A 137,624-nucleotide genomic window follows, 5' to 3' on the forward strand; every position below is an offset into this window, starting at 1 on the left:
ACTGCTATGAGCCGCTCAAAAAATGGAAAAACTCCTAAATTATGTAGTAGCCACGGTCAAAGATGGACTCTTTATTCTAAATTAAAAAAGTATTGTACTGAAATTTGCCACGTATTTTTTCAATTTTTACATTATGCCCCCTGTCTTTTAATTTTGTTTTTATAATACAATTTAAAACCATATATCATGGAATTAGGCAAAAAAAGATGGAAATGAAAAGAAAAAAAAAAGGAGTTGCGTTTTGCCGATTCTCCCTGTATCTGGAAGACCGAGTCGTTGACTGTACGGGATGAACAATAGAAGAAGAACTGACGGTGGGTTAGGGAGAGAAGAGCAAACGACACAGTTAAAGAAAGGTTTCAAATGCGGTCTTAGAAATAAATTATTTAATGTTTTTTAATATTTTTAAATTGAGGTTATAATAATTAAAAATTATATATATTAATATTAATAATTTTTAATTTAAATGTTATAGATTTAACTACTGCTATTACATCTTGAAATAAATAATACTTTATATAAAATATTTTTTATTATTCCAATTAAACTATCTACAATTCTATCACATGTGAAATTCATCTGACAAAGACCATAATTTTCATGGTTTTTTGAGCGTGTAACAAAATCAGGTAAAATATCATCAGGAATAAAATTGGAATTACTATCAAATTCTGCAAATGTTATGCCATCATGTGATCTCCTTCTAATTGAGGTCATTAAATAATGTTAAACACTATTTTTTTTAAATAAAACACAATTAAAATTAAAAAAAAATGAATTTATTTTTTCTGGATCGGATCCGGTCTAATACATTTAGGTTTAGAACGAACCCGGTCTGATCATGAACAATGAATATTATTCACGGGATGTGCAGAGTGAAATTCACTCTGCACTGTTCACTATAGTAGCTGAGAAGCAGCTTAGAGTAACTTTTTCTTCACTTGCGTTTTCAACAAAATTTAACTGGGATCCACAAACAGTAAACAACTGTTTATATATTACCAAACATGTATTTTCTGTGGTTTGCTTTAAACGCAGAAGCAACCACGGAAACAAATATACACCTAACCAAACATATTAAATTACTTTTTATTTAACCTCAATTTCAACCACACTTTTAACCAAATATATATAAATACCAAACCAATTTCAATCGAAAGTACTTTTTATAAAACAAATTTTTTCAAACCACGATCACAAAAGCTACCATAATACCAAACACACCAGAGAGATGGAATTGAAAGGGGGATGCTTAATTGTTCATAAAAAAAAAGGATCAATTAAAAAAAATCTAAGAACAAAATAAATAAATAAATGAAAAATGAAAATGAAAAAAAAAGTTGCTTCATCGTCCATGTGAACAGTGATTTTAATAAAAAATAATTGACGAAATTGATAATATGAACATAAATTAATCTAATAATTCGCTGACTCATATCCTTTAGCTCGAATCAGGAACTGGATACACATGTTCAGTAACCTTTTCTTTTCATCCAAGAAAAGAAAAAAGAAAAAGAAAAAAGCCAGCTAGGCAGGCAACTACCCCTCTAGAAGTGTGGACACCCCTCTTTCACTCACGTGACAACGCGACCCCAAGCTTCAATGGCCCCAAACGGCAACACCCCAAATCCCAAAATGACTTCCATCTCAAAGGTTATGACTCGACATGTCGTTCAGGGTAGGCTTATTCATCAAGAAACCGCTTAACGGTGTTATTTGGTCCCCTACTCTCATCTCTATTACATTATCATCCTTAAAGTATCTTTTTATAATTTGATCCTCTTTCCTTGTTCTGTAACTATTTGATCCTTCATCCAATTTTCATGAATAGATATATTTTAATTATAAAATAATTTTTCGAATAAGAAAAGGAAAGACACTAATGATTATTGAACTGCAATTCACTAATATCATGAAAAAAATAATATTTGACAATAAAAATATAAGAAAAATACTGAAATCATTTCATTCTGTAACCAAAGACTGTACAGTATAATACCATAGCTGTTTTTTACAATGACTTACGGAGAGATCGTATCACCATAAAATAAATAGAAAATATAAAATAAGAGGATGATGTTGAGATATAAAAATCAAATAACAAGAGAGCCAAAGTAAAACGCTTAAGAGAGTAAAGGGACCAGACTCGGCTTATAGTGCATTTTGTGTGTTTTGCAGGAAGAGTATTATATCTAGAACCTTCTACGCTCGCCAGAAAAATCGTTTGCGAGTTGCGCCTCATTAAAAAGCCTTTGCTCCACAAAACCCTAAACCCTTCTTTATAAACCTCCAAAACACTGTCCCCGCGTCCTTCTTCTCCGCTTCCAATCCAAATTAACCGGTAGATCTCTTCACTTATGGCCACAGCTGCTCTCCTCCGCTCTCTACGACGCCGTGACGTCGCCTCCGCTCCTCTCGCGGCCTACAGATCCGTGCGTCTCTCATCATTTCTACTCCTTCTTCGGTTTTACTAATTTGGTTGTTTGTTGATGGAGCTCAAACCGAGACTTGAACTTGATTGAGAGATGAATAAAAGATTTAGATTTTTTTGTGGTTGAGTTTTTGATATGGTAGTTTAGAAACTCGGGCCCTTTAAGGGTTCATTTGTAATGTGTTTTTTCATTTGATATATTACATAATCATGCATAGCTGTTTTTCTTCGGATATTAAATACTTTGTTTTTTGTTTTTTTTGTTGTTTAATTCTGAATGATCAGCTGAGAGTTTTGAGAAATGTAAATTTTAAGTACTTAGGCTTTTAGGCAATGATTGAATCGTTTTTACTTATTCTTGTGAGGATAAAAAAGTTGTAGATGACGATTGAAAAGTGTTGGTTTTTGTTTCACTCCAGTTGTGGGTGGTCTGACTATTAAAAGTTGTTTGCAAATTGAGGTTGAGATTGTGAAATGGCTGAGTTTTGGTGCTTATCTGTTGTGCAGTTGAGTAATAATGTGAAGCCATCGTGGGCTCCTTCTAATTTCAGCCAAAATTTGTCTGGTTTGTCCAGAGCTTTCAGGTAGCTTGTTAAGTTTTTTGTGGTTTTGATTTGTATTTCTGTCATTTGCTGTTCCTTCTGGTATGTTGAAGGTGAGCGTTTCCTCTTCTATGTAGTGCAAAACCTGCAGGCAGTGATGTTATAGGTATTGATTTGGGTACCACAAATTCATGTGTTGCGGTCATGGAAGGGAAGGTAAGCATGGATGGTGTTTGTTCAGATTGTTTATTCATTTGGTTATTAGGCTTCCTTTTCCTTTTGATTCTAATTGATTCCATGATTATATACAGAGTCCCAAAGTTATTGAGAATGCTGAAGGATCTAGGACAACCCCTTCAGTTGTTGCCTTCACCCCAAAGGGAGAGTTACTCATGGGCACGCCAGCAAAACGCCAGGCTGTGACAAATCCGAGCAATACAGTGTTTGGAACTAAGCGTTTGATTGGTAGGAAGTTTGATGATCCTCAAACACAGAAGGAGATGAAAATGGTTCCGTATAAGATTGTCAGGGCTCCAAATGGAGATGCATGGGTTGAATCCAATGGACAGCAATATTCCCCTAGTCAAATTGGGGCCTTTATTCTGACCAAGATGAAAGAAACTGCTGAAGCATATCTCGGAAAAACAATTTCAAAAGCTGTGATCACTGTACCAGCTTATTTCAATGATGCTCAAAGACAAGCTACAAAGGATGCTGGAAGAATTGCTGGCCTTGATGTGCAGAGAATCATCAATGAACCTACTGCTGCAGCACTTTCCTATGGTATGAACAACAAGGAGGGTCTCATTGCAGTGTTTGACCTTGGAGGTGGGACATTTGATGTTTCTATCTTGGAGATCTCTAATGGTGTTTTTGAGGTATGTGACATGTTTTGCTATTTAGGCTAACTCTGATTTTCATTTAGTTTGGTAAATTGAACCAAGTGAACGGTCCTTGTTTAGGTCAAAGCTACAAATGGTGACACATTTTTGGGAGGAGAGGACTTTGACAACACCCTTTTAGAGTACTTGGTCAATGAGTTTAAGAGAACTGAGGGAATTGATCTTTCAAAAGATAAGCTAGCTCTGCAGAGGCTCCGTGAAGCAGCAGAAAAGGCCAAGATAGAACTCTCCTCGACCACTCAGACTGATATCAACTTACCATTTATCACAGCTGATTCATCAGGTGCTAAACATTTGAATATAACACTGACCAGATCCAAATTTGAAAGCTTGGTAAATCACTTGATTGAGAGGACAAGGATCCCATGCAAGAACTGTTTGAAGGATGCTGGCATTTCTACCAAGGAAGTTGATGAGGTTCTTCTTGTTGGAGGAATGACTCGTGTTCCCAGGGTTCAAGAGATAGTATCAGAGATCTTTGGAAAGAGCCCTAGCAAGGGAGTAAACCCTGATGAGGCAGTGGCAATGGGAGCTGCAATTCAGGGTGGAATTTTACGGGGAGATGTCAAAGAATTGCTTCTTCTTGATGTCACTCCCTTATCACTTGGTATAGAGACACTTGGCGGTATCTTCACCAGGTTGATCAGCAGGAACACAACAATTCCTACAAAGAAGAGCCAGGTGAGTCTTTAGTGCCAAATCTGTTTTCAATTTATCTCCAAAAAATTTAAATGTGGGCAATAAGCTGCCATGCCTGTGCTAGTGCCCAGGCAGCCCTCCGATATCTATCTGCTGTTCTTGTGTTTCTGGGCCCAGTTATATATTTCTCTGATCTTTCTTTATGTAATCCAGGTCTTCTCTACAGCAGCTGACAACCAGACGCAGGTTGGTATCAAGGTGCTGCAAGGTGAGCGTGAAATGGCATCTGACAACAAGATGCTGGGAGAATTTGAACTTATGGGTATTCCACCAGCTCCCAGGGGCATGCCTCAAATTGAGGTGACCTTTGACATTGATGCCAATGGTATTGTCACTGTCTCTGCCAAGGACAAATCAACTGGTAAAGAACAGCAGATCACCATCCGTTCATCTGGAGGCCTTTCAGAAGATGAGATTGAGAAGATGGTCAAGGAGGCCGAACTGTTTGCGCAGAAGGATCAAGATAGAAAGGCCTTGATTGATATTAAAAATAGTGCTGACACCACTATCTACAGCATTGAAAAGAGCCTCGATGAGTACAGGGAAAAGATCCCTTCTGAAGTTGCAAAGGAGATTGAGGATGCTGTTGCAGATTTGAGGAAGGCAATGGGGGGAGACAATGTTGATGATATCAAATCCAAACTAGACGCCGCAAACAAAGCAGTTTCAAAGATTGGAGAGCACCTGTCTAAGGGCAGCAGTGGTGGAGGTGATAGTGCTTCTGGAGGTTCACAGGGTGGCGATCAGGCTCCTGAAGCTGAATACGAGGAGGTGAAGAAGTGAGGGGTTAATTTTGGTAGCTGTCTTTTTTTTTTTCATGGTTTTGAACCATATTCGAAGAAAGATCCTTTTTAATTTTATTTGCACCTGGGATGTACGTTTCTTAGGGGTTTTGTATCTAATGGTGGAGGTTAAAGTGAACGTATTAAGTCTTTTTGTTCATTTGAAAACTGCCAATGGGTGCCGAGGCCGAGACCCTTTTTATTATATCAATAACCAATTTTTTTCTCGAGGAAATTGTCGGTTAATTTGAAGGTTGTGTTTTAGAATATACTCAATATAGTAAGGATGTGGATTAAAGTGTTTTTTATTTATAAATGTATTAAAATAATATATTATTTATTTTAAAATATTGTTTTTATATTAATATATTAAAATGATGGAAAGATATATAAAAAATTAATTTTAAATAAAAAAATTAAAATTTTAAAAACACCATTTCAACTCCTCTCCAAACGCATCTGAAAACTTCACTCTAGATGGAGTTCTGATTAATCCGCTCGCTGTAGGTGTTTTCTAGCCCTGCAGACAAGTAATGGCAGGCTGTCGCGAGTTCGCTTGTAATGGTAATGAAATGGTCGTGAAATATACGCTTTACTGTGTTCACGAGTAGTTCCATGCATTTATGATGTCATATTGCCATCTTCGTTCGTCTTGCTTTTTGATGCATGTGTTTTAATTGCTACATGACCGATTTATCACAATTGCCACTGGCACCAGTCCCCCTATCGATGTAACAACATAGCTCTTGAATTTGTTTTTTCAATTGAATTTTTTTATAACTTAATTAGATGAAATTAAAATTCAAATTATTATAAAAATAACGGTAAAGCTGTAATTTTCATGCACTTCTCAAAACTTTTTTTTTATTCATTTTTTAGTCTGTTAGAGGAAGATGATAGGAATTTTATTAGAAAAAGTTAGGATAGAAAAAATGACTTGAAGCTATTTTTCAGTGAGTTAACTTCATATTATTTTTTAAAGTGATGATTTTATCAATCATTTAGGATGTGTTTGAATTTGCACGCCTGGATTTTTTTATCATTTATTTTTTTTTGTTTTTTTTTTAAATTATCAAGTCGACTAGATGTAGTCGAGGTAACTCTCACATAATTTTATTTTAAACTCGAATTAAATAAAAAATTAAATCAAGAATTTTTAATTTTACTTATATGGAGTTTAATAACATTGTCAAATGTTGTTAATGTTGTTGATATCTGATATTTGTCATGTTATTACAACATAAAATCTTGATTTGTATATATTTTCATGTTTAATTTTTAGAATTTAATTCTGTCTATCTAATTTATTTATTTTTATAGAAAATACTGGGTTGAAAGTTTTTTGTCGTCATATTTCACAATAATTACAATACAGTCTCTAACTTGTTTTCGATTAAATTCTTACATAGATATATGATATCATATGAAATAAGAATTTTAACAAAATCACAATAGTATCAGCCATAACCATAATAAGCAATCACATTTATGGTCAATTAATCCAATGAAACAAAAAAATATATAAAGAAGGTCAGGGACCGAGCTATTACTTTGAGATAAAATCTATTCCTGCAGTATCATATGTAAATTTGAGCTATTATAGATTTATTTTTCTTTCTTTTATTTTTTGATTCCTTGTCTCAATTTTTTTGAGGTTAAAACCAAATAAATATATATATATAAGAAATAAAATTCTCATAGTAAATATACGATATTAAATGAAACAAAGTTTTTTTATTTTTTAAACATGTATACCTATTAAAATTAACTTAATTTTTAACTTATTCATCCATGTATTTTAAATTGTTTGACTAACTTGTCCAAGTTAGCAATTTAACATGCAAAGATTTAATTAAGAAAATTAATCCAGGGACTAAATTGTATTAGCTATAAAATATGATAATAAAAAACTTTCAATTAAGGAGTTTCTGTAGGGAGAAAACAATACAGAGATTAAAGTGATTTTGTTTTTTTAAAAAAGGGACCAAGACATATATCAATGAAACTTTTGTTGTGTAAACATGACACGTGCTAGTTTTGAACAGCATTAACGACACTAGTTAATGAAAAGGATATGACGGACAAAATATAACGTTTAGGAATGATATTAAGACAAAAAATAGAAAAAAAGGAGTTTCAGGAATGTCGAAAAGCATCGATCTCCTAGTTATCACCGACGACTATCATCACCGTCTCAACTCCCCCCACTACCTTTATAACTAGTATCCACTGTCATCTTGTTGCCATTGTAACCACCACTTCATCGTTATAACCACTTCATCATTCCACCACTAGCGCCCCCCCGCCACCACCAACTTGTTACTAATACAATTCCACGACCACTATTGCAACACCATTTCATGCTTATATTGTTTTTATTTTTCCTCGTTTATTTACTAATTTAAAAAATGAAGTACCTCATTTCACAATAAACCTATTTTTCTATGAATAATCAAGCAGACACGAAGCACATCTCAAGCTCACATGCACTGGTTCATAATTATAATTACATGTGAAGTTTTTTCGTCGGTTCATTAGAAATAATATCTACATAGTCAAAAAGGTCGAAGTAGACGTGCTCGTAAAATTAAAACCTGGTGAGCATGGTTAGATTCCAGACTAAGTAGAACAAAAATCTGTCTACATTCAAGGACTACATTGCCATTTTGCAGACACTTTGACTCGCGATACAGAAACTCTGTAATTGCACTTATCTTTTCGTAACAATAAATTTTCCTCAAGGAATTTGGATTTTTTTTCTACGCTCTACTAGTTTTTAGTTTTTATATTTGGAAAAGTAACAATTGGTTATGTTGGATAGTTTTTTTTTAAAAAAATAATTAAGAAAAACATATTTAGTTTATATTTTAACCAAGTATACCATGATTATAGACGGGAGTAAGTAAAATAGTTGAATTAGCATAAAAAACCCCTAAAATCAAAATAACTTAAAATATTAAATTGAAAAACCCAATTATAACATTTTTTAAAATATCCAATTCAATTCTGCTTTGTTTTTAAATTTGAAAAACCAAAAAAACCAAACATAAACTATCCAAACCAATTTGATTTAAAAAAACAGATAACCATCTCATCACTTTAAAAAGCCCAACTAAAAGGCCCATTGACTAATTTTAATTTTTTTAATATTTATCTCCTTTAAAATAATCCCATAGATAAGAGTTATTACTCTCTGTACCACAAAATTTTCCATCAAGAATTGTAGTCTTGCCAACTCGAAGCGATTCAAACTCAGCATAAACCTTAACCCGACCCGAGTTTCTAAAGGGGTCAAAATCAAATAACCTAAAGAAGATGGATAAACAAAAAAAAAAAAAAACGAAGAGGAGAATGGGCCCGGTAAACACTTTTAACCCTCTCCTATATTTCAGACAGGCTACTGGACTAGGCTTTCATTAGGCTAATATGGGCCCATATGTTTAATGGCCTGGAACAAACCGTGGTCTCCTTTCTTCTTCTCTTTTGAGCACCACAAATAGAGTTCGCCGCACAAAAAGGGAAAACAGAAAAAGAAAACCTATTCGTCTCTGTACCCTAGCAAATCCTTAGATTGACTAGATTAGATATGGCATCAGCTGCTATCTCAAGAGGCGAAATCCTCTATCTGTATCGTTCTCTTCTACGCACAGCCCGTCAGTTCTGCGATTACAACATCAGAGAGTACACTAAACGACGCACTATCGACGCCTTCCGTCAAAACCAAAACCTAACCGACTCGTTGGCCATCTCCGCTGCCTATTCCGACGGTAAGACCCAGCTTGATGTCGCCAAACGACAGGCCGTTGTTTACTCCCTCTACGCTCCCACAATCAAGAGCGTCATGGAGGCCCAATCAATTTGACCTTGCCAACGAATTCCGAGCAACCAATTTGATTTTTCTCTTTTCTTTTTTATTTTAATTGAAATAATTATGCTGTTATAAAACTTGTGAATTTGAGTATTTTACTGTCGGTCATGGTCGTAGTGATACTAAAGGCTTATTTTGTTATTTGTGGTTATTAACTGGGTGATGTTTGTTTCGTTAATTAGAGATGTGCTAATGCTATGTGATGAGTTTTCTACTGGGTGTGCCATGAAAACACTAAAAGCCATTTCAATCAAAGTTAATTTTTTATGTGATGGACTGGTTTTCCGTCATAAAAACAAGCTGCCAAAAGGATTTGAGGTGTGGTTACAGATGAAAGTGTGGTTGGTGTCTGATGAATGACTGGATATGTGCTTTAGAATTTTAATCTTAAATGTATGAATGTTTAGCTTGCGTTTGTAACTTCAGCAGAGCACTAGTTTGAGACATGTTTTCATGCACAGCAGCTGTATATTTGGTTCATAGAGAAAAAAAATTAGGGAACAAGGGGCTGTGCTATAGTCTTCCTCGAGATTTTTTTTCAATGTATGCTATGGGCCTGGAACCGCAAAATCTGAGGTGCCGTGGGGTGATGCCTCTTTTCCAATCTACATTCATGGGATTTAGTTGCCTTTCGATCCCGAGTGCGATTTTATGCTGTAAATCAATGGGTAATAGCCGGTCGGATATTTTTATATTTTTATTTTATTTACTGTTTATGAAGTAAAAAATTTAGATGTTCATAAATTTTTTATCCTTTTAGGTATTCGATGAATATTAATTATTAATTAATAACAAATAAAATAGTTAATAAATATTTGAATATTATATGTATATTAAATGATAAATATTATTTATAGATGTTTGTTTTATGTATATATTATATTAAAAAATATCTAAATATTCTATAAATATATAATATAAATTTATATTTTGAATTAGATTTTAGATCAGATTTATACCTTAATCATTATTCATCCATTCCAAAAATACCCACCTTTTCCGGTATGTAAAGCCACAGGAAGCCTTAAGTGGCTGGAATAGAACTTGCTATGAAGTTGAGGGATAACAGAACGTGTTTGCTAAAACTGACTAGCTTTCTGCTTTTCTTTCCTTTTTTAAATTATTAAAACGAACAACAAAAAAATATAATCAGATGTTAAAGCATTGCAGATAAAAAGGAGTGCCTTCAGTCTACGTTCTAAGCTCCAAGTAAGATTGTTTCTGCTGAAGCATTGCGGAACTGAAATGGAGTTATCCGAGGTTAGGTTTTAGATAAAAGATCACAGACATTTGTCCAATCCGAGGACTGTTGTGTGGCCATCATCAAGAATTCAAAACTTGCGTAGCTGACTGCCCTTCCGGGGATAATTTATTTCTTTAATCTATGTATATAACCCAGTCAATTTTCCGCTCTGATACTAATAAATATTTTTAAATCTACTCAATCAAAACTAAATTCATTACCATCTCTGATATGATGCATCTAATAAGAGAAATTCATTCTTTTAGGCATAGTTTTGAAACCGGCCTGGCAGGTCGACCCGGGGCTGGAATCAGGCTGAATTGATGAAAAAACAGGGAAAAAGAAAACCCAGTGTGACCTTGTTGATCCGGCAAAACCCAATCAAAAACCCGGCTGCAACCCATTGATTTTTTTTTTTACTAAAATGTTTTTTGATTTAAAAAAAAATTAACCTCGTCAAAATTCAGAACTCAAACTTTAGATCAAATCAGGTCTAAAAACTATGTATTTAGGTACGAATTTCAATCAAAATTAAAAAATTCACAAAATAGAATAAAAAATTTTATCCACTGATCTCCTTAGGCTTCCAAAATAATCCTACTATAATCCAAGTTGCCTACGTGTTAGTAGACCAGTGGTGTTAGGAAAAAAAGAAGAAGAAAATGACACGGACCTAGAAAACTTGCCTAAAAAACCATTCCCATGTATTAGACGGGCCGCTAGCTCGGCCTTTATAAGTTCTCTAATCGGGCTATTCACTACTGTTCGATAAGAGGAGCCCATTAAATAAACGGCGAGTCGGTGACCTCCTCCTCCTCCTCCTCTTTTAAACAATAAAGACAGTGTGGTTAATCAGCTAGGGTTTTTGATTTCCGCTTATACCCTACCCCACGTAGAAGAAGAGAAGGAGGAGACTCTCCATACCCTATAGGTAACACTTGCATAACCTCTCTCGATGTACCTTGATTAGGGTTTCTTTCTATTCATTCCTTTTACCTCTCCAACTGAAGCTCACTTAACCTCAAAACTCTTTTTTTTCCCCAGAAAGTGTGTCAATTTGGTTTTTTTTTTTTTTTTTTTGTAGTTTTAAATACAATTCAGTGGTTTGTATTGGTGCTTGAGCTTCAGCCTCACCACTTTTTCTTAATTTTTAAGTCGATTTTTTTCCCTGGATTTTACTTATTTTTTATTTGGTGTATACAATTTTAGCAGACATCTGCTTTTTTTGGCTTAAATGGGAAGCAAGAAAAGAAGCCCCAATTCAGTAGCGGAAGTTGAGGATTTAGATAATACAGACACAAATATCGAGAATGCAAACTTAGAGGATACGAATAATGAGAATGCAAGTTCAATTTCAAGTAGAAAGAAAATGAAGAAAGATAAGAATAAAGAGACCGAAGCCCCGGATGAGGATGCTTCCAAAGCAGGCCTTTCTAACATTCCTAGCTCAATGAAACCCATGGAAAGACGGAAGAAAAGGAAAGCATTGGATAAAAAGCGGCTACATGCTGCTTCAGAGAGTAAGGAAGTGAAGACTAAAAAAATGGATGTTGATTCAAAGGTTACCGAAAGTAAAGAGCACATGGGAGCTTCCTCGAGTGGGACGTTGCCGAAGTTTCATATTGGTGTCTTTAAGGACCTGGCATCGGTGGATGTATCTGTGAGAGAAGGTGCAGTGGAGAGATTGGTCACGGAGCTGCAAGAGGTTCAGAAGGCATATGAAGTTACGGAGAATAAGGAGGTGGTTGAAGGTGGATTGAAACTGGAAGCGGAGAAGGATGATGGGTTGAATGATTGTGCACCTTCTGTGAGATACGCTGTGCGTAGGCTTGTTCGTGGTGCTTCTTCATCAAGAGAGGTATGAGTGGTTAAATTGCACACTATGCTCTTGTTCCTTCTTTGTGAAAGCTATGTATCATGCACACACTCACACCTTTTGAACCAATTTTATGGTTCTCTGTATACGCTGTGAGGGGATGGAAACTTGATTCATGATATGCAACAATAAGTTTTACACAATGTTTTTGAAGTTCAATTGCATCAAGGATAAATATTTCCTGGAGTTGAATCAACGTTTAGAATTGTCTTTTTGATGAAAATGGTACATTAGTTTAGTTTGATTATCACCTTCATGCTGTGTGATTAATTGCACAATCATGTCTGATGCCTGTTGGGTTTTGATTCTCATGAATGATTCCATAAAACATGCATTCTTGGTGTATCTGTTGCATTGCTTATTTCTCAGTACCTGTTCATCTCCATGTTAATAGTTGCTTTATACTTTTGACCCTGCATTTTATGCAACGGCACCCGTTATCTGATTCTTGTTTCTCAGGGCATTATATCTTGCTGGACATTATGTGAAAACTCTTTGTTTGGGCATTTAGATCTCACGTGAGCTGGATAAGACTGTTAACCTGTAAAACATTACTGTAAACTGAACATGGTCAAATGGTCACCTTTTCAAGCATTGTAGACTGTAGTATCTATTGTGTGGATATAAACTTGGGCTATCTATAATGTGAGGTTGTTGGCTAACTTGTGTGTATCACATAATCTGGTTTTGCTTTTTGCAGTGTGCAAGGCAAGGATTTGCACTGGGCTTGACAGTGTTAGTTGATACAGTTCCTAGTGTCAAAGTGGATTCAGTGCTGAAACTAATAGTTGATTTGTTAGAAGTTTCTTCATCAATGAAGGGTCAGGTGGGTGAGGATTGGTCCTTTGTATTCTGTTGCTATCTTCTCTGCATACTATTCCTGAAGTTGCTTCTTTGTGGCACTGCAGGATATAAGAGATTGCCTTTTAGGTCGGTTATTTGCTTATGGTGCTCTTGCCCTATCAAGAAGACTGACTGAAGAGTGGATTTCTGATCATAACACCCTCATCATTAAAGAATTCACCGATGTGCTTATCTCCCTTGCAGCAAAAAAACGATATCTGCAAGAGCCTGCTGTTGCAATTATATTAGAATTGGTTGAAAAGGTGCCTTATTCTGACAAATGAAGAAAATTGATTTTCTTGGACTGCTGCATCCTTTTTATTTCCTTGGGGCTTTGGAGTTTTTTTTTTTTTTTGGGGGTGGGGTGTTCTTATCGTATGTCCACTTGGGATGCGTGTCTTGCAATTCCCTCAGTGTCTCTTGATCCTTGATCCTTCCACTGCCTTGTCTTGTGATTGCAGTTGCCAACCGAGGCCGTGCTGAATCACATTCTTGAAGCTCCAAGACTGCGTGAGTGGTTTGAAGGTGGTATTGATGCCGGAAATCCTGATGCCGGAAATCCTGATGCATTGCTTTTAGCTTTGAGAATTCGGGAGAAAATTTCCATTGATAGTGAAATGTTTGGAAATTTTTTGCCACATCCGTTCAGCCCTAGTAGACTTTTTGTGCCTGGTCATTTGTCCTCTATTATTAACTGCTTGAAGGTGATTCTTTAATTATTTGTGCAGGAGAGTAATATTTCATGGTCATAAAAGGTTTTATTATTTACTATTGTTTGTAAAAAATGGCAGGAATCAACTTTCTGTCAGCCTAGAGTTCATGGTGTATGGCCTGTTCTGGTAAATATCCTCTTACCTGATACTGTTATGCAAGCTGAAGATGTGGTGTCAGCTTCTAATTCTCTAAAAAAGCACAAAAAAAGTCGCAAGTCTAGTTCATCTGAAGAAGAAATTGCCAGGAGTGTTCGGTGTTTCTGTGAAGTTATTATCGAAGGCTCCCTTCTTCTTTCTTCGCATGATCGCAAGCACCTGGCATTTGATATTCTGCTTCTCCTTCTCCCAAGGCTCCCCGCATCTTTCATTCCATATGTTCTCTCTCACAAAATTGTGCAATGCATGGTGGATGTACTTTCGACAAAGGACTCTTGGCTGTATAAAGTTGCTCAGCATTTTCTCAAGGAGCTGTCAGATTGGGTTGGAAATGATGATGTCAGAAGAGTTGCTGTTATAGTGGCTTTACAGAGACACAGCAATGCAAGATTTGATGGCATCACAAAAACAAAAACAGTTAAAGCTTTGGTGACAGAGTTTAAAACTGAATCTGGTTGCATGTTGTTTATTCAGAATTTAATGAACATGTTTGTGGATGAAGGAAATGCTTCAGAAGAACCGTCAGACCAGAGTCAGACTACTGATGACAATTCAGAGATGGGTTCAGTCGAGGATAAGGATTCAAATGGTGCAACGGCAAATTCTGATTTCTTGAAGACTTGGGTGGTGGAATCCCTTCCAATTATTTTGAAACATTTGAAGCTGGAGCCAGAAGCAAGGTTTGGGGTGCAGAAGGAAATTTTGAAGTTTCTAGCTGTTCAAGGTCTGTTCTCTGCATCTCTTGGCTCTGAAGTGACATCTTTTGAATTACAGGAGAAATTTAAGTGGCCAAAGGCGCCTACCTCGAGTGCTATTTGCAGAATGTGCATTGAGCAGATCCAATCACTGCTTGCAAATGCTCAAAAGATAGAGGGGTTGCGTTCTTTGTCTAGTGGCCTGGAGCACAGTGATCTTGGGTCTTACTTCATGCGTTTTCTCAGTACACTACGAAACATTCCTTCGGTTTCTCTTTTTCGATCTTTGAGTGATGACGATGAAAAGGCTTTTGAAAAATTGCAAGAAATGGAAACTAGGCTTTCCAGAGAGGTAAGCTTTGTGTTCTTGCTTTCAGCAACTCTAATTATTCTTACATTTGAATATGGACATCAAATTGGTTCTGATTTTAGAGTTGGGATGCATGCTGAATCCTCAAATAACAGAGATGATGCATGTCTTGATTACACTTTAAAATTGAATGACTGGAGGGAACCTTTGGATATGAATCAGATTGTTTTTACCTGTAATTTTTTCAGCACGGGCTTTGCCTTACGTAGAACTGTTCCTTATTGAGTCTGCCAATAACTGCTTTCCCTTGCATTATTATGAGTTCTTTGAGAACTAGTATTTTTGCTCGAGTTTCAAATGCTAGCAAATCATATTTATTTACTTGTGTTCTCAAACATCCCAGCTGTCACTTTATCAGCTTTTTAATCTTGTGCAATCCAACTTTTAAAATGTTTTAATTATGCAGGAAAAAAATTGTGTGATTGGTGCTGAAGCAAATAAATTGCATGCAATGAGGTTCTTGCTGATCCAGTTGCTGCTTCAAGTACTCCTTCGACCTGGAGAATTCTCAGAAGCTGCATCTGAACTTGTTATATGTTGTAAGAAAGCTTTTGCAGCTTCTGATCTTCTTGACTCAGGAGAAGAGGAGTTGGATAATGATGCAGATCCTAAGTTAATGGATGTCCTTGTGGATACATTCCTTTCATTGTTACCTCAGTCATCAGCTCCCTTGCGCTCTGCTATTGAGCAGGTGTGTGCAGTAATGGAAGGTTAATTTGCATTTGTATATGCACATGTATGTTGCATATCTATATGTCCCCAACCTTAATTTGGCTTTACAGTGCACATTCTATAATAAAGTTTTATATTACTTTCGTGACAGGGTAAGCTCTTGAGTAATCATGTGTGGTTTCTTCATGTTAATACATTATTTCTTTGTGATTGTTTTTGAGAATTTCGGAAATTCAACTTGCTACTGGAATGATGCAGTTGGCCGAGTCCAGATTGAATAGCTGAACTGTTAGTCAAGTATGAGTTGCTTTCAACAATCATTGTGCATGGCATGCATAATCTTTGTTTCACAACTTATGTAGGGAAGATGTCAATTTGGTTAGAGTGAAGGGTTGCTAACAATGTCTCTTCTTGTACATGGATTCCCATCAACAACATGATATTAACTCTGGTAACAATTTATGTTTTTAGGTTTTTAAGTACTTCTGTAATGATGTGACCAACGATGGACTTCTTCGGATGTTGCGTGTCATTAAGAAAGATTTGAAGCCACCTAGACATCGGGAAGAAGGTAGAGATGATGGAGATGATGACGATGAAGATTTTCTTGGTATTGAAGAAGTAGAAGAAGGAGAAGGAGAAGGAGAAGAAGAAATGGATGAAGCTGAGACAGGTGAAACAGGTGAGGATGAAGAACAGACTGATGACTCTGAGGCAGTGACTGAGGTTGAAGAAGCTGGCAAAGAGCTGTCTGATGATTCTGATGGAGGAATGGATGATGATGCAATGTTCCGGATGGACGCTTATCTTGCCCAGATTTTTAAAGACAGAAAGAATCAGGCTGGAGGTGAAACCGCCCAATCCCAGCTTGTTCTGTTCAAACTTCGTGTCCTTTCATTGCTGGAGGTTTACCTACATGAAAATCCAGGTAAGCATTTGTTTCTTGTGTTAAATTATCTGGGATATGCGAGTTAGCCTTTTGTTTGTTCTAGCATAATTCATAAATTCCTAATAATTCTCTCATGGCTGGATATAGCGGTGGCTTTGGATCAATGAGAAAGGAATCATTCATTTATATATAACATTGGTTGTGTTAATGACTTGTCAGAAATGCTAAATGGTATTTAATGCCTGGGGCTGGGGTTTGGCAAGCTTCTTTTTTGGCTGTGTCGGCAGAATCTCCAGTCTCAGTTGCAAGAATTATTTATTTCTACATTATGTTGCAATTTTAGAAAGTCTGTTTTGCCGTACTTTCTCTGGATGATGTTTTATTAAAATCCTGCATCCTCATTTGTGCTTTCTTGTTGTCTACATTCTACAGCTGAGCCTGAGGTTCTGATGGTGTACTTGAACTTGGCTCGGGCATTCGTTAACCCTCAGACTGCAGAAATCAGCGAGCAGCTTGGACAGCGAATATGGGGAATTTTGCAGAAGAAGATATTGAAAGCAAAGGACTTCCCAAGGGGTGATGCTGTGCAACTACCTACTCTTGAATCTTTGTTGGAAAAGAACTTAAAGTTGGCATCAAAGCCATTAAAGAAAAAGAAATCTGCTGGTAATTTATCCAAGAAAAAACAGTTGGCCATGTGGAAGCGACACAAAATGATTGTTTCCCTTGCTCAGGATTCAACCTTTTGGATTCTGAAAATTATTGGTGCCAGAAATTTTCCGGAGTGTGAACTACAGGGGGTTATTGATATTTTCAAGGGTGAACTGGCGCGATATTTTGAGAGTAAGACATCTCAAATAAAATCTGATTTTTTGACAGAAATATTTCGAAGAAGGCCATGGATCGGGCACCATCTCTTTGGTTTCCTTTTGGAGAAATGTAGCAGGGCAAAGTTGGAGTTTCGTCGAGTTGAAGCACTTGATCTAGTAATAGAAATATTGAAGTCAATGGTTTCTTCTGGTAATGATGAAAGTAATCGCAATGCATCAAAGAAAGTCTTGAAAAATCATTTGCAAAAACTCAGTCATCTGATAAAGGAATTGGCAACAAATATGCCAGAAAAGCCATCAAGGCGGGCTGAAGCACGCAAGTTTTGTGGTAAGGTCTTCCGGTATGTGTCAACATATGACCTGACCAAATCATTTCTTAAATATCTAGCCCCAGAAGCTGAAGCTGCTTGTGAATCTCAACTTGGAGAGCTGTATCTCAATTTCAAGAAGATCGAGAGATAACTACAATAATTGATAGGGCTTCATAGTGCTGAAGCCCTCGATGCTTCTTCCAGCTCTTGTTCCATTCGAACATGCCCAAAGTATTTATTCAGGATTGTTTGCTTGAAATAGTTTGGAGAAGGAACTTCTCTTGCAGAATTTTCTTTGTGATGGTTGCTTGTTGTCCAGCATCATCAAGTTATGTATTGGTATGACTATTTAAAGCCTTCGCTTAGCTGTTTTTTCTAGAGGTTCTTTTTAAATGAAGGAGTATTAATTTGTTTTCTTATAGGAAAAGGTTCAATGAATGAAAACTTGAGAGGGTGAAAATCCTTTGCCATTTTTGTCGAACACAAACGTGCTATCTAATCGTTATTTAAGTTTATCTACTTTCTGCGTCTGGATGGAAACTTGCAAAAATTTTGTTGTATGATGTTGACGTTTCAATCTAGTTGATGGGTTTGGATATTTTAAAAAAATGCTCTGCATGTTTGTAAAGTTGTCGAATAACAAGTTGCTAGAATATGGCAAGCACAGGGAGACAAAAAGGATACGAGGATCCTCTCTGTCAGTACATGAATTGACTTCTACCCGGGTTATCTCCGGCTCACCACCAAGTCTTTGCCGGCGTAGTAGTTGAATCAGCAGGCAGCCCTCGAATTTACAGAGAGTGTTTTGGAGAAGAGTAACGCCACTGGTTTATTTATGTAGTTGTGCTCGCCGCAACATTAACATGTTTGCTTCAACTTCAATTATGGGAGAGGGAGTAATCAAGCATTGGCTCTGACTTGTCAAGGTCCCACGTAAAATAAATCCTTTAAACTGCGTTAGATGCATTTAATTTACCAAGCTGGAGATGGTTAAAGCGCTTTCCAGAATCCGTTGTTGGGGGATGCTGCTTTCTTGGTCTGGCTAGCATGTCTTGACATGAATCACCATCCATGGTTTTATTGAAGGGCGTGTCCCTTCCCTAAACAAAAAAAAAAAAAAAAAAAAAAAAAGAGGAAGAAAAAGATAGCAGCATGACATCAATTGAAAACAGCGTTTTTGAGAATGTCATTTGTGTTGGTGAGGTCATTTTCAGACTAGGTTTTACTAAGAAATATCTCGATGGTGGCTTACGTGATCTTGAAAGCAACGCGCTAGAGTTCATAGAAACTTCCTCGTGAAAAGTTCACTGGCGAGTGATTAGAGGGAGGAAACTTCATTTGTTAAAAATAATGCGATTTGCTTTTCAAGTGAATAAACCCAACGTAACCACACTGAACTACTGCTTCCTTAAATCGATGGTTTAACTAACCCTTCTTTTCTATCCCTAAAATTGCTAACTTCAATTTGAAACGCCCAATTATTCCGTTCCTTCTCTCTCTCACTAATCTATCCTTATTCTTCTTCTAGAGTAAAGGAGTGTTTAATAGTATACTAGTAATTATTGTTTAAAATATTTTTTATTTAAAAATATATTAAAATTATTTTTAAAAAAAAAATTAATATTAGCATCATAACGATATAAAAACAATAAAAAATAATTTTAAGTAAACCGAATATTAAAATTTTATTTTTAAAAAAATAATTTTAAAATATAAAAATAAATATACTCTTAATGCTTGATCATTTCAGAGAGAATAGTGGGTGATGGTGGGGTGTCTTCCAAGTTACTGGCGAAACACGAAATTTCAACTTTTGCTTGGGAAAATTGATCTTTGGAGTCTTTAGCCTAAACAAAAGATGGTGATTGAAATGGACAATTAATAGCAAGGGGGTCTTCTATCAGTGGCGTTTCTTTCATGGATTTTTAATTTATCAATTTGATGAATTCAAATCTATCTTCTGCTGGTCAAGTCTCTTTATTTTATTCTATTAAGTTTTTACTGGGCTGTTTGGAATGATTTTTTTATTATAATTGAATTTAATTATAAATTTTTAGTTTGAATTAAGTTGATAAATAAATAAAATTTATATTAAAAAAAAGGTAAAATTTAATTAATTTTTTTTGATAGATAAGTATTTTAGAAAAGTTAATCTTAACATTAATTTCTTTTTTTTTTTGTAATAAATTAAAAAGGTTAGCCTTTAATTTATTTTTATATTATTTTTAGAGATTAAATTCTATTTCAAATTTAACTTTTGATATTTAAAATAATTTTAAACTTCATTAAAACTTTTTAATTAAATTCAATTTTAAGAGTTTAAAATTTCCAAGAGACAGTTTCTTCTTAACATTTATGGAGTTTATCTCTAGGTAGAGAGATTTAGGCTGTGTTTGTTTCTTGAAAACTGGTTTTTGAAAAACTATTTTCTAAACTTTCTTGTGTTTGTTTGCCAGTAGAAAAGTTGGTAAACAAAAAACACTTTCCGGTTAACGAAAAACACTTTCCAGTCAAAGAAAAATTTGGCTTGGTTTCCAGGAAAGTGTTTCTTTTTATTTTGGGCGGAAAACACTTTCCGAAAATTATAAAAAATTTAGAAATGTCATATTATTTGCTGATTATATCGAATTTGATCCTCAAACTTTTGATTGCTATATATATATATATTGTTTTGAATATTTGTTTTTCAATTTCATCCCTTAGAATTTAATTTTTCAATTGCTATATAATTTTGGTCCTTATTTTTATAATTGTTATTTGCTTTTCCCTTATCATTTTTTAATTGAAATTTTTTATCTATCAAATTTGATCCTTTCTTTTAATTATTACTTATTTTATTTGAAATAATTTATGAAATATTAATTATTATTATTTTAATTTCTTCATCTTTCAATTTTTTTATTTTTTAGATTTGATCTTTATTATTTTGATTATTATTTATTTTATTTGAGATAATTTATGAAATTATATATTTTTTTTAATTTCATTCACATTCAATTTTTTAATTGATAAGATTTATTTCTCTTTATTTTAATAAACTTGAAAAAAATAAAATATTAATACGTTATTTTTCAGCTCATTTTCTATGACATAACCCAACACTGAAAAATATTTTCCAACTTATTTTTCATTACACTACCAAACATAAAAACATAATTCACTTTTCTTGAATTCATTTTTTTTTAAAAAAATACTTTTAGCAAAGGCTAGGTATTTCTTATTGAGTTTTAACTTATTTTTTGATAAAATTTAAATTTTTTTTATTTTACTTTAAATTAATTTTTTTAATATTTCTTAATTGTTTTAATGTAATGATATAAAAAATAAATTTAAAAAAATAAAAAAAATATTAATTGAATATATTTTTAAATTAAAAAAAAACTTTAAAAAACAATCCATACCTAACTAAAATATACAAAGAATCTCCACGTTACTCAGTTTACAACTAATTCTATACTTTGCTAAAAGATGACTGGGTCCCTCGTATTAGCCATTAGAAAAAACAGAACATTGAAAAAGAGAGACGAGAGAAGAGAATCCTATCTCTTTCTGACAAAGGCTTGAAAGGCCAGCAACTCCTCTCAATTATCTACATGGTGGGCTTTGAATATGGTCTGTCTGCTCAGTAAATTAAGAAATGCACTTTGTCACGTTCAAACGGCTTGCATTGCAGGATCAAACCTTTTCCATTAGGCGGCGTGAATATTAATTAATTAAAGCCACCCGCTTGGTTGACACTTTTCCCCCCCATCCAGCCCTTATTCATATCTGGCACACCTAAATTTCACATGCTTGCTTGCTTTCATCTGTTCGTCGCCCTCGAAAATATATTTGCATGGCATATGCTCCCAAACGGTCCGTCTGTTCTATATATATATATATATAGAGAGAGAGAGAGAGAGATGGGATATTTGCTTTGCTTCCAATCTTTCCTGTCAAGGAAAGAAAGAAAGTACTTACTACTCACTTTCCGAGATCCCTAGTGTGCAACACTTTAATATAGGAGGAGCTGGTGATGCACTCTTTTGCCTCCGCTGGAGATCCCTCTTGCTTGCTTGTACAAAATGCTTAATATCTTGGGAAAGGAGGCTGCTTGCTTATTCATGGTTCATCAGTAGTTCAATGGTAAAAACCAAGAGGAAGAAGAGGGCATTTTTACAGAAGATAATAAAAATCCATGTATTAGGTGTTGTAATGTGTACAAAAGTGATTCAACCACCTCTCTAACCATCTATTCTACTTTTTCACTGCTTTTCCTACCATCCTAGCCTACAACCTTGATTTCTACTATTTCCTTCATCTTTTTACACAAATTGCAAACGCTTTCAGTCCCCAGCCAATGCAAAGCCACTCCCAACTCCATCAAATTTACCTCTCCTAAGACGCAACCCAACACAATTGTTCCCTGTACACAAAGAAAAGGAATCCATAGAACTCCATCAGTCCACTACTGAAATGAAAAATTGGGTTTCAACAGCAACTACAGGCATCAAGTGAATCGCCACATACCTCAACCACAACCCATTTCAAGGCACTTCAAAGAGACACCTGGAAGGCTTTAAAGCAATCCAGAATTCATTCAACTCCAATAAGATATCATCATGAATGTGCATCCTCTGAATCACTCCCTGAAGAACTCCCTGAATCAGAATCTGCAGTTTAATTCAAGATTAGCACTTCTGCAACAAAACAAACTCTCTTAAATTAGACTCCAAACATCAGAATTGAGTGTACCACTTGAAGATGAAGAATCATCACTCGAACTACTGGAGCTACTGGAACTGCTACTTGCATGTCCATTGTCTTTCTCAATCTCCACTGGTGGGAAACTACTCATTGGCATCTCATCGCCAATGTCAACATCTTCATCCCCAACATCCCCTTTCTTCGGCTTCTTCGCCTCATTTACCACCTCCATTCTATCATTTCCAGGTACATCCTACTCAATTGAACACCCAATAATAAGCCATTCAAGCACTACAAATACATAACAGAAATGAAATGAAAACAATGCTATAATAGAAAACTTAGACAAATCATATACCTTATTATTGCCTTCACTGATAGCAGTAGCGCCCGCATTTGTGTTAATACCCATCAAAGCTTGCCGCTTAATCTTGCTAACCATCTTCTTGTAATTAGTCACAAACCGATCCAACTCCCATAATGTCTCTGTATCAACAGCCTCTATATCAAGCTCGATCTCATCACCCTCTTGCCTCAAATGCCCATTCCTCTTCCTAATAATCTGCACAACTTGCTCCATTTTCTCTTGTGGCAGACTCTGCAAACCAACACCTAGCTTGTGCTTCTCTTCAAGATTCATCTCTCGCTTATTTGGATCCTTTGCTTTCGGCTTTGGTTGCTTCAATGGCTTCACTTGCGGCACCCTCATTGGTGATGGCGTCCTCACGGAATTAGGGTTTTGATTCATCCCGGTTGGCTGCTGCTGCTGGCCAATTGGATCAGATTTCGCTGTAACTGGCATAAAATCACCATCAATTTTACTAACCCTCTCTGGCTCTCTTCTAATATGATCCCAAGAACTCGCTTGCACTTCTTGAACTAGATCATTCTCCTCCTCTTCAACATCCTCACCCACCTTCTCCTTAATCGGCCTATACAAATCCTGAAATCTTGTCAGAAACTGTTCGGCAAGAATATAAACTTCATGACCCTTAGGGTTATACTTCATGGCATTATTAAATGTCAATCTAACATCAGCAGCGAAATCCCTTGGCGATTCATACAAATTCTTGCTCAAATTTGTCTTCACCGTACCCAAATCCATCGGATTCTTGATTATATCATGGTAATCATGCAATTGCAAACCCACAACATCTACTGGAGTATTAAAAATATACCCTAATTTTTGCTTCATCAATTTCGACAGAATTTGACTGCAATTCTTCATCAATTGCGCATTATCTGGACTTGATCGCTTAAAATTGTTAAAATTTGAAGGGGCCGGAAACGGCCGCTTGTTGCCGGATACTTTCTTGTTTGTAGAGGTTTGCTTTTTGCTACTGAAGTTGGAGCTGGGTTGTCCGATGTGGAAATCAGAGGATTCGATTCTGTTTTTCAACTCTCGGATCTTTTCAAGCTCGTAAACTAATCGACTTTTTAGCTCGATTAGTTCTTTCTTAGAACACGAGCTAACATTGAACGACACGTATCCTCCGGTGTTGAAATCGTGGTGATTGTTCTGTGGACGGCGGTTGATAGACGACGCGTCATCTGAAGCGGCTGAAGGAGATTCATCGACGTCAGGGATTTGTGGTGGTTGAGGTGGCTGAAATTGGCGTTTTTTGGAGAACTTAGGGTTAGGGTTGGAGAAAGGGATTTTGCCCATGAATTTAGCTCCACCACCACGTGGCTGTGGCTGCGTCCAATTCGGTTCGTTCCGGTTCGCTAACACAGCTGACGCCATGAATCCGGTTCGATTCCGGTAGATCTCCGGTGAGAAATTAACATGAATCAAGTGGGCGTGAGTTACACGCGTTGCCGGGATTTTAACCTCCACGCGCAATAAAAATATAATTGGAAACCAAAAAAAAATTCTAATAAACGTGAAGAGTTAGGGTTTCTGAAGGATTGATTTAGAGCGAGGAAGATAGGAAGCGAGGGTTGGTTCTTAAAGGCGATGAGATCTGCCCGAAGATGTTACGGGCAAGATCAGGGCCATTGACTTAGTTTTGTTTCTTGATTTGCTGCCCAAAAAACCGACCGACTGACCTGGCATTGATGGTGAGGATTTGATATGAAGGACACGTGGGGGTGTTTAGATGCGTCTGATTGTGATTGTGATTTGGGGTGAATTTGGATTGAATTTGTCGTGAATTTAGGGTTTTTCTAGGTGGGGGCCAGGGGGGTGATGACGTGGGGGAAAGCCAACTGGATGGTCCGGCGTAAGTGAGAAGCTGACGTGAATGTGATAATACCGTATGCCTATGAGGTTAATTGAGTAAATTGAGGTTTGCGGAGGAGGGGAGAATGATTGGAGTAGCTGAGGTGAGGTTTTTGTCTGGGAATGAAGTGGAGGGAGGAGAGTTTGGATTTTTTTATATGTATAATTTTTTTTAAAGTACAAAATAAATTTCTGTAAAAGTTAAAAACATGCGTTTTTTGAGTCCTGACAAAAAGTTTAACTGCAACTTATCTAGCTATTTTTAAAGTATTTTTTATTTAAAGATATATTTAAATAATAATAATTTTTTAATTTTTAAAATTTACTTTAAACATAAACATAATTAAAAATAAAAAAAATCAATAATATTTTTTAACTACAAAGACAAACACGTGTTGAATTATAGAATCACCCCTGCTCATGCAAATATCAAAAGTTGGATTTTATTTCCGTAAGTGGTAGTAATCATTAAGTGAGTTGTTAGCACAAGAAATAAGAATTGATGTATGGATTCAGGTAATTCGGCACAGCATTTCTTTAAAGTGGATAATAACAATAAAAAAGTAGTGACGAGAATCTCATAAGATCCAGGACGGTCCAGTTGTGTTTTGGAGGGAGAGTGAAAATTTAGAAATGCCTCTTCTTTGCCATTTCATTTGTTTTGGAGGGAACATTTGACTGCCCAACACCACAAGCAGCAACAGCAACGCCATTAGATATCACAGTCATTCGAAGACAAAATGGAGAGTCTCTGAGCTGAGAGAGAACAAAAAACAATGATTGTAGTATAAGAAGAAGCAGCAGCAGCAACATTATAGCAATAACAAGTTCAATGGTGAATAAGGAGCAACAAGACAACATCATCGTATGGAGAAGACATGGAGTCAGTCCATATTATATAATATTAATATATAAAAATTAATTTAATATTTTTTCATATAAAAACACTCGGAAAAATATAGAATGCCAGTCAGCTATCTGATTTCAAATCCAAAAACAACCACAATCATGCAAGTCAGATATTAAGTATGAGAGGAGATCGTCGATGACCATTTATAGGACGAGGAAAAATTCTAATAAAAAAATGGCTGTGAGACACAAGGATTTGAAAGAATTTTGATTGGGCGGCCCAGGTTGGCGATCAGGCTTCGGAGATGCTTGGGATTAGCATTGCTTAGCTTGGTACAAGTTTCAGGTAATTGAAGAGTAAAAGCCCATTTCTCTTCGAGGCCTTCTTTATTTATTTCTCTCCTGGAACCCTAAACTCTTATATATATATATATAAATTTCAGGTGGGTATTGTTTGATAGAGCAGCATCCATAACACGTTTCAAAATCCAATTTTGTCATTATTATCAATATGAACCGTCTATAAAATATCCATCAAATTCAAATGAAATTATCATTTCTAATATTGTGCAGGAAAAAAAAGGAAGAAGCAGCTATAACGATATTATTTTCTTCCATTTTTAAACTCTCTTGATGAACTCAATACAGCCACTAGAGAATGCTTCAAAATTCTTTTTCAGCCCAAATTTGGTGAATTTGTCTAAGCTGGAGAAAAAGGGTCCATTCTTCTGCTGGCTTTCTTTTACTGTTTCTTCAATGAGAAGAGCCGTATGTACAATGGAAATGGTGATAGAACAATAAATTGGTCCCGTGACATTTGGTTCCCTTTCCAGGGCCCTAATGATTAGATGTTATACATGGGTCTAAGGCATAGACGAAATTGTCACAAGTTTGCTGCTCCAAACTTCATGTTAGTTGTCTATACAAAGAAGATAACCCCATTTCCTCTAACAATTCTCTTTCTTTTCCACTCTCTCAGGTAAGGAGGTTTTTGAATCACAACCACATATATAGTGCCGTGTTTGTGCTGTTTTAGTTTCACACCAACGAAGTGCTATGCACAATTCATTTGGTTCAACAAAATTCTTGTGCAGCCACAAGCATTAAATGCATCTCTTTATTGTCTGGAAACAATGATGTGAACTGCTTGATTTAGGTGTTTGATTTGAAGAAATGGCCAAGAAAGCCATGTTTCTATTCTGGGGGACAAGTGGTTAGAGTCAATACCACATTTGGATGCATATCACATCTTCTTGTTAATGAACTCGACAGAAAGATCTTAAGTTTCCAGCATGCTCATTGACAGGCAATAGATTTTAATGGAATCTGACAATTTTCAAACTCAGATGCCTCAAAATTTTTTAAAGATATTTTGAGAGCACTGATTCCATGAAACATCAATTGTTGCAGGGCAAACTGATTTGAAAGGGCACAACTTATGGAAACTTCACCGCCAAATCTGCTTACGCCATTGCTGCAGAATCTCTGTACTGGCAAGACATAAAGAGATTGCTGATAATCTTATTAATTGTTTATGATGTTAAGCGTGGAGAAAAAAGATTGAGACCCTATCTAAGGATCGAAAGCAAGGAAAGCGGAAATTTTTTTGACAAATCAGAATCCTCCTAAAAGTATTTCGAGATTTTTAATATTTTGACACCCAGAAATTCTGCTGTCATTTGCAGGAATCCGCAGGAAGTTGCTAGAGGTGAATTGGATAGTGCTCTGGCACCCTACCCTGATGGATGCAGAGATAGCAATCCAGGCAGTACTAAAAGTGGGGATTAACTCTGTCTAATGGAGCATAGTACTCGTAGGAAAGGCTTATGAGCATCGTAGTTGTTTACATTCAGAATCTTTGTTTTTTTTTTCAAACCCCGTTTGTTCTGGATTTGATGAAGTCATCGCCAATTTTAGATGTACAATGCACTTAGAATATAGGAGACCACTTATGATCAGCTTTTAAAATACACTTGGGCTGCTATTCCATTAAGGTTAAACACATACATTTGTTAGCAGAGACTTATCGCCTTCCTGCTGTCTCTCAGTTTTAAGGTTGGATATGATGGCCGAAGTTCAGAATTATAGATAAGGTGCTAATAATACAGGATAAACGTAAAATATATTACAGCAGCGTTAGTCTAGTCTAATTAAAGATCAGAAACTTTGTATGGCAACAAATCCTTGAAAGCTATTGAGGTCACAGGTGGTGGAAGTTACTTTATTACATTAGAGCGGAAACACATTGCAGAGTACTCCCCGAGCTCAATCCCATGGTACCATTATTTGGAATGAAAATCTGGAAGTTTTTGTATGTTGTAACTTGTCAAAACAGAAGTATAATTCTAAATCTAGAAATGCTACTGATATATCCTACATTCAAATTAAGGTGCTTGTTGCCGATGTTAAGGCTCAAGGCTATTGCTTTCCATGTTGGATTTGGCCGGCCAGTTGGTTCATCTTGGCCCTTCAGATTCTTATTGAAGTAAATCTACGGCAGTATGCTTTGTTTTTATTTTGCTGGGGAGCGGGCTTGGCCTTACGAATTAACCATAAACTGCTACACGATAGGTTATTTGATTCTGCGATGTTCATAAAGTTCATGGTTGATTCCTAGCATACTACAGAACAAAGTTCTGAGCTATTCATGCTGAATATCCAGATAATGAGTGTTGGTTTTCTTCGCACTGCAGATCTTCTTTACGGCAGTTACATCTCATTTCTACCACTCCTGCTGTTAATCCATGTGCGAAAGAGTGTGCCATCTGGCATTGCGTTTGTAACTGCGTTTCATCAAATTTTGAATTTTTTTTTTTTTTTGCTAAAATTGAGTGCGGTTTGTACTTTTTGGATCGTTTTGATGTGCTGATGTCAAAAATGATTTTTAAAAAATAAAAAAACATCATTGGTATATATTTCGGCACGAAAAGCTATTTGAAAAGCACCCGCAACCACACTGCCAAACACATATAACGATATAACGATAAGAAGTGGATGAAAAAACTACATCTTGGATGTGCCAGAGCTCTAAATCCTTAGCACAAACATGTACTAGAAAGATCCACCATGATCAATAAAAGATAAATTTCATCCAAAAAGATAAAACGGGATAATAAAAGATAGCGAAAGATATCGCATACTCATCAATCAATAGTTTTATATAATCAACAAAGACCCTTACATGTGTCCTAATATAAAACATCCAAACTCTTTGTGCCGTATAATCACAGGCGTCATTAGGTGACAAGTACAACTGAAGGGTCACAGCAACAATCATCCAAGAGACAGCAGCAACATAAAGCTGCAAGACTGCAACACATACACCATAAAAAGAACAATCTTTAGAGCATCAGCATGACAAGCTACAGAGTCTATGTGTATGTAGCAAATATTCAGAGTGAAAATAAATGTAGAAAGCATACCATCCCTCCAGAAAGCCTACTTGCCGTTGCGGTGGTGGTGGCGGTGCATAATATTGAGGAGGCGCCATCACGGGAGGCGGTCCTTGATAAACCCCTGCATCATTACTATTCTGGTCAAGAAAAAACTAAAATTTCAAAAAGAAAAGGTGGGCATAACTTGAATAGGATCCATTTGGTTCTGTAGCTTTATTTTGCTCATCTGTAAAATTAATTTGCTAGCAAGGAAGCCATCATCTAACCGTCGAGACTAAGATTAGATGATCGTTTCTAGCCTGACGACAGAGAAAAAGGTTTTCAATCCATGACTTCGGATTAAATGGTGACAGTGATGTATCTGTATGTGATGCAACATGCAAGTACCATAAATGCTCACAATAAAATATTACTAATTGTACACGATGACAAAGAACTCTCTTTCATAGAGGAATAGAAAAGAAAAACAAGCAATACCTTGAGGGGGGTAAGGATAACCATACTTGGGGTCATTCATAATGGCAAGACAAAGCCAGAACACAACACCAGAAAGAGTTGATGGAAGATTGGACTTGTGGGCAGACGTTTGGCTTATTAATATATGCAAAAAAGTTGAAAGGAATATATAGTGTGGAAAGGATCTGAAAGATCCAGAGACACATGTCTCAAGTCTAGCACTACTAGAGTATAAACTATGCGTTTAGATGAACTGGAATATGTTCCTTTTCAAATTGTTATGTTCTCCTTTTTGTGATGATTAAAAATGTTAATGAACTAAGTGAACGTATTTTTTAAAATGATAACTAGCTAGTTCAACTGTGTTAACCGGTGGATTCTGGGGTAGGATAGATATGCAGTGCAACGGGGCATGTAAAACTGGAAGGCAATAGTTCTACTTTACAGGTTTCCTTAAATAGGCAGAAATTCATGTTAAGATTCTGTTTGATTGATATTGTGACGGTAATTATTATTTAAAATGTTATTTTTAAAATTAGTATATTAAAATGATATAAAAATACAAAATAAATAATTTAAAACAAAACAAAATCATTTTTTAAAAAAAGCGTAGTTCAACAAAATTATTTTTCAACCGTGGAAACAAACAGGATATAAATAATAATGAGTGCAAAGTATTCCTTACATAAATGAAAAGCTTTCACATTACTTTTCGGCTTGTAAGATCTTATCAATGAACTTCATCAAGAATATCGAGCCCTTAAAGCAATTGTTCCTTGCACACAGCAAGACTCGTCTACATTTTAATAAAATGACAAGGTATACCAAAATAATCAGAAGGAATTCCCTTTTTTCCCCTTCTCTCAGCACAAGCAACTGAACTCAATCCATTCCCAGATTATTACAGCACTTGGTGGAACATGGGATGATCAAGAAAAGATACCTCTGTTTATGTTTCTGGTACTTAATGCTGGCTGGAGTGCTATTAATTTACCATGCACAGTGCTTTGAGTATCTGTAAAATTTCTTTCTCTAGCTAGAGTGACTGGTATCTATAAAGAGATGATTCTCTTAGTTATGCTCTCACCACTTTACAAGCAATTCCATCTCACTTTATTCCTTTTTCCTCTTATAAAACAACCTGTATCTTTTATTTCGTTGGCTCTGCCGCCCATATAGCGCAAAGTTTTGACACATCCATGGTCTATCACTGTATGCATGTACATATCTTATGTTCACCGGTAGCGTCATCTTCTACTTCATTTTTCAGATATGGTAAAATTGATGTGTGAAATGAATATATCTACTGGAAGCCCTCAGCATGCCTTTCGGCTCTATTGATTATACTTGTAAAAGGTCTTCAGCAGCTTCCTCTTTTTTTTTATTTTTTTTTATTTAGTTTAACGTGGGTGTCCGGGCCAGCTTGTGCGCACCTCGACTAATCCCACGGGCCCTGAAGTTAACGACCATGTAAGCCTCCAGTAGCCATCATATGAGCAACCACATGGCTCGAACCTGAGACCACAGAAAGAGCAAACCTTTTAATTCCAAATTCTTATCACTGACCACCATCTAGATAGTTTCAGCAGCTTCCTCTTTCTTTCATGAGTTATGGCCATCGTATGTATTGTCCTATCAAAGTAGGGTGCAAAGTGCAAACAGAAAGACTTTAGAATATAGGGCGGGTCTAAATCCAATATCTCAAATTCTAAATCCACGCGACCCCAATTTTAAGTAGCATAGGGTATGGAGCAGAGGATCAAAGTACATAAAGCAACGCATGAAGGTTGTGATAATTTTTTTTTAATTTTTAAAATTTATTTTTGATATTATCGTATCATAAACAATTTAAAAATATATAAAAATTTAATTTAAAACAAAAAAATTAAAATTTTTAAAAATACCATTAAACCTTGTAAACAAAACATTTATATAGATTAAGCAAGGATGGTGCAAAACCCAGCCTGTGAACATGTTAGATTGTGCAAATAATAGGTAGTACACAATCTTGGCTTGCAATTATTGAAGGATTATCGTTAATGAATGTTCAGAGTACGGGTGACTTTATTTTTATTTGTTTTAACATAAAAGTTAATAAAATATTTTTTATATATAACTTATTAATCAACGTATTATTTTTGTTTAAGTTTATATTTAAAAAAGTTAAAGGAATAATGATAATCCAATATTTAAGTACATCTGAATCTGATGAGTTGTCAAACTTAGCATTCTTAAACTCGACATCATGCCATATCCAAATAGATATAGAACTATGTGAGTCTGACGAGTTGCTAGATTTAACATCCTTAAACTCGGCATCATGTCATGTCTAAATAGATATAGAACTAATGATCTTTCTAGGCTTCATTTTAGATCATAAGATTTCATTTATTTATTCTTATAACTCTTAAAATGTTAATGTCAAAAATACATATCTTTCAACACCTCTAGGTATATAAAAGTTTTCTATGAACCTATTATATTTCCATCAATATTAATGATGTGTAAGTGATATTTATCCCCCAATGATTTCCAAAAAAATCCAAGTAGTTTGGGGTTAAGGCTTATGTTTAGGATAATCGGTTAATCTCTTGGTTCTGACAATCTGATACATTTTCTCTGACTAAGGTGGCTGGTGCTTGATACCTACAAAAATGTATTTTTTGGTGAATTTAGGGACTCTCTAATGCTTAAATAAGTATTTTTTTTAGAAAGAATTGAAGGATATTTTAGAGAGAGACTTTGAAAAAAAATATACAATACAGAAAAGAGATCGAGAACCTAGTGTTTGAAGGATTCATGGTGTATTTATAACTCATGAGTTTTGTCTTTTTAAGAAGAGGGGAATTAAAGTGTAATTTTTCCTTGATAGTTTTAATGAGTGGAAATATTCACAACATGCATTAATGAGAGATACATATCCCTTACACAATATTAATGTCGATAAAAATATGGTGAGTCTTTAAAAGACTTTTACAATATCCCTCACACAACATTAATATCGATGGAAATATGGTGGGTTTTTATAGGACTTTTATACACTTAAGGGTGTAGAGAGGGTAAGATTCAAAATATCGCTGAGCCCATGGGGGCTGGGCTCTTCCCCTGGGCTAAGTCCATGAGATTTGGTTCTTCTCCAATGCTGATCCTATGAGAGTTAGGCTCTTCCCCAGGTTGAGCTGATGAGAGCTGAGTTAGGCACATTGCTTGAGAGCATGGGTCTTTAGGCATTTGAGGGTTTTTTTAGGCCCGTTAAATTCGAATTTATCATCCTCTATTGATGCTATTAGGAGAAAATTACATTTCAGCCCATTCTTTTCACAAAAAAAGAAGACTCGTGGGTTATATATACTCTGCAAATCCTTTAAACTTTAGGTTCATGATCTTTATTCTTTATTACATACATATTTTCAGAGCATCTCTCTCTAAAATATCATTATATTTTCTCTCTAAAAAGATACTTACTTAAGTATCGAAAAATTCTTAAATCTATAAAAAAGCCACTTGGATATTTAAATACATCATCAACTTCGGTGCCTATAAGTGCTTTCACCATGCTTTAATTATATTTAGAGTCTATAATACTAGCATTACCCGTGTTGGACTATGCAAATAGTTTTTTTATTTTTTATTTTAAATAAACCTTAAGATCCAACAGACATCTAGCGTGTTTATTTTTGCTTTTACTTTTACGGTTGTTGTGGGTACAACCCTCCACATAAAAAATTGCAAGAGTAAAAGCAATAAATTCATACTTTTACTGATGTGTTTTTTGTTTTCAATGGTAAACGCCACCATTAAGAATAAAAAGCAGCAGCAAAAACAAACATGTATATCCTTAATTACAAATGTTTTTGTTATAACATCCCTTAGTTATGGCCCAAATATTCTCATGCTAGTTTGCTTAATGATTAACCAATGATTCTAATAATCTAAATAGCATCTTTAATCATTTTTGTTAGAGAAGTAGCCTTACTCAAACCATGTTTGCCAAATGTACTTACATGGATTTTTTAATTGAAATACAAAAAACTATTTAGAGTTCATGATGGCCTTCAAATAACCTTGTTGTACATATATACACACACTAAAGAAAAGTTTTAAAACTCTGAAATTTTCTGAAAAAGAGATATAAAGATGTGAGTTATAGTTTATTAATTTTAGAGAATTATTTAAACTGGACTCATCTATAAATATTTTGTATCTCACTTTTTATTTTCGAGTTTTGATGGTTAAGCAAAGAGGTGTGCCCTTAAACACTTGTTAAACCGAAGAAGCTTTCAAATTCCATTGAAATTGGTGTATCTCATGATAAAACTTGTATGATTCTGCTAAATATGAGCCATAAAGCAGAGGCATAAAAAACCCCACGCAGATGACTTGTGCATATGGGCCGGGATGACCCAATAGTTTTTCCTTGCCTAGGCTAGCTTTTCATTTTAACTTTGCAGTCAAAGTCGAACAAGAACAATCCCCACATAAACTGGCGCCACGCCATCTCAAGAGAAGGTCACCAGATAGCGACCAGACCACCATTAGAGTGGGAAGCTGGTGATGGAGTTTCTAGGGAAATATATGAGATAAAATATTAGTGTTGGATAAAGACTCTGCCTTCTCTTACACTTCAATTCAAAGAAACAACAAGGGTGGGGTGGTGATGGGGGGTCATCATTCTGTGGGTTTTGATTATCACTCGGAAAAAACTGCACCCTTGTCTGTGGAATTTCCCAACTGCAATGAATAAATAAATATTATGCGTCCTTTCTCTTACTACTATTTCTATCATTATTTTTGTATTTTAAATCTGAATCTCTTTGGATGAGAACAAAAACACCTGGCTGCCCCTCTGCGTCTGTCAACCAACATACAGTGCCAATGGTACGCGAGGAAAATGACATGTCATGTCAGGACTAGATAATTTATCAAACCTATGATTTTTTTGAAGGGGGACAAAACCTGAAGGTTAAGAGATTGGAATCCTTGTGAAATAAAAGGACAGATATCTTGCAAACAGCAGATGATCTTTCGATTTCGAGCAGAAATTGGATCCATGCGAATTTTGTATCCTCTGTTGATAATGAAAGATCCTACGATCTCATTTTCTATATTAATCTGCAATTATCAATTCAAAGCTTCAGCCCCCACTTTTTTTGTTCTTGATGAACCAGGTTCCCATTGTTCCATTGGGATAATAGAATGAAGACAGACATGGAATTCAATATCCACACGCTTTATCATCCATGTGAATGAACAAGTTATCATAATCAAAGGAAATTTTAATTAATAATGTCAAGATCAATCCAGAGTAAAGCTCTTTGCAAATGGACCACAATATAATTATACTAGGCTGGTAGCTAATCGACCAAAGATACAGCAACCCCATACATTTTCCTTTCCATTCTTGTGATTAGGTGTAAGAAATTCATTTGTTTCGAAAATCCAATAATAATAGTGACAGCAGTGACAAAAGACGACTAGGTGTCAATTTCCTATAGAGTGCAGGTTTTGAAACTTGTTCAGTTTCCCCTCGAGGATAGCCAGTAGAGGCTTAAATCTCTAAGCATTATTGAAGCCGCTCAATAAAGACTTTTTTTTAACTCTTGACATTATTGGCCTGTCAATAATGCCTACAACTGCTCTCTCCCGCGAAGCAAATGTCAAGATTATGATATCATCGACCACCCATCCCAAATTTACCACCTACGTAAGAGAGTTTTTCAGGCCGAATTCAAAGTTCCATCATAAAACTAAGACGAAAGGATCGGATTGCTTTTAGAGAAAAGGGGCAATGACTTTCTACAGGCGAAAGAATTCTGGAAGCATAATAAGAAAGAGAGGGGAATCTCTAGGAAAAGGAGGTAAATAGCAGATTTAGTAAAAAGAATAATTATCTGGGGCCGGTAACAAGATGATATTAGAGGGATCAAGAAAGCTATCGAAACCCACTGTCACTGCCCTTATTGTCAACACATAAATCAGAACCACGAAAAATTATAATATATATATATATATATATATAGCTTTTATAGCCAAGTTGAGATTGCAGAAGCACAGGAGGAAGAAAAGTCCGCAAGGACCACTGGCATCTCGTTGAAAAAGCTGGCAGAGCTTCAAACAAGTGAGAGTGACACCAAACTTGCTATAACCTGAACTAGACTTGCACCGAGAAAACTAGATTTGTAAGAAGATATTAAGAGATGTTCAGATAACGTTGCTGGATCAAAATCGAACTGGTAGATCCATACTAACTCAAATTGGTCTACACCAGATAACTAAACAAATCTAACCAATCACAAGATAATAGCATTAAGGGCAACCAATCAGGGGAAAAAACCACAATTAACAAGGGTCAAACAAGCTACTAGTGATATAGCGATAATAAACTCATTTCATTTCCACCACCAGTGTACAAAACCCCAACATTTATCTTGACATGAAAAAACAACATTTACTGTAATCGGAAGGACATATCTATAATATCTTATAATATAAATATTATATGTAATCATGATTTAACATTTTTAATTTACCCATAATCACACAGAAGCCTGTGGAACCTTTGCTGTAACAACCTTAGCTTCTGGACCCAATGGCCCGCCACCACCACCATGTCTCATTTCACCACTTACTGCTACACCACCACCAACCCCTTGATACTGTAGTGGTGGTTGCAGTTGTTGCTGTTGTTGCTGGTGAACCACACCACCCGCCGCAGCATAGTAAACCTGTCTATCATAAGCCATCTGTGCGTATCCGGCATCCTGCATGGCTACCCCCGGCCCACTAGGCCTCACAACTCCCATTTGACCCATTGGTGGTGGGGGCTGTTGATGTTGTGGGACCATATTATATACCGGCTGCTCTCGGTAAACATCGGGTCCGTGACCTGGACCACCCATTCTTTGCATGTAATAGCCCTGACCGGTTTGTCCGGTAACCTGTCGCATTACGGGAGGTGCATGATAAACAGTCCCTGGACCTGGACCCTGTATCACATAAACGGGTTGCTCCATTTGACCCGGTGAGGTGGTCACGGTCATCCCTGCCGGAAACCCGCCTCCGGCAGCCTGTTTCTCGGACCAATAACCTGGTGAAGCGGTCACCTGTTGTGGCATTGTCACAGGCAAATTCGCAGGAGGTGCTCTTTCAGGCAATTTTTGCATGTAATAATCACCGCCAGCAGCAGCATAACCACCGACCAGATTTTCATCGCTGTTTTTTCTATTATACCCAACTTGCTGCTCAGGTTCTCTAATTTGCATTCTCTGCAACTGGGCCTGCAAACTCAAAGGATCCGACCCAATAACCCGATCATCATGACCCGACCCAGCATGGATTTCAGGCAAATCCGGCACTTTCACAGGCGGCGGCGGCGGGGCTCCTTTATCTAACCCGAATAAGAAATCAACGTTATTCGCTGCAGTTTTGGCTGCTTCAACAACCTGACTCGGAACCGAATTCAAAGCCTCAACAAAGCGCTCCCGATCCGATCTGCCACCATCGGAGCCAAAACTTGCAGGTGACGGGTTAACCGGGAAAAGAAACAGCCTCATGCGGGCGGGCTTAGCAGTGGCACGATAGAGACGATCATACTCATGCATCATGTGTTCAAGATCATCATCATTAGTGACAGATATTAAAGCGTCAAGATCTTCACCTGGGAGCTGGTACTTGAAGGCCACGTCGGTGTCACCACAAAGCGCAGAGAGTTTGCTTATCATGACAGAGAACTTGATGTTTCGATCAGCAGCGAGGATTTTGGTCTCTCCACCCATGTAAACAAGCTGGTTGTCGTGCGGACGTGGGTGGATCTTGCCTCCATAACTACACATGAACTTTGCTTTGTAGCTTTGAGGTTGTTGTGATTGGTCTTCCCATGGTGTCGGGTTGTCAAAATCGATTTCACGAGATCTAGGCGACGAGTCGCCTGAATCTGGGTATGAATTATAAGAATAGGTGTTATCCATGAAGACGACCTGGTAAGAGAAGAGGGTTTGGGTAGAAACCAGAGGGTTGCGGTATTTTGTACTTAAGGAGTTATTAGCAAGCCATGAGACTAGAGGAGGAGAGGAGGGGAGAGAATCAGAGGTGCGGACTGAACAAATCTTTTATAGAGAAATAATGATAGAGTGGATTGTGGTTTGATGGATTTCTCGTGCTATGTTGTGTTTTTGTGGTTTGTTTGCGACAGGTGGTGGTGTAGCAATTGGGGAGGGAGGGAATTAAGGTGATATGAAGTCCTGGAGGGAGAGTTGAGTATAAGGGCTAGATGGACTTTTCAGGGTCAGAGTGGTGGGTCCCTGTGAGCATTGATTGAGAACGTGAAGGAGGAGGAGATAAGAGAGTGATGTGTTGACTGGAGGGGTCTGGCGCCGTAGTCTTTGTTTGGGTGTTTAAATTTAATTTTTAAAGTTTTTTTATGAAAATATAAAATTGGTTTTTTAAATGTTTTATATCAAATATATATATATATATATGATAAATTTTTAATTAAAGAATTTTTTTAAAAAAAATATAATGCATTGGATTACTGAACACGCATTTAAATAAGACAAGTTCTTAACAAGGAATCGCCTATTTATAAAAGGACGGATTAGTCCTTTTGATGTTAAGTCGCAGTAATGGGCAATGATGGGATAACGGGGAGTAGAAGCAAAAAGCTCCTGTTTTCGAGCTTGTTTGCGGTAAAGAAAGGGCAAATGTAAAAGCAGCGTGATTTTCGCGTTACCAGTGGCCCCGCGTCCAAAGCAAAAGGAGTAACAGAATTATTTTTTTATTTTTTTTTGTTGGATGACTTTTTTTAAGTGCATCTTTTCCAGTATTCTTGAAACAATTGAGATTTTTGTCAAGGAATAACCTTTCCAGCCAACGTGAACACATTAGCAGCGATTGTATTCTTAGGACAAATTAAGTGGTTCTTACAGGACACGCTTTTTTTATTTTAAAATAAATTTGATTGGACATATTTCAATTCAATACTGGTTCGATGCCCCCTTGGTTATTCCAGTAGAGAAAAAAATATATGTTTTTTTAATTCCATTTTTTTAAAAAAATATATTTTATATTTATATTTCTTTCATTCAACCGAACATAAATTTCAGGGTTTAAGATTCAGTGTGTATTATATACTGTAGAGTTATGTTAATCTGTTCGCCAGTGTACGATAAGGTAATATAGTAGAAAACACCACTTTTTAACTCTCTTTTTTTTTTTTTTAATTTCCTGTTTTAAGATTTAGAAAGAAAATTAAACTATAATGTTATTCGCTCAATTCAGAGAAATCCTAGTCATATTTCATGGTGGGAGTGCAATACAAGTAGCATCCTAACCCCAGCAAAGTGGTTAGAGTGAGATACCTCTTGACAGCTTAGCCATCACACGGCGATCCTATTTAAAAGCTGAAGGTAAGAAGTAGATTTTCTGCTATGCTTCTAATTATAAATTAGGTTTCCATTCTGAGAGGCTATATAAAGCTGACACAGCATATAATATAATATATATTGACCGTGGAGAGAAGTCAAGAATAAGGAAGAACAGCCGGAAAACTTGTGTTATTAACTGGAACTAGCAGTGAGACAACGAGATCCACTCCTCGGAGAACGTGGCCTGTTCAGATTAAGATCATCACTTGAAGATTAAAAGAAATAGTTGACCATGATTCTCCTTCCAGTAATGAAGGGTTAGCAAACAAAAAGAATCGTTTGACCTGCTTCGATCCCTGTGAGAGCCTCGTTAACTGCCAGTGGCTAGCTTGGTCAGATAGAAAATTCACGTTCGGATTGTGATTGTTTGATTGTTATTGGTTTTTTAAAAAAAATTATTTGAAAATATATTAAAATAATAATTTTTATATTTTAAAAAATTTAATTTTGATATTAACTTATTAAAATGATTTAAAATACTAAAAAATTATTAATTTAAAATAAAAATAAAAATTTAATTTAATTTTTTAGAAAACACAAACAAACTATCGATAAACCCATTATACAGTCCAATCATTGGGTTAAAAAAATAGAAAAAAACTGAAACTATCGTGGAAACATTAAATGCATCAGTCCACAGAGAGCATGGAGTATAACTCTTTGATATTATTTAACGGTGGTGATAGGATATCATGGTTAATAAATAACACTGTGAAGTTCTAGAAACAATGCCGTGAACAAATTGCTTATAGTATATAATATAGATAGATAGATGCAGAAATCGTAATGCAAAAAATAAAAAAATAAAAATCATTTAAACTAGCTAACGTGATAGTTTTTTTTTTCATGTTTCACTACTCATTTGATGTTTTTGAAATAATTACTTATCAGATAATTTTGTATATAATCTTCTTAGTGTGGTTTATTATCTATAATTATTTTTTTAGACACGAATACACAATCCATTTTATTGTATATGGTGTGCTTTGAAAGAAGCTAACTTGTATGGGAATGTGGTTGTAATTGTTTTTTAAAATGTTTATCACTTAAAAATATATTAAAATAATATTTTTTTTATTTTTTAAAAATTATTTTTGATATCAACGCATCAAAATAATTTAAAAACATCAAAAACATATTAATTTAAAATAAAAAAAAATTAAAAAAAAATATTTTTTTAAAAAATACTTTTAAAACATATAAATATACAGGCTAAAATATATGTTAAAAATAATTTTAAAATTTTTTTAAAATCAAGACAGGAAAAAAAAAAAAAAAAGCCAGCCCTATTTCTTTCCATTAATGGTCGATTAGTCATTTTTTATTTTAAAATGTACAAAGACCTCCCGACGTCGTCCTCGCCCTCGCCTTGCCGGCCGGTAGCCACCCACCCCTCTGTCTCCAAGGAAAAAACCAATGTGCCATGTTTCCGAAGGAAAGCTGTGTGCTATGCCGAGTGGGGCAGTTTCTGATGCACTTACTTTAATGCGACTAATATATCCATAAATCTAAATTTATTTGAATTGAGACCTCAAGAAGGAGAGAAATGGAGATCGTGTTCACTAGCTGGTGTTGGACATGCTCGAATAAATGCACCCAGGAGTCTTCCACCTGATACAAATCCATGTAAATACCATTTTATTTTATTTTTGTTGATCAAATGTAGGGCCAATTTACGGTCAGTTTGTTCCCGCTTAAATGACATTCACTGGGCTCACGTATTTTTGGCACGTCGACTTCTGTATTTGATAAGGTTATGTTTTTTTTATTGTGATGAGGATTTTTAAAAAAAGTTATTTAAAAATATATTAAATTTTTTTTTAATATGAATACTTTAAAATTGTAAAAAATACTAAAAAGTATTGATCTTATATTCTTTTAAATAATACATATTTTCAAAACACATCTAAAAATAAAAATTACAACACTCTTAAACACTCACTGAAGTAAGGTTTGAATATATTAAAAATCAGATTAAACAAATTATATTTAAAAAAAATACATTAAAATATTTTTTTTATTTTTTAACATTAAAACATTAAAAATATCAAAAAATACTAAAAAAAAATTAATTTAATAATTTTTTAAGCCATACACATTTTTGAAATACAATTTCAACCCCAACGTGTCTCGAATAAGGTGTTTAATTTATTTTCCTTAAGGATTGTCCTCTTTTACATTCAATTTACTATATTTAAATCTCCAATTAATTAAAAAGAAGAAGAAGAAGAAGAGGCTTATCTAAATCGATGTAATTTTGAAGCAATGTCATGAGAAAATAACGAAGCAGACAGACTCACCGAGAATCGGCAATAGGGCAAGAATTATATGGGAAAGAAAAGGTGAACATGATCCACCAGCAAGCCAATAAATATCGAATAATTAAAGAGATGGTTCCTTTGGAAATTCTTTGGTTCTTGGAGGAATAACTGCCAACTTGATCGTAGTTAAGTAGGCTGTCTAAAATACAGTATTCTCGGCGATAATATCTCAAGGAAAACAGGACCAGTCAGAGTTGTATCCATGCATGTTCTCCATTGATTCATTTACTCCTACTCGAGTCTTGCCTGGGAATATTCTAATAATTCTCATCCTTTTTAGACAGCAGGACTATGGGATGCAAGATGTCATCTGTTACATAGAAATTCAAAGATCTAACGAGGTCGAATTCTAAGATTTCAAGGATTTTTGTGCTTTCTCTTCTTTTTTCAACAACAAGGATTTTGTGCTTGGCTTGCAAGAGATTTCAGACTCTTTTAAGAACTTCACATTTTCAAGGGCCACTAAAATGAGAGATTAGCATTTCCGTGCATCTCATCTTCTTCGGTCTTGAATTTTCGGAATCTTTAAAAAAAAAAGAGTTAAATTCTGCATTCCAATCGGCTTCCGACCAGCAGCGGTGCCATGTAATGTGATGCGATCCGCACATGTGAAACACAAGCACACGTTGATGCATTTACCTTGTTGTTCCTGTCATAAAAAAGCTATATTCAGTCGCCGTTTGATAACGTGGTTGCGGGTGAGGTTCACCCGCAACCACACATAATATCATTTGATAAAAAAAAAAAATGTTTTTTATTAATAAGACCCACTACAAATTAAAATGAAACCGCAGGTTTTGAAGAAGCAGCATTTGGCTGCTTCTCCTGAGGCAGGAAGCTGTAACAGTGGAGCATGGCTCCACTGTTCAGTGAACAGTGGAGCCATGCTCCACTGCACAGTGCGAGTGAATTAAAATTCACTCGCACTGTTCATTTAAACTTAAATCAGTTTTTTTTCTTCAAAAAACCAGGAAAAGTTTAGTTTTTTTTTTTTTTGAAAAACCAGGAAAAGTTAAGTGATTTTACTCGCACTATTCATGTGAACGTGAACAATATTTTTTTTTGTTTTTTTTAAAAATTAGTTTAAGGTGAATTAAATTTACTCGTACTGTAATCTCAATTTTATTCCTGATAATATTTTAACTAATTTTATTGCATGCTCAAAAAATCATGAAAACTGTAGTTTTTATCGAATGAATTTTGTATGTAATGAAATTGTAAAATATTTTTAAAAAAATTGAGTTTTACTCGAAAAACTAGTATTTAATATTATTTAATAACACTACATAAATTAGAAGGATATCGCATGATGACGTAACATTTGTAGAATTTGATTGCAATTCTAATTATGTTCTTGCCGAGTCCGACCCAGTTAAAAAAAATTCAGTTTTTATTTTTATTTTAATTGTGTTTTATTCAAAAAATTAGAAGGAGATCGCTTGATGACGTAACAAAAAATTCAGTTTTTGTTGCTACGTGCTTAAGAAACCATGAAAAATATAGTTATTGTTGGATAGATTTCGTATGTGATGACATTGCATATAGTTTAATGGAATAATAAAAAAATATTTGATATCAATATTATTTATTTCATGATGTAATAATAGTAGTTAAATTTACAATATTTAAATTAAAAATATTTTTTAATTATTTTATAACCTCAACTTGAAAAATATTTTTTTAACCAAACACATTAAACTACTTTTTGTTCAACCTCAATTTTAACCACAGTTTTAACCAAACATATATTTTTCCAAACCAACCTCAACTAAAAATACTTTTTATAAAACAATTTTTTTAAAACCACAACCACAACAGCAACCATGATACCAAACACACCAAACTGCAAAATTGTGATTTTGCGATGGCAACGATTGGTTCGCCCATTGCCACCCAAGATGTTTTTCTTTGTAAAGACAACAGGAAAAGGTCTTTTTCTTGATCTCCCCACGTTTTTATTGTTGATCCATTATTCTTCAGACATTGAATGGTTAAGGTTCATCTCTAAACATTGACCGAATTAGGATCGTGGGCAATCGTACGTGGGTTGATGTGTGCAAGTAGAGAGGAAATGCTCGTGTATCTATGCGGTGAAACAAGATTTATAAATTTGAGCTATACCTACTACTAGCACTCATCCTTTCTTTACTTCACTGCAGTGGAATTTTAATTGATAAATAAAGTAAATTTATATGTTTTGATGAAATAAAAATTTCAATTCATTTTATTTATTATATTATTTTTATTGTCTCTATCCTATTTCTTCAAAGATTTATAAAATAACTGGTAGATAAATATTTTAAAAAAGTTAATTTTAACATCAAATATTTTCTCTTTGAAATTGTAAATCGAAGGGGTTAACATTTGATTTATTTTTGTACTATTTTTAGATATTAAATTTTATTTGAAATTTAATTCTTAATACTCAAAATAACTTTAAACATGAGATTTTATCAAGATCTTCCAATTAAATTTAATTAAGAGACTTCCAATCACGCCGTAAATATTAAAGTTGAACTTGAGTAGTTTAAAATATAAAGAATGGAGGCAGTAAAGTAATTATCATTAAGCATGCACTTGAATGATTAACAAAATACACAGACAAGATAGATTAAAGTAATTTTTCTTTTAAAAGGGATATGAGAATCGACTAGAGGAGTTCAAATTCAAATCATTGTAAATTTTATGTCGATTCGAGGCTAACAAGTCCTGGTTTAAAACGCTGCGTGCCGCTAAAGCCAGCATAACTCAATTTCAATGAAATTGTTTTCACACTTTCACAGTACCATGGGTGTTCTTGGAGTACCAATAGTTTATATGGCTGGCATGTCGCACGTGTGGTTAGGTATTTGTTTTTGTTAGGAGATGATTTGGTCCTTTCGATATAACAACTCGAAATTTGGTTGGGGAACCTGTCAATTCATTGTTCTATGAAAAGTATCATACCCGAATAATGGCCTGTTTTTCTTAAGAAGCTCCCTTTGATTTGAGTGACTGAGGGGATGGAATTTAGTTTTTTAAAAAACCTTTTGTTTTAAGAGAGGGATTAGGAGGATTTTTAAAAGCTTTTTCATAAATTTCTCAATGAAACCCTAAATTCATAGGTAAGTTTAAAAAAATATATTGTTTAGGGTGAAAAATCAAGGGTATTTTTTGTTCAGAGTAGTATTTATTTTTTCGCCCAAGTTCAGAAGGTATTTTATAATTTAGCCTTTCAAATAACATGACTCTGGCTGCGAATGCATCTCAGTTACCAGTATAAGGAGCGAACATTGGAGTAAAGAGGCCACAGTTCTCCAAGAACGGCAAACATTTCATTTTCAATGCACAAATCAATGTCAACCTGTCCATCCCCTAAATTGAATTGGGTGCTTCTTCCTCGGCATCATCACTAGGGAGATCCGACCCAGGAGGAACCTTTCCAGGATAGTTAGTTGTTGAAACATCTGATCCAATCATGCTGGAGAAAGAATACAAACTCATGTAAGAAGCTGTCTAGATAACACCATCATTATACTTTATTATAGATTACCAGCTCACCTTCTGTCAACAATGACCATAGATCGAAGCTCACAGTTAGCAAAGCTGCAAGAAAAGGAAGTAATTTCTTATGTTAGGAAAGTATTGTGCATTAAAAGAGAATTAATTTGACACAAAGTGCAATCCAATTAGATGCTGCAAGAAAGTGCCCTACCCTGAAATGCAGTGCATGTCATATTAGTACAATAGAATGCATGACAAGAACATAAGATGCCTTGGGAAAGCATGAGAATAAGGCACTAAGGCAACAATAGGGCAGGTAAAGGCTCAAGTCAAATTTCGTAGGCCAAAAAATACACGATTCCTTTCAGTTCAAATCCAAGCAGAAAGGAAAGGTAACCCATAACTTCTACTGGGAGGACTGCCGGGAAAAAAATGGAAAAATAAATTGTTGTAATAATGCAAGAAAAATAACAGAACGCTCCAGAAGTTCAGGAAAGCAGCCATTGCTTGGTGCTGTGGTAGAAGCCTGAGCATGCAACCACGTGGTTGCAGCTTCAAATTTTGGGCAGCCACGTCATGGGAAAATGCTAAAAGGTGACTGCAACTTCTCCAATGGCATGTGCACATAGCGAGCTAAGAATTTTGCAATTAAAGAATGCCATCTGTATGCAAAAGCTAAAATAGCAGGCAGCTTACCGTGTGCACATTTCTTTCTTCACTGATGGAACGCAGTCATTTCCAAATGCACGCAATGTATGAACCAAAAACCCGCTATGGGTAACAATTGCTATCTCCTTCTCTTTCCTAGTCCACAACCTGCCAAGTGAATGGTTGAGGCCTAAGGTGCAACATGTAAGAAAACTTTACAACAAATTCAAGATATAGCAACACATGAGTTTCTTAATTAAATATTTTTGTAGAGGCTATACTGCAAGACCAAAGCTTTGATATCTAAATTTAGGAGCTCAAAATTGCACGACAGCAAATTGAACAGATGGTGATAACAGATACTATCAAGCAAAATGAGGAATGTCTGATGAAAAGCAACCCCGGATTCTAGTCACTTAGATGGTGAAGCACAGGTAAAACACAAGGAGCCTATGAGGTTTGAGCTGATACAAAAAGTTTATACATAATTTCCAGATGGGGTCTTGAATGGATAAATTTACGCGATTCTAACAGAATATACAGAAAAACTGTGCCCTATCAATGGAGAGACAGTATTCACCAGTTAAGAAACTTCAGTCCCCTTGCAGCAAGTTCTTCAGTTGACTCTCTCACATCGGCCTTCCACAGTAGATCCTCATCTGTTTCTATCTGAAAAGAACATCAAATGGTTATTTAGTTTAACATTCAAGGAAATAACGAGAATTTAGCCTTAACAAATATAACCACCGACGATAACAGGGACAGCAAATGAATTTCTAACTTCTACTTGTATCACTTTTATCTTAGATATCCAAGTACTTGCCAGAGAAAAGTCAACTGCAGGAAAGAGAAATTGATAGTCACTGACATTGTGTCTCTTGTCACAAGGATGTACACCCTGCAACCAAAACGACACATAAGAGAACCATGTAAGACTGTTATGCTTTAGTTTCCCTCTGCATGAGAAATACAAAATCATTAAGAAGTGGAACTAAGTTTAAAGGGGCTCAAAGAGTTCTTGTAATACATAAAAGTGAAAGAAGTTAAGAATCAAGGTCAATGTCCAATTTTTCTCAAAGAAAGCAGTAATTATTCTCTTCAGATTCCCTGCAGAACTTAGAAATGTGGAATTTGTCCAATTAGAAGCACATGTTATTGCAAGAAAAGCAAATAGTATACTAGACGTACAAAATGTTCTCGACAATCTTCTACTGCAATGAATGGGGGAGAATTGTGGCTTGAAATTGCTGCTCGACCACTGCTTCCAGCATTTGCCACCATTAGTGGCAGTGGATTCGCCCCATCTGTGTAGCCCTCCCCTCCAAAAACTCCAACAGCTGTTTGCAATGTCCTGCAAGTCACAGTGATCAAAACTTACTAATGGAATGTTTCAGAAAGAAGAATAGGGGAATGAGAAAGCATCCAAAGATCTAAAGCAAAACATAGAAAAACACAGGCAGTGAATTGAGAACATATTCTCTCTTCAGAAGACTTAGTTGGATGCTTAAATGAAAATTTTATGTCTCTCGCTACTAGTTAGAAGCCTGATGAATCTAGAACTTGATATAAGATCAATTTTAACAAGGAAAGAATTAAATTTATCAACAAAAGAAATGCTATCTATCTGTACTATAACGGCTGGATATATATCCATAAAATCGGTACCTGAACAATGGGGATGTAACAACTAATTCAACCCTCTTGGAGAGCCCAGATGCATGGACATGCTTGCGCAAATTATCAACCTATAACAAAAGCGGTAGCTTCTTTTATGAGATATCTTAATAGTGCAAAATTCTGTTCAGCGCTAGCTTAAGAGCCTGAATTGAATGAGTTTCCTCTCATATTTGGTTTGTTACCTGTTGCCAACCTAGTTGAGTGAGGGGGGCGTCCAAATATTCAGGATTCAAGTATGCTTTGTAGTTCTTTTCTCCCTCAACATTATGCAATCCTTGAGCATGTCTCACCTGGATGCATGGTTTTGTAAGACCACAATACCTTGAATTCAGAGCAAAAGCCAAGAAAGAAGGCAATCTTGGACATCCTTCATTCATTCAGACCATATATGTAGCAGATTCATATCCATAATTGACACAGTAACATCATTTATGAAACAAAAAATTCAATACCAACCAGATGAATTGTTTTGCAGCGGTGCAATGGATACAAACTCGGACCTGGACCACTATCCATAATCTGCAACCGAGCCTAGTAAAAACATTCATTAGCTTTTAAAAACAAGAGTAAATAATACCATTAATGAAGAGAAAAAAAGATTCGGTCAAAGATACATTTTTATAATGAATGGGTTTCAGTTTCGGGGGGAGGATAATACAGGCTAGTTTACCGAGCACAATCAACTAAATCAGTAATCATTTCATAAATGAACTACAATAGGGACAACTGACAAAATGAAGAGATACAATCAGAAAAATAACTTAGAAAGCAGTATTAAGATAACAAAATTCGCTCACCCCACTTTACTATTACAGTTCATTATTATTAAGATGAAGCAGATGAAATCACCAGGCAAATTGGAATTTATCAACATCCATCATACTAAGAAGCAGGTATGCATTGAAAACATAAGAGCAAGTAAGGTTGAAGTTTCTCTAAGGAGATTCAAAATTCAAACACAAACTAAATCTAAATTCATCAACGTTACCTCATAAAGAGCAAAAAAAAATAAAAATTAAGTAATCACACTGAGTAAAAGGTATACAGAATTTATCTAAGAACCTAACAAAAAGAACGCCTGCATTTCTACATAAAAACAAACGAACAAAGAAAGAAAACACCACACGCGATTACCAAATCGACAAGTAAAAAACTGAAGTCGATAAGATGAGATTCTAATGGCTGAAAAAAGAGAGGAAAGGAAGATAGACAGAGACAAGCAGCCCAAGTGATAGATGTTCAATGAATTATTAAGTTTGTTTTTAGGTATGGTACTGTGTTCTTAGTTCTTACCTGAGAGAGGTGGAGGAGAGGTGGAGGAGGAGGCTTCTTTCTTCGTTATTATTATTATTTTTATTATTAAATTTATAATTGCACGACTGGCTGTACTTAATGTGAAAATATCTCTCGTCTCATCTCTCTCTCTCCAGGGACAGAGAGTCAATTATTAATTTTTGCGTCTTTTGATTCGCTGTTGGTATTTTATTTAATTCATAATACCAGCAGTAGACTAGTATTGTCTGCGTACATGGAATCGGAGTGGTGTCTTTTCATTGCCTGTTTACGCAAATAAAAACCGTATAAATCATTTTATTATTATTTTTACAATTCTTAATAAATTCAAAAAACTTAACCCAAGCAAAGTATAAAACTAAGAATCTTAAAGAAAAACCAAATAAAATGCTAAAGAAATTAAAAATAAAGAGAAAAAATAATAAATTATTTTGAGTGGGAGCGAGATGCCCCTTCCTGACCTTTCATGTCTGGATGGGGATGGGTGCTTGGTTAGTGGCAATTGAATGGCGTGGGAAGGAACTGTGAGAGGGAGTTTCTTTTTTTTTTTTTCTTTTTTCATCTCATATATATATATATTTAGTTTAACGTGGGTGTTCGGGTCAGCTTGCGCGCACCTCGACTAATCCCACAGGTCCTAAAATTAATGATCATGTAAATCTTCAGTGGTCATTATATGAACAATCACATGACTCGAACCTGAAACCATAAAAAAAACAAACCTTTTAATCTCAAACTTTTATTATTGCATCTAAAATTTCTTTCATCTCATGTATTCGACTGGAGTGGTGGTGGACTTGGTCTTGGAGGAAGCGAATATATATATATACGAGATAACATGTCCGCGCGCTGCCGCGGGCTTATAAAACAAATACATTTGATAGTGTTATAATTATGAACCAGCGCTAGATAAGTAATAGAAATTAAAGGTATGATGGAGCAAATATTTCATGACGAAAAAAAAAGTTATGTTGGTGATCCAAAACTTAGAGACTGAATAAAATGATTTGTAGTAATTTACAATGTTTTGTGAGGAAAGATACAGTGCTTTCGCCACATGATTTAGCTTTTCAGTTAATCAAAAGAAAAAAAAATTACAAAGCTAAATTCTCTACCAACTTAATATTAAAAAAAAAAACCAACAAAGATAATTTTGGAAGGAAAAAAACCCATGAGAAAAAATATTGTAGCAATCCACAGTGTTTTGTGAGAAAAACTATAACGTTTTCCTTATATGATTTAGTTTTACTGTAATTATAATTCTTAACCAACTCAATATTAAAAAAAAATCGACAAAGATAAATTTGGAAAAACACTGCAACAATTCACAGTGTTTTAAAGAGAAAAATTATAAAGCTAAATTCTTAATCAGCTCAATATTAAAAAAAAATCGACAGAGACAATTTTAGAAAAAAAAAAACAAACACCAAAAAAAGGAAAAAAAATCATGTTGGAAACACTGTAGCAATTTCACAGTGTTTTGTGATGAAAGCTACAGTGCTTCCCCACATGATTTAGCCTTATTTGTAATGACTTGTAATTGTAATTCACAAACAACTTAATATTAAAAAAATAAAATTGAAATAATTTGAAAAAAATTAAAAAAAAAACCATGTGGGAATGAACAATATTTTTTTAAAAAAATTACAGTGCTTTCCTCACATATTATAACTATAATTTTTAACCAGCTCAATATTAAAAAATAAAATAAAAAAAAGATAATTTTGGAGAAAAAAAACCATGCGGAGAAACACTGTAGCAATCAACAATGTTTTATAAAAAAAAATAACAAAACCAAATTCTCAATCAGTTCAATATTAAAAAAAAATCGATAAATATAATTTTAAAAAATAAAGAAATAAAATAAAAAAACTAAGTGGGAAAACATCACAACAATTCACAGTATTTTAAAGAAAAAAATTACTAAGCAAAAATTTTATCCAGGTCAATATTTAAAAGGTAAAACCAACAAAAATAATTTTGAAAAAAAAATAAATGAAAAAAAAAATAAGAAAATTGGAAAAAAAATTGAAAAAAATAAATAAAAAAAAGAAGAAAAAAGAAAGTTAAAAAAAAGAAAAAAAAAGAAAGTTGAAAAAAAAAAAAAAAAGGGATAAGAATCACTGTGGATTACTGTTGTAATCCACAGTGATTTGTGTGTGGGGTAACAGTAAATCCCCCACACGTTTTAGTATATTAGTTAATATCCCAAATTGTAGAAGAAAAAAAAGTTGAAAAGGTCTGAATTTCAGTAGTTTTTTGTAATTTAACTTAAAGGGTAAATTCATTGCATGGTCTTTCAAATTTTTGATAATTGGTTAGATTAATCCTTATATTTTAATTTTTAGTACGACAGCCCTTGTACTTGTAACAGTGATCCCTCCATATAGGTGGGGTGGAGGGCCCGCAGATTCAAAGCTGGGGGTTGAACTGCTAAATTAAAAAATAGAGGAGCTAATTTAACCAACTTTTTAAACTTGAGGGACCGTGTGGATGAACTTACCCACTATTTAATGGCAAAGGGTGCCATTGGGAATTTTTTTATAGTTTAAACTCCAAATGCTAAAATAAAATAAAAATAACTTGACAAGGATTTGCTGGACAAAGGTAGGAGTGACACTGTGGATGATTATGGTGATAAGAGTTTTGAGACTACTAATTCTAAGAAATTAGAAGCATATCTTAAAAAAAGACTCCATTGGGGATTCATTTTTCGCCCACTTGAGTAGTCTTGCTGTTTTTCTTAATCCCTCCATTGCAAGTTTTACAATGTTTGGATGAATCTCTAGTTTTGCTTCTAATTCTATGCAGCTTGTTTACAGTATTATTGTGTTTTTTGAAGACAATTCATAAGAGAAGGGCCTTCCTCAGAGCAGCAGCTTGCACCGAATGCACTTGATTAGATAAGCTTTTAACCTGCAAGTTACATTTGATTGTCTTCGATGGTTTTTTGGCTATTGGTATTCAGTGGATGGATTCTGTTGTTCTTCCATGTACACGTTTTGCTGCAAATTATTCAAAGGAGACAGAAGAAGCAATGGAAATTATTTGGACATTCATGGATGCTGACTCTGATGATAGCGTTGACTTGCGTATCTTCAACTTTAATAAAAAGAAAAGGCTCTCACTTGCTACTCGATTTAATCTCAGGAAGTTGCGAGCAAGCATTCAGCGACTGTTCTAGCTGCAGCAAATTCTGCCTGGTCGTTTCTGCTCACACCCATGGAGGGATGGAGACTCAGCGAAGAACATTGGCAAGGGCATGTAAAGTTCCTATATTTTGCAGATATCCCCATAAATGGCTTCTAACATGAATGTGCAAGGTCTGTTAGACATTTGTGAATTTTTATGAGATGGGCAACACATCTTTGATTGCTGCATAATGGTTTGCCAAGCACAGCCATGAATTTAACTCTTTCCACGATTCGAACACAAAACCTTCACGGCCAAATTTAACCAGTGGGGTAATGTGGGTCAAAACTAATTTGAATGGCATTCCATTTCTTGGCCGTGCTGGGTCGATTTGAAATTGGTTTTGTTTGACCGATCATCTTGGAGGCCCAATCGATTAACCTAGTCGAAACTTGGTGTTGATTTATTTTTTAAAATAATGTTGCATTGACTTTTTTAAAACAAAAATTATTGATCTGGTTTAACTGAATCAACCCTGAGTCGGTTTAAGCATAAACCGTGTTTCTAAAAAATTTAATTTTTGTTTTTTATTAAAATTTAATATGGTTTGTATATTTTATATCGTTTTATATACTGATATCAAAATTAATTTTTAAAAATTAAAAAAATATTATTAACATGATATCAAACAGCTCTAAGTCATTTTGCATCTATAAACTACACGATGTCGTATAATGTTGCCGTCAAAAGTTTTAATACCTTTCGAAATTCCAAACACAGCACAGCATCACCCAGGGAGTCCTCTGTTTCTCACAAAATCGTCCTTAACCACCAAACCCTAAAACCTCAATCTCTCCAAAATCCCACCCAAACTGTTACTTCAAAAATGGCACTCAGAACGCATCTGTTTTTTCCAAACACCCTTATCCGACCTCCGAAATTCCATTCTTGTCCCTTCCCGACTACAACCCATTTCAGAACCCGAATCCCATGCACCAACAAAAACAGCTTAACTGATGCGGATCTTGCATCAGGTTTGGCCACAGAAGTTGCAAAAATAAATACCCATTTGGTGCAAAGAGAAGAGGCCATGAAGAAAAGCAGAGAATTACTCTTCACTGAGCTTTGCAACTATTTGGCATTGGATAAAGAGGAAGTGGAGAAGAAATGGAGCAAAATGGATCAAGAGGAGATAAGGGTTTTGGTTAAAGGCTTTGTTAATGAATGGGGTGCCAATTTTCACCCTTTATCTGCTAGGTCTGTCGAAGAAATGATTGAAGAGTATTTACATGAAGAGAAGCCATCTTCAAACTCTTCTCGTTCAATGCTGTTTCCTGGTTTGAAGAGGATAATGGGGTTTTCTGAATAAGTCCACATGTTTAAGATAGCATGGTGGCATATCTTGTAGTAATAGAAATTTTGTTGGAATGGATGGTTCGTTGTTTTCTGTTAACTGCTGGATGTTGTTAATAATCATATCTGGCTTCTTTTTGGCTAGTAAGTTTGATAAATTCACAGAAGTAGAAGATTTATAGTTGAATACTTGTTGTGTGTATGATGCTTTTTTCCCCCTGAAAACAGCCCCCATATTCTTTTTCCCGTCACTTGTGGAAAAGCAAATTGGAACAACCATAAAAGACATCAAATGGCAGGACATTAGAATTGAATGAGGTCATCGGTTATGCAATTTCACCGGAATTCCACTCTGACCAGATAGCTAGCCCCTCCGAATCTTGTTAAGCCGCCTCCCTTTATCCATGTGACGCGCAATAATACATGTATATAAAATTAAACATACACTAACTCAAGATTTCGGTGCCTACGTTCTGCTGTCATAATTCCACCTTCCGATCTATTTTCGGCCGCTCTGATCAGTTCGGTCTTTCCCACCTCTATAAGAGCTCATGATTATGAAAGAACTAATAAGATCCTGCAGTAGGCAGGCATACAATTCTCGGTGACCATAAAGGGCAAGTTGGTTTTTCGGGTGGCCATGAAGGGCAACATCTTTCTGATTTGGATGGCAGCAAGCGTCACTTTCCAAGGTCATTTCTGTAGTACCATCCTCAATTCACAGTATATGGACATTGGTTGCAAACACAAATTTCAACTGAACGCTGACGCCCTAGTCCAGTATCATGATAAAAGCGTTAAACATCGAGGTAACATGTCCATGATGTTCTTTTTTTATGTATTTACATCCATATAATTGGGATTTCAGCAACTGAAAGATCCGAAAATCAAAACATAAATCTGAAAAGAATGTTTATATACAGCAACCCTCAAGCAAAAACATGTTCTCATCACCGACCCCCACAAAATCTCCAGACTTTTCCTACACAGGAGTGCAAATTTTGTCAGAAATATAGCTGCCTGCACTGCGCAGCTGAAGCCTCAGCTGGACAGTAAGGACACTTGAATGCCCTGGAGCTGCCTTTTGATAGCTTCATGATAGACTGCTTGCAGAGAACATGGAGGCATGGCAGCAGCATCGGTGGATTTTCCTCACTGCCTTGATCCCTACTTACAGGACAGACAAAAATAGAATGGAATTGAAATTCCTTTCCCAGCTCTACTGGCACCGGCAACTGTTTCAAGGCCTGCCACTCTTGCTTCTTTGCAGCCATTACATTTGCCAGCTTCAAGAGAGTCGGCAAACCTTCAATCCCAGCTACTATTGCCACACTTAATGGGCTCTGAAGGGACTGACCGACAAAGTTGCAGAAATCCCGAGCCAGCTCCTCGGTCAACTTCTCCCAATGGATTGGAGTAAACAGTTCAGAGTGAGGACAATTTTCAAGTCTGCCTATCCACATTATGCAAACTATTAGCTTTTGAAACTCTTTCAAGTGACTAGAAGCAAAAGAAGCTAGGTGAGTTTTGGCATAGTTGAGGGCATCAGCACGATTTCCTCTCTTTAGAATCTCTACAAACTGCAGCTGGTGAAGTTTCAGCTCAATATTTGAACCATTCTGCACTAGCTTTTCACGGTTGGTAGAGGCCCACTTCAAAGCTGGCTCAATATTTTTAATCCTCATCGCCTCAAGTATTTGATGCAGTTCCAGGAAATGAGATCTTAGAGCAGCTGCTTCTGGTTCTCCAGCTTCATTTATGAGACAATCTCCAAGATCAAACAATCCCTGATGGTAAAAATGACTTGCTATTATCTGATTCACTATATGAAAATCAAAGTCAACATCCCTGTATGCCTTGGATATGTCAGGAAATGATTTTTCAAGGACCTTAGGGAACTTGCTAAGGTTTAAATTCAATTCCTTCTGTGACCCTTCTAATAGCTTGAGAGGACTAATTGCAATAAGCTTGTGCTTCAGTTCTGTGAGGATGGATTTCTGATCAACGGGAGACATAGGATCTTCCACTGACTGTATTTTTACCAATGCCTGCTCAATTTCCTGGCTCACTTGATCGATTACTTCTTGGCATTTAGAAAACGATAATTTTTGCTTCTCAGCAACGCGATCAAATGCATCTTTGGCAGTAGTTAGTTCCATTCCTGTAGAAAAAGAAAAGTCAATAACCTCACTACTGATTTCACTCAAAATAGTCGAATAGCATGAAAATTCTAAACCACCTGCTAGTCAATAACAGATAACCCATCAAAGTTATCACCAATAAATTGTTGAGCACCACCTAGATATGAACAACACACTTAAACTGCAGTATTCGATATCTATGAGAACAAAAATTTAATAAAGAAGGAAAAGAAACTGCCATTCATCTTCTCTGTCAATCAGTGAAGACAGTGATAACGCTAGTCATTCCATCTTTCTAGGTTAATTCAGGACACGTATCCTCCTCAAAAAAAGAAGAGAGAGAGAATAAAGAAAGAGAAGAGAAGGGATACAAATAATAGACAACAATTACGAGATTAACCCAGCTAATACCTACATAACAATCCTTTAAATGTTGTTAGGGAACAAATCATAAATGGCAATTACAAGATCACCCAAGTAGCCAAAACTCGCGTAATGATAATAAATACAGAACAGGAGATACACTGACGAGTATTAAAATTTGACAATTCTGGGTGGAGGCATTATTTGGGAAACATGGCTGGAATAACACTGTAAAAAAACTTCTTTTCCCGTTTCTTTTCATTTTTTTTTCCTCTTACTATTTGTAAAGGTCAAGCGTACATTAATGAAATGCCTGGTGTAAGAGGCACACCGGGATAGGAAGAGGAAGAGGAAGAGGGAATTGTTTGGCGCGGGGCCGGGAAAAGGAGTGTTATAGTCGGTTCCGAGATGGATAAAAATACAGTTTGCATGAACTTGCTAAATAAAAGAAGATACAGTAAGCAACTTCAATTTTATCAACTACAATGATTTAAGTGATAACGAAAGATAGGAATAGGAATCATCCACCCTCATAAACCTAAAACTAACAAAACAAACCATGAGAGAGAGATATACCTTCCTTAATCCTCCTCGAGAAACCCAAAATAAACCGTAAACAATAATAAACACAATCACAGCAAAAATAAAACACACAGATTAACACAAAAAAACCAATCATTCCTGTGAATAACACCATAACATAACCTGAGTTACATACTCATTAATTGAGTCTCTCTCTCCCTCCTGACGATTTCCATTTCTTTTTTGTTTTGGGACATAGTTTTAACAAATTTAAAAGTAGAAAAGATCAAGAAAAGGCAAACTAACTACCTATTGAAATAAGAGAGAAAAGGAAGCCAAGATTCAAGCAAGAAAAGAAGCAAGAAAGAAAAAACAAATTGTAACTGCTACGATAGATACAAACGATAACAGATCACAGTTAGTTTGTTAGGGTGGGGATCTTTGCAAATCAAATGGTTAAATTTTGTAACTTCCCAGTATCAAGATCATAATCACAATCAAATTTGAATTTCAATTAAAAATCCAAAAGGATAATCAAATGGCGTTACCTGAACAACTTTTTTAGAGAAAGAAGGCTGCGAGAGCGACTCTAAAGAAAAGAGAGAATTGGTGAGCGTGGGAATCGAGAAATAAATCTGGCAGTAAAATCGTTGGGGAAACACGTGTCAGTTTAGATTTCTTTTGGACGATATTGCTCTTATTTAATTTCTTATTTACCATTTATACATTCTCCCTGGTTTTTAATTTTGATTGATTTTGCTATTAGACATTATTGCGTAAACTAAATACTAATTACAAAAAAAAAAAAGGGCTGACAAATAAATATAGTGTGTAGAACGCCAGGGTTTCGTAGAAGAAGAGGGGGCACTTTTAGTATTTACACGGATTCTTTAGAATAATCCCGCATTTTAAGTATACTCATGCATGGGATATTTAATGATTTGGCAACTTTTTTGTTTTATTCTTTTTTATGGAAATTTAATATCTTTTAGTTTTAATTTTAATTTTAATGATGAACAAAAAAATTTTGTTTAGATAGTTGAAAGGATGAAGAAAGTTTTTAGAAAAATTTTACAGTACTCCCTTTAAAAAAACAATAAACACTAGTGGAAGAAAAAATATAATTTATAAAAAAATAATAAAAATATTTTTATATAATATTTTTATTTTTTACTTGTACTTATCTATTCCTATAAAATTAATTTTATAGAATAATTAATAAAATATATTAGCTACCATAAAATTTCTCCTGGCAATATGGTGAGTTTTCAAGACTTGATACCTTGAACATTTCGATAACTAAATAAAAGTAGTAAGAAAAAGCTAAAGTCCTGTAATCTAATAAGAAAAAATTATAGTATATTTTTTTTAAAAAAAGAGGAGCATAATAACGCATAAACACAGTTATTAATAAATAGAAATTGATATTCCCAGAAACATAAAGACCTGTAAAACATTTGTGCAATTTGTTATCAGTTTCAAGAATTATCAACTGGCAACAACAACAGCTGTACAAGGAAATGTTGCATCAGAACGGAATCACAGTAAGAGCTTGGAAGACGACTCCAAGGATGAATGACATGTCGAGTGTAGCAATAAAATCTGTGAAATAATTACAAAAATAAAGAATCACGCTCCTCATTCCTCGACAATTAGGACGATCTGTGGCTACAAAATTTTCATCTGAATCCCTACTAGCCTGACTCTATATTACTATTGAGCGCAAAAAAAAAATGACAAGCCACCATTGAGGATAGCAGCCATTATTTCTCTCTCTCTAAAAAATGGGTCTCCAAAGAATCGATTATTCTGTTTCAGTGTATAATATCACAACAAGAACACCCAAGGAACATCCCTTTGGTGCAGTAAAATGGAAAAGTACCCTTTATGAAGAGCTCACTTCTTGATTCTTTCCATTTTCGTTCGAACTGTGTCCAAAATTATCTCCGTCTCAAGGTCAAACATTCTATTCACAGCATGCATAATCTCAAGCATCTCCTCTGGTTTTTGGCAGTCACTCCTCCCATCGCATCTTAGGTGCTGCATTGGACCATGAAGAAACTTCTTCATCATGCCCATGCTAAGATCATAAATAGCTTTCTTCTGTTTATCTGTAATATCACCCATCTTCGAGAGACACTTGTCCAGTTCAGAAGCCCTAATCCTTTCAAGATAAGCCCGTAGCTTTTTAATGGTAGGAACGGCTTCAAGGGAATCCTTCCAAGCTTCAAAGTGCTCTAATTCCTCGGAAATAATTATTTGTGCTTCCATAGCCTTCCGGAGCCGATCCTCCTTATTAGCTGCCACAATATCCTTGAGATCGTCGACATTGTAAACTTCTGCTGTCTCAAGATCCGAGACACATGGTCCTACATTCCTGGGAACTGAAATATCAATGAAAAGCCGCCTTCCCATTTCTGTGTCCACAGGGAGTGTCTGTGCATGCTCTTTCAAGAACAGTGGAGTGTCTGATGCAGTGCTTGTGAAAATTACATCTGCTTCAGCAGCACATGCCATCATTTCTGAAAGGGGCTTATAGATGATTTGAATATCCTTAAGCTCTTCACGGATTAAAGCAACTTTCTCCTCAGTTCTGTTCACAACCACCATTTCTTTGCACCCTTTAGCAGCCAAGTGTTTGATCACAAGCTTCCCCATTTTGCCAGCTCCAATTACTAATACCCTAGTAGTTGCATATGAGGACTCTGGAAGCTTCATTAATGCAAGCTCTACAGCAGCTGAACTAACAGAAACTGACCCAGAGGAAATGTTGGTTTCAGTTCTAACCCGTTTCCCAGTAATGATAGCATGCTCAAACAACCCACCAATTTTCTTATTGAAGCCATCAACTCCTTGTCCAAGTTTTTTAACTTGCTTCACCTGAGCAAGGATTTGACCTTCTCCTAGAACAATTGAGTTGAGTCCAGAAGCTACCTCAAATAGGTGTCTTGTGGCATCTTTATTATACAACATAAATCGGTGTTGGCAAAGCTCTGAAACAGAAACCCCGCTAATCTGTCAAAAGAAAAATTGTTAATTATGGACCATGGTCGACATTGATTTTACCACTATGTCTGAATATGAACAATTGAATTTGATATTTCCCTAAACATGTATCCTTATTCAATAGATGTTTTGACCAAATATGTGTAGAGCAACATTCCCGGTTGATGCATGTAGAAATATATCAAATATATTTTCAATGAATTTTGAAAAGTCTATATACAGTAAGAAATGGTAGGAATAGTCTAATATTAGTAGGACAGGTGGATTTGAGCAGGGTGAGCCGGGTCAATTCAAAAGCACACTCCAAACAGACGCCACACCAACATGCAATTTAAAGGTATTTCATCTCTCTTTCATGCTCTATTTGAGAATTCTGAAGAAACACAAAAAAAGGCAAACAAGTACCTTAGACATCCATTCAGTAACTTCTTTGACTCCACGATGTTGAGAAAGAGCCACAACATATACTTCGATTCTGTTACAAGTACTGAGAACAGCAGCTTCTTCTATATGATTTAAAGCACAGAGCTCCCTAATGGCTTGAGGCCACTGGGCTTCTTGGATGGCCAGCTTCTCACGTACATCAACTGGTGCTGTGTGCACATTGAGTCCAATGACAATGATGCTGCTCTTTTCCTTTGTATACCCTGATAAAAAAAATAGTATTTCAGCAATTAGCATTGATGAACAATTCCAGGAAGGTTTAGCAAGGAGTCGTATAAGAACAATAAGAAAAACAAAATTGACAAAAAACTGGTCGATTTCGAAGTGACAAACATGATATAATAAATTCACACCCCTACGTGAAATACTCGTAAATGAAAATACAAGCAGGAAAAACCTGAAACTAAGGCTACAGATAAAGGAGATTTAAGATTTAGTTAAGACCATTAATGCAGAACAGTAAATAGGTGTCACTACAACCAGGAAGGCTGGTATAATTCAGCGCTTGGGTGTCACAGGCCTCTGCTTCTTCAATTTTAATTTTTTTTTCTTGCTAGTTAATGGCATCACGGACATCCAAAACCCACACAAGCAAATTATGATTGATCTAAATACTCACAGAATTAACTAATCCTTCGAAGTAAAATAAATTCTTGAACCCATAAATATGGCTGCAAAACATCTTCCATGCTAATATATATATATATATATATATAATCACTAAAACACTCTCGTGTCATCAAAACCAGTTTAAAAATCCTTCCACTTAATAATTATTACCATACAATACTCACATCACCACCAGGATCACTGTCTCTTTCTTATCTAGTAAAGCTAAATTCCACTACCTTTACAAGGTTTTCAATCCCATGCTTCTAAATAGAGCATATAATTTTTTATCGTAAATATAAAATAATTTGAGCAAGCTAAAAAAACAGCCTTTTTGCACCACATAATAAAGCGAAGCACACACATTATCCAATTTCAAATAATCGAAATAAAAAGGAGCAAACTCACTGTCGATTGCAGAAGCCTTGAGTTGCGCAAGCGCCATAGCACTCGATCTCTTCAATTCTTCCTTGTCGATTGAATTCAAATTCTGACTCACACTTTCACATCTAACACGAAGGCTTTGATTTAAAGCCGATGCCCTTCTATTGTTCAAGGGTTTGTAGAAGGTTTGCAACTGAGGACAAGACACAGCCAATGGACGGAGGTTAGGATTTGATGGTGTAGAAGTAGCAATAGAGGTGGCGAAACCGAATGCCGCCGCCATCGGCGAAGAAAAGATGGAGGCGACGACAAGAGAGTTACTGAAACTTGATCCCCGAGTAATGAGAGGATAATTTGGAGGTGGATCAGAAAGGTGAAGAAGAAAGGGATATAATTTTGAAGATGTGCTGTTGGGTTAGAGAGGGGAGGGTTGGCGAAGAAAAAAAAAACTAATAATAATAATTTGACAAGGGAATGGCGTTGCGGTGGTCTTTGTTTGGGTTGTATATATATATATATATATTGACCTGTAACAACTATTCCCATGATTTTATGACCTTTTCCAACAAGGAAGAGGAGGAAGGGAAAAGGTCGGTTTTAGGCAGGAGGAAAACGGGATTGGAATCGGAAAAGGGATATTTACGCGTTTTGTCCACACGCCCGCCATGGACTGCGCTAGGAGTTAGGAAAGGTCAGATGTTTGATTCTTTTTATAACTAACCATGGTTTTGTTCTAATCTGTCACCCTCCATTATTTGTCAACTATAGTGGCCAGGAAGAGCCAGTAGCTGATTGGTCTAACGGTGAGCTAACTTTTTATATTGCGGTCATTTATAACGTTGAGATTTGAATTTTCCCCAAAACCATATTTGTTATATAATTTAGGCCTGGTTTACTGAGTTGACTTGGAATCCATTTAATCCGTTTCCTCACTCAGTTTGAGCGTAAGAAAATTAACCCAGAGTTATTTTTATATGATGTAATAAACTTGAAAGATTAATTTATGATATAATTAAAATTCAACTTAATTTCTTTTAAAAATAATTTTTATTGATTTAAACCAACCGGCAATTCCTTTTATTTGAACTGAGTTGTTTGAAATTCGAGTGTTGAGGAATCCAGAATGGGAAAAATGTAAATCGAGTTTAGATTACGTTTTAATTTAATTTATCTCGTTGGTTCTCCCACCACTCATAGACCGATTTCAGGTATAGATTGATTGTTACCTGACTTAATTTTGGATGGGTCATGGCCTGATTTGAGACTGGCTAAGTGAGAGAGAGAGAGATTTATTTTGATATTAAGATATGTATATATTATATTGTATTAAAAAAATCTAAATATAATTATATTAATATAATATAAATATATATTTTGGATTAGGTTTGGAAAGGTTTTGGGTCGAGTTTGATAATATTTTTATTGATTATTCATTGTATCTAGAAAATATATACATCAATTTCATATTAAATTCTCATCTCTAACTATGAACTCATTCCCATCCTGTCCTTTCTAATAAAAATCTTGGTTTTTTTAGCAAATATTAGTTTAAAAGCGTGTTTGTTTTTTTGTTTAAAAAGTGTTTTTGAAGATTTTTTATTTTTTTCTTCAAATTAATTATTTTTTTATGATTTTGAATCATTTTGATGTGCTAATATTAATAATTATTTTTTAAAAAAAAATATATTTCTAAATAAAAAATATTTTCAAAACTAATTATTATCATTATTCCAAATACCACCAAATAATTACATGTAGAAATCCTTCTCTCTCGTAACCACACCTTGTATAAATCCCTAATTACAAGGCATGATGCAGCTAGGAAGGTTCTTGGTGACATGTCAGCTGAAAATTGGCTCAATTGGTGAAAGGATTATTATTTTTATATTAAAATGATATTATTTTAAATTTTTATTTTTTTATTTAAAAATAATATCATTTAAAAAAATAAAAAAATTAAAACTTGAGTTGATTTATTAAACTTCTAATTTGACAAGTTAGCGCATACTTGAGCTATGTTAATTTCCGGATCAAATCCTACAACTATAAAACTTATTTTTATTTAATTTTGTGGTTAGTAGAATAAATATTCAAAATAATTTCAATGATTTAAACTCTAGAATGAAAAATGTATTTTTCCTTTTTATTTTATGCATTTGTTTTATTTTTACCAGGCAAATACATGACTTTTCCACGAATAACATGTCTTTTTGAAAGGAAAAAAACTTCATGCATTGAATTGATAATTTGTAAGAACTAAATGATTTAGATGTAGGAGAAGAAATATATTCCCTTAGCCAACAATCTATTTTCGTTAATCATTTATTTTATTTTTACCATACACATGATTTTTTATCTAAAAACTTACTATCATGATTTGTAAAGTAATTTTAAACCAGGAAACAAAAGCAATATCTATATTATTTTTTATCAACTGTGAAGGAAAATAAAAGAATAACTAATTGGAGAAAATAATATAAGATATTTTTAATAAAAATATATATTTTCTAATCTCATTAAATATTCATCCGTATTTTTTTTGAAAAATTATGCATATAAATATGAAAAATTATGAAAAAGCCTAGGCGCGACCTGCATTTCTTTTTAAAGTTAAGTAGATGTATTAGGGGCAAGTAAAAAAATTAAAAAATTAATTAAATTGAGAAAATTAGAAAAAAATAACTGAAAAAATCGAACCGTAAAAAAAAACCGATTAGAATTTTGAAAAAACTGACCGGTTCGGTTTTATAAACCTGAAACCGAAAAAACCGAACCGAACCCAAATAAAAAAACAGGAAAAAAACCGAGCCAAATCAGGAAAACCGAGCCAAATCGATTTGAACCGGTTTGTTATCTAAAAAACCAAACCGAACCGAAACCGGTTGGTTTGAACCGGTTTCAGTTATTTTTTTTTATAATTCAATTTGATTGTTTTTTTTTATAAAAACCGAACAGAATAAAAAATAATTACTCCAAGATAACACTATCTGACAACGCATGTGCCATTGGAGCAAGTAATGTGTAATCTGCTACAGCTAATTTTGGGTGTCCCCAGTGCTCGGACTATAAAAAAAAAAAAGAATTTTGTGGTTTTGGACCTAAAAAATTTAAAAATTTATTTATTTTCATTTAAAAAACCCTGTAAACTTTTATAGCTCTATTTATAATTCAAAACATCCTTTATTAATTTAAAATTTTAAAATCAAATTAAATACTAGAAAATCTCAAGCCTTGATCTAATTTTCCTGACAAAATTAAATATTGTAACCACATTCATAAAACATTTTTTTCATGATGAACTAATTATCACAATGATTGATCTTTCGTACGGCTGAAATATGGTTGACTTAAACCTCCCTCCCTCCCTCCCTCCCTCCTCTCTCTCTCTCGATTTTATTTCTTCTTCATGGACATTCAAATTTTGAAATATAAAAAATTAATACTACAAGGACTAAATAAATAAAAAAACAAAAAAACTTCAAAGACCTGAACATAGATTTCCACACCTAACATTTGCATCCTGGACCGAACAGTACAATTCACATTGCAAGAGGAACAGCCGGCCATATCTAAATTGTTTTTTAAAATGTTTTTTTATTAAAAATATATTTAAAAATATTTTTGATATTAATGTATTAAAATAAAAAAAAATACATAAAAATTAATTTAAAACTAAAAAAATTATTTTTTAATAAAAATATAATTAAACTACAATATCAAATAAAAATTTGAAAGACATGATTAATTAGAAATACTGTGACGGGAAATCTCGTGTTTGTCGTACTATCCGAGTAAATTCTAAAGCTTCTAAGCAATGATAGGAAGTTCGTGTTTACAAATTCTCAGAGAACTGATTAGCTAATTGAAGACTTTCTTTTGAATCTAAAGTTTGGTGTCTTGATTCCTTTCTCGAAAGAATCACTTTTTTTTTTTTTTTAATTAGTGTAAATGTCCTTTATTTATTTTTAATTAACGTGAATATCCGACTGAGTTTACGCGCAACTCAACTAATTTTATGAATCCTGAAATTAACAATCATGTAAACTTCCAGTAATCATCATATTAACAACCACAAGAAAAACAAATCTCTTAATTCCAAACTTACTTTTGTATTGGATGTCAATAAGGTTAGCTATTCTCCTATTCTTAAGTTTCATTCCACTTATATAGTTTATTAAGTTTTGTTTGTTTCTATATTTTAAAGTTTTTTTATTTAAAAAATTGATTTATTTTATTTTAAATTAATTTTTTAGTAGTTTTAGATTGTATTGATGTTAAAAAATTATTTTTTTTAAAAAAAATATTATTTTTATATATTTTTAAATAAAAAACACTTTAAAAACACAACCATTACCACACTCCCAAATATTAACCACGTCTAGATTGCAGTTGGGATGATAATAGGTATATATTGTAATTTTTAATTTTTATAATTTATTTATTATTTATTAGGTAATAAATTTAAAAATTTATGAATTACACGTTGAATTACATATATCTATATAAATATTTATTATTTGATTATTATTTAATAAAAAATAAAATAATTAACACACACACATACATATATATACATATACCACACACATACATACAAAGTGTGCGCGCGCGCGCGCGTGTATTATACTGCATTAAAAAATTTAAATATTCTACAAAAGTGTGTGTGTATATATATATTGAGTTAAATTGATAAGTTTCAGACTGGATTAATATTCATTAAATTTAAATTAAATTATCATCGCTAGCCCTGTATCCACAAAGAAAAAGGAAAAGATCCTATGTTTAGGATGATGATATTAATCCGGATGATGGCAAAATGCCATATCAATCTAGATATGAGGAAAGGGGTATCCGAAGGAACTATGAGCCCATTGACCCTAACAGGAAGCTACTGATAATCCAAAGGAAAGGCCAATAACCGGTTCTGGCCCGACGGCCCAGTACCCAACACTTCACTCTTATCCCCTTTCCGTGGAAAAGATTACCGAACACCGGAGCTGGTCAACGCTAAACAAAATGTTCGGTAACGTGGTTGAATTTATATCTTTTAAAAATTTAATTTAATTTTAGATTATTTTATTATACTTTTAAATAAAAAAACACTTTAGACTACCAACAGTACACGCTCATCAACACACCCTCGAATTCTGAACCAAGAAAAGCATTAATAAAACCAATATCCAAAGAAAGCCTGGTCACTCTGTGACAGAGTCTCTAAAATGGGCTTTAACAGCCTGAAACCTCCCCTACTCTCCTCCACCAAAACAATTCTCTCCTCCACACCTACCAGACACGCTTTCTCCAAACTTATCTCTCCACTTCCCTCCATATCCACCTCCTTCACCAAAACCCATTTCAATTTTTTATCTCCAAAACCAACTGCCCACTCCATTTCAGCTACTGCTTCTATTGGGTCCATCTATCAAACCAAGCGGCAGTTTCGTGGTGGTGGGGTCATAGCCATGGCTGCTCCTGGGTCCGTCCAGAAGTCCGAGGAGGAATGGCGTGTTGTTTTGTCCCCAGAGCAGTTTCGTATTTTGAGACAAAAAGGCACAGAGTAAGATTCTTATATATGATTAAATTTTGATTTTTTGTTTCGTTTTCATGTTGTTTTGTGGCTTGATGCTCTGGTTGACTTTTTGAGGAATTCTTGGTTTGTTTTATTCTGCGTCTGGTTTTTACATATTTTTTGGTAGCTTAACCTTAACATCAAGATTCTTATCTGTAACAAAATTTTGATTCATTTTCTATGATGTTTTGTGGCTTGATACTCTGGCGATGAATTCTTGGTTTGTTTTTTCATTTTGTTGTTTTATCTACTTCTGAGCTTGGTTAACTTCTTAACAATCAAAGTTCAAGTAGTTCTTCTGAATTCTGTTCTTTGCTAAAGCGATTCAATTGAACTCTGTTGGATGGGACATGCTCGAAATAATCTCTTTTAGTGTCCCTTTGAATGTTATCCCTATTGAATGCATGTAAAATCCAGCGTGCATGAAAAACTTCTAAGAATATGATTGCAAGAGGAGCATTTGGTTTTTACATTATTTTGTGGCTTAATGGTTTATTGAACGTGTTCGAGTTTTGTTTTGCTGATTCATGGCCCATGCTTTTCAGTTTTAAGAAGTTAAAATGATGTTTTCTACTTCCGGGGCTGATTGGCATTGATGTAACACGGGATTCAGGAGTTTGCAGGGAAAATAATTGTGATAAAAATAGGAAAAGCGGACATGCATGTTTGTTTAGCAGGTAAGAGATCGAGAACGTGCTAGATCTTAAGAAGTTCACAAAAAAAGTTTCATCTCAAATGCTAAGCTGATTTAGATTTCCTTTGCAAGTTCACAACAACAGAATCCAGGAGGAATAGAAGTATAACCTACCTGTTAGGACTTGGTGACCTGGGCCAGGTTTCATTTTGAACTAGTTTGGAGGTTGACCTGATCCGGGTTGACCCTATCAAATACGGCAGACCTGGATGATACCTGACTAAGTCAACTTTGAGGATTAATTTTCTTTTTTAATTTTTGTCCAAAGCGACATCATTTAATTTATTTTTTTGTCCGAAACAATGTTGTTTCATTATAAAAAACCAAAATGATATTGCTTTGAGGTTGACTCGGCAAACCTGCAACCCAGGCCAGGTATGATAACTTAGGATTGGTTAGAGGAATCGCTTTTGCAGATCTTTCTTTAGACAATAAGGTACATTGTATAGTAGCAAATAGAACATTGAGCCAGGGTGTAGCTATGTTCTGTTCTGTGATTTGCCAAAGCTGGCAATCCCAACCTGGGTTTAGAGTGAAAAAGGTTGATTGATTTATGCCTTGGCAACTAGTATGTAGCTTTTATGGTTGTCTATCAGCTGGACGTGTGGCTTTTTAGCATGTTCACATGCTGCTGTCAGGATGATCATAGATTTGGTGAAGTAGCAATACTTAAAATTTTACACTGGTGTTACTAACTTGGCTGAATGTCATGCTGATTGCCTCGACTGCCAGAGGCAAGAGGGAAGGGAGTGAGATAGCAACATGAAAGGGATGAGAAGCAGAAGATGGGTGGTAGTCAGGATAATATTAGAAGTCTAGAACTTGGAATTTTATTGCTGGATGGCATTGAATTGGCTGCCAGGAAGATCTCAGATTTTCCTTTCTTCTGCCTTGGTTCTTCAAAAATTAAATGAAGGACTAGAGATATGCATTAGAACCTCTGCCTAAGTGCCTATTCTACAACAACAACAACCAAGCCTTAATTCCAAAATAGTTGGGTTCTGCTATACGAATCCTTTTGTGCCATCTCCCTCAATCACATTCAATCTGCCTGGTCTATCTGTTTGAAATCTCTATTACTAGATGAAGTGCATAATGGTCAAGTGCTCTTGAATGAATCGTGCGGACGTTTCTCAAGAAAGCTAGCAAGGTTTTATGCTTTATTCCTTGTGATTTTTCACCTTGTTTGGGTGTTGTGCAGGTATCCTGGCACGGGGGAATATGACAAAGTTTTTGAAGAGGGTGTCTACGGTTGTGCAGGATGTGGAACACCCCTGTACAGGTCGACAACCAAATTTAATTCCGGTTGTGGTTGGCCAGCTTTCTACGAGGGTCTTCCTGGAGCCATTAATCGCATTGTGAGCTCTTTTGCTCTGCTAGTTTCCCCTTCTTCGCTTACCATTTTATAGCAATTTATGTCATGAAATATTAACAAGGTTGGCAATTGTTATCAGCCGGATCCAGATGGTATGAGGATTGAAATTACATGTGCAGCTTGTGGTGGACATCTGGGACATGTGTTTAAAGGCGAAGGGTTTCGAACTCCCACCGATGAACGCCATTGTGTCAATAGTGTATCGCTTAAGTTTGAACCTGCAAATTCTTCCCAGTGAAAACTAATGGTGTGGTTATTTCATGGTTCAGTACCATTGGTTCTGTATAAAACATGACTCTGCGTTTAGCCAAATAAAAAATGACTCTATCACTGTTGGTTATAATTACCCCTGTTACGTGCTTATGAACTTTTTGGAGTATAAAGAGAATGCTGTCATTTTGCCATTGTGCTGCTTCTGTTATGGAGATGAGAGAGACATCGCAGCCAGATGTATGATCTCATCTTCTTCCTGCGTGGAAGATGAAGCTGGGAAGATAAACTATAAATTAACGGTACCCCTTTTACGTGCTTATGAACTTTTTGGAGTATAAAGAGAATGCTGTCATTTTGCCATTGTGCTGCTTCTGTTATGGAGATGACATCGCAGCCATATGTATGATCTCATCTTCTTCCTGCGTGGAAGATGAATAGGGGCTGGGAAGATAAACTATGAATTAACGGTAAAAGTTGTATATTTGCAGTTAAAAAAGTCTCAGCACTGGGTCTTGGGAGTGTGATTGTGCACTTTTTTTTTTTTTATTTATTTAAAGTATTTTTTATTTAGAAATATATTAAAATAATATTTTTTTATTATTTTTTAAAAATTATTTTTAAGATTAGTATAAAATATTAATTTGAAATAAAAAAAAATAATTTTTTTTTTTAAATATTTTTGAAAAGCAAAAATAACTAGTGACATCACTTTTAATCCATACCACTGTTTTCACACTAACAAAAAAAAAATGTTATTAATTAAGCAATTTTCTGTTTAAACAAAGGTGTAACTCGCTTTTTATAAGCATGCTGGGCCGTGTTCTGTGATTTTGTATGACAAAAAATTGCCGTTGAATGACCGCAGGGATGGTCATGTTGTCTCTTCTTTAATAATTTAAAGGAAAAACAAAGCAAACACCCTATAATCCCCGTCGCAATAATTTTTTTTTAAAGAAAATCGGAAATTTCTTCTAATTTTGGCAATAAATAAATAAAATAAAAATAAGTTTCCGGCGCAGATAATCACAGTCAGCATTAGCAATCTGCCAATCCGCCACATGGACAAAAAATTTAATTTTCAGTTAAAAAAAATCCACTTGACAAGATGACAAACCAGAAGTTCTTCTTGGCCACTCGACTTTACGTTCCATTTCCTCTTACCACAAACAAATTTCACTCTCCAAATTCTCTCCTTTTCATTTCTCCAAGTTCCAAAATCAGTGGGATTTGATTAATAAACGTGTGGCCACTTATGGCCTCTCCTTTTAGCCCCTGCCTGTAATTATAAACACAAACACAAGATTACTAGATAACTGGAACTAACAAACAAATGCATTTCAGTTCTTTAGCTAGCTGATCTTCTCCAGCGTTGTGTTCTTAATTAACCCGTGATTCTTATTACTAATATGCTGGAGTCAATCACTTGTTGTCACAGTCCCAAGGTAACAATCTTTTCAATCCTCCCTCCCCCTCCTTTTTAAGCAGTTTCCCATCTTTCTGATTCCTGTTCTTTATTAAGGTTGTTACGTTTAGTAATTGTTATGCTTGAGAACTTTGCTACTTCATTTTCTAACACTAGGACTCCATCAGCTTGTTCATTTCGATCTTTTTATCCATGTTTTGCATAATCGGGTTAGTGCCTATTCGTTTCAAGTTTATTGTTATTAATTTGGTTTTACCCTCTTAATAATTTCTGATTTTAGCCCACATTTTGGAGTTACATTCTTGTTTCTAATCGATTTCTCTTTGTTTATACCACTAAGTTGTGAGAGCCACTTTTTGGTTGCGGTGGGAACTCCACATTCTAACTTGGTTCTATGTTGAAAGTTTTTAAACTGGTTACAATATAGTATATATTGTGCATTTATTCAATATTTTGTAGTATTTGAAGTAAGATAGTTCTTCTGATTGTAATCCATTTCATTTGTTTGCTGATTTGCAGGGGCACAATATTAGAAACAAATCAAGCCCAATCAGGGCATGCTCTCGTCATATATCACATTTTCATGTACATTCTTTTAATGCTAGATTTTTCACAAAGCAGCCAACGCGCATGCCATCATGTGGCTTAAATTACTGGACTAGTCAATTCTCCTTTGTTTCGGGAAATATATTTGAAGGCAAATCTTTGTTAACTTCCAGATTGTGTGGTTCAAGAGGAATGTACATGTCCAGACAGAGATTGGGCCGTTGGGAAAGATCTCGACTATGTGCAGCTGTTGATGTTGGTAGTGCCATAGACGTTATCAATGATTTAGGATTGGATACTTTGACATTCTTAGGTGTGACTGTCGTGGTTGTTCCTGTGTTCAAGACAATTAGAGCTAGTCCTGTAAGATTTAATATTAGCTACAGTTCTAATTACTTTCTTTTCCATTTGATGTACCATTCAACTATTATTGCATCTAAATGCTTTGGATGTATATAGAAAGGGCGACGGAACCTGTATTGTCCATAAGATTAATGCTTGTGTTACTTGGAAGTGTTGATGGTTGCCTAACGCGTAGAAGCATGCATATAGATAATAATGCAGCATGCTTGAAGGTTTTTTGTTTTCTTCTGCTTAAATCCTGCATGATAATGGGGGTTGCTGGCTGTTTCAGATACTCGGTTTCTTCTTTGCTGGGATTGTACTCAATCAGTTTGGATTCATTCGAAATCTTACAGATGTTAAAGTACTGTCTGAATGGGGGATACTTTTCTTGGTAAGATCCGTCATTTAGTTAGCTTAATGTACTATGTTGCTGCTATTTTTCTCCTTCATATGCACTGCTATTTCTGCTGCTGTTATTCTATTTGGAGCTTTTAATCATGGTGCTCTATTATCTGTAACATTGTTTTCGTTATTTGCTCCACTATACATGTGGATAGTAATGGGGGTTGGGGGGGATTAACAATGAAGTTAAGCACAGTTACTATCAATCACCGAAACTGGCATTGTGTATTTGCCAAAACCTCATATACTCTATGGGCTTTCTGGTCTTTTTAGGGGATTTTAGATGACTTCAATAATTAAAAATAGCTTATTCCTTTTTAGCTTTTTGAAGGAAGAAACAAATGCATACATATAATATTGTTTAGTTCTCATTGTAAATGCTTTATCATAGTTGTTCGGACAAGAGCTCATTATTAAGCATCTTCTATGTTAATTTTATGCATTATTATATACTGTATAGATGATACTTGTTCCATTTGGAATACATGTTCCTTTTTTCAGCTGTTTGAGATGGGTTTAGAGCTTTCACTTGCACGTCTAAAGGCACTTGCAAAATATGCCTTTGGCATGGGATTGACTCAGGTATAACATTCAAATCTGTAAGCCAAATTGTCATTGTTCCTTGCACAATTATGGAAAGTAAATTTGATAGCTAGGTTAACTTATGTATTAAGTAGATATACATGATTTTAACTTGTTGGAAAATTGTATTTGACAAGATTTCTAAGAACTTTTCAATATGCAATGCTTTATGTTTTTTTTCCATACTGGTATGTGTTTCTTTATTCAATCATCTGAAGTTTATGTTTTCAATGTTCCGGAGGCAAATACACATGTAAAGGTTTCAGTTAGAACCAGGATAATTGTGGAAAAAAGGGGTGGTACATTTACATGACGCTCAGACTATGTGTGAAAATGGAACCAAGTCCTTTTCACTTCTGGCAAAAATGCATTGCAAGGCTCTGAGCTTCTGGGGGGGTCAAAAGACATTGGGTTTCTCAGTTGGGGTTCTGGAGTCTTATTTAGCCAGGATAAAACTTGAACTGTCCTGAATTTGAAAATAGATATCAGGCTCAAACCACTTTCTGAATATGTTTTTGTATGCTTTAACATTACAATTAGAAATTTCCCTTTAGAATACTGTATCATTCATCTTAATGCATGATGCTTTATGTTCATTTTAAAATAGCTGGTTCTTTTTGGCGGTGTTTGCTCTTTCTTTGAAGATTAAGTTTATAAATTTCATGAAAAATGAATTCGTGTGTCCACATAAAATCTGAAGAAACCATAGGAATGCTTTATTGTGCCAGACAGTTGTCTTCTGAATTTCTTGTCTAGGTGTCAAATAACCCTTGACTTAGCTCCTCTAGAATTAATCTCAGCAATATTTTCTTTATGGCATTTTACAAGTTTAGTTTAATTGCTTTTTTTCCAACTATTGTTTACTTTGCATTGCGCTCTATAACTATATACACTTTTGAGGAATGAAAATGTGACAATTACATTATAACTGCTGGGTGAACCTTTGAATTTATTGCCTTGAAGGTTGTGTTATCAACTCTTGCTTTCACAGCATTTGAACTCCCACCAAATGGTGCTATTGGAACGAAAATTTTGGAGTTCCTTTTTCATTCCAGACCTGATTTGGTGAGTGCTCTTATCTACGTATTCTCAATCCACGTTGCATATGATCACCAAGCAATTCTTTAAGCAAGCCCAAAGCTAAAATCTAGCAGTTCTTTGGTTTGGTGTGTTTCCTCTGTTGTTGTTTATTGAAAGCCTTGTGACTGAAGTTGATAATTTTTGTTTTTTTGGTATTGGTTTGGATGAATTCCAGGTGAACATCAGAAGCATTGACGAGGCTGTTGTTATTGGTGCTGCTCTCTCTCTCTCTTCTTCAGCTTTTGTTCTGCAGGTACTCAAGTTGTAAAATCTAACAATGAGTCGCAGATCATCTGTATAGTCATTTCTATTTCTAATAGTGGAATTTAGGATAACTTTAAATCCTGAAATTATTCATATCCAACCCAAAATGATGGTCTACTTATGTTCTATATTTCGGGCTGTTATAGGGTTTCCAGCATGAAGGCTTTTCATTGAAAGAGAATTAGAGTTATGTGATGCAGGGTTCTGGTTTTGAAAAATTATTAACAACATGGATTAACGAATTTTGGAATGATCACACTACAGAACAACTGATAACAAATTGACGAAGAAAAAGAAGAGAAGGAAATGGGAATGTTTGCAAGTCTTTGCAGGACATTATAGATGATTCAAAGATTTCAAACAAGAGCTATAGGATGGCTCTTGATAGGTTCAAAAGGTGATTAAAGTTTGAGAATAGAAAATATGAAAGGAGTTGATTTGATTGTCATGGTTTTCCTAAACACGCAAATCAGACTGGAAAAGTGAATAAAATTTAAGAAGCTTAGAAGAAGAATGAGAGAAGAATGCTTAAGAAAAAAAGAGTGAAGAGAGATAGAGGAGAAGGGAATTCCTCATCTTGCAAAGCTTTCAAAAGAGGAGTTTGTTACTTGGTCACCTGGGTTCCTTTAGAACCTGTAACTGGATATATGGATGGAGATAGGAGTGTTTAAGTCTGATGGTGAAGAAGATTAGCAGGACCATTCAGTAATAAGTATATTGGTTCTATGGATTCCACATCTCCCTGATATGTTCTTTGAAGTAAAGTATCCCATGGTTTCTTTGAATTATGTCTAGGTCCTCAAAAGTCCTTTTCTAAGAAAAGTTATGAAGAAAAATCAAAATAGAAGATTTCCACTTGATTTGGTTGTTTTTCAATCATATCAACATACATAATATTTATATTAAATAAGATATATTGGATCTCATCCTTGAGCTTATCAGATGTATAAATAGCTTCTTGCAGAAAAGGGTGAGCTTCCTACAAGATTTGGCTCTGCAACTTTGGGAATACTTCTTTTACAGGTACTTTAATTACTCACACCTGGTCTTGTCTGCATGTATACTTGAAATTTCTATTATGTTTTGAATTGATTATGTACACGTGTCTTGCCAAGATTTTCATGCAAGTAGAGACTAAAATTTTGATATTAAAATGATGTTGGAAGTTGGAACCTCATTACTCTCTATTTACAGGACATAGCAGTTGTTCCTCTCTTGGTCATACTTCCTGTGCTAGAGAGCCAGGTATGTCTAGACTTGCTTTTTTCTGTCCTGAAGAACTCTAAATAAATTTCATTTTTTGTTACCAGTAATAATAATTTAGGCTGCGTAAATTAATTTAATGGTATGCTTGTAATCCCACTTTCAAGATACCTGCTCCAAACTCAAAAGGTTTCTGTTTCGCTAGCTTTATTTGTTTGGACAGGATAATGCAGAGCAGATTAGCCAAAGACCAAGACTGTCTAGAACATAGAGTTCAGTGAAAATAATGCTTTTTAATTTCTTATGATCTGGTTGAGATCTGCTAATAATTAACTTAACTTTTCATTGTGGGGACAATTGCTCAGAATCTTTATGTTTCCAGAAAAACATCTTGATTTCAATTTTCCTTTCTCATTTATGTTTAATCAGTGATAATTCCTGAGATATAATCCAGATGCTTCAAGTTATTCATTGACCTTGTGTTCCTTCATCTGTGATATATATATATATATATATATATATATATATATATTTTGCAGAATCTGGTGGAGGAAAGTATTTGGCCAATGCTTGCCCAAGAAAGTTTAAAGGCTTTAGGTGGTCTTGGGTTGCTTTCTCTTGGGGGGAAATACCTTCTAAGGCGAGTGTTTGAGGTATGTGCCCTACTCATTTTATATATTAGATCCAGACATACATAAGGATACATAAAATGTTGTTGCCGACACTAAACTAAGTTATTCAGGTTGTTGCAGAAGCAAGGAGTTCGGAAGCATTTGTTGCTCTCTGCCTGCTAACAGTTGCTGGGACTTCTCTTCTAACTCAGAAGTTGGGCTTTAGTGACACGGTTTAAACCTTTCTTATTGGTGATAGAAAATGGTTGATATTGAGTTTTTGAGTCCATGCAGTTTGATTGACTTTGATTTGATCATGCAGCTGGGAGCATTTTTAGCGGGGGCATTGCTGGCAGAAACAAATTTCCGAACACAGATTGAAGCTGACATAAGGCCATTTAGAGGCTTACTTCTTGGGTTATTTTTTGTGACTACAGGGACTTCAATTGACACGCAGGTTCAATTTTTTCTCACCTACTAATTTCATAAGCAGTTCTGTTATGCAGGATGTTTGAAGCATTGAATACAGACAACTGTATGACATGCTGTTCTTCTTATGGGCATGATATCTTAATTCATCGTTAGTGCCAGAACATTCTGTTCACTGATTGTTTCTTACATTTCCTCTCTGACAAGTCGATTTATCTTCTTGTGCAGCTCCTTTTTCGAGAATGGCCAAATATACTCTCTCTCTTGGCAGGTTTAATCGCCATCAAGACAATGATTATAACAGCAATAGGTCCTCGTGTTGGACTCACCTTGCAAGAAAGTGTAAGGATTGGATTGCTTCTATCTCAAGGAGGTGAATTTGCATTTGTTGTATTCTCTCTAGCTAACAGGTCAGTCAATATTTTATCAATGTGCTACCATGCTATGATAGCATTCTGGATTACTTTCTTCTTTAAAATTTGTATCTTCTTGTAAGCAGTCTGGGAGTGCTACCACTTGAGCTTAACAAGCTGCTCATAATTGTCGTTGTGTTGTCAATGGCATTAACCCCATTGCTTAATGAAGTTGGAAGAAGAGCTGCTGAGTTCATTGAAGACAAGTTTGACACAGAAGATGTAAGTTCAGTCTATTATGAGTATGGTTGTGCTAAGTTCTCATGTTTTGAATATTTGCTAGTACACATCAGATGTGAATTTACCAACTATATGCTTAGATGCTCCAGAATTTTTAAAATCACCTGAACTATTTTAGCTTCAATGCATATTGTTACATTGTATTGATTAATTTATTGATTTTTTGTTACTTCTGCTAATGTGCCTAAAGTTAAATCTGAATATGCTAGAAAGCTGCTGAGGTGAACTTCAATGTTAGAGAACCTATTGTGATTGTTGGATTCGGACAAATGGGTCAGGTACTTTAGTTATTTAGAAGAAAAACAGCAGTTTTTTTTTTTTGGTTTCGAAGAGACGTAACATTTTGACTGCGCTGAAACTGCCCTAATGTTGCCATTTTTGTACATGCAGGTATTGGCCAATTTCTTGTCCGCCCCTTTGGCTTCTGGGATAGATGGCGGCTTTGTAGGGTGGCCTTATGTAGCTTTTGATTTGAATGTTTCTGTTGTCAAGGTCAGGAATTTTTGAGTTTGATTCAAATAATTTGCTTCTACAATCCAAAGTTAATTCTCCAAAAATTTACATAAACTGTTCTGCGTAACTTTGTTTCCACAAACGTGGTTATGAATTAAGTTCAAAATCTTTGAGCTTTCAAGAATTATATTAACTTACACAATCAAGTAAATTGCTGTTGCTTACATATACCATGACCCTTACAGATTTCCAGGTACATAATTGTTGAGAACTAAAACATGAGTCTGATTACAATTAGATCTGTCTTTGAAAAAGGTACACTGCGTGGAGAACTGTTTGGTAGTATTGTTGAGTTTTCCATTTCTAATAGTGAGAAAATGAAAGCATCTCTTAAACTGTGATTGTAGAGAGGATAGAAACTTTTTATCTGCTAATGCCTGATCATCTGCAGACTTTTTTGGCATTAAACCTTTGCAACTTCTCAAGCCATTCTTCTCTTGCTAATAGTTTGTGCTAGGTTATAATGCTCGGTCTTTTAATTTTTCACCATCATATTCACAGGCATCCAGGAAACTTGGTTTTCCAATCCTTTATGGGGATGGTTCACTTCCAGCGGTATTGCAATCTGCTAGTATCTCTTCCCCGAAGGCTTTCATGATCATGTTTACAGGGAGGAGGAGGACAACTGAGGCTGTTCAAAGGCTTCGGCTTGCATTCCCTGTGGTAGTGCTCTCACTCTGAGCGTGTGCATCAAGTGCAATAAGTCAAAATGATATTGCTACCTTATAAAAATGAATGGAGAAGAAAACAAAGGGAAAATGAATATAGTCTAATATGAGTTATCATAATCCTTCCCTCTTTACTGCCATCACAGGCTGCTAATTCTGTAAGAAGCGGATGAAGCTTTAATATTTTTTTTGGGTCCTTTTTTCCTTGTTTAGAAATATGACGTCTTAATTTTGTTATTTGCACAAGATTTCTCCGTGCCAAAAATATTTTCAACCACATTGCCCAATTTATCCTCAATGGAGCTAGGAGGCACTAAGGTTCGTTTGGCATGACTTTGTGGAAAATGACTTTTGATTTTGAGTCATAATTCAACTATGAGTTAAGTTAGTATGTTTGACAAAAATTGACTCAAAGCAACTTTTTTAATGAAAGGAGGTGGTATAAGCAAAATAAAATTTTGACTCAATTTTGTAACAACTTATTTGATTTAAGTCAAAAGTTATTTCTTATCAAACATCTTTGACTTTTCTTCGAGTCAAAAGTAGAAAAACATCTTAAATCAATTTGCAAAAGTCATATCAAAGGGAACCTCAATTTATTTCTTGATTCCACTCTATTTGTTTCATCCATATTTTCTTTTCATTTTTACCCACTTTTCTAATGATATGTTCCTTTTCTTGGCTGAATTGCTATTTTTGGTGCATACTTGGCAGATACCAATTTATGCCAGAGCTCAAGATCTCACCCATCTTTTAGAGCTAAAGAAAGCAGGCGCAACAGATGCTATATTGGAAAATGCGGAGGTAAGAATAAATCAGTTCCCTTTTGGTGGTTTTCACTTCCGAAGGGGTTTCAATAACTGTCACCAATCACCCTAACTATATATACCATATATTGATCAGATGAGCTTACAACTTGGCTCTAAGCTTTTGAAAGACTTTGGCGTCATGTCTGATGATGTGAACTTCTTGAGCCAACTTGTTCGAGAATCCATGGAGTTACAAGCTCAAGAAGCACTCAGCAAAAATGATGCTCGAGAATTTGATATCACGAAACCATTTCAGGTAAATACATACAGGCTAGGAAACCTTACAATTTGACTTGCTGGTCACAAGAATGGCAGGGTATGAGATTTTCTGTACAATACAGTAACGGATTTTTCTTAAAACTGCATTGCAATCTGTTTATTTCCAACTAGTGGCCTTTAATCTAACCAAAACATTGTGACAGCTCACTCTTTGTTTCGGTCCACATGCTTTGTCTCTCTTTCCCTGACTTCCTGTGCACCTGATCTTTCTATTCCATTGGAGATCTTTCTATTTTCTGAATATTCAAAGTTTGTGCCATATTTTATGTATAAATCCCATGCTTGAATATTTCTTAGAAGTTATTCTTTAGTTATTGAGTTGCATTTCATCTTACATGCATTACTCTCGTTGGAATTGCTTTTGAGTACCATTTCCTTGATGCACTTCATGGAACCAACACCGAACTAACTCTTGATACTCTAAAGGTAAGAGTTAGTGACTCAATCGGTGCCCAAGCACCTATTCCATCAACCTCATCTGGATCCAAATCGTTAAGTATAAATCAGACAGATGAAAGTCATGTCTTGAGGTTTCAAGGGGAAGCAGATCAAGCAGCACATGACAGTGAGCTCCAAGAACCAGAGGATTTGCAGGGAAAGGGTGTTTTATACTGTGAGCTAGATGGAGAAAATGGCTTTCCAGTTAGAACTGATGATGCCATGGTGGAGAAAAACGTGTTAGATCCATCAGCACCTTGCATGGCAACTACTGAGGATCCTTAAAACTGTCAGAGATTTTTCACTCCTAAAGAGTATTTTATTTGTTCTTGTGGGCCTCATTATAGCTCTTCTCAATTGTTTTTGTTGCTGAGACTAACGTCAGAGACAGAACAATCTAAACTTAGTCAAAAGGGTAGCTGGATTGGCTGTTTTAATATAATTCTCAGACTCCATCACAAGGTTTCAATTCCTGTAAACCACACCATGTATATTGTTGACATTGATAAACTGATTACCGATGAAAAATGTACTTTGTTTAGATATATAAACATATTGATTTCTTGTATTTCTACCTCTGAAGTTTTTTCGTTAATTTGGGGCCTCAATGAAACAGATTGTAATGCTCTGGGATTTTGATCATATCTAGGATATATGGCCTCAGTATTTGAGCTATTACCATTTAGCGAAAACAATCACCAAAGAGTTCTGGATACTGTGGAACATTTTGTAAACTAGATACCCATTTCTCAAGATAATTCCCTATTATATCCAAATCAAACTGAAACAATATTTTTCTACAGTCAAGTTAGTCCTCGTACGGTGGTGGCGCCAACTGCTACTGATGCAGATCTATTCATAATAGATTAGGGCTGTTGGTGGTGCTCTTGGCTGCGTGGAGGTTGTGGTTGGTGGTGAAGATGTGGGTGGCTGGGGCAAGTTGCCCAAGTTGGATTGGGTATATGGTGGAGAAAGAGTTGAATGCTGATACCACTTGTAACAACTGCAGTGCCTAGTTTAGGAAATTGCTCGTATGCCTTACATTTGCATTGTTTGATAAAATGCTAAAAAGAGGAGTTGTTGAAGGACGGGAGGGCGAGAAATGTGCAATTATAAGGGTACAATGGTGGTGGTTATTGATATTCAAATATATTTTTGTTTTTTCAATTTTTTTAATAAGATTGAGATCGTAAAGTGTAATTTCTGATAAATTTATAAGCGGAGTGTTCGGCGTTGCAGTGATTTTCCCTTTTTCTATTATATTTCATAAATGCTGTCAAACGAAGTTGCCTTGAAAAGTAAAAATTACTTTTGACTTGAAGTTAAGAGGTCTGTGTAGTGATGGCCTCTTGAAAAAGAAAAAAAAAGAAGAAAGAGGGTTCTGATGCGAAGACCTTCAATAAACGGCATGGAACTTGTAGAAGGGTTCATCAATTGATCAAAGACGCAAAGAGTTGACTTTCTTTTCCATGCAATTTTCTTCGTAACAACACTTTTGTGATCCCTCAGCAAGAAATGGCAGACCAAGTTTTGTCCCCAAACCTGCAAGTGATCTTTGACAGATAGCTTCTCCTTTCATAGAAGTGCTTGGTGGTATTTGGGGATTCGAGGACAACCTTAAAAAAGGATGAAGCAATCCTTGTTAATGATTTAAGTTATTCTTGAAGATGCAGAAGAGCAACAAGTGACCCGAAAAGCTGTGAAGATTTGGTTGCCAAAGCTCAGGGATGCAGCTTATGTAACTGAGGACCTACTAGAGCATCTTACTGTGGAAGGCGGGCAGTATCCTGTTCCAATTTCAATCAACGCTTAGAAGGATAGGAAGGCACTTGAAGCTTTGGAAATGACTGCATATGAGGGACTTGGCTTGAATTTGAGAGAGGATATTGTTATTAATAACAAATATAATGCAAGAGAAACTAGCTCTTTCACCGTTGGAATGGAAGTTTATGGAAGAGAGGAAGATTGTACAACAGTTATTATCTTGTGAAGCTACCCAGGAAGGATATCCAACAGTTATTCCAAAAACCAGTATTGGGGGCATTGGCAAGACAAGTCGTGCTCGATTGGCATATAATGATGAGAGGGTAACACAGCACTTCGATGTTAAAATTTGGGTGTTCGTGTCTGAAATTTTTTATGCAAAGATGATCACGAAGACAGTTACAGAGTCTGCTACAAAGAAAATATGCAAAAAAGAGATGGATGCGCTTCAGTCCAAGCTGTGGGGTTTGTTGCATAGAAAGAGATACCTCATTGTGCTAGATGATGCTTGGAGTAAGGATCACATTGAGTGGGGCAAGCTAAGGCCTTTGTTGAGAGGGGGTCTTGCTGGAAGTACACTCATCATCACTTCTCGTAGTAAAAAAGTCGCTATGATGATGGACTCCCCAATCTTCCCTTACCATTTGAAGGGTTTGGATGAAGATGATTGCTGTGCTTTGTTCAGGCAACGGGCTTTTCGGAGAGGAGAAGAAGAGCAGGATCCAAATCTTTTGCCAATAGGAAAGCAGATTGCCAGAAAATTTGGAGGGCTGCCACTAGCTGCAAAAACTTTGGGAAGCTTGACGCGCTTCGAAAGAGAGGATAGAGAGTGGTTATTAGTGGAAAATAGTGAACTTTGGAGTTTAAATGTAAACCATGGTGGAATTTTACCTTCCCTGATGCTAAGTTATTATCATCTACCAATACACCTCAAACATTGCTTTGCTTTCTGCTCAATATTTCCAAAAGCTTACGAAATCAAGGAGAAGTTAATTCATCTATGGATGGCAGAGGGATTTCTACAAGAGGGGTCAAACCACCAGAAGATATTGGCAATGAGTACTTCAAGGATTTGTTGTGGATGGTTTTCTTTCAAGATGCAGAAAAATATGATGATGGCAACATGAATTGCTACAAAATGCATGATATCATTCATGATCTTGCACGATATGTTTCAGGGGAAGAATTTATGATAGTGGAGCATGATCTTCTACCATTTGGCCTGGTCCAAACTTGCCACTCATGTAGCGTAGGTGAAGTTGGATCATTTACAGTTCCAGAAGCATTGTATGAGGCAGAACAACTGCGGACACTCTTATTGGTAGGGGTGGAGGGCTTGAAAGACATTCCCTTCAAACTGTTTTCGAGTTTCAAATACTTGCGCGTGCTAGATCTGAACAGTTGTGGCTTAGCAAGTCTGGATAAATCTCTATAGGTAGCTTGCTGTGTTTTAAGTAACTTGACCTGTCTTAATACACTTAACAGAGTTTTTCCACCAAGCGTAGAGAGGCTTCGTCATTTGCAAACTTTGAACCTGTATGGCTGCACTGGTCTTGCACAATTGCCTGACTTGACAACAATGGCTGATCTTCGCCATCTTATTTTAACTGGACGTGACTGTTTACCCTTGATTCCTTTCAGTATCAGAAAGTTGCATCTACTTCAGGCATTGCCAAAATATTTTGTACATAGGGATTACAACTGCACCCGCCACTTGGCACATTTAGATCTCTGCGGTGATTTGAAGATTAGCACTTGCAGAATGCGAATGTATTCGAAGCACAATTAGCTAATTTGTGCATGAAAAAAAAACTGGAGACACTGGAACCACACTGAGGACACACTAGTGCTCGAGGAAGGAGTGGTGTCACAAGCCCTGCACAACAGTGTGAACAAGATGCTTATGTGGCAGCAGGAATTCTCAAAGCCTTGCAACCTCATCAAAATCTAAAAAAGGTACTTATAAAAGGTTATCCTGGAACCAAATTTCCACGTAGCCTGCATTCTTTGCAAACTCTAAATATGCGTGGTTGCTGTAATCTTGAGCGGTTGCCAAATTTGTCTCAAATGTTTCATCTTAGACATCTTATTCTAACTGGGTGTGAAGCATTAACATCAATTCCATTTAATATTGAAGAGTTGCCTCAGCTTCAAACATTGCCAACGTTTATTGTAGACGGCTACTATAACGGCATCCAGCATTTGGAACATGTAAATCTTCACGGTGAGTTGAAAATTAAACACTTGCAGAATGTTTGGAATGCACATGTAGCGTCATCAGCTAGTTTGAGGAATAAGGAAACCTTGAGTTGTTGGGACTGCATTGGGAAGAGAGAGATAATCGAGAAGAATGTAACGACAACCTGATGTCCATTCTTGAAGCCCTGCAACCTCATCAAAATGTTAAACAACTAGTTATAGAAGGTTATCCTGGAACCAACTTCCAAATTGGATGCTTCCAAATTTGACAGTGATTAGTTTGACTAACTGTAGAAAATGTGAGCGTCTTCCCGCCCTTGGGAATCTTACGTTACTTAAGACACTCTCTCTTTGTGGAATGGATGGCTTGAAGTGATTTGGTCCGGAGTTCTATGGTGAGGAAATTCTCAGACCATTTCCATCACTTGAAGAACTAAGCTTGAGAGGCTTTCCAAACCTGAAAGAATGGTCAACTGCAAATGATGGAGATGCATTCTCTAAATTGAGGAAACTGATTGTTGACAACTGTCCCATATTAATTAATATGCCACGGTTTCCGTCTCTTCAACATTTGGAGCTACGGAATTGCAACCAAGCAATGTTGTCAATTGCAAATTTCACTTCCTTATTGACCCTTGCTATAGAAAGAATCCCAGAAATTCACTCTATCTCAGGAAGTTTTCTTGCTGGAAACACGTTTCTGACATCTCTGGAGATCATCTCTTGCCCCAAACTCATTTTGATTCCATCAGAGCTGGGGAGCCTCACAGCTTTAAAATCCTTGACAATTCGATGGTGTGAAGAGCTTATGTCTCTGCCGCAAAGTTTGCAGAACCCCAATGCTTTAGAGTCATTGGAGATTAGTGAATGCTATAGCATGGCCTCTTTAGCAGACAATGGGCCGGCTTCAAGGTTTAAGTTCGCTGCGGACTTTATCCATCGAAAACTGCAATAGTTTGACTTCTGTATCTTCAAGTTAGGAGCACCTCACTTCCCTTGAGCATTTAACTATTATGTATTGCCCGAGTCTTGGTTCTTTGCCTGACGGTTTGCTACACCTCTTTGCCCTGCGAAGTTTGACCATCTTAAGCTGTCCTCAACTTTTATCTCTACCAGAGGAGCTTAAATAGGTCACATACTGTATTTGTACCTTAGAAGCTCAAACGATGTTTTCAATTATCCATAGTGCTTGATATAGAACAGTATAAATTGTATGAATTGAAAACAGAGGATAATTCGCCACTAATCCGTTGTAGTCTAGTTGGTTAGGATACTCGGCTCTCACCCGAGAGACCCGGGTTCAAGTCCCGGCAACGGAAACGTTTTCCTTTTTTTCCCCAATTAGATCCAGAGAAACAATTTTCAGTTGGATCCTCGTTCTATCAAAATTCCTCAATTGAGTCCTTTCATCCTGTTATGGTATGTTCGATGGAAGCTCTTAACAACTTTAATGGGTTTGGATTAGAGGATCTGATTGGGAATCTAATTAAGAAAAAAACTTCTTTGAGAACCTAAGTGAGAATTGCTGTATAACTTTAGAAGGGAGAGAAGTCTTGAGTTGGAATTTCATCTGTTAATTCATTATGTATGTGAATTTAATAGCATAATCTCTTAGAGACCGGTTCCTATTCCTTGAATGCGAGATTAGTTCATGGATGTAAGTTTAATTTTAATTAAGTAAAATAAATCGAAACTGATTATGATAAAAAAAAAAAACAAAATTAAATATCATTGTTTTGTAAATTCCACGTATAAAAAAGTATACATGCAATAGTTCTCTGTCTATATAATAGAGTGTGTTTTTGTTTTATTTTTTTCACAACATTAAAGTATAATCGGCTTATTTTTTTTTATTAAATTCACGTTTGATCCGATCCATTTTTAAAAAGGTTTTGTTTATTAAAATTATGTTTAGGAATACAGTTAAAACTATATTTTAAAAAAAAAATTAAAATTTTTTATTTTTTATTTTTTAAATTATTTTAATGTAATGATATTAAAAAAAAAATTAAAAATATATTTTAAAATAAAAAATATTTTAAAATACAATCATTATACAGTTATATACAGCCAGATTTCCTTCCTTTGTTATCGGGATTGCGCAAATATCGTCAACAGGATCTTAACTTCCATACCAAAAAAAACATTATATTCTTTGAGTCCCTATTTAATTCCCATCGTCTAAATGCAGCCACACCATAACTTTCATTAAATCATAATCATTCTCCCCTATTTATTACTTGTCAACATCTCTCGCAACGAAATAGCCATGGTACAGGAAAAAGCAGACACAGATGATCCCAACCCAAACTCCAAAAAAGCGAGAAATAAACAGATTCCGGATTCTTTTTCGATTTAACAGGAAAAAAATTATTTTCTATCGTTCGAAGCCAAAGCCTCATTGTAATTGCGGTGAGTGAAGAAAAAAACTGAAAAAATAATTAAATTAAAAAAATATAAATAAAAAAAATAATTAAATTAATTAAAATTTTAAAAAAACCAACCAATTTGGTTTTGATTTTATAAGTATGAAACCAAAAAAACCAAATCGAACCTAAACTAAAAAACCTAGAAAAAACCGAGTCAAACTAGAAAAATCGAGCCAAATTGGTTTTTGTCCTAAAAAACTAAAACTGGTTAATTTAAACTAATTTTGGTTTTTGTTTTAAAAAAATTTTATTTAATTTTTTATTTAATAAAAATTAAATCAAATAAAAAATCATCGCATTAGCTATTACGTAGAGAGCAAAGGCAACTTCATTTACCAGAAGCCCAATAGGAGAAAGAAAACACAGCCTGTATCGAGCTTTGACAGAAAGAATTTTAGAGTGAGAGGGTCACGGGGATTAAAGTAAACTCTCCCTCTTTACTTTTTTTTTTTTTCCTTAGGTTTTCTTGGCACGAAAAAAAGATTTCGTGTTAAGGAACAAAAACGTTGGCAGCCTGGCAGGGGAGGTAATTTCATCGAACTTTTAGGTCAATTATCAACTGAGTGCGTTCGTGTTCTAGTCCTTGTCGGGAAAAACAAAACTTGCGTTGCGTGCCATTCAGCTTCACCTTATTATATTAGTATTAGTTTTATGGCACAAGAAGATGAAGTCAAAGGAGCAAAAGTGTCATCCGAGGAAAACCCAAACCCATCAACAGTGGTCATAGAGATGGCAAGAAGTTCTACTGCATTATCACCTCCTGCCCCTTCATGGTTCACTCCAAAAAGGTATTTTTTTGTGGGTTTTGAACGTTGAGGCCTGAACAGGCATTTTTAGTTTCGGTTTTTGGTTCTGGGTTCTGGGTTTTCTTGGCTATTTAGAATAAGATTAAAAAAACCTCTTCTTTTTAGGTACAAATATATACATCCATATTTTGGATGCATGAATGAATGATGGAATATTTTGGGCTTTAAAGACTGATTTTGAGGTTTTTGTGATAGTATTGCTTTTTTGGATATTCAATTGGATTAGGGTTTTCTGGTTGTTAAGGTGATGTCTATTGAGGTTTTTCATACATCACGAGGAAAATATTGGCAAATTATGCAATTTAATACCATCATTTCTTTTTTTTTTTTTTTTCCGGGAAAGTCTTGCTAAAAATCCAAGGCAGCTATTGATTTCCCCCCTTTTGTCTTAGCTATTAATATGTTAATGTCCCATGGCTATTTCTTTTCTGTCCCGTCCTCCCCCCTGACAGGTTACTGGTTTGAGGGCATTGCTATTTGATTGTGGTTTTTAACCTAATTCTGTGTGATCGTCCCAAGATTGGGGGAAACTTGATCCAGGATATATTGCAAATTTTGTTAACCATATCTGAAGTTTTGTGCTTTCTAGTTGCTACAATAGACCTAGTAAACTCTGCAACCTTTGTGCTTGCAGGCTGCTAGTTATCTTTTGTGTGATCAACTTGATCAATTATGTGGATAGAGGAGCCATTGCAAGCAATGGTGTCAATGGGAGTCGTAGAACCTGCTCAAAAAGTGGTACATGCACATTCGGCAGTGGAATACAGTAAGATTTACTGGGACACTTTCATTCGAGCCCGATATAAGATTTGTTTTTGAAGGAATATGGTAATGGGCTAGTGGCCACTATTTCCTTCATTGTTCTTAGGGGAAGAAATGCTAATTTTACATATCTGCTAATTTTCAATTTTAAATTTGCTCTCTAATAGAAACAGGGTGGACATTGTAGGTTTTCTTAAAATGTTAGCATTCCATTATTTTTTGCTTCAATAAAGAAAGTGGTTGTCCTTTCCCCCCCAAAGTAAAGATCCTTTAAGGTAACACATGTGTAAGCATCTTATAACTATATTTGCATTTTGTGTAGAACCATTAAGGTAAAAGTATTAGTAACAGGACAAGTATGGCTAAATTTGTTCCTTGTTAACCTGCAAGATGAAAATTTTAGAGACTGAGAAACTAGATTCTAAATCGTGTCCTTTCACTCCTGCTGTCAAGTGGCTGAGGTGTCAAACTGCAATACATTCTGCTTTATTGCTTAAATACAACGTATTTGTTCTTACCTAACCTGGAGCTTACAGTTGATGAGATATAGCAAGCGTAGCTACTATTTTGCAGGAAAAAAATACATTCTGAATAATTCTGGTTCATTTGTTTTCACAGGGGGGATTTTAACCTGAGCAATTTCGAAGATGGAGTTTTGTCCTCAGCTTTCATGGTTGGACTTCTCGTGGCTTGCCCAATATTTGCATCATTAGCAAAGAGGTAATGAGCTTCCAGTTCTTTCATCTTAACTTCTGATGAATTGCTATTGTTGCAAGTGAGTTTTTATAGACATAATGCTAGGGAGATGGATGGGGCAGAAAAGAAATAGCCATTAAAGGTTGCTAAATTTTAAACAAAAATGTGATCAATTATTGGAGAGAGTAACATTTAATTGAAATGATAACCATAAAAATCATGTCCGTGAGTAAAATGCACGTAAGGATACGCTTTTGGTTCTAAAATGCTGATGATAGGTTCTGAATGGCAGTTAGGAAAAGCAATCATCATACCATGGGACGTACAAGTTAGGAATAGTATCCCTATTGTTCAATGTTCATAAGCACCAATGCCTATGAGGCGACAATTATGCAATGTTTAACCTTTCTCATTTAATGAAGGTGTCTTCCCTGGTAGTTTTGTGTACAAGTCCAGAATGTTATATGTAGATTTCGTGAAAGAGTTGTATCAAGAAATATTGCAACAAAAGTTGTTTGTCAGGTTGTAAGTGCATGTTTCATTTAAGTTGGTAAATTTTGTTTTGCCAAAAATATCTTTTTCGTCAATTGAAGGATCTCCCAACAGTCATCTCCTTAGAACTAGATATGCATAAAACACACAAAAATAAGTTCCTCTAGGGCTTCAATGGGTTTGGAACTATCATTTGTGGCACCAAAGTACCAGTTTAGCCAAGTAGGTAGTGTGTGTAGTTCAGTTGTCTTGTTTCTTGATAAGATGTAATGGAGAAATTTCCTTGCATTTATGCAGCGCTGTTTTAATGGCAATCACACAGAACTAAAGTAAAGAATATTTGACTTCTTTTTCTCTCTAATAATTTTTGGCACAGAAGTTAGATTATGATTTAATTCTCATGGATTTACTTTTTGATTGAGTCCTTATGCATGCATGAAAAATTGCAGCGTCAACCCATTTAGGCTCATTGGAGTTGGATTATCAGTATGGACAGTTGCAGTAGTTGGGTGTGGTTTTTCATTTAATTTCTGGACCATTACAATTTGCCGCATGTAAGTACATTATCTATCTTGTGCTCTTCTTTGTATTGTTTCACTAAACAATTAAGCAATTTTTTTTTCTGTCCTTTGGTAAGGAAATAAAGGTTTTTGCATATGTCAATAATAAGCTGTTATATGATGCACACTAGTTCTGATTGTTTTTCTAGGCTAGTCGGTGTCGGAGAGGCTTCATTTATAAGTCTGGCAGCCCCATTTATCGATGATAATGCCCCTGTTGCTAAGGTTTTGTTTCCTTTCATTTGATCATGCCAAATTTGTTTGATTGGTGTTTATTTTTATTTGTATTAATTTCATCTGCTGAATTGTTATCTAAAATGTCTGAGCTCGATCTGTTATACATATATGCTGGAAAACTGTGACTTTGCTAGTGTTGTCATGTCTTCTAATTTTGTTAGACGCTAGCAAGAAGTTGGTACATTCTTGGGTCCACTTATAAAATATGTTTTAATTTTTTTTTTGCCAACTCTCATTATAATTGAAATTAACTAAAATTAAGTTCAACAAGAAGTAAATAGAATACCTTAATTTTATTATACATGAGGCTGTGAAGTCAGGTCACTTTTGGCAAAGGACATGTCAAAAGCAGTGCTTTGAGTTTTTCTTTATTTGTGTTTGCATGGGCACAAAAGTATTTGTTAAATTATGAATTCTATGTTGATAGATTATTGGTTATTCAAACTTTTATTATAATGCCTTCTTAAAAAAATTATTGATGTGTGTTTTGTGGACATTAAATAATTTTTAAATTATATATGTTAAGTTTATTAGGTTAGGCCCTTTAACATTTGTGGAGGTAGTTGAGTAAGAAAAATTTTATAGTGCTCAAGGAGTAATTAGTGACATCTTATTAATTACATCCTAAGCTCATCTTGAAGAAAGAGACAGACACACAAAGGAAAGAGAAAATGAAACTCATGGCCCATCAAAAGCGATTAGAATAACCCTACCTAAGATATCTCTCTTGTACTTGTATCTATTTTTTTTTAAAGTGGATCAAAGGACTAGCTAATAAGATGTCACTAGTTACTTCTTCAACACCATAAAATTTCTCATTGAGTGGTGAATTGTGATAAAAAGTTTTTAGTGTTAGCTTGTTTTTCAATATTTAACAAGTACAAAATTAAAAGGAATTGAAATTAAGTTTGACAAATTTTGATTTTGTACAAAAGGATTGAATGAATAGCACATTAGATCGATAAATCATAAATTACAAAATTGATGGCAGTAAAAGGTTTTTTATTCTTTGGTTACTTGTATTTTAGGAGAACTATCTTTAAAAAAATTACTGCCTTAATATCTTATCCAAATTTTTGTACACATTGTTTCACTAAAAATATATTTTATTGAATATTTATTGTTATTAATAGGTTTCATTTTACTTGTAATTGTGACATATTTATATATTTCTTTCAATATTTTATTGTATCAAATTTAAACCCAAACTCAAAATAAGTAGTTCAATAATTTTGGATTGTAAAATAGAATTTCAATATAATTACTTGTAAGTGAAAAAGGGAAAAAATCAAAATAAATATTTTTTTATAAGGTTTTATTAGGAAAATTATGAATAAAAATAATTTTGGAAAATTAGAAAAAAATGAATAAAACTAAAAAAGGGCTAGCCAGGGAACCAAATCCTTGCACTTAGGCTTGGTCCCTCAAACCCAGTTTTCTCGATGTTTTTTCCGTCTAAACACCTCTAAAACATTCTAGCAACCTCTACGAATTCATTTTCACCCTAAACAGCTCATGAAAAACCCATAAATAAACCAGATCAAATTAAAAACATAATTATTTATCCAGCTTCCAATCTTTTCTTTCCGGACTTAACACCACCTTCAACAAATACCCTCATCAAACTGAATACATTTGACACCAAGATTATCAGATCCCATGTCCAAAATTGGTTCTCTCGTCTATCTCCTCCCCTCTCTCTCTCTCAACCAATGGAGCCAGGGAGCAAAACGTGATGCAAATAAAATATAGGGATTGGAACATAGAAGACTCAAAAAATATTGGGACTGGAATGAAAATAACACTTAAAACTAACATTTAAATATCCTCTCGCAACAGTGGAAGTGGGTTTTGTTTTATTGTTATGTATGATGTATAATATATTTCTTTTTTGTGCTCTTATATTTCATCAACTTTCATCTGCTCTAACCCTGTTGTTTGTGTCAGAAAACCTTATGGCTTGGAATATTTTACATGTGTATACCAACTGGATATGCTCTTGGCTATGTATATGGTGGATTGGTAAGCTTGTTATACGATTGTCAAGGTCCTTTTCGTCAAAGAAAATCTTGCTTACATATGTAGAATAATATTATAATTACTGTCTGAGAAAGGACCAGCTCTTAGTATATTTTAAAAATTTACAGCATATGTCATCTCCTTTACAACTGTTAACACTTGCGGCTACTAAATAACATTTGTCTTTTTATTCTTAAATAGATTGGTGGTCATTTCAATTGGCGTTTCGCTTTCTATGGAGAGGCAATTTTGATGCTTCCATTTGCTGTTTTAGGTTTTGTTATGAAACCTTTGCAGTTGAAAGGTGAAAGCTTGTTACATCTTGGTTTTTTGAGCTAAAGACAATTCCAGCTGTTCCTAAACAGTTACTGATACAGGTTTTGCTCCTGCTGAATCTAAAAAAGCGCTGACATCCATAGAGACTGCTGTCTTGGAAGTTCAAGGTGCTGTGTGTAATGATAATATGGAATCTCATTATTTTGTAAAATCTATATGTTCTCTAATTATGAATAGATGAATAAATAAGTCAAAATTTGAAGAGAAGCCATCTCCTCTGCTCACTTCCACTTGATTCCTTGAACTCTCACATGAAAATAGTGAATCTAATGAAATGCAATTGAATGAGGTTTCTGAATACTTGCTCGAGATCGACAACCATGGATTCAGAAAGGAAGAACAGAATAGATGAAAATCTGTCCAGTGATGTTCAAAAAGGAATAATAGGATGTATGGAAATTTCTAAGTTTTGTATCCCCTTAGGCATCCAAGTACAGCCGTATACTTGACTATCTAAAGTTGCATGGCAGAAGTTCAAGAGGACTGATATATCATTATTTCTTTTTGAAGGCCTTTTCTTTTGGAATTTTTTTACTACAATCAACTTACTGTTATAAGAAGTTGGCTACATCAGCAAAATGTGCCTCTGTATTCTGTTATTTAGTTTCCTATAAATAAAAGATTTTTTTCTCATTTTCCATTGACTGGGTTTACATGTTGAACACAGATGCGGGCGTTTCTGTTGTCAAAGGCTCAATGAAATCTTCCAAGTGAGCTTAATTGTCCTTAGCTTATGACATGTGTTGTATAGATAGCATATTGTAATAGATATATTGCTTATGTTTTTGATTTAAATTTGGTTATACACCATTATGCGTGTGCATGCACACTCAGAGTTGGGATATGTTGGTGATTTATTGGATTTAAATTTGTTGCAGGTCAAATTGTGCATTCATTGATTTGAAGCAATTCTCTAGATTTATGATAGACGTGAAAGTGCTTTTGCTTGAGAAGGTTTATGTAGTGAATGTTTTAGGTACTCTTTCTCACACTACTTTATGTTAACCACCAACATTTCAGCTTGTCTTTTCTTTATGCAGACCACAATATCAAGGTTAAAACTAATTTCATGTGCTCTTAGCTGTCTTTTCTGGTCTTATTTAGTTCAATGATTGCCTTGATAATCCAACTGTCACCTAGTTTCTGGAATTTGCTCTTTATGAGTTTTTTCCAGAACATCTGCAATTTTACCATCTCTGAAATCATGCTGCTTTGCTACATCTCTGCAAACTGATTTCCTGAACTGTACCTGACTTTTTTGTTAGGTTACATAGCATACAATTTCGTCATTGGTGCATATTCATATTGGGGGCCTAAAGCGGGTTATAACATTTATAATATGGTAAGCTCCAGATTTGATGTGGCTATGACACCAAGTATAAAAGCAATGATAGCACTTACCAATGCCTTAAATTCTTTTTTTCCTTCAACTTGCATTACCTTCATAGTAAAGGCTTTTGAAACTAAACTATCAGAAAAAGTTGAGAGTGAGAGTTTATAATCTATTCTATTTGAAATCATGGTCTTTTTGCAGAGCAATGCAGATATGATATTTGGAGGGGTTACCATAGTCTGTGGTATAGTTGGCACAATAGGAGGGGGTTATGTTCTGGATCTCATCAATTCCACAATTTCCAATGCTTTTAAGGTATGTGTTCTTGCATATAAAAGGAATTTTCAAAGATTAGAGCCTTGGGCAATTTTCTTACAACTTGAGCTGCTATGCTGAAAATTATGGAATATTCACTGTTTTGTCTTATTATAAAGAAGCTTAAACTAAATATGGTGTCACTGTATCTAAGCCCCTACAACAACTTCGTTTTAGGCTTTTTTTGCTTTGAAACGAAGATATTTTGCCAAAAATTATAAGTGATTTTTTGGAAATCAACTACTTTTTTTTGAACTTCAATCATAAGTTAAAAGATTGTATGAAATGGTCCCTGAACTTAATTTGTATTACAATAAGGTTCCTGAATATTGAGAGAGGAGAGAAGGCAAGAGAGAGTAAGGTTTGGTTTCTGGATTTCTAGGATGCATTAGAATGTGTTTTAAGATTCAAAATAGGTTCTTACATGTATTTAGGATGATTCTAAAGTGCTTTTATCCGGCTAAAAAATGGATGTTGGAGGTTGGAGTTTTAGTGGTGGCCGGCACATGACGCCTCGCTTGCAAACAACTAATTGTCTGGTTTTTTTATTTGAATTTTTTTTAAAGATGAGAAAGCTTGGGCCTGCTATGCACTTGACCCACCTTTGTTCTTTTTTTTCTTTCATTTCCTTTTATTTTTTTCAATATTTGTTTTTCTATTATTTGCTCGATATCAATTCTCACTAAATAATTTGTGTTTTTTTTTTTCATACAACCTCATGAAAAAAATAATGATTATTTTCCATGAATTTGATGTTTTTATTATTATTTATTCAAAATTAGTATAACAAATAATCATTGTTGTAAAAAATAATTATTCTTCATGCAACCAATACTAATGATTAATTGTTAAATTGTTTTGACGATAATAAAAGTTATATAATTGATAATTAATAAATTTAAGATCATATAACAAATGTTTTATTCTTTGAAAAAAAATTAGCACTGACCATAGATTAACATTTCGAAAAAGAAATAAATAATAAGGATTTTATATTTTTTTTTACTTTTCTTTTTTCATTATTTATTATTTTCTCAAAATGTTCCACAAATAGTTAATGATTATTTTTGTATTTTTCATACAACCTCACAAAAAATATTATTATTTCAAAATTAGTATAAAAATATTCATTATTATAAAAAATAATGATTCTTCATGCAACCTCATAAAAAAATGATTAAATACCAATTTTTTTACAATACTTATTATCGCTATAATTGATAATTGATTAATCTAAGATGCATATTTTAAAAAAATCAATGATAATTAACACTAAATATAACATCAATCTTTTTTTTTTTTTAAATATCAGCATTAATTGTAGATTAACACATAGAGGAAGAACAGGTCTAAGTAATAAAGATTTGATAATTTATAATTTATCATCTTTTAGTTTATATTATATTTGGCTAATTATGCATCACTTCAAAATTAATAATGATTCTTTGATATATGTTAAAAAAAATTTGATATTCTGAATTTTGTTGATGCAGAATTAAAAAAAAAAGTAACTATCAAGGAGAGAATAATGAGATTTTCTTAATCAATAGTTATGGACTCAATGATTAAGATTAACCACCCTTTCAACATAGATTGTTCAAGCAACATTTCTTGTCAATTCTTGTCTTTTTCTGATTATTGATTCATTTAATTAGGTTTTATCAGGCGATATAGATAATTGATTGCATGTTTTTTTTTTCATTTATTAAAATAAATATATTCGTAATTTATATTTAAACTCAAAAATAAAAACATGTGATATTAAATATTACAAAATACATATTCAATTAAAAAAATTCCACAATTAATGTTAATTTATTTTAATTTCATTGACTTAAATTTTTAAATTAATTAAAATATTAAATAGATTTTATAAACTTGCCCGCGACAACACATGGGTACTCATAGTCCGTTTGGGAACGCGGTTTTTTTTTTTTGCTAATTTTTTTTTATGTTTTCAAATGGTTTTAATATACTGATCTCAAAAATGATTTTTAAAAAAATAAAAAAACATCATTTTGATGCATTTCTATGCGAAAAGTACTTTGAACCGCAACCGCTACCACAATTCCAAACAGGTCATATAGTTTAATTGCTAAATGGTGTTCTACATCTCTTCAGTTTTTCTTTATATCTTTTCTAGCGAACTCCTTTTCTCACCTTATCCCTCTTCTTCATCTAGTATTTTCAATATCCATAATTTTAATTGGATGGTCATAAATGATATTCAGGAGAACAAATATGTCAGTATTTTATACCTGATTGAAGCGGTAGCATAAGCTTGCTTCTCAATCTCAAATTTAAATTCTTCTCGTGGGTCCACTGAACAGCTTGCTTTACTTGTGAGGCTGTCTCTGACCTTTAGGAGATGGTTGAGGTTGGATTGTAGTCCTTAGAGTTGGCTTATGAATTTGCTAGACTGGTCAGCTGAGCTGTCATCTGGCTTACTGTATGGCTTGAACAGTTCTAACTAGTAAGCCAAGATTTTTGGTTTCAGAAACATACTCTTTTACAGGAACTTGTTTAGCTTTAATTTGACTTTACCATGATAATTTCTGCTATTTCAAATACCTCACAAGAAGGGTGACTGTATCGAAAGGTTAGGTTCAATGGCTTTTTGCATAAAATGATTCAGCGTTTCTAATTTGGTATATTGAATTGCAGAATTTTCTAAATGGCTTTGGGCTATTTGAATATTCCCTTGAATTAGCTTTTGTCTCTAAAATTGTTGAACTCGTTGCAGCTTCTTTCAGCAGTAACATTTGTTGGGGCAATATTTTGCTTCAGTGCCTTCTGTTTTAAGAACATGTATGCCTTCCTTGCTTTTTTCGCTATTGGTGAACTACTTGTCTTTGCAACTCAGGTATTAAAATTTGCTATTAGCATCTGTTACACTTTTAGCATTTATAGAGCACGTTTTTTTTTTCTCTCTACTAAATATTTGTGTTTATTTTCAGGCTCCTGTAAATTATGTATGTCTTCATTGTGTTAAACCAAGTTTGAGACCAATATCTATGGCTATGTCCACCGTTGCAATTCACATCTTTGGAGATGTGCCTTCCTCACCACTTGTTGGTGTTCTCCAGGTTTGCCTTCATAGCTTTCATAGCATGCCTTAGCTGAACTTTTGTTTTTTGTTCAGAAAAAAAATAAAACTCCTGTTTTTTCTTCAAAAATGAGGCATGAATCTTAAAGAAAAAGGGAGGCATAATCTTATTTCTTTCCTGTGCATATTTTCAAAGTACAGAATAATTCATTAACAGAAGAATGGCAATAAAGATAACATAAGTGAATAGAATTATGTATCATCTGCAGTATTCTGAATATGTTTGGCAGAATGTCATGCAGACCTATAAAGGTCACAGATGGATTTTGTGTGGAGTGGTCTTCCTTCATAAATTGGATCTATGAGGCTGTTTTATTTCGGAACTAAACAGAGAGAGAGAGAGTTCATTTGAATTTTTAGGTTAACCAACTATCAGGGTATCACCTGATGATCACAGTATATGTCTTCTCCACTTCAACTGATAAAGTTTACACATCCACATTTTTAAGAGTAGATTGATATTTTTCTCTTATGCGTGCATAGGCAATTATTCAAGTTCCTCTACTGTGGATATATGTTTCAGGATCATATTGACAACTGGAGGAAGACTGCTCTTATTCTGACGTCCATTTTGTTTCCAGCAGCTGTGATATGGTTTATAGGTAATTTTTCGTAGTTATTCCTCAGTTGTATAGCATAATTATATTTGATTCATCATTTGCTCTATGGCAGGTATATTTCTACACGGTGTGGATAGATTTGATGAAGAAAGTGAGCATCCTCAAGTGACTACAGCTGACAGGTCTAACACAATGCCTTTGCTTGATGGGAAGGCAGCAGGAGCAGCAGAAACTTTGGCAGAACCATAAAGTTTTCACCGGAATTGTATATAGCATTCGATTGTTTTCTGCACAATTTTAGGGCATGTCCACTCGCAAGCCCAAGTTTTTCTGGTGTATAAAATCTTCCTACAGCGGATTGGAATTCATTATCAGCTACATTTTGTCATGTGTTTTTCCTTAATAAATTTATCCAAGTTATTCCGTAATTTTGCCCCCAAATAATCCTGTTGACATTAATTCTAGGAATATGATCATTATGTACACGCCAAAATTCTTACAAATTCAAGTTTAATGTCTGAAATGTCATTCAAAATAAGCAAGAACGTCATGTCCAGGTGATGTACATATCCCAAAGGATAATCTCCACGACTGAACGATGTCAGATATTGTTTTTTATCATCCATTTTGCTGCTACTGATATGTTAATCTATGATACATATTATATAATCCAGTAATGGTAAGTCTTGCCTTGATTAGTAATAAGATCAATATTTCTATCATTTGAAAAAAATCGAAATGATTACAAAATGCAGTACTCCTAGCGTTACTCGTTGCTCTTCAATAAGGCGTGCCTTCGCCATGGGAAAATCCTCGTCCATCGTCAACTTCCACGTGCTTTCTCATGCTCAACCACTTTCTCGATCAGCGAATCCTTTGGATAAGCCCAGCTGAGCTCACCCTCGTTTTTGCGGTTGTTAATTTGAAGAAAAAAAACATATTTAAGTATTTTTTTATAAATTATAGTTTTTTTCTTAATAAATATTAAATAGAGAAATTTTAATAGAATTCATGTGAATCATAATAGATAATATTTAATCAAATAAGAATTAGATGGGTTTGAAATTGTACTGTCAGAGTATTTTTTTTAAATAACTTTTTATTTAAAAATATATCAAAAAAAAATTCATATTTTTTTATTTATTCTTAATATCAGCATATCAAAATTATCAGAAAATACTAAAAAAATATTAATTTAATATTTTTATAAGTTAAAAATACTTTTAAAAAGTACCATAAATAAAAGTTATCTCAAAGAGCCCATAAATTATTAATGTAAAACATAGATTTAACCACGATATCAACAAGCTTTAATTGTGTGTTTAATAGTGTAGTGTAATGTATTTTTTTAAAATATTTTTTTTAAAAAAATATTTTTATTTATTTTTTATATCAGTATTGAAATCATAAAAAAAAATTAAAAAAACATTAATTTAATTGAAAACACAGTAGCGACTACTAAAAAAAACAGGGATAACCACGACAAGATTTTTATTACCAAAAGAAAATCTCAGCAACTTCGGTCACGCTGCTCAGCAAAGTGGAAAGTAAAGTAGTCGTTTTTTCTATGTATATATAATTTTGGTTCATCGTTTTCATTTAAGACCCACAGTTTTTCTTTGCCTGTTTTAGGTAAACCAACCTTATGCTATTCTCTATTTAAGTCTTTCAATATCCTATTTTGTCTGCATTTTCTTTTCATCATGGCTCCTACAGCTTCGATGCTCCTACTTCCCTACCATAACAAATCAACGTATCCGTCATCTCTTCCTACTTCAACACCCTCAGCTACTTCTTTTTCTGTGGCTAAGTTCTCTGCAATGAAATGGGTTCAACAAGACAGTCCAATCTTCAAAGGGAGATCTCTGGGCAAAGAGTCATTCATGGCTGGTCCTTCTTCACCTGCTAATGATTCTGACAAGGAAAAGAGGTTTGAAGAAGCACTTGAACGCAGCTGCTGGTGCTAGGATGGCTGCGTGGTTTGCAGTTCTTTCCTTTCAAGTTTCCTTCGTTGTTTTCAACAATTGTAATATGTGACCGAAGGGGTACAATATGTGCATATGTCGTGCCAGAGATCATTTAATGACAACTACTTGTACACGTAAGGTTTTGAATGGATTCTACTTTGATCAAATGGGAGAATCAAAAAGAACTTATTACTTTGGTTATATAGTTATTTCATTCGATTCTGGATAAATTACATTAAAACTTAACAACCAAGCACATCCACTAAGGTTACCATCACTGATCAATCAATTGCCAGTGTAACAACATTATTTATGATAGATGGAGGCTTAATGAAACTCCAATCCCCTTGATTCCTTTTGCACTGGAAATTTCCATCCACCCCCTTTGTCGCATATTCCAACCCTACTGACAGTGGATGGACGCATATGAGGGCTGGTACAGTTCAATGGACAATCCTAAACTTGGCGCATCCTAAACAATGTTGGAGGTAGTGGGATTGCCTGAGAGGGTTACCAGTCATTCACCAACATAAAAATGAAAGGAAATCTCTAATTATATGGTGCAGGAAACGTTATGTTTAGCGTTTGCTATTTCGAAATTGAAGGGTGATAACATGAGGACTGTATTCCAACCACCATCTTGTATAAGCATGACCATAGTAAGAGGAATGCAAGCAGTTTTTGCTTGTGTACCAGAAATGTAATCTCAGTCTCACGATGGAAACACAAACAAGTTGCATAGGAACAATGGATTATTCAAACTCGTTAACGAGGAAAAAATGTTTTGATATCATCAATGTATTGAGACAACACGGGGCTTCCTTGCCAGAAGGTACAATTTCTGGCAAGGAATGCCAAAAACAATACTACTTCCAGCTCCATCTCAATAATAATACTTTCACCTCCGACTCTAGTCTACCAGTGGCTTTTATACAAGAGAAAGCCCTCCGGCTGGAATCGATCTCTTGACGAGTTTAGCCCAAGATTCATTGGTCTCGGTGATGACCTTGAGAGCATAGTCCTATCCATCGCACGGAAACCATTATTCAGAGTAGATACGGAAGATTACAGAATGGAACAGGGAGCACCAAACATAAAATGACAAAAAGAAAAATCTAAGGCATCTTGTACTATATTATCATACCAAACTTCAATTGGCTATCAAATGATCAGAACAAAACAAGGATATTTATCAATTTATTCAATCATCAATCAATGACAAAGCAGTATGGTGTTCTGCCCCATGACATGAAGGCCATGACTAAGGTAATTGCAATTGAGGGTAAAATCGATATCCGTATATTGTTAAAGAGTTATGGTATTCAATTCATTTATCAGCTTGTGTAGGTCAATGTGCTCAAAATCAAATGTCTTTGATAATTGCATATCTAGATAATGCAATCCTTTTCTGCATAATACAGCTTTTTACAGCACGGTTAGCTACACCCACAGCACATGATAGCAAGAAAACACAATATTAATAAGGAGAAAGGGAGGAAAATGAGGCAAAATTAGAACTCCACGAAGCTGTAACATACAGGCAAGGTTCTATTTGAAAAATAAATAAATAAATTACCTTGCTTGCTGCCTTGTTGCCAAGACCAAACCTGTTGGCAGGTTTCCCATCAGGGATCTTATAGTCTCTGAACCAGTCCCTGATTGCAGTGAGAGTGCCCTGAAGATAACCACCAGATACTTAGTGCTTCTATTTCTATTTAGAACACATTCTCTCATTTCCAGATTCAATCAAAGTCCTTGCTTGTTCTAGGACAATGATTTTCCAGTTAATTCAAAGTCCAGGCAGAAGTTCTATCAAAAAAGTACCTTCATCACAATCTTAACTTTTCCAAAACCATACCACTAATCATCTAATGCTATGTCAGCAAAATTGGATGGTGATACATAACCCACACCTTCGATGAATTCCACATCCCCAACTTAGCATTCCAGATATTTTCACTCATTTGTCCCACTTATTACAATAGCTTAGTATATCAATGCCTACAACTCTTTAATCATTTACTTTCATTAAGCTAATAAATAAAAGGCCAAAAATATACCCTTTTCCTTTTTGAATACGATCTAACCATTTAAGTAGAAAATGCTTCGAAATTATGACCTCTTAAAAAAAATACCATCTTAAATCCAACATGTACGCATTTGGAGAAATTATGAAACAAATTATTAACTAATCAGAGATGTTTCTAGTAGCTGGTAAAAGAACAATTACTTTTCATTGTAACTGATTTTACAAAATTGACAAGTGGCTGTGGTAAGGTATTGCAAGGCTGCTTGGTAATAGAAGAGGACTTACGGGGAAATGTTTCTCTACATCATCAACATCATTTACGAGAGATGCTCGTGGATCATCCAAAGAGATAGCAACAATTTTCCAGTCAAGTTCCCCTTCATCAATCATGGCCAAAGCAGCCAAGGGCTTGACCTTGAGAATTTCACCAATCTTTCCCCGTCTTTCACCAATCTCAACAACATCAACTACAAGCGGAGACAACAATTTTACAAAATTGAAGTGCTACTTAATTGGAACAAGCAAATGCTAGAATCTGCAAGAAAGGGCAAATATCAAAATAGAACATATGTTGATATACCAGGATCATTATCTCCGTATGCTCCTTCAACTTCGGCATTTGCAAAAGATGGGTCTTCCCATGTTTGTGGAAGCAATCCATAGTTCCAGTTTATGTTGTAGCTGAAAATAAGGCAGAAACAAGAATTCAAAACCAATAAAATATGCTCAGGCAATGAAGTAAGCAGAGGAGATGCAACCGAATGTTGAGCTACAATGGGCTAACACTAAAAGCGCAAGTGCTGAGAACAAATTGAAATATCTGTACGAAACCAGTGAATGATTTATAAAGGAAGCAACAAGAAAATCTTACGGATAGTATCTTAGTTTCCCCTTTTTGGTATCTTGCTTAATAGGAGTGAATTGCTCATCCGTAGCAATCTCCATCTTCGCGCTTGATTCTTTTGGTATTTCAACAACATAGTTGAAAGCCCCATCTCCCAAGTGCAAAGGTATGTCATGCCAGGGCGAAACCTGTAATACCAAACAACACTTGCATTACCCATAAGCAGACACAAATAAACCTAAAGAAAACTGTTTTAAATTGTTGAAAAAAGTCCCAAATCATAGGTGCTCTCTACTGGAGTGGCATGCCCGTTTTCTTAATGGACTAACAGGTGACCCAGTCTCCGGGATTTGCACAAGTCGTCTTCAATGCAAAATGGCATATACAGAATCTCATCTCCACCATAACAACCTTTCGTTTCAATTTTCAAATTCAGATTGCCATGGCTAAAATAAAAAATCAAGAACTCAAACTGAAACTGAAACATAAAAGCACCAAAATCTCGCATTGATTAACACGAGCAAAACTCAACTATCAAAAGAACAATGCATTGTTATTTTCGTAAATAAATATAATTTTAAGCAAAAATATACACTGAAATCATTACCATTGGAGACAGGAACTGGTTTTCTAAAGATTTTTCTTCTGGGTTTGGCAAATTACATTCATTCCTCGCGTATTATCACTAACCAATACAGATATCATAAAAAAGAGAAACTTCAGAGAAGTGAAAGATATAACCTTTTTGCCAGAATTGTCAAGAAAGTAGACACGGTAATCAAGGGTCTCAGGCTGGCCTTCTTCCTTGATTTGAACATCAGGATTGTAAATAGACTTGCAAGAAAACAACCTCTTTGAAACCCTTTTGGTGGTGGTGTTGAAGCGAAGGTTGTTGTTGAAGTAGGGAGCTTTTTGATTTAAACTGAAGAATGGTCTTTTAAGGAGCAAGCAGGATGCTGTTGTGTTGGTTGCAGCTGACATCACTCTCGCAGTCGCCATTTTTGCTGCTAGATTCACTGATAGTACCCTTTTCTTGGTTAGATTCACTGAGAGAGTACTTCTTGTGAGCCAAGGCTCAGTTTAAAAGGGGGGGATTTTTTAAGTTGTTGAGCCACAGAGAAGAGAACAAGTTGTTTGGTCGGTCTTGATAGGCTGCCTGCGTCCCTCACTCTTTTGTCATTTTTATTTTTTTTCCTTTTTTATTGTTGGGTATAAGATTTCAAAATTGGACAACCTTGGGGCTGGACGGGTTACTATAATGGTAGACATGGGTCTCCAGCAATGGCTTCAAATATGACCTTTTTTTAGTGATAATGATTTGTTTTTGTTGTGTCTTGAAATCTCACTATTCTTTTTTTCCTTTCCTTTCCTTTTACTCTGGTTATTGTGAGAGCCCATTTCTTTTTCTTTCTTCTCCTCCATTATTTCTCTTCTTCTTCTTCTTCTTCTCCTCCTCTTGAGCATTGTATCTGACTACCAACCTAGTCGTTGGATCTTCTTGTTTGTTCTCTTACCGTTGGATTTTCCTAATTTTTTATTGGCCATAAAAGATTCATACTTTGAAAAGAGAATTACATTTCCAGTCTGCTCATTGCTAAAATTGAATTGGACACGTGTGTGGGGCATTTTTTTAAAAAAAATGAACATAACATAAGGGACGTGTATTGAATTAGACGCGTAAATTGTGCTATTTTTATAAATAAACTTTTAATTGTGCTATTTTTTTTATATAAAAAAAAAAACTCTGAATTATATATCATTTTGATTGATACCTTCTCTATCATCATTGTTATTTCTCATTTGGATTTTGTTTCGATGGACGCTTCCCTTTATATGGTTTGTCTTTGACAAATTTTATATTCTAATTCTAAAAGTTTTTAATTTTTTTAATTATACCCTTAAAGTTAAGATTTTTTTATTTAACAGTTTTTTTAATCAATTTAAAAATATTTAATTTGTCTTTTTATTTATTATTTTATTTAAAGTTTAACCCCGGATTTTTGACAATTTTATGATTTTCTTATATTAAAAAAAAACAATGACTTGTATATAGTATTTAGTGGCTAAATTTAGTAGAAAAAACTCCAGAAACCTATCCAAGGAAAGTTCCATCAATCAAATTTAGCAATGGACTCCTAAAGACAAAAGCTTTTGTGCGATTGTCCAAATCATAAATATTTAGTTTTGCTCACATGCAATAGAACTATGCCCCTCTCCTCGACGTTTCCAACCACGAGAAAAGTTGGTTCTTTCTTTCTGGTTACAAATAGTAACATGGTTTACATTTGTAAGAACCGTGATGGAACACAGTACCATAATGTGTCCATATACAAGTACTTAGACCAGAAGGTTATGAATGCCTTCGATTAAAGTAACAATTTCTGGTTCTGCATATTATTTTCCATAAAAAGCAAAGTTCACGTGTTGCATATCTGGTCTAATTTATCAATAGGCTCTTGATTTTTTTTATTTGCATTTGGAACATACTCGACTGCCCCATATTTTTTTAAAATAAAAAATTAAATAACTTGTAGTCTGATTTAATCATATTCTAGGTGATTGAGAAATCAAGACTTAAAAGTTTTTATTAAAAAAAATCTGTTTTTTTATCTAAATTTTGATCTAAAATATCTATAATAAAAACTATAATAAATCTAATAATAATCTAAAAAAAACATTTCAAAAACTAAAATTAACTTGAATAAATATAAAATTTTGCATAATCTATTCACAATAATTCGCGAGAGAATGAACGGTAGAACTTGCTGAGTGAAAAACTCAAGCCTTCTAGAGAAATGATTTGATGCAGATTTATTTATTTGTTTATTTCAAATAATCAAGTATCCACAGCTAAGCAGATTCATGGAGTTTGGCACTGCATCAAATCATATGAGCCAAAGAGCACTCAGGAAATGCAAAAACCGAAGCATCGACTTGCAGACTTTTATACAACTTCGAAAATCAGCAACAACAAAAAAAAAGGCTCAGTTTTAATGTCAATAATTTGATTACACTTTTAAGGTAAACCACCTCTTAAATATCCCATAAGAATCAAACACATCTTGCACGTTATTGAGTTTCGGATCCATCAGTATTGACAAACCCTCTTCTTTTCACTTGGAAGTATTATTTTCCTTACCTGGCAGGGGAGTTTATAATAGAATGGGCCCTCCGTTGGAACAAATATGGATTGGAGAGCCACTAACAGCAATGCAAATTGTAGAAAGCACAAAGGGAAAGCAGTCATAAGACAGCAAAACATCAGCTCTGTTGGATTCCACTAGGCCAAGTTTGATTCTTCACAGGGATCAGAATTGCTTCAACTTCTGATAAAGTTTCCTGATCCTTGCCAAACGTAGCAAGTTCCGTAGCAGCAGAAACATTCTCCTCAACCTGATCATCAAAAGAGGTGTATCACCCGCACAATTATGGCGTCAATGGTGTAGACAGAGACTTTGTCATCATTAGCATGGTAAACATGACATGTCAGATAAAGTGGATGTTAAAATAAGCACTAGCTAGTTCAACCAGGTATCTGCTGTCCACCTCTTAATTACTTGTTTAGCTTTTGAATTGGATGCTTTAAGCCTTTAAGAAAAAATTGTGCATTTGTAAATGGACAATAGCTACCTTACAAACAGATGATGTTACAAACAATAGAGCATGTTATAGCACAAACATGGACCCAGATTTACATGTCTATGCTAGTAAAACTATGCGGGGGGAAAGGATTGAACAACATACAATGGTAAAGCTCAAAAAGTGCGACACTTGAAATTGAAGATTAATACTTGTATATCAAACAAAATGTGGAAATCAAGGAAATGTAGGAGTACCTGTCTAACAGAGTTCATGCCAACCAGCACGGATGAAATATCCTTATTCGACAAACTGTATTGCATTGCTATCTTTGAAATATTCTTCCCCTTCTCTTTACAGAAGGCAGCAGCAGCTTCACATGCAGACTGTGGTTGGGGGGGTGGAGATCAATTAACTTTGCAAAAATGTAATCCATCTTCAAGTAAGCAAGTATTGCAAGCATATCCAAGATATTTAAGATGAGATGCATGGTACAGAAACCACTAGAAACAGCCCATAAATATCTTATTCATATTATCTGATCAGGATCTGTTGTAGGTGGAATCGAAAATTTGCCTGAACCAATGTGCCCTATTAGATCCATATCGAACAGCATAATCTCAGATCTTGCCACTTCAGAAGGCATTCTTGATCCCATCACATGACATGAGTGCTAGTTGTGATCCTCAATAATCCATTTAATACATGCATATGTTATGTAACAATTGGTTCTTCGTCACATGACTTGCGACTCTGTTATCGTAACAAGAATTCAAGTTTGATCATAGCTCCTATAGATAAATCCAGCTTTCTGACACGTAACTGATGAAACTATCTTTCTCTCTTTTTGAGGTCAACATAAAATTGGTGAACTTAAAAGGAACAGTATTAATGCGGAGGTGTCGATGGTGGCGTGCCATATGTGTGCGTGCACAGATATATGTTTACAACACTCAGCAAACTTCAACTCTTGTTGAAATATTACCAGACAAATTAGCTGGCAACATTTGCTTTGACTGTTTCAGCTAACCAGTAATGTGATGAAAAGCCAGATGATATGGACAGAAAACTTAAACAGATTATTTAAGGGGATGAGGGCAGACCTTCAGTTCAGGAGAAGCTGGATGCCACTCCGGAGGGCCGTTCTCTGTTAGTAACCCCATTGCTAGTGGAGACGCACTAATTACACCTACACCTTTGCTCTTCAAGTAAGGCAATAAATCCGCCAATGTAGAATCATTAATACTATAGCGACAATAAGACAAAATAACGTCAACTGTGCCAGGCGGCACTCGATCAAGAACATACGTAAATACTCCCAACGGCAGCCCAGTTATACCAATAAAACGAATCTTCCCTGCTTCCTTTAGTTTCCGTAGCGCGGGAATTGTTTCATTCACTATCTGTCAATAAAACCAAACCAGCCCAACTCATTCTTTTCCATCACATCCTCGCATTTTTCTAACAAAAGCTGAACTTTAGAATCTAAAAAAAAAAAAGCTAAGACGAAAAAAGCAGATATTGCAAACCCAGGTAGGAAAGTAAAATAAAATTAAGAACCTGATCAAGAGACCCAAATTCAATATCATGGCATTGGAGTATATCAACATAATCCAACTGCAATCTTGCCAAGCTTTCGTCAATACTCTTGGTCACTCTCTCAGCACTAAAATCAAAGCCCTCCACATATCTTCCACACTTCGTGGACACAATATATTCATTTCTAGGAACTCCTAGAGCTTTAAGTCCCTGACCAAGCATCTTCTCTGACAATGTCCCTCCATAATACCTTTCAAATAGCAGCATCAAACATTATCGTGAACAAGAACAAAATAAATAAGTGGTAAATAAATAGTAAAAGTGGCAAATTAAAAGAATAGTTCATTGAGAAGGAGGAGACATACGGAGAGGTGTCGAAGAAATTAATGCCAAGGCGGAAGGCTTCGCGGACAGAGGAGATGGCGTCGTGTTCAGAGACAGGGCCGAAGACACTGCCAAGTGGGGAAGCTCCAAAGCCGACGCAACTAAGTTTGAGACCCGTGTTTCCAAGGGGTCGAAGCTCCAGGTTTGGGTGCGGATATGCCATCTGATTGATTTGGAAAAAGTTTTGGAGATTGCTTCGTGAAATGGGGAAATGTAGTAGTGAGGATTCGGAAATGGGTGAGAGAGAAGGGGAAGCGAGGAAGGCAGGGGAGATGGTACAGATTCTCTCAAGGAGTTGAGTGGTCCCTTCTCCTTCACACAGCTATTGGATTCTCTACGAAGGAAAATATAAATATATATTTAGAATATTTTTTTTTTTAATTTGCTTTGATGAAGGAAAAAACTAAAGTTTCCTTATTTATGTTCAATTTCATCCCTTATATTATAAGTTCCCCCCTTTAGTTCTCAAACTTAAATTTCATGTTCTACCCTTTGTTTGGACGGATGAGATTTGCTAAAGTTTATTGTCGTTTTGTTTGTTTGCAGCAAATAATGAGGTCAATAATTCAATTCAAAATTATATAGAATATCTAAATTTTATAAAATATTAGCTAGTATGATTAATCCCACCTATCCTGTACTTCATGAGCAATTATTAAGCTAGTTTGTTGTCGGTATTCATACACAGACACGCAAACGTATGTGCTCGCATTTATCGTCACGTGTTCTGGGACAATGTTTTTGTCAGGGCAAGGGATATATTCCTCCCTGGTTGTTACCCAATTCTCGATCGAGTCTGCAAACAGGAAAATAAATTCAATTGAGTCCCTGATACGATGGACAGAATCACATGACCCAATTAATCCAGATCTTACAAATTTTGCCTTTCAAATCATAAAGAACGAAGACTTATTTGTCTTAAACTTAAATCATCTTTTTTCAAGAAAAAATCACAATTGAAAGTGTTAATTGGACAATGTTTGATCGATGAGAGATAGATTTTATTTTGTTTGAGAGTAGTGTCTGGTTTGTGTTTTAAGGTATCTTGTGATAATTTCTATTTTTTTTCTAATCTCAAATACAAAAATTGTTTTGTTACCAAATAATTTTTATTTTTTGTATTGGACCTCAATTGTATTTCAAATATTTATTTTATAAAAGTTAAAATAATTTATTTTTTATTCATAAATATCTTTTTTTTTTATTTTACATGCAAAAATCAATTTCACTTTAGTTTTAACCATGCTTATATTTGTTTAGATTGATTTTTAAAAAAATCATGATTAAAAGTGTTTTTTTAACCCTTTTAAAAAAAACATAATTACAAGAACTATTACAATACTAAACATCCATTTAATATATAAAAAAATAATTATAAAAAAAACAGTAATATATTTGATTAAATAAACAGATACGGAATGTAAAATAATTTTTTTAAAAAATAATTTATTTGTAAGAATAAAAATCACATGTGCCTCATGGGTATAATTAAATGAGTCTTGAAACTAAATTAAAAAAAATGTATAAAAAAATATTTAAGATAACATATTTACACGTGTATTTATTTTTATTTATTGTAAAGAAAATCAACTTTCCATTCAAGTTCTTAATCAAAGTGAATGAATCTTATTCAATTTATATATTTTATGTTTTTTAATCTGTTTTATTAAACATAGAGATTATCTTTTCATTTACTAATTAAAAAAATTATAATACTAAAAAATGTATTCACAATGCCATCAGCCAACATAATTATAATAAGTGGAGTCACCTGAAAGAAGCTCAGGCAGGCAAGCAGGAGGAGCGTTCCCAGTAATAGAATCACCAATACCAGGAGCAACCATGTTAGCCATCAAATCCACGCAAGGGTTTTTTCTACGAAAGACAAATAAAAGCATGGTTAAAGAAATGGATGGGATAGAGATAAAATTGGATAAGGACCGAAATTCATGCTTTCAATAGTAATTAACTGGGAATATGGTTGGAGTAACCCTGATTTTTAGAGTTTGTTTGAAAATGTAGTTGTAGTTTTTTTGAAAAGTGTTTATTAAAATAATATTTTTTTTATTTTTTAAAAATTATTTTTAATATTAACCCATCAAAATGATTTAAAAATATAAAAAATATATTAATTTTAAATAAAAAAAATTTAAATTTTTTTAAAAATACTTTTGAAATGTAAAAACAAATAGAGTTTTAATTTTTTTTATAAACTACGACGTCTTACCTGAAAAAGAAGAAGCAACAATTTGTTTTTAAAAAAATAAATTTAAATTATATATTATAAAAGAATATAAATTATATCTCATAATTTTATATAATAATTTAAGTTCTTAAATTTAAATATTTTTTGACATGGTATAAAATTTTTACTGACTAAAAAATTATAAGTTCAATTATCGTCAAATTAATTGATAATATAAGATGATAGAAGTTTATGCAAATTTAAATTCAAAAAACTTTCATATATATATATATATATATATATATATTAAACAACTTAAATTTATATATTAAAAATACACAGTAAAACGTGTACCCATTAATCATACTTATTACGACGAAATGAATATTATATTCAAATTTCAAAACTGGTAAGTAAGATCAGTTGCCGACAGGGTCACGAGATTCTGGGATGAAACTACGAGGAAACTTCCCCCAAGTACTATCCCGACAAGACAATACCTGCTTCACTTCGAGCTCTCTCATGGCCCATTTTATCTGCATTTTCTCTCCAATCGGATAGAATGTAATGCAAATTGTACTTCACTCTCGAAACGCAACTCTGAATTGCACTTGAATGATATTATTTTTAAAAAAACATTATTAAACATTTAAAAAATCATAACCTCGGTTAAATGGGCACGAAGAAGGCATTCTTTGTTGAAACTAGAAAACTTTGCTTGTAGTTTCTCATATTTGCCAATTCCATTAGCCTGAACCCGACAAAAGATTTTTCAAAAATAAAACTCATCAAGCTTTAACTTGCCCTATGACCTTGGTTCTTCTTTTCTCGTAATGAATTTGTGCGCGCTAACCGTTTTCATTAATTAATGAGAAAACCTTTAATATAATCCAGAACTAATCTAGAACGGTTGACCTAAGTAGTTAAGAGAGATATGCTCATTTTTTTTTTTTTTTTATTCAAATTTTAATTAAGGATAATAAAATTTATTTAAATTTTTTGAACAAGCCTAAACTCAATCTAAATAGTATCCTTCACTTTAAAAAAAATACTAATTTTCAATGAACATGATTCGAAAATATCCCTATTATCTAATAAAAAATTTGAGTGTTAAAAGACATTTTTTTCAAAACAATCAAGCACCGACTACTTCTTTGTTGTATATCTGCCCAAGAATACTAATGACGCGTTTTTTTTTCAAAAAGATTTTTTTAATGCTTAAAGGATAAAGAAGATGCTTGTAAAGTATAAGATATTGTTTAAGAATGTGATAATAAATATTTTTTAAAATATTTTTTATTTAAAAATATATTAAAATAATATATATATATATATATATATATATTTTAAAAATTTATTTTCGATATCAACGTATTAAAAAAATCTAAATTTATAAAAAAATAATTTAAAACAAAAAAAATCTCAAAATTTTTCACCTTAAAAAAAACCTAAGAACGTTCTCAATTATTTTCACAGGCTGTCAATTATAGCAAGCTGAAAAATAAAATCAAAGCCCTACTAAACTCCATAGCCAATATTTGTTACCAGCATTTTAAGGCCTGGAATCAATCATTGATCCAATGGGAATAAGAAAAAAAACATTTATGCAGATACATTTCAAGATCATCAGCTTTTAAAGATTTATTTATAGCTGATTTGTTATTATGATAATTATTTTTTAATGTGTATTTTGTTTATAAATATATTGAAATAATATTTTTTTTAAAAAATTATTTTTAACATTCGTATACTAAAACAATCTAAAAATAATAAAAAAACTAATAAAAAAATATTTCTTAAAAAAAAAACTTTTAAAAGACAAAACAAACCATCTTTTATTGTACGCCAGTGCACCTAGTCAATGCAAGTTTTCATTTTAATCACGAAATCAACCAGTCAAAAATCTCCATTACTTGCTGGCACATCGTTACGGGTCCTCGATTTGTAATCATGAGCCAACCTCTTTATGGGTCGGTTTTTGACGGGCCGTACCCACCCACCAACAAAAAGGATGTGAAAAGTAAAAGGGTGTCGTTACCTTATTGGCTTAAGAATTCAAGAAAAGTCACTGGAATTTTCAAAATTGAACCAACCATCCGTACCATTCAATGACGCGTTTCATTTATAAGTTCTTTGGCTAGGATAATAGGGTTTTTATTAAAGTGTGTTTTATTTTAAAATGTATTGGAATAATTTTTTTATTTTTTAGAAACTTATTTTTATTATTATCTCATTAAAATAAAACGAATAAAAAATAAATTAAAAAGAAAATTCATTTTGAAAAGTACGGTTCAACTGCAACGCTAAATACCCCTGAAATTGTTTGCTTTATTACTTAATAGAACTATATTAACTTTTTATTTGTTTATGAATTTAATGTTAAACATGTTTAAGCATTTAATTTTTTTACAACAACTATAAGCATGCTTTTAAGGAGCAGACAATAGCTATACAAAAATCAGTTTTAGAAGTCCACGTACAATCACTAAGGTTTAATTGCATTAAAATAAATTGGCTGTATGAAATGCAACAAAATTAACGTGGGCTTTATAAGAAATAAATAAATAAATAAAAATCAATTTGGACCTTGCTAATTTGATAGACATAGTGTGGGGCCACATCCTTAAAGATCAACGGTTTCTTATCAGCAAACCTTGAATGTAAATTTTCAACGGCTAGCTGGTAATCTATCCCGTAAAGTCTGCAAAACAACAAAAAATGATTTGTTAATTGTTATAAGTTAATTGGCCTGCCAGCAAAAACGGCCCACTAAGTTAAAATATTCCAATTTGCCATCGGAATATTAAATTAATACAGCCTATGGTCATCAAAATCACATCTGTTATTACAAGAGGTGGAGAAGTTATAAAAGTTGAATTGTGAGGGCAGGGGACTCTCCTGCTTTAGTGGAAGTTTGACATAGAAAGCTTGGTAAGCTCTTATTAATTCTCTTCCATTCTTTTACTCATCATCAGAAAGGAGCTTCTGGCATGGAGACTTCATCAATTACAGCTTTATATGAACTAGTAAGAGCACTTGTGATAATTATTGCACTTTAATTATCAGATATAGGAATTTGGAAGCTTTTTGTTAGTAATTCAGGATTTGTCAGATACTGAAATGCAAATATTACTGATGCACAGGGAATGGAGGATCCAGGCTTCACCAACCAGTGGTACATGAACTCCCTTGATGATATCAGCTTACTACCATTAGCTGCTGCTGCATTTGGAGAGAACGTACACCATCCTTTCTCTAACCAGAATTTCAACCTCAAAACCTCCATGGATAGTACTCCTACAAGCATTAATGTCAGACCAACAAAACAAATGAAAACTTTTCATTTGTCAGACCCCCAATCTGCCTTTTCTCCTAACTTTCTTTCATTTGTCAATCCCAACCACGCAAATCAAATGGGATTGGTGAAGCCTAAAGAGGAGGCAGTATGTTCCAAAAGCATCAATAACTTCCCTTCTGACATGGTAGTTTCCCAAGATATCTTTGGGAGCCAAAACTATGTAATCAAGGGTTGCCAAGGACCTGAGAGGATTAGCACAAACACTCCTAGACTTTCTCAAAGTCAAGATCACATTATTGCAGAAAGGAAGCGGCGAGAGAAGCTTAGTCAACGATTCATAGCTCTATCTGCTGTAGTTCCTGGCCTGAAGAAGGTATCAAGCTTAATCCAGATTATTCTTTATTATCATTCCTGATAGCTTTTCATTTCCAATCATGGCATCTGGGATATCTTATATATGTGAGCATGTCGTGTTTTAGATGGACAAAGCTTCTGTTTTAGGAGATGCTATCAAGTACTTGAAACAACTGCAAGAGAAAGTTAAGACACTTGAGGAACAAACAAAAAGGAAAACCATGGAATCAGTGGTCATTGTGAAGAAATCTCATATCTATGTCGATGAGGGTGATGTCAACGCTTCCTCAGACGAGTCCAAAGGCCCTATTCATGAAACTTTGCCAGAAATTGAAGCAAGATTCTGTGACAAACATGTCCTCATAAGAATCCATTGTGAGAAAAGGAAAGGAGTTTTGGAGAAAACAGTGGCTGAAATTGAGAAACTCCACCTATCAGTAATCAATAGCAGTGTTCTCGCATTTGGGACATCTGCTCTTCATGTTACTTTTATTGCACAGGTAAGTTCTGTCCTCAACCAGTTCTTTCAAACATCTAGTTTAACATGTGCATGTACGTGTCTTCTCCCTTTAATTTCGAATACTAATAAAGGACTTGTATATCCACTTCTTGCAGATGGATATCGACTTCAACATGTCATTGAAGGATCTAGTGAAGACTTTACGCTCAGCTTTCGAGTTCTTCATGTGAAAAAGAAGCTGCTCCAAGCTCAGTTAGTATGATGGTCTAATCAGTTTCTCTGATGCTGATGGAAACTTAGAAGACACCATAAATAATCAGCATATATATATCTATACATATACAGCTCAAAGCTATCCTTCTAAAAGTAGACAAGGCCTGTAATGCTCCACCACTTTTGATCCTTACCTATAAGCTTGTTTGCTGTGAGGTTCATTTTGCAGGAGGGTTTTTTTTTCCTAATCAGTTTTTGCATGGTCAAATTCTTAGCCATGTCCAAGACCCATCTGTTTCAAAAGAGTGATCTCACAGCTTGTTTAGGCTTTTTTAGTGGGAGGTTGATTATTCAACTGAACATGTTAAGTCCCTTTCTTACCTGAGATGGTTATCTAGGGAAGATGGTTTTTTAGGTGTAGACAAAAGGCCTTGTATTGTTGTAATTTTGTTTGATCAGTGTTTGAAGAGGCCGTCTGTGGCCTTCTTTTCTTCTTCTCTGTAATGCTCTAATAATGATTTGTAACAGTTTGGTTCAGACCAGTGGGATAATTTATTATAGTAACTTCCATCCACCAATGAACATGCATGATTATCACACACACACTGGGAATCTTGTCCCTAGATTTACTTGAATGCTGGGAATGGCTTATGGAAACGAAAATGTTGCCCACCACCATGTTGCTGGATTGGTGAGTTGGGAATTCAGTGCTGGTTGGTGTATATAGTGTTTTTTATTTAAAAATATATTAAAATAATATTTTTAATAATTTTCATTTATTTTTAACATTGAAAAATCAATAACATAAAAATAAAACACTAAAATAAAGCTACCACGCTCACTTTCAAATGAATCCTTCGCGGGACAAGAAGGAGAATATCCCATTCAAATCTAGTTGCAAGACGGAACCGCACACAAACACAGTAACAGTCCATCTATACTTGAGATTTTAGAAGATTATATTAAAAGCTCAAGAAACTATGTATAGAAAAGATAGTCCAATATTTAACTTATTTTTAGGCTCAATTGACGCTCCAAAAAAGTGCATCAATCATGAATCCATGATTATAGAATGCCCCACCTAGGACATTAATATATATATATATATATATATATAAGTTTTTAAAAAAGTCAGAATCATATGAAAAAATTGAAATAGTATTCTAATATCACGGGATTAAATACTAGACATTTTTGCCTAGTTGCTGCCTAGCCTAGTAGATAGGTTAGGGATGAGTTGGAATTGAGATATGGCTCCCAGAGGACTCAGACTGTTAAGTTTTCCAGGATCGTGAAAGTTTAACTAATTATTATTACTGACATAAACTAATTCGTGAGGGGACTGCCAACACCGTTCATTCTCTTGTAAATTACTGTAAATTATAATATTAAAATTTTTAAAATTTTAATATTTGATTCTTGAATGGTTCTTTTGCACAATTTAGTTTTTTTAAAACCTAAATTAGCAACTAATTATATTTTTTTTTTTATAAGAAAAGATTGAATTGAAAGTCAGTACTTTTTTAACCAAAATAAAAAAATCATTTAAAATAGATAGTGGCATCTAATTTCACATAAAAAATATTTTTATCCCCCGTCTTTTTAGGGTTATAGATTTTGATATATGAGTTAATTTTCCATATATTTCCAGTTTTTTTTTTTTTGTTAGAGGATAAAGAGCCTATGTCAAATTCTGGTTTAGAGAGAAAAAGTTATCGTTGACGACGATTCCAGTCACCAAAAAAATTGAAATTGGTGTCAATGAGTTTTATTTATTAGGACAGTTTTACTTATGTGTTGTTTTCCTTCTTCTTGCCCGAGGAGGCAGATCTAGCCGCGAGAAAGTTTTTGGGTTGCGTTGATTTTGGTTTTTTGAGTTGTTTTTTTAGTCCATTAATAGGTTTATCAAGGTATTTGAAGTCAAAGTGAGTTTTTAAGTAAACAAACCAAAGTCCTGTTTTTCCAACAACCTCTAGTTGTTGGATTCTATAAAGGCAGATGACGTGTTGTTTACTTCTTCTTTTTTTTTGTAGAAAAATAGAGTGTAAGAACGTCCATCCCTTTTAAAAAATAAAAACAAATTAAAGATAGGCTCATACGTCTAGGTTGTTTTGTTTTTAAAAATGCCTAGGCCCACGCACCTGGACTTCTCTTGGTTTAATTCGCAGCATCCAGATTATTATTTGTTTTTTTATTTTAGTGCTTTTACTGTCTCTTCTTTTTTTTAAAAAAAAAAATATAATTTCATCATTTGTTATCAATGATGTATTTTTACAATCTAAGCACTATATTCCTATCATTTTTTTTTTTACTTCTAAAGTAAATAAATATAGAAGATAATCATGCAATTTATTATCATATAATTAAATAAAAAATAATCTTCAAAATAAAAACATTATTGAATATGATGACGTGCATGACTTACTTTGCAAGTTTTACTTTGTTGATTCGAGTTCATTTATTTTTTTTCAAAAAGTAAATGCTATTTTTTTACCCTTTTGTCCCTTAACTTTGAGTTAATCCATAATTGAGCTTTTCAACTTGTTTTTTTCAAAATTATTCTCGTCAATTTTATAGGTCAATATATGTTAATTTAGATAAATCAAATGTTTTTTCATCTTAATATTAGATAAAAAAAATCATTTAATTCATGATTAAAAAATATTTGTTTTAGAAGACACATCACTAATACTTCAATTTTTTTCACGCTTTAAAAACTTTTTGATGGCACCATGGCATAGCATGAGCCAATGTATTAGCTAAATGGCTATTTGGTACATGATTGATGGAGAGCTAAAAAAAAAAAAAAAAAGGAGCTATTTCGGTATTTAATGATTACTTTGAGCTCTTTTGTTATTGTTACAGCGGGTGTATTTTAAGGTAATTTTTATTTAAAAATATATTAAAATATTATTATTTTTTATTTTTTAAAATTCATTTTTTATATTTTCATCTAAAAATATAATTTAAAATAAAAAAATCAAGTTTTTCTTTTAAAAAAAATTCACAAGCGTTCCTTCAAGAATTGACGGTCCGCAAAAGTTTTTGTATCATAGTCAGAGACAGTAATAAAATTGATATGGTTGTCGACTTGTCGTCCAAGACTTCTTTCCGACTAATTTAATATTACTTGAATTATTGAAAGGAACCATTGTAGCCTCAGTCCCCACAAAAGATCGTGATCTTGCTATGACATTCATCTCTCTCTCTCTCTCATCGAAGATAACCAGAAAACTAATTGTTAATTCCCAATAAAAATCAAAAGCGAAGAAAATGAAAATTCAAGCTGTACAGGTAGATATCAAAACGCAGAAAATAGCTTGGAAAATTATATTCCAGAAATGACAAACCTATACAATAAATATCATGGCCTTACCGTCACATTCAATGGATTATCCTTTGATATCTGATGCTGTACATGGCGTTCAATTGATAACCAAGAATACAGATGAAGAAAAGACAAAGAGTCCTTTCTTATCACTAGCCACTGGTATCAAACCAGAGTCCAGGGCAATTCACTAAACCAATGGGACTTTTGCATCACTTCAACTTTTCTTCGTGATTTGTCAAGGAAGCAAGGCTATGCTACAAATAGGCTTTGAAAATTTACTCGAGGAGAGTTTCCTCTGAGAAAGGCGTTCGATCTTTAACTGAAAGCAATGTTGTATAGTTAGCTACTTATTTCAAATTATTAATGCCCATTTTCTCCCACATATTTATCTGCTATTTTAAACTATATATGATGTCTTGCTGATTGCTTCAGCGCCCTGTGTGGAGTGCAGTTTAAACTGAGATTATATATTTTTTTTAATATTTTCAAATCATTTTGATATTGGATAATATAACTTAAGGGTTGAAAACTCAGTATGAGATCTCTCGGAGATACACGAGTGGTTTATTAGCTGCAAGTTGCTCGATGTTCAAGTCATTCTGTTCTCAGGATCGTACTGAGGAAATACGAGTTCTAAAAATGATTAAAGAAAAGCTAACGTAATGGCCGTAAGGATGTGATTGATTAGTTGAAATTTGTGATTCAATTATTATAATCAGTAAGAACCCACCATCTTTCTCAATCATCAAGTTTAATTAAATAATAGATGCTATATATTTCCCCAGAGGGAAAATCCATCATTCTATAAAAACGATATATAATGAATGAAAAACATATGAAGCACAAGTGGGTGTACCAAATAAAAAAATCAACCAATGTCCTGGAATCTTGGGATCATTAATCTGTTTCATATTTCAGCATTTTGGAACCGCTTTCGCTACTGTGGGCAGGATAGATTTTGATTTTTTTATTTAAAATTAATTTTTATTTTTATCTTTTTATCTTTTTAATATACTGATATCAAAAATAATTTTTAAAAATTAAAATTTTTTATTTTGATACATTTCGTGCGTTGAGTAAAGACAAACTAGACCAACAAGTTGACTTGCTGAACCCAACCCAGCAGCCAGCAGGTTTTCACTTAGATATTCAATTTTTGTTATAGCAAATTTTCACATGGATACTCAATTCTGGCTACTATTTCATCGTTAACATATATTCTCGTGAATAGTCATTGGTAGTTCCAAAAAAAAAAAAGAACAACTTGTTTTCTTACCTAACCATATCTTTCTGATCACGTTGATCTCTTGAAACAATGATACATGGAAGAGGTTTTTGTTTTTTTGACCAAGTTGTAAGAGCCCAGTACTAGACTTTGATATACACAGTGACAAAAATCCCTCTGGAATTCCTTGTTCCTTTCCGTCCATTACCGCCATGATTAATCAGTTGTATTCTACATGCCGTAGTTGTTGGAAGCGAGGATTGCATGTGATCCTCCAACTGTTACGCGCTGGAAAATTGGGTAACAAGAGATTGAATGCAGCCATGCTAAGTTGGTAGCAAATATTGGCACCGACTATTAGGAGGCGTTCTAGAATGTTTGACCGAACGTATGCACGTGATGCAATACTTTTTTATATATATTATTAATCTATGTGTTTAGTTAGCTTACGCAAACCTCAATTAACCACACAAGTCTTGAAGTTAACGACCATGTAAACCTTCAGTGATTCTGGGAGGACTCAAACTCGTGACCATTAAAGAGCAAACCCAAGACCTGACCAGTTAAGTTACTCTTCAGAATTAATTAACGATACCATACTCCTTTGATTGTGGACGTAGTGGTGTACGTGAGTTGATAAATTGATTATACATGTTGTATTGATTTTGTTCATGTATGTATGTGTGTGTGTATAATTCATTAATAAAAATTTATTTATTTTTAATACTAATTAAATATTTGATTAATGAATTTAGAGTAAATATAAAATTCATACAACAAAAATACCTTGCAAAAATAATTATAAAGTTGTTATAATCATATGATTCATATTACATCAAAGTATTATTTTTGAATACTCTTGATCAATACTCTATTAAGACCGAACATTAATTAGAACTGTCGAGACTCTTACACTTTATTCCTTTTCAATTACATCTTTTAAAATTGAGTTTTCATCTTTTTACAAGCTTGAATATATTTTTTCTCTCTTCTTTCACTTCATTGATGTGTATTTAAATGTTTTGGTTTTGAATTGACAACCAATTTTATAAAATACAATTTTGTCTTCTTTAAAAAAAATTAAATTTACAGATTGTGGATCAAAATTGACATAAAGTAAAAAATAATGTCCCATTCAATAATTCACACGGTAAAGTTCCATTCAATCCTTGTAATTTCATTTTTTTATCTTTTCAGTCCATGTTCTTGTAGGTTATTACATTTTATTCTTGAACTTCATTATTATTACATTTTAGCCCTTGAAAGTTTAGAGAAGAAAGAGAAAGTTGGAAAAAAAAAATCAAGGAAAGAGAAAGTTTTTGGTCAATAATTTTAATTTTAGTGTTTATATATTTAGTTTTAAGAGAGTAACTTATTAAAGGTGGTCCCCCCCCCCCCTCTTAACGTTGAAAAATAGTAGATTGGGCATAAAAAGGGTTTTTAATCTTGAGTTCGTTTTCAATTAATTTTTATAGTGTTATAAATGAAGTTTTAAAGGTTCAAATAATGTTTTTTTTTTTCATGTTTTTGGATGAAAAGATGGTTAAAATTTAGGTTTTTTTTTTCGTAATATATTGGATCCTGATTTTCCGGTAGACAAGTTTGATGGCTGCAAAATTGAACCTGGCAATGACGTGTTGTTGCCTCATATATATATATATATATATATATATTAAAATAAACAATGTGTGGCTAAACTTGGTTTATAAAAAAATTGGTTTGTTAGGGAGTGTGGTTGTGGGTGCTTTTCAAATAGCTTTTCGTGCCGAAATACATGCCAATGATGTTTTTTTATTTTTAAAAAATTATTTTTGATATCAGCACATCAAAACGATCCAAAAAGTACAAACCGCACTTAATTTTAACAAAAAAAACTTCAAAATTTGATGAAACATAATTACCAACGCAATGCCAAACGGACCCAAACACATGGATTTCTGTTTATGAAGATCAGGTGCCCTAAAATGCCTAGCCCATCACTTATTTATTTATTCATTTTATTGTATAATAAAATATTTTTAATTAAGATTGTTACAATAAAATTTATAAATTGACCAATTATGCCTTGCTTTTCAAATAAAATTTGATATTTTTTGGATAATAGTGTCAATTAATTTATAAATTTCTTATATGAATATAATATGTATATGTATTTTTTTATTTTTAATATTTTTTTTAAATTAATCATTTTTGTTGTTTTTTATATTTTCGAGTCAGAATTATCATGTCATAATTTTTTGGTTTCTGGTTTTTCAGTTGATATTTACTTTTCATATAACGCTAAGTTTTTATTTTAAAAAATTATTATAATGAAAAAAAATGTTTTCAATAGGAAAAAACTTGATTAACGAACGGGGGTTTTCACCAAAGAAAATTATTCTTTTCATTGATTTAAATCATTTGAATTCTTGCAAATATAATTTTTCTATAAATTAAGTCATTTTAATTAATTATGAAAAATATTCACTCTGAATATTGTATAATTAAATAAAAATAGGTTTCAAAAGCATCATCCCAATACAGAGCACCCATACAAACCTAGTTAATTAAGCTTTCTTTTACTTTTTTGAAGAAATAATATTCTTACCGGTTGCATTTCCTAAAAATTCATTTGATATGTGGTGTGAGACCCAGTAATCAAGCACTGGTTAAAAAATTTATAGAAGTTACAAATAATGCTATACAAACAAATATATCATCCATCACCGAGATATGAACAGCATTCACTGATATGAGAAAAACGCAACGGAAGAGAAAGGAGACGTGGTTTTTTACTTTTGGTTTCGCCTTCTTCTCTCTCTATATATCTTCTACGCACTGCGACTGATCCCATAGATAAACAACAGCAAGCAAAACAAAGCAAAAGCATTTATTTATGTATGGTTATAGGGCGGATGCCACAGCAGCTAAAATCTATATTATTGTTTTTTTCTTTCTATTTTAGAGTATTTTATGAAGCAGATTACTACTAGTGGATAAATCGAAAAGAAGGAAGCTAAATCCTCTTTCCCTACCAACAATCCCTTCCTTTCATTGCAGTATCATTTTTTTCTTACAGTCAAACAGTTTCTTCCAAGAAAAGGCACTAGAAATGGGTGGTCCTCGACTTTCTCAGAATGCATGTTCCATGGGAGAATTCCTAAATCAGAAATCAATTTACAACCAAAGCTGCTGCCGGTTTTTTTTTCTCTTCTTTCCTGTTGGGCTTTCACTGTGGTTCCTGTTATCTACCTATAAATCTGTAACAGAGAAGCTATAGTTTGTGTTCGCTAATGGAAAGCCCATTAAAATTTGTCCACTGAATTGTCGTGGTTGAAGATACGAAAATCTCCTATCCTACGGTACCTTGGCTCGGCTGTCAGACATCATCTACACTTAAAATGACATTAGCAAAACCTTGATGTTTCTGGTTCAAGCATGCGGCACCTGTGACCTGCATGAGTTGCTTCTTATCCATCAAGTATCAACATTCACTTCTGATATTCTATCTTTTGATGGTATTCGTACGTTCTCATAACTAATAAGAGCATCTCCAAGGAAAGAAGCTATTTTCACATAGAGAAAAACCATTTGTATTTTAATATATTTGATGTTCAAATAATGTCATCATTTCTTAGCATTGACTGAACTACTCATACGTAATTAATGGCAGAGCAGTATTGTCCATCTGGTGCCTGTATTTTTCCCACATAAATTTGAGTAATTGTCTTTGGTTCTCTAGATATGACATACGGTGGATGCAGTCGAGTAGAAGGACAGAAATACAGGTTTCATCGATAGAGCTGCTTAATTGTTATGATATTGTGCTTTCATTATCTTCTCATACCACGACAGTATGGCCATGTGAACAGCACTGTTAGTGTTATGGCCATAGTTTCAGAGGCACGATGTATTATTAAGCTAGGCAGCAGGGTGCGCATAGTGACGATAGCGATCTAGGCTGGGAAGTCAGCTGAAGTTGCATGGGACATTGGAGCTTTGCTCGAAAGCTGCCATGGCGTAGCAATTAGTTTTGTCGGGAGGGAAGCTGATGGTTGTTGTGAATCTTCTGGCTTCAAAATCTTATGGATTTGTATGGATTGCAAATGGATCAGAGTAATCCGTTACCTTTTCTTTCCTCTGTTTCATCCTCTTATTTCCATTAAAACGCGACTCTGTTAGCAAAAAAAATCACAAAAAATATGAAACAAAATCAATCAAATAAATAAGAGTGAGATTCGAGCCCAAATCAAATTGATGCAACAGAGGAAAGAAAAAGTAACGGATTACTCTGATCCATTTGCAATTCATACAAATCCATAGAATTTTGAAGCCATAAGATTCGAGCCCAAATAAAATAAATTGATGCAAACCCAAAGAATCCAAGCAATTAAATTAACGCCTAGGATAAGAACTGACTGGTTGTTGACTGCTGATTTTAACCCCCGCGATGAATAGTTTATAAATATTTAAATTTATTACTCTATAAATAATAAATAGAATATAAATATCAAGAAATCCAACCCAACCATCCCTCACTATACATGTTGCTTCCTAGGAATTATCTATTGATGTCGCCTGTATCACAAAAAACCTAAATCCCCTAATGAAGTTACTGTGCATCAAGATACATATTACTATCCATTATAATAGTATAATTACAACTTGCCCTTGAAAACAAAAGATACTGCACTAAATCCTAGGGTAAGATTATCTTTTTATCATAACCTAATTATGTTTAATATATTATACAGGGTTATATTTTGTCATTTCCCTTTGTTATACATAGTTAAATTACTACTTTGGCTTTGGAATAATAAGCTTGCATGCTTTTGCCTTAGAGGTATTTTTGTCCTTTTATTATTTTCAGAATAGTGAGATTACTCTGATGTCATTTAAGACAAAAACCATATAAATCTCTCATAATAGTATTTTTGTTATTTTAGATTTTTTTTAATATAGATTTCATGGTTTCTCAAGAGTATTTTTGTAATTATCCTATATTAAATATTATTTAAAAACAAAAACCTGTCAGCGTGTGAGCGGCCCCCGCGCCATTCAGATGACTACCAAAAAGGTCTTTATAAGGCAATGTTTGGGAGATCTAAACGCCTTCCACATGGTGGTATGACACATGTATCGGAAGCTTTGCTGATTTGGCGTTGGAGACCAGGAAGAGACACATGCATCAACTCACGATATTGTCTCATTAATTGTGATGCTACAACATAAGGGGGGTCCCTTTACAGTGAGATATATTCACCTGCAAGTATAAGGTACAATGAAAGGATGACATTTTAATATAAGTTTGTTTTGCTTTCACAACTACATGTTTAGTAATTTTTGAAAAAATAATATTTGATTATATTTATTTAATTTTAAATCCAAACTTTCTAAATGGAAATCGCATATGGTGATGTTGCTGTGATGGTGCTCAATTTTTTAGTTTGAACTGCACAACGATGTATAGCATTATGGCCTCAAAACTTGAGCCATTTCTTCTATTTTTTGTTTCTTTTTGCCCTCTCTTTAAGCCTCTCCACTCGTATCCTCAACTCCATAATCTCATCAATATCAGAAGCAAGCAAATCTCGCCTATCGACTTTCTTCTCCTCTGAGCCTTTACTTTTCTGCTTCTTAGCTGACCATGATCAAGTGGTTGCTTTGGTGGGAGGACCTTTACATGACCCGACGCACCTAATCCCATCCCTTTACGATAGCCCATATTTGCCATCATCTTGGAAGCTATGCCCCCGTGTATGATTTTCCATTCCCTCCTGTGCAAACAACTTTGCTCGTCTGGAGTGGTTAGATGGGTAGCTTGTAGTCAGTAGTCCTCATAGATGGTTCCTGCGTTCCTACGGATAGGTTTATAAACAATATTAATTAATATGATAATGATACTTGAAAGTTCATTTTAATTTCATTTTAAAATAATCACAATCTAATTAAAACATAAATAAAAAATTTATTTGAAAAAATATACCTAAATAATACATTATTTTCTTAAAAACTAAAACAAATTAAAAAAAACATAAAAAATAACCAGGTGAGGCGCTTGCGGATCTGTTAGGCCAGACACTTGGACCTGACAAACATGACTGATTCATGTTAGCTTGGGAATGACAAACATGTCAAGCCCACCTTGGTAGGATATGACAAGCATGGTAGACCCATGTTGGTTGGGTCTGGCAACCTAGAGTGTTTAATATTAGTTTGTTTTAAAAAAAAAGCATGACTGCCCCAATTAATCTCAGACACAAAATCCATCCACGGTCTCTTGAATCTAGCAAAATCCAAAAGAAATAATTAAAATAAACAACCCAGCGCAGTGACAGAGTACTTATACAAATCCAGAACGAAGAGAAACAACAAAAAAACCATCGTCATCCCGTGCAAAATCAACCAAAATCCCATCCAATTACACCTGACCAACACTCTCCCAAGAACAACCACGCAATTGGGTATATAGTAGGTAAGACATGTATCTAACTACCAGCCCCTCCAAACAGAACAAATCAGGACAATAACAGCCCACCAAACACCCACTAACAATAAACAATTCAGCAATTCACAGCATGCAACACATACCATAAAAAAATAGCAAAAAACAAACCGCTCATAATTTATTATAATTTCTTCTCGACAAACACTGTTTCAATTCACAGTAAAAACACTCTCACTCTAAAATACATGACTGAGCTTTTTTAGTTTTTTTTTTCTTTTGTAATTGTAATGATCCGAAATATTAGAGAAATCCCATAAAAGATTATCAATCATAGGACAATTGCCTGAATTTATGTGTATTTTTAATCCCTTTCCTCATGTTCCAACGGTTGTGCCGGTACAACAAGCTGTAAAGTTTATAATTACAAAGAAGATAGGTATGCTTCTGGGTTATTTGGTCGGTGTTTTCTTGCAAATGAATGAGATGGGTGTTTGAATTCTAGTGATGGGAAAAGGATGAGTGTAATATTTAATATAAAAGCATTTTTGTTATTAAATGAAAAATATAAGTAATCTTATAAATAATTATATATTAAGTGTTAACACATTAATTTTTCAAAATTCAATAGAATAAAATATAAATGCCGGGTAATTTTTCTATTTTAAAAACAGGTTCGATGGTTATGACGTCTGTCTAACACATTGAAGGTTCAAACGACAAGTCAATTCTACAACTTCCACCGACACATTATTCAGCGTTGAAACAGCCAGAAATATCTCCTGACCCCACGCCACCCCACCCTTCCGCCAATACCCAAACTCTCTCTCTGAACACCATCAAATCAAAACCAATCATCTTTCACCTCCACATCATTTCCTTTCTTCGCATTGGTCCATTCCTTCCACGTCACCATTCCATAAATCTTCGGACACCAATCTAGAACCTTCACCCTTTAGAAGCCCCACAATAATAATAAAGAAATTCACAACCAAATCAATTTCTGCTCCAGAACCATCAACTTACCAGTTCTATTGATCTCCCCTCTACTTTTAACCCCCTCCGGTTCCGATATCAATGGCAATCAAATCATCATGCCGCTACCTTACCTTAATTTCCCTCATATTCACAACTCTGTCCTTTACGGCAGCTCTGTTCTCCGCACCGGACATCAATTCCCCTCCCCATCCAAAAGCAATCTCCGTAAGTAGTTAACTTCACAAATTGCAAAATTCTTTAACTGTACCTTTCCATATCTTTATTCTAATGACAATTTTTTATTTTTGCTGCTGTAGGATTTGAAGGAAGCGATTGTGAAGGGCTTAGGGTTTCAAGCGGATGAATTCAAGATATCTGGTTTTGATTTGAGAGACGCACTCGTGGGCCATTCGGTGGCATATGAATTTGATGTGGAAGTTGATAATAAGGTGTTTCCGTTCAAGTTATTGGAGGATGTGAATCGGTGGGAGTTTGTTGATTTACCTATTTTTAGAGTTGAAGACCCGATTAGACCCGGTGATGAAAACGGGTTGGTGGAGCAGAAAAAGGATGACAATGGATCGCCTGTTTTAGCTCCGTTTCAGCTTGCTGGACCCATGGAGATATGGATTCAGGATGCCAAAGATATGCGCATTTCATTGCCGGTATGTGATTGATTTCGATTTTATTCTAGTTCATTCGGGCTATTTTCGACAGCTAGAATTTGTTAGTTTTTATTTATTTATTTATTTTTAAAGGAGTTTATGAAGGGCCTGTTTTAGGTTAGCCATGTTTTTGTTACAATGATTTTGGGTCATTTTATTTGCCCGATATTTTCACCCCGAGTTTTCCTTAAGAAATTGTTTTGAATTTCAGTTCAGAAGCTGAAAAAATTAATTTCCTTTATCTGCAGCACGATGTTGATGCTGGTGTTTTGAAAAAAGTAATTTTAGCTGATGGCGCTGTGGTTACGGTGAAGGGTGCGAGATCAGTTAGTCTGCGTCACCCTTTTGATCTTCCATTGCCTCTAAATCGAACTCAATCTGGTTTTGCTTCTGGTCTTCTTGCCTTAGCTGAACAGCTACGTCGTGCCACTCGCTCTGAAGAAGCTCCCCCCCTCTCCCTGCGCATTGTTGGGCCCACGTCACTCACGTCTCCTTCCCCATCATCACAATCTTCCAATAACAGGCTCAAGCTGAAGCGCCTTGCTCCTGGACTTGTGGAACTATCCTTGCCTGCAAAATCCCAACCTGTTGATTCCCTCCCCGCTGTTGATTCAGAACGTGCTACAACTGTCCTTACTCCTAAACATTTCACTACAATGTGGCCATTTGTTTCTGTGAACGGCTCGAACTCAAATTTGGTTGGTTTCGAGAAATTGCTTGCCTCAGTTTTGGGGTCCAGGGCTAATAAGAAAGGTTACTTCAAGTTGTTGAAGGCAGATGTGTCAGCTCAGACATTTGTTAAGATAGGTTTTGGTGTTGAGAAGTTGTTGAAAGAAGGAGATGGACTTGATTTGGAGGCTGTTCCTTGGTGGAGGACGAAGCCTGAGAGTGTGAGGATGCATTTTGAGGTATTGGCTAAGGTTGATGGCCAAAAGGTTGTACCAGAGAGAGTGGTGCAGGTTAATCCTGTGATTATAGAGGATACCGTGGCTCCTCATCTGCTTACAGGAAATGTGAGCATGTCCAGAACTCCTGCTGTTCACCCTCCTTCCAATCCTTTCACCACTTAAACCATTGGCCGGGGACTTAATTTTGGCAAATTTGCTGGAGAAACTGTAAATTTCCCCCCCTTTCCAGTTATACACAATGAGATAGTAGGGATGCACATTGTAAAAAGATGTAAACGAAGATCTGAAGAGGTCCTTGTTGTTTGTGCTACGAGTGATAATATGAGAGCCTTCATCTTGTGGTGTTGCTTGTTAATCATGTGTTGTAATCAACCTTTTCCCGGTAGTATAAGCCACGCCCCTGGAACTCTTTCAGGGGCTATGGTCTTGCACGTTACACATAATTTTTATTCATGGTTATTTCCAAATTCCAATAGCTCCCTGGAAATATGGGTTGTAAAATCAATTGAAAGTGCTGGTGATATATCAGCTCAACAGAGAACAGGCTGATCAAGCTTTAGCCTGCAAAATCCATTACAGCGGGGGCATTATCAAGATGGCGTCCACTAGAGCAGCGAATATTCCACATCTATGGAATGGTTATGAAGGTTCCATATGGGGAAACAAGGCTACTTGTTGTAACTCGTAAGCCAGTGAGAGAAAGGTATGTTACTCTGGGCATTTCATTGATCGACTTCGTCCTTGGGTGGGGAGAATGGCGTGTTTCTACAGTAAAGGATCGATTTTAGAATTTAAAAATACTGAAAATTATACTTGATACTCCGGTGATATTACATCAGTTCAAGCCATAAAAGATGATCGAGAATGACAATCTCTTGGTGAGTTTCAAATTGGCAAATATCATAAGAGATGATTTCAAACTGGTCCGGATACAAGGAACTACTCGTTAACGTTACATAATTTGCTTCACTTGAATTGAAACTATTTCCTGATGAAGGAAATCCCCTTCTGAATGCTTTCCGCCAACTCCTTTTTCGCCTTTTGCAATCCCACCCTGTTAAATATAATTACAAGATCAATTTTTTTGTTTATTTCTTTCTACCAACAAAGGAAAGTCAGTTGAGTAATTAAATGTTTCTTCATACCTCTCATATTCGTTTAGGGGACCAAGTTGATAGACTTCCTCAGCTCCTCTACGGCCAAGCCGTACCTTGGTCGCAAAGAATGGAAGTTCTGTCACCTATTATAATCAATGTGCTTGATTATTAAAAGGTTAACATAGAAAGTTTAAAGGCTCTGACAAAAGGAAGGATTTCAAAAGAATACCTCAGAAGCTATAAATGCACATTCGACAACACCAGCATCTCCCCTCAAGCCACGGAGGCAGGCATCTGCAAATTTAACAGCTGCATATGCCTGCACAATTATGTAACCTTGTCTTCATTTTGGTCCAGCACGTCCATTAGGTTTGAAGTTTTATCATTCATTTTTGCAATCAAAGTTGGAGAATGAACAAAGGAAGGAATAGATTGGCTAACCATTGACAATGTTGCAGAGCCAGCCCCAGCTTTTGCCTGCCAAGCACAAAAAACATTGTTTAATGTAGTTTAACCGATCTACTAAATCCAAAAGGAAAGGAAACGGCAACTAGTAGAAGCAGTTTGAGGAGCTCATATGCTGGGAACCATCAACTTAAGAACAATTGCATTAAGAATTCATGTAGTAGCAGCGTGGCACTTTCCATCGAAGCTCGCAATCAGGATTTAGCGTACATCATAACAAAAACATGCGGTGCTATACAAGCAATCAAAATTCTACAATAACAGGTGAAAATTATTTTCTGAACTAAGATTAGAGCAAAAACAATTCAAATAGTGTGGAACCGTGAGATTGAGCTCCATCTAGGAATGTACTGTAAAATGTTTAAGGGTTAACAGAAGAACTAAATGGAAAAGTTTGGAAGCTTCGGACTTTATGATCAACAGAGATGCAGTAGATGAAATTCGCAAAACTTTTCTTCAATAAAAATATCAATTTTTGCCAGTCCAATCGAAGATACCACCATCCTTGTCCATGTCCACTTGGAATTTTATGTTCGATTTACAATAACAAACTGTTATAACGCATGCTAATATATATCAGACCACTGAAAAATTACCAGAGAGGTGGTAACATATTGTATGTTAAACACTGGCTGGTTCTCTCTCTCTCTCTCTCTGCCCAAGCAGATGACACTCAACAGAACACTTGGAAGGATCTAATTACATCCAGTGTTGAAACTCAACGTGCTCCAAAAATATAAAAATAAAAATATTACCTGAACAACTTCTGTTCCACCATCTTGAATTCGTTTTGTCAGGTATTCAGTTTCTTCAGGGGTGAAGGAGGAAGGGGGCTTAGCCTGCAAATAGTGCATCAAGTCATTGCATTAAAAGCATTCACTTCATAATGTGCCAGATTTTTAACATCTAAATTGGTGTTGACATTTTCTCATAACAATCTACACTACCTGCGACAGAAGGGGCAAAATTGTAACTCCAGCATGGCCTCCAACGACTGGAACATCAACTTCCCTAGGATCAAGTCCCAGAACTTCTGCCTGCAAAGAAATCAGGGAGCAGAATGTAGAAAGCTCATAAAAGTAAAAAAAACAAACAAACATAAAAGCTCCATTTGGTGTTCCAGTAAGAAATATTCTACTTGGTCTGGCAGATTTTAGCTACCTTAAATGTCAGAGCGTAAGCAATTTACAAGGGCAGAAAATTATTAGCTAGTCCAATTCGCTGATTACATACCACGAAAGTGTTTGCTCTCACAACATCAAGCATTGTAACTCCTAGAAGTCGCTTTGGATCATAAGTTCCAGCTTTCTTGAAAACCTCTGCTGCAATTGGAACTGTAGAATTAACTGGATTGCTGATCAAGTTGACAATCGCATTGGGGCAGCACTTTGCTACTCCCTCGCAGAGAGTTCTGACGATCCCAGCATTGATTTTGAAAAGATCATCTCTAGTCATTCCAGGCTTCCTTGGCACACCAGCAGGTATGATCACAAGGTCCATCCCTGTAAGAGCACTCTCAAGCTGTGGCTGCCCTAGGAAACCCCGAACCTAGAAAACCAAATAGTATAACATAGCTATCAAATGCTTTCAAGACTACATGATAAAGTTCGAAATCATGAATAAAACTTCTGTTACTTGGATGAATGATTCTTACCCATTGGATTACATTAGAAACAGTTAAAAAAATGCCAGTTATAAAAACATAAAACAAGTCATGATTGGCTCCAAACCAAGAACATTACAATTCCAAGATAAAAGGATTACATTCCATTACAATCGGACATGACCACATATATTTAAGATATTAAAAAGAAAAACATAGCTAATGATGGACTCATAAATTACCACAGCACCAGTGTCCATGTGACTAATATCAGCAGTGACCCCGGGAGCATTCACAACATCATAGAGGTGAAGAACTGAGACCAAAGGATTCATCTTCATTAGCATTGCAAGAGGTTGCCCAATCCCTCCAGCAGCACCCAAGATAGCCACTTTGAACCCAGGCGCTCCTCCTTTTGCTCTGCAATCAGTTCTCTTCAAAACACAGCTTTCCTCCATCTATTGAAACATTACCCACAGATCTTTTTCAAGAAAAAGTTCCAACTTTCTTGAAAATCACATAGAAGGGTATACACATATATTAAACGCAAAACAAGTCAAAAGATAAAGCAAAACGAAGACCTGGGAATTTGGAGGTTGGAGATGAGCTGATACCCTTGCAATCCTTTGGTTAGCCACCGACTCCATAGCTAGGTGTTCTGCAAAACTGGCAGGTGAGAAAATTGTTTTGGTGTCGCTGTACTTGCACAACTACATGAAGCAAAGAAGGGGTGGGGTGGATTTATTACTCAAGAAAATATTTTTTGGAGATAAATGGCAAATATAATTTTTGTGGAAACAAGTTTTTGAGCCCTTATCTCATCTGAATCTCTCAAAATGTACGTGGCTATAATTTTCTTCGCAAATTATGTTCTTTTTTTCCCCTCAAAAATTTGTTTGGTTTCTCCTGAATTTTGATAGAGCAATAATGATCTCATGTCATTCCAAGAGCTCGCATTTAGTTAATGTTATATATTAAAAACAAAATATTAGAAAATTTAAAGAATTTAATATAATCAATCAATAATATAATATTTTTATAATTTCTAGAAAGTTTTTTTTTGTCTAAAATAAAAAAAAATTCTAAATACCAGATTAAGTTTTTATAGTTATTTTTATTGATCAATTTTTTTAATAATAAATAAACACATAAAAATTTAAAAATTATTTTATAAAACGAATGGATCATATATCTTAACACTACTCTCAACAGCCACAAAACTATAGAATATGTCGGGAATCTAAGATAATAAATACACTAACTCTATCCTACCCTTTTAGAATCCACACCAGACAAGAAAAATCATGATATAATTCAATTTTCTGAACAAATTTTAAGTGATTTTATCATGTTAAAGTATTTCTTTCCCTCAATTTTTATAATTAATAACCAGATTATAAAATCACAATAATAATCATAGTTTTTAAACCTGACCTGGTAGTTGACTCGGATTAAGAACCGGGTAACTGAGTTGTCTCGTACTAACTTTTTTTTTATTAAAAATTAAATAATTAATAAATTATAACCAAATTTTTAACCGAATCAACCTAGTTATTCTAAATTACTCTAGATTTTTACCTTCTAAATTTTTTTTAAAACATGGCCGGTTCCGATCTAGGTTTACCTGTGCCAGGCCGGGCAGGTTTTGAAAACTAAGGTAATGTTTCGATTAATTTGTTTTTCCTCGCCAAGGAGAATTAAAATCATCGTTTTCAAACTGCCTGGGTTAAAAGCCCAGTTATAAACCCTCCAACCCAAGCCCTATCTCACTCTACTCCCTTAATTGGGCTATCCTAGCCCAAACAGTCAAGGCAAGGAGCCTGACAAACCAGGCCCGACACAGCTCGGTGGTACTGTGCTTTCATTTCTAGGTCGGTCCCACAACCCTAGCAAGGTTGGCGGGCCCAGGCCCAGACGATAGGGTTCGGTTTGACGGTTTGACTATGGGCACATTGCTTTTCTCAAGTTCATTGAATCATCTGAATGGTCCAAAATATGAATCCAAAGTTAGGCCTCAGTCTTTGACCTCAAGGCACTCCCTCGCATTTCTCTTGCATTGATTTCTCGTGGTCAACATGCAACTTGTTAGTAGTTTATTAGACCGCAGGCAGGCAGGCAGGCCTTTTTCCAGAATTTCTCTATCAGATAGACTTCAAATTTCCTGTCACGGGAAGACAAGAGCCGAAGGAAATCGCCCCTCCATGATTTGTAATGCTGTCGAGGAACAAATACAACCTATAAAATAACTTTATTTATTAAATATCACTGATCAGGCAATTATTTGTCAATGAGTGCTTTTACTTTCTATATATCATCATGCTCTGCTTTGAAGTTTGAACACTGCAAAAGACAATATGGTTTCTTAATATGAATGATTGCATCGAAGGTCGCATCCTCGATTCGGTGGGTGGTGCATGGATATCAAAGTAATTTCCATTTAAAAAATAGTTTCTATACAAAATAAATTATTGAAAAGAACATAATATTTTGATATTTAACATTATTATGAAAAGGATTTGAAAAATGATTTTCAGTTTTTTGTTTTATCGTAAAAAATAACTTATAAATATTATTTTTAAGTTTATTAAGAAAATAAAAATCAAATTTGATAAATAAAAAATTTAAAAAACAAAAAAATGAAATATTTGATCCTTTTTTAAAAAAAAAAGAGTTCTGAAAAGTGTTTTTTAGAGAAAATAAAAGAAAAATAGTTTTTTTTTATCCGAAAAGTGTTCTTTATTTACTGGTTTTTAATTAAGGTTATATATCAGATATTGAAAAGTGGGGAAAATAATTTTCACAAAAATATATTTTATAAAGTATTATATATTTGGTCAGGAAAGGAAATGATAGATATGCTTAAAATATACGTATGGCTGGCCTTTCTAGAATCTAAATTCATCGATTCATAGGATAGAAAAATGATTCGTTTGGTGTTGGTTGTCTCATTCTACTGTATTTTTATCACCTCTTCACCGTTCTTCCAATAAACAAATATTTTCAACGAGGAGGGGCAAAAATCCGTCTACCTACTACAAATGATCTTGTTCGTTGTTGTATCTGCTGAATGCTCTACGATCTTTTAGATTTATCAGCAACCCTTGGACTGACTTTATTGTGATTAAAATTTCAACTGGACGTCATTCCATCTTCTTGTCGTCTAGGGTGGCACGCGAGGACTTTCAAAATGCTTGAAAGAGGAAGAACAAAACAGGTTAATTACTAATTAAATATTACTATAAGGCAATAACATACATGCATGCCAGAGTTAGTATTCTTTGAACGAACACAAAAACAACAAAAAGAAAGAAAGAAAGGAAAAGAAATGTTACAATAATTATATAATCAAGGTGCTTCTAACAACTACACGTGATATTACTACTTAAGAAGACACGAGGAAGGAGAAGTGAAAGAAAAAGGGAAGAAAAGGCTTTGCCTTGAAAGAAACAGCAACTCTACAGGTCAAAATGCACCACTTTCCTGGTACAAGTGATGATGAATAGATGGGATATACTTCTCCTTCACTCTCTAAGTCTAGACTCATGGACCCGGAGACTAGTTGGGTGATCGGTGATGGAATATAGGCAGCTCTTGTTATATTGCCAATAATCACCGGTAACCAAGCTACACGAGACTTTTTGTGCAGGACCTTTATGCTATTTGAGCGTTTTTCGATGAAAATTTGTTGTTTTTTACCTCGATTTTTAGTTGCTTTTGCCAGTGAGTTTGTTTTTTTTTTTTTTTCTCTTTGCTAGGGTGAGTTCAAATGAAAATAAATAAAGTATGTAATTCGTAATCACACACACAAAAAAAAAATAAAAAAATTGAAGCTTTTGGTTTGTGAAATGCTCTTCTGTGTTTGTTTTGGTTGGACGAAAAGCGTGGGAAATTGGAAGAGATTTGAGAGAAGAAAAAAAATGGAAGAGATTTGAGAGAGAAAATGGTGGATTGGGATTTTGAAAAAGTTAGAGAGAAGGGATCAATTAAGATTTTCTTTCTTTCTTTCATTTTCATTTTATTTGTTTTTAGTTATTTTTCAAAAAATTAATTTAATTTTTTTTACGACGTTCGTATCGATTTGATATGCTTTGTCAATTTATCTATAAAATTGACTAAAATTATAAAAATATTAAAGATAAAAAAATAAAAAAAAGAGTAAGAAGATTACATTAAAAAAATACTATGAAAATACAAGGCAGATTAAAACTTGGGAGTAAAAAGATTTCATTAAAAATGCAATTAATCCTCCTCCAGATGAGAGACAAGCTAGCCATACAACAATGGAGATCCATAATTTCTGCCGATCGAGGGGTTTTTCTTATTAAGTTGGAAAAGCTTGTTGCCTCCACCTTTAAATCCAAACCACGAATTACCCCCCGAGCCAAATCCCAGATCTCAATTCGATTCCAATTTGTTTTTTTTTTGTTCGAGCATCCGAAGTTTTCAAAAAAACCTGGGTTGAGTCTGCCTTCTGAAACAGCGTAGTTTTTTACACATAAACATAAAACTTGGACGGAATTTATCTATGTTTAAGAAAACTTGGACGGAATTTATCCAATCAAGACCCAAAAAAAAAAAAAAAACCTTGAAAACTCAATAAGATCCCCCGGTTATATTTGGATGGGCTTGTGTGACTGGCCATTTCGATCTTCCGATCGTTTCTTCTTTCTGATAAGTCCAAGTCGGTGTTAATAAAGTGATGTCACATCAAAACAAGGCAGACAAAAGAAAGAAACACGAGGATCATCCGCCCTACAAGGCCACAACAACCAAAACGTGGACAAATACAAAAAAACTAGTACCAGTCAACAGTTATTAATACCAAATTTTTCCCAAGCGGCAGCTATATAGTCCTCCTCCATGCACAAGTCAACCTCGGCGGCCATAAGGTTCCAACTCTTGCTCGACATCCTGTTCCTTGCCCCCAACTAAAAAGTAAGAAGAGTTGCCCATCTTGGCGTTACAACCACAGAGATCCCAAAAATGAGTTATTATTGCTTTATCCTTAACAGCTAAATAATAATTACATGGTAAACTCTTCACGGTTGGACTTGCTACGTGGAATATCATCATCTCTTCAACTAAATTGTGTTCTTTGTCTCTCATGTGAACCGGCCTCAAAATTCAAGCCCACCTCGTGCCGAACTCAGTTTACTCTGCATTACATTTCCACGCTTCTCTTCCTCCATAGACTAACCAGAAGAGCACATTCCTCCCTCCTGAACCCACCACCATTCCTAGACCTCATCGGCCGAAATGTCGGTCCAATATTTCTGGCAATGGTTTCCTTTGCTATTTTTCTATCTAACATTGAGCATGCTCATTTCTCCGTCAAAATCAGATGATCAGTTTCAAATGCTTTTGAAGTTCAAGTCTGCAGTTCAACATTCAAAAACAAACGTGTTCACCACATGGACACAGGAAAATTCAGTGTGCAGCTTCACTGGAATTGTTTGTAACAAGAATCGATTTGTCACCGAAATCAATCTTCCTCAACAACAACTAGAGGGTGTTCTTCCATTTGATGCAATTTGTGGACTACGATCGCTAGAGAAAATCTCGATGGGGTCAAATTCTTTGCATGGTGGCATCACTGAGGACCTGAAACATTGTACAAGCTTGCAGGTCTTGGATTTGGGTAACAATTCGTTTACTGGGAAGGTGCCTGACTTGTTTACTTTACAAAAGCTGAAGATCTTGAGTATAAACACCAGTGGATTTTCGGGGCCTTTTCCGTGGCGTTCATTGGAAAATCTTACCAATCTTGCTTTTTTAAGCCTTGGTGACAATCCATTTGATGTAACAAGCTCATTTCCTGTTGAGCTTTTAAAGCTTGACAAGTTGTATTGGCTTTATCTGTCAAACTGCAGCATTAAAGGGCAGATACCAGAGGGCATTTCAAATCTTACCCTGCTTGAAAATCTTGAACTCTCGGATAATCAGTTGTTCGGAGAGATCCCAGCTGGGATTGGGAAACTCAGCAAGCTTCGGCAACTTGAGCTTTACAATAATTCCTTGACAGGAAAACTTCCTACGGGATTTGGAAATCTTACAAGTCTAGTGAATTTTGATGCTTCACATAATAGGCTTGAAGGTGAGCTCGTGGAGTTGAAACCCTTGAAACTCCTTGCTTCCTTGCACCTCTTTGAAAACCAATTCACTGGCGAGATTCCTGAGGAGTTTGGTGAACTCAAGTACCTTGAAAAGTTCTCTCTTTATACGAACAAGCTCACCGGTCCACTTCCTCAAAAACTAGGCTCGTGGGCAGATTTTGCTTACATTGATGTTTCAGAGAATTTCTTGACAGGTCGTATTCCTCCAGACATGTGCAAGAACGGCAAAATGACTGATCTTCTGATTCTGCAAAACAATTTCACAGGCCAAGTCCCAGAAAGCTATGCGAATTGTAAGTCTCTTGTACGCTTTCGTGTAAGCAAGAATTCTCTTTCAGGTTATATTCCTGCCGGAATATGGGGTATGCCAAACCTTTTCATTGTTGATTTTAGTATGAACCAATTTGAAGGTCCTGTGACACCTGATATCGGCAATGCAAAGTCTCTTGCTATAGTAAATCTAGCTAACAATCGGTTTTCTGGTACATTGCCTTCTACCATTTCTCAGACTTCTTCATTAGTGTCAATCCAGTTGAGTTCAAACAGATTTTCTGGTGAAATACCTTCAACAATTGGTGAATTGAAGAAACTGAACAGTCTTTATTTGACTGGAAACATGTTCTCTGGTGCCATACCAGACTCATTAGGTTCATGTGTCTCTCTCACTGATATAAACCTCTCTGGCAATTCGTTTTCTGGGAATATCCCAGAGAGTCTTGGATCTTTGCCAACGTTAAACTCCTTGAATTTGTCCAACAACAAACTTTCTGGTGAAATTCCAGTTTCTTTGTCACATCTAAAACTAAGCAATCTTGACCTATCAAATAACCAGTTGATTGGTCCCGTACCCGACTCTTTCTCTCTCGAGGCTTTTCGTGAAGGTTTTGATGGAAATCCAGGTTTGTGTAGCCAAAATCTGAAGAATCTTCAACCATGTTCACGCAATGCTAGGACATCTAATCAGCTTCGAGTATTTGTATCTTGTTTTGTTGCTGGGTTGCTAGTTTTGGTCATCTTTTCTTGTTGTTTCTTGTTCTTGAAATTGAGGCAAAACAATCTTGCTCATCCATTGAAGCAGAGTTCTTGGAAAATGAAATCTTTTAGGATACTAAGTTTCAGTGAAAGTGACGTTATCGATGCCATCAAATCAGAGAATTTGATTGGCAAAGGTGGATCAGGAAACGTGTACAAAGTTGTGCTTGATAATGGCAATGAACTGGCTGTAAAACATATCTGGACAGCAAATTCCATCGACCGGACAGGTTTCAGGAGCAGCTCAGCCATGCTGACAAAAAGGAATTCGCGGTCGCCAGAGTATGATGCTGAGGTTGCCACATTGAGTAATGTGAGGCATGTGAATGTGGTGAAGCTATACTGTAGCATCACAAGTGATGATTGCAACCTGTTGGTCTATGAATATCTACCTAATGGAAGCTTGTGGGATCGGCTACACTCTTGTCACAAGATCAAGATGGGGTGGGAGTTGAGGTATTCAATTGCTGCTGGGGCTGCAAGGGGATTGGAGTACTTGCATCATGGGTTTGACAGACCAGTGATTCACAGGGATGTGAAGTCGAGTAATATTCTCTTGGATGAAGAGTGGAAGCCTAGGATTGCTGATTTTGGACTAGCAAAGATTGTGCAGGCTGGTGGTCAAGGGGATTGGACTCATGTCATTGCTGGAACTCACGGATACATAGCTCCTGGTAAATTTCTCTCATGTTTTGTCTTTCCTTGTTTGTTTTACTCTGTTTTGTTTATAGATGATTTTGCTAATTTGGTTGTTTCTGCACTGTGATGCACAGAGTACGCATACACATGCAAGGTAAATGAGAAGAGTGATGTGTACAGCTTTGGTGTAGTCCTGATGGAACTGGTGACGGGAAAAAGGCCTATAGAACCGGAATTTGGAGAAAACAAGGACATAGTGTACTGGGTTTGCAGCAAACTGGAGAGCAAAGAGAGTGCGCTTCAAGTGGTGGACTCAAACATCTCAGAGGTATTCAAGGAGGATGCCATCAAAATG

General features: G+C 34.8%; 18 protein-coding genes, 1 long non-coding RNA gene and 1 other non-coding gene across 32 annotated transcripts in view; 11 read left to right on the top strand and 9 right to left on the bottom strand.

Moving 5' to 3' along the window:
- The first annotated feature begins 2,212 nt into the window (after window positions 1-2,212).
- LOC7469680 (heat shock 70 kDa protein, mitochondrial) lies at window positions 2,213-5,591 on the top strand. The gene is made up of 6 exons (XM_002313919.4): window positions 2,213-2,432; window positions 2,939-3,015; window positions 3,111-3,189; window positions 3,285-3,851; window positions 3,936-4,556; window positions 4,728-5,591. Exons 1-6 carry the CDS (start codon window positions 2,358-2,360, stop codon window positions 5,355-5,357), a joined length of 2,049 nt encoding a protein of 682 aa, XP_002313955.1. The 5' UTR covers window positions 2,213-2,357; the 3' UTR covers window positions 5,358-5,591.
- A 5,645-nt stretch (window positions 5,592-11,236) lies between these two features.
- On the top strand, window positions 11,237-18,337 carry LOC7478774 (rDNA transcriptional regulator pol5). 3 transcript variants are annotated; one of them, XM_002313917.4, is made up of 9 exons: window positions 11,237-11,398; window positions 11,680-12,325; window positions 13,044-13,169; window positions 13,252-13,449; window positions 13,648-13,890; window positions 13,978-15,102; window positions 15,527-15,811; window positions 16,264-16,720; window positions 17,114-18,337. In XM_002313917.4, the coding sequence occupies exons 2-9, from the start codon at window positions 11,702-11,704 to the stop codon at window positions 17,971-17,973; spliced, it is 3,918 nt and encodes a 1,305-aa protein (XP_002313953.4). In that variant the 5' UTR covers window positions 11,237-11,398; window positions 11,680-11,701; the 3' UTR covers window positions 17,974-18,337. The 3 variants fall into 3 exon arrangements, with proteins under 3 accessions (XP_002313953.4, XP_024464283.2, XP_024464282.2); XM_024608514.2 differs by having other exon boundaries at window positions 11,275-11,398; window positions 11,677-12,325; XM_024608515.2 differs by lacking the exon at window positions 13,044-13,169.
- Window positions 18,338-21,974: 3,637 nt separating this feature from the next.
- LOC7478773 (transcription factor GTE7) lies at window positions 21,975-24,437 on the bottom strand. 2 transcript variants are annotated; one of them, XM_052455891.1, is made up of 4 exons: window positions 22,867-24,437; window positions 22,560-22,761; window positions 22,332-22,474; window positions 21,975-22,227 (listed from the first exon to the last, which is right to left on the bottom strand). In XM_052455891.1, exons 1-3 carry the CDS (start codon window positions 24,250-24,252, stop codon window positions 22,422-22,424), a joined length of 1,641 nt encoding a protein of 546 aa, XP_052311851.1. In that variant the 5' UTR covers window positions 24,253-24,437; the 3' UTR covers window positions 21,975-22,227; window positions 22,332-22,421. The 2 variants fall into 2 exon arrangements, with proteins under 2 accessions (XP_052311851.1, XP_052311850.1); XM_052455890.1 differs by having other exon boundaries at window positions 22,557-22,761.
- Window positions 24,438-28,708: 4,271 nt separating this feature from the next.
- On the bottom strand, window positions 28,709-29,615 carry LOC18102072 (uncharacterized). Its single transcript, XR_002983884.2, has 3 exons — window positions 29,451-29,615; window positions 29,001-29,094; window positions 28,709-28,887 (listed from the first exon to the last, which is right to left on the bottom strand). It is a non-coding gene; the product is annotated as an uncharacterized LOC18102072 (long non-coding RNA).
- A 6,184-nt stretch (window positions 29,616-35,799) lies between these two features.
- On the bottom strand, window positions 35,800-37,632 carry LOC7478772 (uncharacterized). Its single transcript, XM_024608850.2, has one exon. The coding sequence runs from the start codon at window positions 37,394-37,396 to the stop codon at window positions 35,966-35,968; it is 1,431 nt and encodes a 476-aa protein (XP_024464618.2). The 5' UTR covers window positions 37,397-37,632; the 3' UTR covers window positions 35,800-35,965.
- A 6,708-nt stretch (window positions 37,633-44,340) lies between these two features.
- Window positions 44,341-48,407, bottom strand: LOC7469678 (phosphoglycerate mutase-like protein 1). 4 transcript variants are annotated; one of them, XM_006379080.3, is made up of 10 exons: window positions 48,274-48,407; window positions 47,437-47,511; window positions 47,163-47,270; window positions 46,969-47,048; window positions 46,492-46,654; window positions 46,127-46,201; window positions 45,884-45,972; window positions 45,352-45,471; window positions 44,713-44,757; window positions 44,341-44,632 (listed from the first exon to the last, which is right to left on the bottom strand). In XM_006379080.3, the coding sequence occupies exons 2-10, from the start codon at window positions 47,494-47,496 to the stop codon at window positions 44,527-44,529; spliced, it is 846 nt and encodes a 281-aa protein (XP_006379142.2). In that variant the 5' UTR covers window positions 47,497-47,511; window positions 48,274-48,407; the 3' UTR covers window positions 44,341-44,526. The 4 variants fall into 4 exon arrangements, with proteins under 4 accessions (XP_006379142.2, XP_006379143.2, XP_024463886.2 ...); XM_006379081.3 differs by having other exon boundaries at window positions 47,437-47,499; window positions 48,274-48,367; XM_024608118.2 differs by lacking the exon at window positions 48,274-48,407 and adding an exon at window positions 48,115-48,240.
- Window positions 48,408-52,141: 3,734 nt separating this feature from the next.
- Window positions 52,142-52,945, top strand: LOC7478771 (uncharacterized). The gene has a single exon (XM_002313916.4). The coding sequence runs from the start codon at window positions 52,292-52,294 to the stop codon at window positions 52,772-52,774; it is 483 nt and encodes a 160-aa protein (XP_002313952.1). The 5' UTR covers window positions 52,142-52,291; the 3' UTR covers window positions 52,775-52,945.
- A 564-nt stretch (window positions 52,946-53,509) lies between these two features.
- Window positions 53,510-56,472, bottom strand: LOC7478770 (protein RMD5 homolog). 4 transcript variants are annotated; one of them, XM_002313173.4, is made up of 2 exons: window positions 56,333-56,472; window positions 53,510-54,919 (listed from the first exon to the last, which is right to left on the bottom strand). In XM_002313173.4, exon 2 carries the CDS (start codon window positions 54,915-54,917, stop codon window positions 53,763-53,765), a length of 1,155 nt encoding a protein of 384 aa, XP_002313209.1. In that variant the 5' UTR covers window positions 54,918-54,919; window positions 56,333-56,472; the 3' UTR covers window positions 53,510-53,762. The 4 variants fall into 4 exon arrangements, with proteins under 4 accessions (XP_002313209.1, XP_024464779.1, XP_052311852.1 ...); XM_024609011.2 differs by lacking the exon at window positions 56,333-56,472 and adding an exon at window positions 55,981-56,316; XM_052455892.1 differs by lacking the exon at window positions 56,333-56,472 and adding an exon at window positions 55,968-56,315.
- An 835-nt stretch (window positions 56,473-57,307) lies between these two features.
- Window positions 57,308-60,895, bottom strand: LOC7469677 (glutamyl-tRNA reductase 2). The gene is made up of 3 exons (XM_002313172.4): window positions 60,252-60,895; window positions 59,196-59,437; window positions 57,308-58,799 (listed from the first exon to the last, which is right to left on the bottom strand). The coding sequence occupies exons 1-3, from the start codon at window positions 60,508-60,510 to the stop codon at window positions 57,681-57,683; spliced, it is 1,620 nt and encodes a 539-aa protein (XP_002313208.3). The 5' UTR covers window positions 60,511-60,895; the 3' UTR covers window positions 57,308-57,680.
- A 4,464-nt stretch (window positions 60,896-65,359) lies between these two features.
- LOC7469676 (peptide methionine sulfoxide reductase B5) lies at window positions 65,360-68,208 on the top strand. The gene is made up of 3 exons (XM_002313915.4): window positions 65,360-65,784; window positions 67,692-67,848; window positions 67,945-68,208. The coding sequence occupies exons 1-3, from the start codon at window positions 65,447-65,449 to the stop codon at window positions 68,101-68,103; spliced, it is 654 nt and encodes a 217-aa protein (XP_002313951.2). The 5' UTR covers window positions 65,360-65,446; the 3' UTR covers window positions 68,104-68,208.
- Window positions 68,209-69,194: 986 nt separating this feature from the next.
- Window positions 69,195-78,891, top strand: LOC7469675 (K(+) efflux antiporter 3, chloroplastic). The gene is made up of 19 exons (XM_006379085.3): window positions 69,195-69,520; window positions 70,021-70,410; window positions 70,682-70,783; window positions 71,296-71,376; window positions 72,340-72,441; window positions 72,632-72,709; window positions 73,675-73,743; window positions 73,915-73,965; window positions 74,463-74,576; window positions 74,666-74,767; window positions 74,857-74,991; window positions 75,192-75,373; window positions 75,463-75,598; window positions 75,826-75,894; window positions 76,007-76,108; window positions 76,631-76,792; window positions 77,512-77,601; window positions 77,701-77,862; window positions 78,312-78,891. Exons 1-19 carry the CDS (start codon window positions 69,485-69,487, stop codon window positions 78,606-78,608), a joined length of 2,460 nt encoding a protein of 819 aa, XP_006379147.3. The 5' UTR covers window positions 69,195-69,484; the 3' UTR covers window positions 78,609-78,891.
- Window positions 78,892-80,230: 1,339 nt separating this feature from the next.
- LOC7469674 (disease resistance protein RGA2) lies at window positions 80,231-83,241 on the top strand. Its single transcript, XM_024608773.2, has 5 exons — window positions 80,231-80,919; window positions 81,057-81,446; window positions 81,573-81,857; window positions 82,169-82,311; window positions 82,931-83,241. Exons 1-5 carry the CDS (start codon window positions 80,231-80,233, stop codon window positions 83,239-83,241), a joined length of 1,818 nt encoding a protein of 605 aa, XP_024464541.1.
- Window positions 83,242-83,532: 291 nt separating this feature from the next.
- TRNAE-CUC (transfer RNA glutamic acid (anticodon CUC)) lies at window positions 83,533-83,605 on the top strand. Its single transcript has one exon. It is a non-coding gene; the product is annotated as a tRNA-Glu (tRNA).
- A 1,600-nt stretch (window positions 83,606-85,205) lies between these two features.
- Window positions 85,206-96,365, top strand: LOC7478769 (probable sphingolipid transporter spinster homolog 2). Of its 3 annotated transcripts, none has more exons than XM_024608948.2 (16): window positions 85,206-85,503; window positions 86,156-86,287; window positions 86,902-87,003; window positions 87,921-88,025; window positions 88,163-88,256; window positions 90,216-90,290; window positions 90,489-90,591; window positions 90,665-90,730; window positions 91,291-91,333; window positions 91,502-91,599; window positions 91,889-91,965; window positions 92,158-92,271; window positions 95,015-95,134; window positions 95,229-95,357; window positions 95,901-95,979; window positions 96,050-96,365. In XM_024608948.2, exons 1-16 carry the CDS (start codon window positions 85,367-85,369, stop codon window positions 96,184-96,186), a joined length of 1,611 nt encoding a protein of 536 aa, XP_024464716.1. In that variant the 5' UTR covers window positions 85,206-85,366; the 3' UTR covers window positions 96,187-96,365. The 3 variants fall into 3 exon arrangements, with proteins under 3 accessions (XP_024464716.1, XP_006379149.2, XP_024464717.1); XM_006379087.3 differs by having other exon boundaries at window positions 85,211-85,503; window positions 88,181-88,256; XM_024608949.2 differs by lacking the exons at window positions 85,206-85,503; window positions 86,156-86,287 and adding an exon at window positions 86,463-86,558.
- Window positions 96,366-98,638: 2,273 nt separating this feature from the next.
- Window positions 98,639-101,950, bottom strand: LOC7478768 (soluble inorganic pyrophosphatase 6, chloroplastic). The gene is made up of 6 exons (XM_002313171.4): window positions 101,519-101,950; window positions 100,805-100,965; window positions 100,514-100,614; window positions 100,219-100,400; window positions 99,481-99,579; window positions 98,639-98,925 (listed from the first exon to the last, which is right to left on the bottom strand). Exons 1-6 carry the CDS (start codon window positions 101,774-101,776, stop codon window positions 98,833-98,835), a joined length of 894 nt encoding a protein of 297 aa, XP_002313207.4. The 5' UTR covers window positions 101,777-101,950; the 3' UTR covers window positions 98,639-98,832.
- Window positions 101,951-103,690: 1,740 nt separating this feature from the next.
- On the bottom strand, window positions 103,691-106,618 carry LOC7469673 (L-galactose dehydrogenase). The gene is made up of 5 exons (XM_002313170.4): window positions 106,261-106,618; window positions 105,917-106,145; window positions 105,460-105,759; window positions 104,614-104,742; window positions 103,691-104,170 (listed from the first exon to the last, which is right to left on the bottom strand). Exons 1-5 carry the CDS (start codon window positions 106,440-106,442, stop codon window positions 104,039-104,041), a joined length of 972 nt encoding a protein of 323 aa, XP_002313206.1. The 5' UTR covers window positions 106,443-106,618; the 3' UTR covers window positions 103,691-104,038.
- A 4,649-nt stretch (window positions 106,619-111,267) lies between these two features.
- On the top strand, window positions 111,268-113,363 carry LOC7469672 (transcription factor bHLH18). 2 transcript variants are annotated; one of them, XM_024608340.2, is made up of 4 exons: window positions 111,268-111,395; window positions 111,608-112,135; window positions 112,242-112,616; window positions 112,732-113,363. In XM_024608340.2, the coding sequence occupies exons 2-4, from the start codon at window positions 111,611-111,613 to the stop codon at window positions 112,804-112,806; spliced, it is 975 nt and encodes a 324-aa protein (XP_024464108.1). In that variant the 5' UTR covers window positions 111,268-111,395; window positions 111,608-111,610; the 3' UTR covers window positions 112,807-113,363. The 2 variants fall into 2 exon arrangements, with proteins under 2 accessions (XP_024464108.1, XP_002313947.2); XM_002313911.4 differs by having other exon boundaries at window positions 111,301-111,490.
- An 11,382-nt stretch (window positions 113,364-124,745) lies between these two features.
- Window positions 124,746-126,675, top strand: LOC7478767 (uncharacterized). The gene is made up of 3 exons (XM_002313910.4): window positions 124,746-124,972; window positions 125,065-125,412; window positions 125,661-126,675. The coding sequence occupies exons 1-3, from the start codon at window positions 124,847-124,849 to the stop codon at window positions 126,480-126,482; spliced, it is 1,296 nt and encodes a 431-aa protein (XP_002313946.3). The 5' UTR covers window positions 124,746-124,846; the 3' UTR covers window positions 126,483-126,675.
- Window positions 126,676-127,199: 524 nt separating this feature from the next.
- On the bottom strand, window positions 127,200-130,407 carry LOC7469671 (malate dehydrogenase, glyoxysomal). The gene is made up of 9 exons (XM_002313169.3): window positions 130,067-130,407; window positions 129,728-129,943; window positions 129,116-129,430; window positions 128,830-128,919; window positions 128,638-128,721; window positions 127,859-127,894; window positions 127,647-127,736; window positions 127,466-127,560; window positions 127,200-127,374 (listed from the first exon to the last, which is right to left on the bottom strand). Exons 1-9 carry the CDS (start codon window positions 130,130-130,132, stop codon window positions 127,302-127,304), a joined length of 1,065 nt encoding a protein of 354 aa, XP_002313205.1. The 5' UTR covers window positions 130,133-130,407; the 3' UTR covers window positions 127,200-127,301.
- A 3,956-nt stretch (window positions 130,408-134,363) lies between these two features.
- Window positions 134,364-137,624, top strand: part of LOC7469669 (receptor-like protein kinase 7) — a 3,609-nt gene continuing 348 nt past the window's right edge. Inside the window, exons 1-2 of the mRNA XM_002313908.4 lie at window positions 134,364-137,304; window positions 137,404-137,624. The exon at window positions 137,404-137,624 is cut by the window's right edge and continues 348 nt beyond it. Of these exons, the coding sequence (XP_002313944.4) occupies window positions 134,742-137,304; window positions 137,404-137,624 (2,784 nt within the window). The 5' untranslated portion in view covers window positions 134,364-134,741. The remainder of the gene's footprint in view (window positions 137,305-137,403) is intronic.

The sequence above is a fragment of the Populus trichocarpa genome, chromosome 9, assembly GCF_000002775.5.
Source record: "Populus trichocarpa isolate Nisqually-1 chromosome 9, P.trichocarpa_v4.1, whole genome shotgun sequence".
NCBI lineage: Eukaryota > Viridiplantae > Streptophyta > Magnoliopsida > Malpighiales > Salicaceae > Populus > Populus trichocarpa.

Excerpts from the sequence above, each read along its gene's own strand:
- LOC7469676 (XM_002313915.4), top strand. The coding sequence starts at position 65,447 with ATGGGCTTTAACAGCCTGAAACCTCCCCTACTCTCCTCCACCAAAACA. Across the intron at positions 65,785-67,691 it reads TTGAGACAAAAAGGCACAGA|GTATCCTGGCACGGGGGAAT; the intron begins GTAAGATTCTTA and ends GGTGTTGTGCAG. Across the intron at positions 67,849-67,944 it reads CTGGAGCCATTAATCGCATT|CCGGATCCAGATGGTATGAG; the intron begins GTGAGCTCTTTT and ends AATTGTTATCAG.
- LOC7469675 (XM_006379085.3), top strand. The coding sequence starts at position 69,485 with ATGCTGGAGTCAATCACTTGTTGTCACAGTCCCAAG. Across the intron at positions 75,895-76,006 it reads GATTCGGACAAATGGGTCAG|GTATTGGCCAATTTCTTGTC; the intron begins GTACTTTAGTTA and ends TTGTACATGCAG. Across the intron at positions 77,863-78,311 it reads ATATCACGAAACCATTTCAG|GTAAGAGTTAGTGACTCAAT; the intron begins GTAAATACATAC and ends GATACTCTAAAG.
- LOC7478767 (XM_002313910.4), top strand. The coding sequence starts at position 124,847 with ATGGCAATCAAATCATCATGCCGCTACCTTACCTTAATTTCCCTCATA. Across the intron at positions 124,973-125,064 it reads CCCATCCAAAAGCAATCTCC|GATTTGAAGGAAGCGATTGT; the intron begins GTAAGTAGTTAA and ends TTGCTGCTGTAG. Across the intron at positions 125,413-125,660 it reads ATATGCGCATTTCATTGCCG|CACGATGTTGATGCTGGTGT; the intron begins GTATGTGATTGA and ends CTTTATCTGCAG.
- LOC7478774 (XM_002313917.4), top strand. The coding sequence starts at position 11,702 with ATGGGAAGCAAGAAAAGAAGCCCCAATTCAGTAGCGGAAGTTGAGGAT. Across the intron at positions 13,170-13,251 it reads CTTCATCAATGAAGGGTCAG|GATATAAGAGATTGCCTTTT; the intron begins GTGGGTGAGGAT and ends GTGGCACTGCAG. Across the intron at positions 13,450-13,647 it reads TATTAGAATTGGTTGAAAAG|TTGCCAACCGAGGCCGTGCT; the intron begins GTGCCTTATTCT and ends TTGTGATTGCAG.
- LOC7478773 (XM_052455890.1), bottom strand. The coding sequence starts at position 24,252 with ATGGCGTCAGCTGTGTTAGCGAACCGGAACGAACCGAATTGGACGCAG. Across the intron at positions 22,762-22,866 it reads TCAGTGAAGGCAATAATAAG|GATGTACCTGGAAATGATAG; the intron begins GTATATGATTTG and ends TCAATTGAGTAG. Across the intron at positions 22,475-22,556 it reads TGATTCTTCATCTTCAAGTG|ATTCTGATTCAGGGAGTTCT; the intron begins GTACACTCAATT and ends ATTAAACTGCAG.
- LOC7478768 (XM_002313171.4), bottom strand. The coding sequence starts at position 101,776 with ATGGCGACTGCGAGAGTGATGTCAGCTGCAACCAACACAACAGCATCC. Across the intron at positions 100,401-100,513 it reads ATACGGAGATAATGATCCTG|TTGATGTTGTTGAGATTGGT; the intron begins GTATATCAACAT and ends CTCCGCTTGTAG. Across the intron at positions 99,580-100,218 it reads ATGTAGAGAAACATTTCCCC|GGCACTCTCACTGCAATCAG; the intron begins GTAAGTCCTCTT and ends GGTTATCTTCAG.
- LOC7478772 (XM_024608850.2), bottom strand. The coding sequence starts at position 37,396 with ATGGATAACACCTATTCTTATAATTCATACCCAGATTCAGGCGACTCG.
- LOC7469677 (XM_002313172.4), bottom strand. The coding sequence starts at position 60,510 with ATGGCGGCGGCATTCGGTTTCGCCACCTCTATTGCTACTTCTACACCA. Across the intron at positions 59,438-60,251 it reads CAAGGCTTCTGCAATCGACA|GGTATACAAAGGAAAAGAGC; the intron begins GTGAGTTTGCTC and ends TTTTTTTATCAG. Across the intron at positions 58,800-59,195 it reads TTACTGAATGGATGTCTAAG|ATTAGCGGGGTTTCTGTTTC; the intron begins GTACTTGTTTGC and ends TTCTTTTGACAG.
- LOC7478769 (XM_024608948.2), top strand. The coding sequence starts at position 85,367 with ATGGCACAAGAAGATGAAGTCAAAGGAGCAAAAGTGTCATCCGAGGAA. Across the intron at positions 85,504-86,155 it reads TCATGGTTCACTCCAAAAAG|GCTGCTAGTTATCTTTTGTG; the intron begins GTATTTTTTTGT and ends TTGTGCTTGCAG. Across the intron at positions 95,980-96,049 it reads AGCTGTGATATGGTTTATAG|GTATATTTCTACACGGTGTG; the intron begins GTAATTTTTCGT and ends GCTCTATGGCAG.
- LOC7469678 (XM_006379080.3), bottom strand. The coding sequence starts at position 47,496 with ATGGATAGTGGTCCAGGTCCGAGTTTGTATCCATTGCACCGCTGCAAA. Across the intron at positions 47,271-47,436 it reads GCTGCAAAACAATTCATCTG|GTGAGACATGCTCAAGGATT; the intron begins GTTGGTATTGAA and ends CCATGCATCCAG. Across the intron at positions 45,973-46,126 it reads CTGCAGTTGACTTTTCTCTG|ATAGAAACAGATGAGGATCT; the intron begins GCAAGTACTTGG and ends TGTTCTTTTCAG.
- LOC7469680 (XM_002313919.4), top strand. The coding sequence starts at position 2,358 with ATGGCCACAGCTGCTCTCCTCCGCTCTCTACGACGCCGTGACGTCGCC. Across the intron at positions 3,016-3,110 it reads GGTTTGTCCAGAGCTTTCAG|TGCAAAACCTGCAGGCAGTG; the intron begins GTAGCTTGTTAA and ends TCTTCTATGTAG. Across the intron at positions 4,557-4,727 it reads TTCCTACAAAGAAGAGCCAG|GTCTTCTCTACAGCAGCTGA; the intron begins GTGAGTCTTTAG and ends TATGTAATCCAG.
- LOC7478771 (XM_002313916.4), top strand. The coding sequence starts at position 52,292 with ATGGCACTCAGAACGCATCTGTTTTTTCCAAACACCCTTATCCGACCT.
- LOC7469671 (XM_002313169.3), bottom strand. The coding sequence starts at position 130,132 with ATGGAGTCGGTGGCTAACCAAAGGATTGCAAGGGTATCAGCTCATCTC. Across the intron at positions 127,737-127,858 it reads GCTCTGCAACATTGTCAATG|GCATATGCAGCTGTTAAATT; the intron begins GTTAGCCAATCT and ends ATAATTGTGCAG. Across the intron at positions 127,375-127,465 it reads CCCCTAAACGAATATGAGAG|GGTGGGATTGCAAAAGGCGA; the intron begins GTATGAAGAAAC and ends TATATTTAACAG.
- LOC7469674 (XM_024608773.2), top strand. The coding sequence starts at position 80,231 with ATGCAAGAGAAACTAGCTCTTTCACCGTTGGAATGGAAGTTTATGGAA. Across the intron at positions 81,447-81,572 it reads AAAGACATTCCCTTCAAACT|AGTTTTTCCACCAAGCGTAG; the intron begins GTTTTCGAGTTT and ends TACACTTAACAG. Across the intron at positions 82,312-82,930 it reads GGAACATGTAAATCTTCACG|AAAGAATCCCAGAAATTCAC; the intron begins GTGAGTTGAAAA and ends CCCTTGCTATAG.
- LOC7469673 (XM_002313170.4), bottom strand. The coding sequence starts at position 106,442 with ATGGCATATCCGCACCCAAACCTGGAGCTTCGACCCCTTGGAAACACG. Across the intron at positions 105,760-105,916 it reads AATTTGGGTCTCTTGATCAG|ATAGTGAATGAAACAATTCC; the intron begins GTTCTTAATTTT and ends TTTTATTGACAG. Across the intron at positions 104,171-104,613 it reads GCATGAACTCTGTTAGACAG|GTTGAGGAGAATGTTTCTGC; the intron begins GTACTCCTACAT and ends TTTGATGATCAG.
- LOC7469672 (XM_002313911.4), top strand. The coding sequence starts at position 111,455 with ATGGAGACTTCATCAATTACAGCTTTATATGAACTA. Across the intron at positions 111,491-111,607 it reads TTACAGCTTTATATGAACTA|GGAATGGAGGATCCAGGCTT; the intron begins GTAAGAGCACTT and ends ACTGATGCACAG. Across the intron at positions 112,136-112,241 it reads TAGTTCCTGGCCTGAAGAAG|ATGGACAAAGCTTCTGTTTT; the intron begins GTATCAAGCTTA and ends GTCGTGTTTTAG.
- LOC7478770 (XM_024609011.2), bottom strand. The coding sequence starts at position 56,041 with ATGTCCCAAAACAAAAAAGAAATGGAAATCGTCAGGAGGGAGAGAGAG. Across the intron at positions 54,920-55,980 it reads GAGAGAGACTCAATTAATGA|GAATGGAACTAACTACTGCC; the intron begins GTATGTAACTCA and ends CTTTTTCTACAG.